Raw genomic sequence first — 142,123 nt, 5'->3', positions numbered from 1 at the left:
ATCATTTTTAATTCCCGAATAATCACTGTCAATTGTTTTATAACACCTGAATAAAAAGGTTATCTAATACCTTTTCTTTTTCCTTCATATTATTTATTATTAAATAATTAATTAATATTTGATACATTTTATACTTAATTAATACATAAAAGATTTACATTTTTATAATAATTTTAATTTTATTTAAATTATATTAATATTTTGTAATTATTATGTAAAATTAAAAAAATAATATTAATATCAATTAAAATTTAAAAAAATTAAATTTATAAAGTAAAAAATAATCTTAAAAATTAATGATATATTGATGTTATTTTATTCCAAATCCAAAAATAGTCACTATATAAATTTCTTTCTTATACGATGAATTGGATATTTTAAGAGATTCTTTAAATTCAAAAATATCCAACCCGAAAAATATTAAAAATAAGAAAGTATACAAATATTCATTATACTTTAATAACGGGTAATTTCGAGAATGTCATTTTTTACCCTGTTGATTTTTATACCTTATTAATATTTACCAATAATAACATTTTTTACACCCTTTATAATTCTTTAATAATTTGATATAGTGATTTAATTATATAGAAGTTTAAATTAAGGATATATACTTTAAAATGTTTTATTGCTATATTATTATAATAAGATGGTAAATAGATATATCTAAAACAAAGATGTCAACATGTACCAACAGGACCGGACGCCGTACGGAAAGACACACGAACCGACTGCCCATGTCATCCTCCTGATTGTCGAGAAAGTATGTCAGGGCGGACGCCCATTTATGCACCAGCAGGACCGGACGCCGTACGGAAAGACACACGAACCAGCCGCCCATGTCATCCTCCTGATTGTCGAGAAGGTATGTCAGGGCGAACGCCCATTTATGCACCAGCAGGACCGAGCGTCCAAATGTGACCGAACGCCCGCGTCATTGTATGTCCTCCTAAACCTGCAAACCGAACGAGCGTTTAACACTACCGCCGGCTAAGGCCGAGCGTCCACTCTGGCCGAGCACCCAGGCCGAGCGTACACCTAGACAGGACTGACCGTCCACCCGGCCGAGCGTACACCCAAACAGGACCGAGCGTCCACTCGGGCCAAGCACCCAGGCCGAGCGTCCAATGCGACCGGACAGCGAAGCCAGATGGCCGCCCACCCAGGTTAACATCCTTGGCCGGCCATCCTCCCTAACCTACATGGTTAAAGGGTGTGATTGGATCGTCATCAGGCCCACTAAAGGTAAAAGGCTCGTTATCCAGCCTACTAAAGGTATGATTGGGTCATTATCAGGCCCACTAAAGGTAAAAGCCCATTATAATCAGTATAAATAAAGATCTCAGGTATGATTTCTGGACCAACTTTCCTTACGATGCAATGCATACATGCATCACAAACCACTTGTCATATTACTGACTTGAGCGTCGGAGTGCCTTTGACAAGTACCCGACCACCCGGCTTGGAGTATGGGGCAGCGCTTGGAGTACGAGGACGACCATCCGGCTTGGAGTGTGGAGCAGTGTCCGTCCGTCACTGAACCGTCCGCCCGGTCTGCGTCAGCTGGAGAGAAAGCGTTTGCCGGATCCGTAGCAGCTGCATCGTTCGTCCGCCCGCCTCTATCGTTCGTGATCGTTCATCCGCCCAGTCAAGATTGTGTTTTAATAGGATCCTCACGGAAAATGTCGAAACATTTGGCGCCCACCGTGGGGCCGAGTGCGTATTTCCCATTGTAAACACAAGGGACCAGTGAGGGGCACCTCAAAAGAGCGTCAACATCCTCCGTTCAGCACTTGGCACTCGGCTTCATCAACCCAACAACTGTCTCCCAGCCGTCCGGCCTCGTCATGCTCTCGGCCAGTTGGCCTCAGCTGTCGGCTATCGGCCAGTTGGCCTCAACTGTCGGCTATCGGCCAGTTGGCCTCAGCTGTCGGCTATCGGCCCCAAGTCTCTGCCATCCGGCCCTAGCCGCCAGGTCGTTCGTCCAAAAGTTGCCCGGCCGTTCGACCTCGGCCGTTCGGCCAAATTTGTCACTCAACCATTCAACCTCAAACTCGGCTGTTTCGGCCTCAGCAAGATCTCGACCGTACGGCCTCACCTGTCCGCTATCCGGCCTCAAGTCTCAGCCGTCTAGCCTCGACCTCATGCCAAATTTGGCATGCAAGTCTCAACGTTCGGTCTTAGGTGCGCGGTCAAATTTGGCAAGCAAGTCTCGACCGTCCGGCCTCGAACTTTCGGTCGTTCGCCCAAAATTACAAGGACGTCCGTCCCCAACCGTCCGGTCATTCGGCCTCCAAGGTACGTATTCGACCTCTATCTCCCGGCCGTTCGGCCTTAGGTGCGCGGTCAAATTTGGCAAGCAGGTCTCGAACGTCCGGCCTCGAACTTTCGGTCGTTCGCCCAAAATTACCAGGACGTCCGTCCCCAACCATCCGGTCATTCGGCCTCCAAGGTACGTATTCGACCTCTATCTCCCGGTCGTTCGGCCTTAGGTGCGCGGTCAAATTTGGCAAGCAAGTCTCGACCGTCCGGCCTCGAACTTTCGGTCATTCGCCCAAAATTACCAGGACGTCCGTCCCCAACCGTCCAGTCATTCGGCCTCCAAGGTACGTATTCGACCTCTATCTCCCGGCCGTTCGGCCTTAGGTGCGCGGTCAAATTTGGCAAGCAAGTCTCGACCGTCTGGCCTCGAACTTTCGGTCGTTCGTCCAAAATTACCAGGACGTCCGTCCCCAACCGTCCGCTCATTCGGCCTACGGATTCCAGCTCTACTTCCCGGACGTTCGGCCTTAGGTACTCGGCCAAATTTGGCATGCGACATTCGACCGTTCGGCCACAAAGACACTGGGCTATCATGCCTCTATCGTCCGTCCTGTCAGCTTGGCCGGACGGTGCACGAAGCGTTCCATCGAGAACCACTGCCGTCCGCCCAACAAAAGTCCAAGTTGATGAACGGAGTTTCACTCCTGTCAGCTTGGCCGAACCATGCACGGAGCGTTCCACCGAGAACCACTACCGTCCGCCCAACAAAAGTCCAAGTTGATGAACGGAGTTTCACTCCTGTCAGCTTGGCCGGACGGTGCACGGAGTGTTCCACCGAGAACCACTGCCGTCCGCCCAGCAAAAGTCCAAGTTGATGAACGGAGTTTCACTCCTGTCAGCTTGGGCGGACGATGCACGGAGCGTTCCACCGAGAACCACTGCCGTCCGCCCAGCAAAAGTCCAAGTTGATGAACGGAGTTTCACTCTTGTCATCTTGGCCGGACGGTGCACGGAGCGTTCCACCGAGAACCACTGCCGTCCGCCCAACAAAAGTCCAAGTTGATGAATGGAATTACTCGTCAGCTTGGCCGAACGGGGAACGGAGCTCAGCCAGACGGCTCCCAAAGGTATGTATTCAATCTCTACCATTTGGCCGTTCGACCTTAGGTACTTAGCCAAATCTGGCATCAACATTTGGTCGTCCGGCGTCATCAGACTCTCCGCCATTCGGCCTCAACATGCTCTCGGCCATCTGGCGTCAACTATCGACCGTACGGCTTTAAAGAGCACTCGTCCAATCCGGACTCAAGCGCTCGTCCGTCCGGCCTCAAAGAACGCTTGTCCATCCGGCCTCAACTATCGACCGTACGGCTTCAAAGAGCGCTCGTCCATCCGGCCTCACTCTTAGCCATCCAGCCTCAACTCTCGGCCGTCCGACAACAACATGCTTTCGGCCATTCAGCCTCAACTATCGGTTATCAAGCCTCAACTAACGACCGTCCGGCCTCAACAAGCTCTCGACCATTTGGCTTTAGTTGTCGGCTATCCGGCCTCAACTCTCGGCTATGAAACCTCGAATACCGGTCCTCCCCGCATAGACCGAGCAAGGCATAACGCAAGAACGTCCGCCCTGGTCGAGCGCCAATGCCGAACGTCCATCCACTTAGTCGAACAGGACCGACCGTCCAAGCAAACGTCCGACTGCTCAGGGACCAAGCCATCCTCCCCGGACGACCACTAATAAACCGAATGTTCAACAGGGCGGCCACGCCCAAGGGCTTCAACATCTCGGTCTAAATTATGAGCTTCGAATAGCCTGAATAGGCATGACTGTTACTCTCCCGTCTACTTACAAACAAGCAGAAAGGACCTAAAAAGGAAAAGCACGACAGGGATCTCGTCCCCTTTAATGAGAACCGTCTACAAGAACCCCTTCCACATAATAGAATTATACTCGGGCTTGGGGGACTTATGTACTAGTAGGACCGGATGCCATACGGAAAGACACACAAACCGACCGCGCATGTCATCCTCCTGATTGTCGAGAAGGTATGTCAGGGCGGACGCCCATTTATGCACCAGCAGGACCGAGCGTCCAAATGTGACCGGACGCCCGCGTCATTTTATGTCCTCCTAAACGCGCAGACCGAACGAGCGTTTAACAGTGCCGCCGGCTAAGGCCGAGCGTCCACTCTGGCCGAGCACCCAGGCCGAGCGTACACCTAGACAGGACTGACCGTCCACCCGACCGAGCACCAGGGCCGAGCGTACACCCAAACAGGACCGAGCGTCCACTCGGGCCAAGCACCCAGGCCGAGCGTCCAATGCGACCGGACAGCGAAGCCAGATGGCCGCCCACCCAGGTTAACATCCCTGGCCGGCCATCCTCCCTAACCTACATGGTTAAAGGGTGTGATTGGACCGTCATCAGGCCCACTAAAGGTAAAAGGCTCGTTATCCAGCCCACTAAAGGTATGATTGGGCCATTATCAGGCCCACTAAAGGTAAAAGCCCATTATAATCAGTATAAATAAAGGTCTCAGGTATGAGTTCTGGACCAACTTTCCTTACAATGCAATGCATACATGCATCACAAACCGCTCTGTCATATTACTGACTTGAGCGTCGGAGTGTCTTTGACAGGTACCCGACCACCCGGCTTGGAGTGTGGAGCAGCGTCCGTCCGTCACTGAATCGTCCGCCCGGTCTGCGTCAGCTGGAGAGAAAGCGTCCGCCGGATCCGTAGCAGCTGCATCGTTCGTCCGCCCGCCTCTATCGTTCGTGATCGTTCATCCGTCCAGTCAAGATTGTGTTTTAATAGGATCCTCACGGAAAATGCCGAAACATAACATATTATTTTTTAAATATTTAGTTACATTTTTTTCTTTACTTTGAAAAGAATTTCGTAAATCTATATTTTCGAATTTAGAACATTCATTAAAAATAGAAAGAGGTAGAGATGGAAAAAATCAGATATTTTAACAATTTTTTAATAATAGAATATTTATTAATTTTTTTATTGATTTGCTTGAACTTATTTTTAAAAAGATATTTAAAATGGACCAATACTTTTTTTTATAATTTCTGACAAAGGGATAATTTATGATTTTTTCGTTTTAAATATTTCTTTAAAATAAGTTCACACAAACCAATAAAACAAATCATGACAAACAAACCAATAAAACATCGTCTTAAAAAATCATGATTTTCCCTTAAAATATATTGAGTAAGGTATAAAAATTGAAAACTTAGAAATTTGAAATGGGTTTTAAATTGGTGAGGAATGGAAGGGAGAAAAGATTGGAGACTCTGGACATCCAAATCCTACAATGGAGAGTGCTGCTGTAGTAGATTGCTGGAATCAAACATTATCCCACATTGTTTCCAACCGATGTCTTCTTCTTGGGGCTCACCACCCAAAGCTCACTCCCCAATTGTCATATTTGCATCGTTATACAAGAAATTTAGGTAAAAAAAAAACCTCGTGCTACACGGACTAGTTATAATAAAATAATATTTCGTGCACATGGATTCTTGAGTAAAATAAAACAGAATGCAATGAGAGAATGAACACCAGCTTCCTCTGTGAACAAGAAAGGGAGAAAAAGCATTGTGTGAAGCTTCTCAGAGCAATGAACAATGAACAATCACCACTCAACATTTACTTCATTCCTTTCCTGGCATCCGGCCATCTCATCCCTCTCTGCAACATAGCTACACTATTCGCCTCACGTGGTCACCGCGTCACCGTCATCACCACTCCCTCCTACGTCCAAATCCTTCAAAAATCAAACCCCTCCCTCCTCCTCCATGTCGTCGACTTCCCCGCCCAAGAAGCCGGCTTCCCCGGCGGCGTACAACTCATGTCCGCCGCCAATGACGATGAAAGCGCCCGAAAGTTCTACCACGCCAACATGCTCCTCCGCGTCCCCATCAGCCGTTTCCTAGAACAGCACCCACCCGATTGCGTCATCGCCGACTACATCCACTCCTGGGTTCACGAGGTGGCGAGCAATCTCCGCATCGCCAGACTCGCCTTCAACGGCTTCTCCCTCTTCACCGTGGCCGCCATGGAGTCCGTGAGATCGAACCCCGCACTTGTTCCCGAAGCCGGCCCCTTCCTTATCCCCGATTTTCCCCACCGCATCACCTTGTGCTCCACACCACCCAAGGGGGTTACTGGCTTCGTGCAGAGGCTTCTGGAAACAGAGATGAAGAGCGACGGTCTCATCGTGAACAGCTTCGTGGAGCTTGACGGAGAAGAGTATATCCCGTACTACGAGAAAGGCAAGGCCCACAAAGCCTGGCATCTTGGGCCAGCATTTCTGGCCGCGAAAGTCGGTGAAGAGAGGGGCGAGAAGAGCGTGGTGAGCGAGGAGGAGTGTGTGAGTTGGCTGAACTCGAAGCAGGCGAAGTCTGTTGTGTACGTATCCTTCGGTAGCGTGTGTCGATTTCCGGATAAACAGCTTTTCGAGATGGCGTGCGGGTTGGAAGAAGCGGCGCATAATTTCATATGGGTGGTTCCGGAGAAGAAGGGGAAGGAGGATGAGAGCGAGGAGGAGAAGGCAAAGTGGCTACCAAAGGGGTTCGAAGAGAGGAACGCAGAGAAGGGACTGATCATCAGGGGGTGGGCCCCGCAGCTTGTTATCCTGGCCCACAATGCTGTAGGTGCCTTTCTCACTCACTGCGGTTGGAACTCCACTTTAGAGGCCGTTACAGCTGGAGTTCCAATGCTGACGTGGCCGGTTTTAGGGGATCAGTTCTACAACGAGAGGCTGGTTACCGAGGTACGTGGGGTGGCAGTGGAGGTGGGCGCCACCGAGTGGAGAGAGACCGGCTATGGGGAGAGGGAGAAACTGGTCACCAGAGATTGCATCGAGAAGGCTGTGAGGAGGCTGATGGACGGCGGTGATGAAGCTGAGGAAATCAGACGGCGTGCAAAGGAGTTATCGGATAAGGCTAAAGAAGCTCTTGGGGATGGAGGGTCCTCTCACAATAATTTAACTGCGCTCATTGCTCATCTCACGCACCTCAGAGACACACGCTAATCCTTATGCCTTCACACTGCTCACCACAATAACTTATGCCTGTTGGTGCATCTATTATCAATCTTATTTGTCGTTTTCTTGATTAAATTTAGTAATGTTCTAGTTTTCATTCTTTCTTTAATCATTTTTCATTCAATCGACACTTGTCCAGTGATGAAGGCCATGCATGGAAATGGAGGTTCTTTTATTGCTGAACAACTGTTACCACTGCTTTTAACTTTGTCTCATTCTTGTCTTAAACACTTCAAAAAGGAGGAGCTATTTTTGTTTTTCTTTCACGATTCTAGACAATAATAAAATATTAAATTATTTAATTAAGGGATGTTATAATTTTACAACCCCTTAAAACTCATATGTACTCTTAACAGTTATTTATACTATTTTTTATTCAATAATTTAGTTTGTATTTTAATTCATTGTCTAAATTTAATATTTTATTATGGATTGCTGATGTTAAATTGTTGTATTTATAAACGCTGGTCTACAAATCACTTTTTTCTCAATTAAATTACTGAAGTAAAATTAATAAAATTTATTATACGATAATGGTATAAATGATTACTCCTTTATAATTTGTAATGACTTTTGTATTATAAAAAATGTAAGTTGAGTCTTTCTTCTTCAATATACATTTTATGCTCTGTTGCAAAAGCTTACGCGATTACTTTTGTTTTTGAAAAAAATTACCTACAAATACCATCTCGAAGTTGAAAAACTCTTAAAATGAAAAGATTCAAAATATGAAATTTAAATTTTTTACACATGTTTCGGGTAAGATGTTTGAAATTCTTATTCAAAGTACTTCAATTATTTTGAAGACTGAATGAGTTTCCTTATGATGTTTCATCGTTTAAATTGCATTGTTTGTTCATTTTTTTTGCGCTCAACTCATACTAGAATGAACTTATTTTTAGATCTCACTTATTACTAATAAATAATTAATATTTTATTAATGGATCAATTGTAATTATCTCAACGACTATTTTATCAAATCTGTTACGTACCTAACCACGTAACTTGCCTCACACCGTGAATGAACGTTACTAAAGGGATAAAACTCTTTGTTATTAAAACTCTGGTAATCACAGAAACACAACCAATGACTGGGAGCAGGGTCTCCTTCAGTCACACGAGAGCATAACCTCTCTTACAATATTCAAATAATCAAAAAGCATACCCTAATTCTACGTGCCTCCCTTATTAATACTAATCATGCCTTCCAGAAAAGGTAGGGAATGATAGTAGTAATTGCCCCTTTATTAACATAATCTGGACAGAATCATTCTATCCTTATTTATTGTATTTAATACTGTAATTACTCTGCTAACTTCCCATGAAAATCCGCCTGTCCCTCCGCTTGTCATTTAATCGTACGTTGTCGTCCCCCCTTTGTTCAGGACGCTCGTCCTTATTTATGGACGCTCGTCCTTATTGAGGACGTTCGTCCGCGCCCTGCTCGCCCTGAGCGCTCGTCCTCACTCCTTGTCGCCTCGCTCGTTCGTCCTCCTCTCGCTGAGGGCGTTCGTCCTCGCTCCTTGTCATCTCCTGCTCGTAACGCTCGTTCGCTACCGCATGGTTCCCCTCTTGCTCAAGACGTTCGTCCTCCCCCCTGTTCCTCCTATATCTTCTTCTCTCATACACTCGCCAGGCCCTAACATTACCCACCCCCTGAAGATCAACCTTGTCCTCAAGGTTGAAGTCGGGATATTGATCTTGGATGGTGAGGGCATCTTCCCATGTCGCCCCATCAGGACCTCCCTCTTGCCATTCGACCAAGACTTCCTGCCGTTCGTCCTCTCCCTGCTGCACCTGCCTTTTATCCAAAACTCGGACCGGTCGTGGTGACGGTTCGTCGACCTCTAAATCTATTGGTAGCTCCTGCTCGACCCGGTGGTCCCCTACTGCCTTCTTTAACTGTGATGCATGGAACACAGGATGAATTCGTGCTGAGTCTGGTAGTTGTAGCTTAAATGCGACTGCTCCCACCTGCTGAATAACCAGGAAAGGTCCAAAATAACGAGCGGCCAGTTTAGAGTGTACGATGGACGCCATCGACGTTTGGCGGTGAGGTCGAATTTTTAGATATACCCAATCTCCCACCTGTACTTGGGACGGCCTCCTTGCCTTGTCGGCCTGCCTTGCCATTAATTCTTGCGCCCTGACGAGATGGAACTTTAACTGGCGGAGTGCTTCATCTCGTGTTTGTAACTCCTGATTGACGGCTTCCACTAATGTTTCCCCTGGAACGAACCTGTGCAGTGAGGGGGGCGGCCTGCCATAGACGGTTTCGAATGGGGTGCACTTGTCTGATTCCTGATAACTAGTGTTGTACCAGTATTCGGCCCATGGTAATACGATGCTCCAACCCTTGGGCTGTTCAGAACAAAAACACCTCAGATACCCTTCCAAGATCCGGTTGATAACCTCAGTTTGCCCATCAGATTCAGGATGGTAGGCGGTGCTCATCCTTAGGTGAGTGCCTTGTAATTTGAACAACTCCTTCCAAAAATTACTCAAGAACAGTGGATCCCGATCACTTACGATAGATAGCGGCACCCCATGCAATCGGACAATCTCCCTCACGAAGATTTCGGCTATAGTACGTGCTGAATATGGGTGTTTTAAGGGTAGGAAGTGTCCGTATTTGCTGAGACGGTCCACCACTACTAACACAGCATCGTACCCTCTAGACTTGGGTAGTTTGACTATGAAATCCATGCTTATCTCCTCCCAAATGGCGTTGGGAATGGGTAACGGCTGTAGCAACCCTTGCGGTGATGAGGTCAAGTATTTGTGTTGTTGACAGACCAGGCAGCTGGCAACGAACTCGGTCACGGCTTTCTTCATTCCTACCCAATAAAGAGATTGCGCCACCTTGCGGTACGTCCGGTATACCCCTGAGTGGCCTCCAGTCTGTGTGGTATGGAATTCGGCTATCAACTTGGGCACCCAGGCCGACCGGGCTGACAGCACGAGCCTCCCTTTGTAGTGCAAGCGTTCGTTCTCTAGCGTGAACGAGGGATGGGAGTTGGGATCTTTCTTCAGATCGTCAATCACCTTCCTTAGCTCCTCATCCTCCTCTACTTCTTCCAATATTTCCCTGAAATCTTGCCAATACGACCGAGCAATCACCGTTAATTCCTTCTCTTCCTGCAACTCATCCTCGTCCTTGCGTGATAGGGCGTCCGCCACTTTGTTGGTTACCCCTGATTTGTACACAATCTCAAAGTCGTATCCCAGGAGCTTTGCAAGCCAATTCTGTTGATTCTGAGTGGTGATGCGTTGCTCCAAAAGGTACTTCAAACTCCTCTGATCAGTGTGAACCACAAACCGTTGCCCCAATAGGTATGGCCTCCAGTGTTGAATGGCTAAGACCAGCGCCATTAATTCCTTTTCATATATTGACTTCCCTAACGAACCCTCAGATAGTGCTTTGCTAAAGAAAGCTATGGGCTGCTTCCCTTGCATGAGTACCGCTCCAATTCCCCTTCCGGATGCGTCACACTCAATGTGAAACGGTTGGTTGAAATCAGGCAAAATCAATACAAGAGCAGTCGTGATTGCCTTCTTTAAATTTAACATGGCTTCTTCTGCTTGTTCCGTCCATGCGAATTGTCCCTTTTTAAGAAGGTCGGTCAGAGGTCGGGCAATCTTTCCATAATCCTTCACGAACCTCCTGTAATATCCTGTCAGCCCCAAAAATCCCCTCAAAGCCTTCACCGTCTTCGGTTTCTCCCACTCCAGCACAGCTCGTACCTTGTCCTCGTCCATCTCTACCCCCTCCTCGGATATCCTATGGCCTAAATAACCTATTTGAGTTCTGCCAAACTCACATTTCTTTCTGTTGGCCACCCATCCATTTGCCACGAGCTCCCTTAGCACCGTCCCCACATGCTCCAAGTGCTCCCCCCAGGTGCGGCTATACACCAGTATATCATCAAAGAATACCAGTACGAATCGCCTCAGGTAAGGTTGCAACAGTTTGTTCATGGCACTCTGAAAAGTGGCTGGTGCGTTGGTTAGGCCGAACGGCATTACCATGAATTCATAGTGACCCTGGTGTGTCCGGAAAGCCGTCTTCTCTATGTCGCCTGCTCTCATGCGTATCTGGTGATAGCCCGATTTTAGATCCACCTTTGAAAAATATTTGGCCCCCCTCAGTTCGTCTAACAACTCCTCTATCAGGGGAATAGGGAATTTATCAGGTACAGTGGCTCGGTTTAATGCCCTGTAGTCCACACAAAACCTCCAGCTGCCATCTTTTTTCTTTACCAAGATTACAGGGCTCGAATATGGACTGTTGCTTGGCCTAATAACGCCCGCTTTCAGCATTTCCGCCACCTGCTTCTCAATCTCCCCCTTCATCACATGGGGATATCTGTACGGCCTTACATTCACGGGATCCGTACCTTCTTTTAAGGGAATTTGGTGAGTCATTCCCCTATCTGGTGGTAGGCTGTTCGGCTCGTGAAAAACGTCCGCGTATCGTTCCAGGATTTGCATTATGTCGAGCGTCTGCTTTCTTGTCAATTCTGGACCGAACGTGTCTTTTTCTTGGACGTATGGTCGTTGCCCCTCCTCCGTTTCTGTCTTCCCAAGCTCCCACATTAGCAACCAGACCTCAACTTCCTTCATCTTTAACAACGCTGCGGGTTCCACCAGACTCCTAGTTAGAGTTGGGTCTCCCTTAATCGTCATCTGGCGTCCTGCTTGTACGTACGCCATAGTTAGTTGTCCCCAATTTATGACCACCTCGCCCAGCTTGGCCAACCATTCCACCCCCAGTATCACATCCACTCCGCCCAACTCGAATAGGTGAAATCGTTCCTGGATCACAACCGCTCCCATGTGGATCGTCACGGCCTCACAGCATCCCTTCGTCTCCTTTCTCTGCCCATCTCCCAAGCTCACCCTATAGGGTGGTGTATCTACTACAGGTAAGGCCAACTCTTCTACCAGGTCCCTGCTTATAAAATTGTGGCTGGCGCCACTGTCAATGAGAATCAAAACCTGCTTCGTCCCTATCTGCCCATGCAGCTTCATCGTTCTGGGCTGGGTGAGCCCTCCTGCCGAAAGAGCTGATAGCTCCATTTGTTCGAGTTCAACCTCCCCTTCTTCTTCCCCTCCGGGCTCCTCGTCTTCTGCCAGTATCAACATCCGAAGTCCCCTCTCAGGACAGCGATGCCCCGGACCGAACGGCCCTCCACACCTGAAACACTTCCCTTCCTCCCTACGTTTGACATACTCAGCGTATGGTAAATCCCGTACGTTCCTGCCTTGAGCGTTCGAGAATGTACGCTCACCTTCTCGTCTTGGACCTCCTTCCTTGTCCACAGTACCCGTTCGGTTCTGATTGTGGCGGCTAGTATCCACCCTTGCCACTGCACTGCTCGGTTTTCCCCACGTTGGTCCCTTGCTGACGATTCCTCCGCTCACCCTTGTCCCCGCCTGGAACGCCTCCACGTCTCTTGCGAGTCTCATGACGTCCATAAACTCTTTGGGATCCAGCAATCTGAGTTGATTACGTATCCCCTCCTGTAAACCTGCCATGAAATACCCCATTAATTGTGCCTCGGGTATTTTTTCTGCTTGGCCCACCAACACCTCGAATTCTTGGATATAATCTCCCACGGATCCTGTTTGTTTACAAGATGCCAGTCTTTCGAAGACCGTGCCTCGATTTTTGCCTCCAAACCGAATCACCAATGCCTCTTTTAATCCGGCCCATGACCTGTTCCTGGCTTTCTCCCTCCAAAACCGGAACCAGTGTCCCGCTATCCCTTCCATGCTGATGTATGCCAGGCGCAACTTCTCTTCCTCCGGTACCCCTTGCAGTTCGAAAAATTTATCCGCCCTATAAATCCAGTTCAGAGGCTCGCTTCCTTCGAACACGGGTAACTCGACCCGCCTCCTCCAAGATGGCTGCTCCTCTCGGTGTCCACCCTCTACGCCGCTTCCAACCCTTTCCTCTTCGTCAGTCCTCCTCCCATTGACTGATCCTTGGCTACCATCAAGGTGGCCGTCATCCCGTCGACCTCGCTCCCCTAACACCCTCACCAGTTCCTGGACTGCTGACTCCAGTCCGCCCATAGAGATTTCTAGGGTCTCCATTCTTCCTTCCACAGCATTCAGCCTTCCCTCCATGACGCTTTATTCCCTTCGATAGGATCCGGCAGGTCGGACCACTTGTTACGTACCTAACCACGTAACTTGCCTCACACCGTGAATGAACGTTACTAAAGGGATAAAACTCTTTGTTATTAAAACTCTGGTAATCACAGAAACACAACCAATGACTGGGAGCAGGGTCTCCTTCAGTCACACGAGAGCATAACCTCTCTTACAATATTCAAATAATCAAAAAGCATACCCTAATTCTACGTGCCTCCCTTATTAATACTAATCATGCCTTCCAGAAAAGGTAGGGAATGATAGTAGTAATTGCCCCTTTATTAACATAATCTGGACAGAATCATTCTATCCTTATTTATTGTATTTAATACTGTAATTACTCTGCTAACTTCCCATGAAAATCCGCCTGTCCCTCCGCTTGTCATTTAATCGTACGTTGTCGTCCCCCCTTTGTTCAGGACGCTCGTCCTTATTTATGGACGCTCGTCCTTATTGAGGACGTTCGTCCGCGCCCTGCTCGCCCTGAGCGCTCGTCCTCACTCCTTGTCGCCTCGCTCGTTCGTCCTCCTCTCGCTGAGGGCGTTCGTCCTCGCTCCTTGTCATCTCCTGCTCGTAACGCTCGTTCGCTACCGCACGGTTCCCCTCTTGCTCAAGACGTTCGTCCTCCCCCCTGTTCCTCCTATATCTTCTTCTCTCATACACTCGCCAGGCCCTAACAAAATCAATCAAGAATTGTTAATTGTTTGTGTAGTCATTGATCTGACGCCTATCCATACATCACTTTTTATTATTCAAAATTCAAATGTGAATTGTTTACCTAAGTTAATGGCAGAAATTCATGCTATTTGTTTGTATCTAATGCCATTTCATACAATGAGATCATATATTTCAACTTTCCACAATTAATCATGTTTGGAGACTGTATTTCTCTACCAGAATTTGATAAACAAAAGCTAATTAAAAATGAAAAACGGCACGTTAAAAGAATTCCACCCCCACGTACCTAAAAAGAAGTACCATCATAACATGTTAGTGAGATGGTGATAATATGATAGAAGAAATCAGAGATGAATCACGTATGTTTGTCCCCTCGCCGAGTCGGTTTGGCGTTGTCGCTATCAAGGTCTGCACATCAAGACAACATGATGATCTGTATATGATTTCTTGTATCCACGTGGTTCCTCGTAAACATCTTCCCATTCTTCAGGTAATAAACAAAATAATTAAAAAAGGATAAGCAACAGTTACTTAATTGCATAAGAGTTACATAATTCACAAGGTCTGAGGACAAGATGGTTGTGATAATTTCAAATGGCAACCGTTCCCATTGCTTCCAAAGCAAAATTGGCATTGGCCAACTCGCATGTTTTGTCCTGTCCTGTTTAGGGTTAGATTCACAACCGGCGAAGCTTCGTCAACAAAAACGGCTTTTTGCCTCGTTCAAACTATCTAGCGTATAAGTATTTTAAACTGTAAAGTGGGTGCCAAAGAGTGTTGTGTTGTGTTGAGTTGAGTTCAGGCAGAATGGACGTGAAAGACCACTCACTCAAGCTTTACTTCATTCCCTACCTCGCAGCCGGTCACATGATCCCTCTCTGCGACATAGCCCAATTCTTCGCCTCACGTGGCCACCACGTCACCATCATCACCACCCCTTCCAACGCCCAACACCTTAAACCATCCCATAACCTCCGTCTCCACACTTTCCAATTCCCTTCCCAAGAAGTAGGTCTGCCCGTCGGAGTCGAAAACTTGACCGCGGTCACCGACATCGACAAATCCTATAGAATCTACACGGCCACCATGCTGCTCCGCCAACCCATCGAGAGTTTCATCGAGCAGGACCCACCGGATTGCATCGTCGCCGATTTTCTATACCCCTGGGTCCATGACTTGGCAAACAAGCTTTGCATCCCCAGGCTCGTTTTCAATGGATTCTCCCTCTTTTCCATTTGCGCCATGGAGTCCGTCAAAACGCTGAGCATCCATGCCACCGGTCCCTTTGCTATTCCCGATTTTCCTCACCACGTCACCTTGAGCTCATCTCCGCCTAAGGACTCGCGGGAATTCTTGGAACCCCTGCTCGCGATGGCGCTCAAAAGCGACGGTTTCATTATCAACAACTTCGTCGAGCTTGACGGGGAAGAGTACCTCCGCCACTACGAGAGAACTACTGGGCACAAGGCCTGGCACCTCGGGCCAGCGTGTCTTGCTCGCAGAACTGCTCTAGAGAAATCAGAGCGAGGGGCAAAGAACGTGGTGAGTATGCAGGAGTGTGTGAGTTGGCTTGACTCGAAGCAAGTGAACTCGGTGGTGTACATAAGTTTTGGTTCCCTCTGCTATTTCCCGGATAAACAGCTTTACGAGATTGCATGCGCTATCGAAGCGTCGGGTTATGGATTCATATGGGTGGTTCCAGAGAAGAAAGAAAAGGAAGAGGACAATGAAGAAGAGAAAGAGAAGTGGCTACCGAAGGGGTTTGAGGAGAGGACCGGAGAGAAGGTGATGATTATCAGAGGCTGGGCCCCACAGATGACTATCCTGAACCACCCCGCTGTTGGCGCGTTCCTGACTCACTGCGGCTGGAACTCCACCGTAGAGAGCGTAGCTGCTGGGGTTCCCATGATTACGTGGCCCGTTCACAGTGACCAGTTTTACAACGAGAAGTTAATAACGCGGGTGCGGGGGATTGGGGTGGAGGTGGGCGCAGAGGAGTGGAACCTCTCTGCTTTCTTCGAGAGTGAAAAGCTTGTGGACAGAGCTTGCATTGAGAAGGCTATGAGGAGGATCATGGACGGCGCTGATGAATCCTTGCTAATCAGACGGCGAGCAAAAGAGTTTGGGGAAACTGCGAGGCAAGCTGTTCAAGAGGGTGGCTCATCTTACAACAATTTAACGGCCTTGATTGATTATCTCAAACGGCTGAGAAACTCTAAGCCAGAGTGACTCGTTCAATACGATGTTCCTCAAACTCTTCATCAAGAAGTATTATGCATTGTATTCCAAACAACTTACATACTCATACTCATTTCCCTAGTTCTTCCTAAACATGTTGCAAATTCCATTGAATACAATTCTTTGTTACTTAATTACTACTATTCACTTGCAATGACATTCAAACAAATTTATTGTTGCCTATTTTTGTTAGTACAACAGAAAAAACAAAAATAATGCAATAATATAAGTTATTAGAGTTCTTAACGTGTCAATTACAATTAGAATTATAACATGTTTGTATTTATGTATATGATTAAAATAATTAAGAATAAACCCCTCAATAAACAAAGGCTTCACACGACATTCTTAAGTAATTTAGAGTCAGACAAAAGGCTGACTTTCGTATATTTATTTGCACACAAATGGCAAGAGATCAAATTCACAACTCATTTCATTTAAAAAAAATTAGTAAAAGAAATAAAAAAGTACATGCAAAAAAATTAAACTTCGTTTGAAAAAAAAAATGCTTAAATTAAAATAAAACATAAACTTCAATCATGGATTCATATAATAAGTTTTCATCCTACATGATGTTGATGATATGTCTAGCCAAGAAGTTTGGTAAGGTGATGTTTTTATTCTTCAATGAAGTAAATAATCAATTTATCGTTTAAAATTATATTTTTTCTATCATATTATAAATATTTACAATAATAAGAGCAACTAAATCTTTAAACTATTTCGACTTCAAAAAGTAATTCTTCAGTCTTTAAACACATGTTATTGTTTTCAGTTAAGTTTTAGATTAGACATCTGGATAAATAAAAAATTGAGTCAATTTTAAGAATTCAAATGGAATTTAAATAAATATGAGAGGGTTGAGTTTTATTAATTTTCGCATAGTAGTAAACGACGATGTTCCTCGACGTGCTCTTTAATTTATGGAATAAATTTATAATGAAAAATAATTAATATTTGTATATTAAATTTTTTGTAACTTTTAACAGATTGTTTGTTCTAACTCATTTATTATTTTCATAAATGACACGTTATTATTTTCTCCCTTTTGCAAAAAGGTATAATCGAGAACAAAATTAAATAACATAAACCTAAATAATTTTTTTCTAATAATTAATGTGTTTAAAGCAACCAGTTAAAATTAGACCTATATGGTAGAGTTAAGATCATTGTTTATTCTGCTGATAGTTTTATTTTCAAAAGTCCCAATTAAGTTGAAGGATGACAAACTGTAGCTGTGTGTCGTTGACTAAATAGAAATAGTAAGTGGATCATTATGACTAAAATTAGATTGGCCTACCAATTAACTAATTATAAACTAAAAATAATTGGCTTTTAAAAAATGACAGGAAAACTTTCTTATTTGTAAAATTAATCAAACATGATATTATAAATTTAGAAATTTTATTATTTCATACCAAATAATCACATTTTGTGAATCAATAATGGTGCCGGCAGAGTGGTATTCGGTAAACCACGTGGCAACTTCTTAGTGTTGTATATTATCCACATTTTTCCACAGTCATGTGGTGGAAAATTATATGATGTGCCATGGAGACAAAACAAAATCACATTAGTTGTCAATCACAAACAAGAGTTCGATTTCAACAAGTCTGTCTAAAAAAATAATGTTTTTAAAAATTCGCTTCCTCGGTAGGACTTATCCTATTACCGACAATGACATTTTTTTGAATATGTATATGTGAAGGAGTTTGGGTGTGAAGAGGTTTAGAGAAGCTTGGTAAAAGTTAAAATATTGAAATATACATTAAACTATAAAACTTTCTAAATTTAGTGTCTCGTGATGAAAGTAAGCATATCGATGTTAGCTCCAATAACCTACGAAAATTACTACGGAAAGTTGGATCATTGGAATTCTCTAGGGGTGATTGTGAGAGTATAAAATGGTAGTGATATAGGAAGAAGACACGCAATTGAGACAGCGCAAGGCCATGGAGGAAACGAGGCCACTCAAACTCTACTTCATTCATTCCCTAGCAGCAGGTCACATGATCCCACTATGCGATATAGCCACCCTCTTCGTCTCTCGTGGCCACCATGTCACCATCATCAGCACCCCTTCCAACGCTTTAACTCTCCGCAAATCCATCCCCTCCCACCCCTTCCTCCTCTTCCACACCTTTCCATTTCCCTCCGAAGAAGTCGGTCTCCCCGACGGCATCGAAAACATCTCCTCCGTCACCGACGCTGACCAACTCGTTAAGGTCATGAACGCCACCACCATGCTCCAAACCCCCATCCAGAATTTCGTGGAGGAAAATCCACCTGATTGCATCGTCGCCGACTTTCTATTCCCCTGGGTTCATGACTTGGCCAACAACCTTAACATCCCCAGACTTGCCTTCAACGGCTTCTCCCTCTTCACCGTCTGCGCCCTACACTCCTCCTCTCACTCTTCCAATTCTCTTCTCAGTCCCACCCTCCCTCACTCCATAACCCTCAACGCATCACCACCGAAGGAGTTGGCCGAATTCCTTAATAAGTACCTGGAGATGGAGCTCGGAAGCTACGGCCTAATCGTGAACAACTTCGCGGAGCTCGACGGAGAAGAATACATCCGCTACTACGAGAAAACGACGGGGCACAAGGCTTGGCATCTTGGGCCGGCCTCTCTCATACCCAGAACCCCTGAAGAGAAAGCAGAGAGGGGCATGAAGAGCGTGGTGAGTATGCATGAGTGCGTGAGTTGGCTTGACTCTAAGGCGGAAAACTCGGTGGTGTACATATGCTTTGGGAGCCTTTGTCATTTCCCGGATAAACAGCTTTACGAGATTGCATGCGGGATTGAAGCGTCGGGTCATGGGTTCATATGGGTGGTGCCGGAGAAGAAGGGGAAGGAGGAGAGTAAGGAAGAGGAGAAGTGGATGCCCGAGGGGTTTGAAGAAAGGAATGCAGAGAAGGGGATGGTTATCAGGGGGTGGGCTCCACAGTTGGTTATCCTGAACCACCGTGCCGTTGGAGCATTTTTGAGTCATTGTGGGTGGAATTCCACCGTGGAGGCTGTGAGTGGTGGCGTCCCCATGATTACTTGGCCGGTGCACGGAGAACAGTTCTACAACGAGAAGCTGATAAGCGAGGTGCGGGGAATTGGGGTGGAGGTGGGCGTAGCTGAGTGGAACTCAATAGGGTTTGGTGAGAGACAGATGTTGGTGTGCAGAGACAGCATTGAGAGAGGTGTGAGGCGGATAATGGACGGTGGCGATGAAGCGCAAGAAGTGAGACGGCGTGCACAAGAGTTTGGGAAAAAGGCGCGAGAAGCTGTTGGAGAAGGAGGTTCATCTCACGAGAATTTAACAGCCCTCATTCATGATCTTACGCGGCTCAGGGATGCCAAGCTTCTCTCCTAGCTTAATTACCATTTTTGCCATGAACTTTTCTTTAGCTTTCTTGTTCTTCAATGGTCACATTGCCTCAGAGAAAGAAAAACAAAACAAGCAAAAAACATAATATATTTTACGCATTAATTCAACACGTATTTTCAGCCACAAATGGGGTATGTCCCATCTTTGTAAGAAAAAGCTTATTTGATAACATTTCGTTATTATTTTGACAGTTTTTATCGAGGTAAAATAGTCTTATCAAATTTTAACTTTTGTAATTTTAAATGAAAGAATAAATCAATAATAACGAGTAATAGTATTAAATGACAGTAAAAAAGATTATGGTGTTGAAATCTCAATGATCTATTTTTCAGTTAAAATAATAAAAATACTCATGTGGATCCACATCAAATGGATGCGTGTCGCCAACCGAAAATAGATAATTTAATAAATAAGTGAAATGTGAATATAATAATATTTATACTCACAATTATCAACAAGCTAAAATATTCAATCTGTCTTGCAGATTGACCCGCATGACCCATCTACATTACCATCAATAGGAAGTCATTTATGTAAAATTTCATCCAGAAGTCAATTCTAAATTCACAATTACATTCTAAAACATTCGTTTTGTAATTTTTTTATTCTAGATTTGATGTTCTGAAATATAAAAAAAATCAGAAATAAGTGTTTCAGAAAGTTATTCCGAATCTAAAATTACCTTCTAGAATACTCATTTTATAAATTTCTTTCTTGTGATTAAATATATTGAAAGGCACTTTTTAAATCCAAAAGTATCTTCCAAACAAAATATTCAAAATAAGGAAGAGTAGAGATATTTTTTATACTTTTTAACCAGGGATAGTTTCGGGAGTGTAACTTTTTATAGTGTTGCTTTTTATTATACCTTATAAATATTTACCAGTAATAATATTTTTACACCCATTATCATTCCTTAATAATTTGAAATAGTGATTTAATTATATAGATTTTATATCCTAGATTGAATGTTTTGGAATATAAAAAATAAATAAAAAAATAACTGTTTCAGAAAGTTATTAATTTAAAATTACCTTTTAGAATATTCATTTTATAAATTTCTTTCTTATACATCAGATCAGATTAGATATTTTGGAAGACATTTTTTTAATCCGAAAATATCTTCAAGAAAAAATATTAAAAATAAGGAAATGTAGAGATATTTATTATAGTTTTTAACTAGGGATAATTTCTGGAGTGTCACCTTTTACAGTTGCTTTATATACCTTATAAATATTTACGAGAATAATACTTTTATACCCTTTATAATTCCTTAATAATTTGATAGAGTGATTTAATTATATAGAAATTTAAATTAAGAATATAAATTTACAATGTTTTGTTACTATATTAATATAATTGTAAATGGATATATCTAAAGTAAAGATTTGAACATATTACTTTTTAAATATTTAGTCGCCTTCTTTTTTATTTTGAAAAGAATTGGATAAATATATATATTTTCGAATTTAGAACGTTCATTAAAAATAAAAACGAAGGTAGAGATAGGCAGTTGAGATGGAAGAAATTCCTTAAAATATATCGAGTCTAAGTATAAAAATTGAAAATTTAGAAATTTAAATATTATATTATTATATTATTGTAATATAATAATGCAGATGAAGCAGGAGGACATTATTGTGGGCCATGGAAGGGAGAAGAGGATGTGATCAACGTAGAGTCCACCAGCCCACTTCTCAGTCCTGTTGTATATGGTGTGACCCACATATTGAAGTTTGTAAAAGCGCCACGGATTTGTGTAAGATCGTCATCCGTTCGAAGAGGATGAGCTGGGATAGCTGGAATCAAACCACATCGTTTCCAACCGATGTCTTCTTGTTGGGGTTCACCACCGAAAGCTCACCCGGTGTGGACCCAATTGTGATCTTTGCATCGTTCTCGCTCTCAGCAGTTTCAGTCTCAGTCGTCCAATAGCTTTTCCTCTTCGAGCTTCCGTCTGTCACTCTCACCGTCTTCAAACTCGTCTTCTCAAAAGAGTTGTTCACGCCATCGATGTCAAGATCCAGATGGTATATGTAGAAGTGGTCGTGGTAGACACCGATGCTGTTTTCTAACACCAGGGTACCATGTTGATCACTCTTTATCTCCTTCTTGTGCTTGATATCTACTCCATTGATTTCCAATATACCTGATAGAGAAATCTGTACACATACGTATCCGCAATGGTTTATTAGATTACATTGGTGTACATACCTTCGCACAGTCCAAGAAATAATGAATCTTGTCTAATAAAATAACATTAAGAATAATCGAAACAATATAGTATATTGTTTTTTATGTTTAAATAACGAATCGTAAGACTTATTCCTCGTACCATGCCTTTAAAAAGATTAATTAAATCTGTTATCTCTTCAACATTGCAAGAGCTATACTAGGCATGCACGTAGCTATTGGAAATGATGATCCATACCTAGGGTTTGATTGAGCCACTTGTCTTAAACTCCCATTCAATGATGTTGTCGTAGTTGCCGACAGTAACGATTGTTCTCACCACCAAGTTCACTTCCGTTCTGGTCTCTTCGAACTGTCAGAGGCCAACACTAACGTAAATATTTAAACCTAAATTTAATCGAATGAGAAATCAGCGTGTATTGATAAAAAGGAGGTGTGGTATGCGTACATACCGATTCGTTGGGAATGCCGTTTTCGGTGTGACGCCACAAGATGCTGCCATATTGTTCGAACACACAGACTGCGTTGGCAATGAGAAATGGAGTTCCATCGGCAGCGTGAACATATACGTCAAGGAATTGAGCATTGGATGGGCAATCACGGTTGGGCACCAATGAAACAGTGGATAGACGGAACCCAAACTCTCCGGCATCAAAGAATGTTTTATAGTAAAAGTCATCTGTTGGGTCTTGATATGGCACGAACAGCTCAGAAATGTTTAATATTTAATACTAGTTTAATATTTAATTCATATAATTTAAAAAATAATTTAAATGAAAATATTATAAATTAATGATTTTTATAATATAAATGTATTAAAGTTAAGAGAATTATTTTAAAATTATTTAAATTAATTTTTTCTCTTCTCATTTTCAAAAGGATATTTTTATATTTTATTAAAGTTTATAAAATATTATAAGAATTAAATATGATTTTAATTCTTTAATTATCAAGTGATTTTAATTTTTTTTTTAAATTTTGGTATATTTTCATCTTTATTCTTAAAAAAATTATAATTTTTATGTATTAATTGTTTTTTTTAGATGACTAATGGTGTGTCACATTAATTTTTTTTTTCTAAATCATGTCAATCCTTTCATGCATCTTTACGCTGAACTTCTCTCCCTCCCTCTCCCTCCATCTCTGAATGGCAAATTGTCTCCTTCTATACTGACCATACCGCCACCAGCATCTCTCACTCTGTCTCCATCGCAGACCGCACTCACTGAGATCAGTGATCTCTATAAGGCAGACCCTTATCACTTGAAGAAAATGTTGACCTTGACCTTGAAACCAAGCTCTGAACAGAATCACCTCTGCTTCTGTTGAGTTGTTCACGATTCCGATCACAATAGGTTCATCTCATTATTCCGGGGCTTCTATTTCCCATACTGACCATCCCTCCTTCCAAAATCCCTCTTTCCAACATCGTGATCTCTAAAATGTGAAGGCAAATTCTGGTTACCATCCTTCGCCCCATCCAGACTTATGATAATTACAAAGGTTACCCTTAAAACTATCGTTACAAAGTTACACTTACTGATACTCTCACCACCGCTTAAAAATTGGAAAAGAACTGAATTCTTTCGCTGATTCACCAATTGGGATGCTGACACTAAACAAAGTGTACTACTGTGATGATTACAGCAATATACTTACCTGCTAGTTCAAAAATATTGCTGGTATAAAAGAAAATTTCATTGATTCCTCCAAACTGTGGCAGAACATTAAGCATATTCCTATCTGGTCATTGACGTATAAAAAATATTTATAAAAATTATTTTTACTTAATTTATTTTCACCCCTAGACCTCTTCTATAAAAAAAAACAAAGTGAAGGTAAGTTTTAGTGACTGAGCGCATAAAGTTTAGCTTTAATCAGAACTTTAAGCGTGAATGAATATGTTCTTGTACACGTAATGTTGGAGTAAAGTTAATATGTGCTTTGATCTCTGAGCGATATATGTAGCATATACTGGTTTGAGAAAAATAATTGACAGAACATATAGCTTCACATCTTGCGGATCAGGTATTTGAAATTCATATTTAACTCCCGTATTTTTTCCTTCTATTTTTAATTGTCCATACAGCTAAAATCCACGAGATTTGAACATGATATTTTTTTCCTTTCAAAAATGTAATATACACAATTCTGTTTCTTTTGTGTTTATAGCCACTGTAGAATAGTCAAATTCTACTGCTAAAACTCCACTGGTTTAAGTGTTATGCAAGAGAAATATTGGAAACTTTATATCCAATTATTACGTACATAAACAAATTGAATAAAACCCTTCAGCACACAGTGCTGAAATTTTCTATATATTTATCAATTCCTCATTTAACTGATCAGCGTTGAAAGATGGAGAGTTTGTTAATTTTGTAGGATGATATATACGAACGACCACATACGGTGTCCAAAAGGAAAAAGAAAGAAACTTTCAATCAAAATTTAGAATGTTGAAAGGTATAGTTACAGTGACTGAGCGCTAATATCTTCTAACAATTCCAGTAGCCTAGATTTTGGGATGTGCTCCAAAGTAGTTATGTAGTCTCGTGTTCCAATGACATAGAACCACTTAAACACGGTATCTTAAGAATGCTTTGTCTTCAACATTGAAGCAAAGGCACAGAGTTATATCTAAAAGTAGAAAAACCTGAACTTCCTTTACCTCCTCTGATATATCAGCATCTTTGCCACGAAGTATTTGCAGTGTTGTCTCTGATATATTAACATCTTTGCCTCCATTCTTTAATCCAATCACAAAAGAAAAATACAAGATAGTATTTTCGAAGCCACCGGTATCGTTCACTGTTTCTTCATTCCCATTCGTACGAAACATCCACATGGACCCTACGTTTTCGTCTCCTTTGTTTGGCCAATACCACCAACTTCGGTCTAGGTGTTGTCATAGTCATCACGGTCGAAACCGCCGTAGAACTTAAGCGGAGCTGCCATTTCCAGTAGCGGAAGCGGCATTGCAGCGACCATGGAAGAGGGGATCGTCGTCCTCTACCATAACTTCTCGTCCGGCAAGAGCAGTCGGTCGTGTCGCTGCTGTCGATGAAGACCGGCTTCACCGGGGAAGGTGGTTGAAGCACTGTTACGGCCCCATGGAGGAGAAATGGTACCTCTGCTGCTGTTGTCATCTGGGAAGAAAGGCACTTGCTCCCTTAATTTCTCTGGAAAGAAACCTTGAAAATGAGATTGGACTCAGCGTGAGAAAAAAGAAAAAGACGTGGCCTCTTGAGGAACAAAAATTATGAAGACTAAAAATATATTTAATTCATATTATAAATGAAAGACTAGGTTTTTGAAAAAAATGAGAAAATGTGATTTTGATAGAAAGAAAATTTTGTATATTTATATAATTATATATCATCAAAACGTCACTAAAGAAAAGCAAAAATTGAAAAAAACATTGATAATTTTTTTTGCAATAGATCCGAGATAGATTTTAAACTCTTCTGATAATATAGTTGTTAGAATTATATATTCTAAATAATGTTTATGAATTGAATAAACAGTTGAAATTAGATAATAGTTTACGTTGGTATCATAATCATGTTAGATGTTAGGATTTTATGTTTATGTATAAAAGGTGTTTTTTCCAAATTATAAAGATGCCATGAATTTCCGTTGTCCATTGAAGTTTTGTTGGAAGTCTCGCAAATTGAAAGTCATGTTAGGTGATTGAAATGTAAATATGTGAATTAAAGTGTTATGTAGTAAGGATATTTATGTAATAACATAAATATCTTAGATATTTTAGACAGTTAAAATATCAGTCAAAGCCACTAACCACACTTTTAGGTAAGGTGGTTATTTTTATTCTTTATAAATACAGTGACAGGACCCAAGTCTTCTCTTTATGCTCTAGAGATCCTGAATAATACTTCAGAGCAGTATCCAATTACTCTCTTCTGAGCTTTAGCTCCATAACTCATATCTGACTTGAACGTCGGAGTATCTTTGCAGGTACCTCCCCCTCCTTTGGTGAATACGAAGGACAACAGTTGAAGAAATGCAAGCATCCCAGACATCCAGGAGCAACAGAGACACACAGGAAAATGTACACCGAAACATTTTGGCGCCCACCGTGGGGCCGAGTGCCAACCCAAAGAAGCCACGAGAGGAGCCTCGGCCTTGACGAATCCCTTCTTCAGATAAAGCTACTGCCGCATCACTGCCAGGAATCTCCTCCGCGAGCCATCGACGCCACCACGAGCACCTCTACGAAAACGCTGATCCTACGACAGGGGTGGAGACCACCGAACTGATACATCTCAACAGAAACAACCCACACCAGCACCTCCATTGACGCCACTCCTCAGATCCCAAAGCGCGCAATCAAACCAAACCCAGATCACGAGTTTCACAAGCTCGTTCATCATCTTCTTCGGAGACCTTCATTCATATCTGCAAAGAGGAAACGGTGCAAATCAGAACTCATTCATTTCCGCCTTCACCACGGAAAGATCATCCTTGCTCCCTCACCCTTTAATCATCAGCTATTTTTCCATAACTACTTTGAAATCCCAAATCTGTGAACCCCTCACGCGGGTCTCGTAACAGAAGCCACCAAACTCATCTTCCATCAGCAATCATGCACCTATGCCGTCATCACCATCTCCATGCCTTCATCTTCTTCCTCACCAAACAACACCCACGTCTACTGGAACACCCTTCCGTCAATCTCCTTAGAATTTAAGGATACAGAGGTACACCAGAAATTCCTCATTTCCCAATTACATCAGAAATCGGAGAAGAACAGGAACCCTAAACCCAAAACTCCATGTCGCCGCCGTCCCTTCCAATCACAGCGTCGCTGTCCTCGCCATCAGAAATCGAAAACCCCAAGATCAGAATCGAGACTGAGAACAGAAAAACCCCAAACCGGGCTCTGTCCAGACCACGCATCACCGTCGTGATTCAAGAGTCACTGTCGCGCTCTTATCCTCTCCGGTATCGCAGCGGTGGCACCTCCGTCATGTCCAAACTCCATCAGGTGCGGCTCAAGCGACAACCACATCAGGGCCGTCGCCATCAGAATGCCACTGCAAAGCCGCCAGTTCATCCCAAGCCTGGGGACTCCATTGTCTTCGATCACCTCGGATCGCGGCAGCCTCCGGATCAGCCGCTCCGCAATAGGGCTGATTCTAGGGTTTTTTGGGCAGAAGGGATTCTAGGGAGACCCATTCTCCACGTCTTCCGCAAGACTCGCTCCACCCACGCGTCATTCAGTTTGGCCTCCACGTCATCCAACCCAACTTCTATCCCTCAAATACTCCAACATTCGGCCTCGACGTTCTTGCTCGCACGCTCGACGGTCGGCCTCGACGTTCCTGCTCGCACGCTCGACAATCAGTGTGTGCGAGCGCCCAACAGCCGACGTTCGGCCTCGACGTTCTTGCTCGCACGCTCGACGTTCGGCCTCGACGTTCCTGCTCGCACGCTCGACAATCAGTGTGTGCGAGCGCCCAACAGCCAACGTTCGGCCTCGACGTTCCTGCTCCTACCCTCGACGTTCGGCCTCGACGTTCTTGCTCGCACGCTCGACGTTCGGCCTCGACGTTCCTGCTCGCACGCTCGACAATCAGTGTGTGCGAGCGCCCAACAGCCAACGTTCGGACTCGACGTTCAGAACCGAACGCTGGAAAATCAGTATGTACGAGCGTCCAAACAGCCAACGTTCGGCCTTGACGTTCAAGGAGACGAACGCTCGACAATCCCTGTGGACGAGCGTTCCAGCTATCAGCCGTTCGTCCTCGCCCTTCGGATTCGAACGCTCGACACCGAACGTGGACGAGCGTTCAAAACAATGGATCACTCGGCCTCGCATATACTCGAACGCTCGACCATCAGTGTGACCGAGCGTCCAACAAGCCGAGCGTTCGTCCTCGCCCTTCCGATGGAGCGCTCGACAATGCCTGTGAACGTGCGTTCAGCCTCGCCCATGGGATTCGAACGCTCGACAATCAATATGTGGACGAGCGTTCGTCAATCCATTTCAACGAGCGCTCGTCAGTTCATTTCAACGAGCGCTCGTCCATCCGTTTGAACGAGCCCTCGCCCAACCACTTCAACAACGTTCGTCCCCTCAATTCTCAACGTTCGTTCACTCCGTCACCACCGCTCGGCCATCCATGGCCTCTCCAGCGGTCATCAACGTTCCTTCACTCCGTCACCAACGTTCGGCCATCCATGGCCTCAACCATTCGGCCATTCGTTTCAATAGCGTTCGGCCAACAATGCTCTCTCGTTGACGTTCGGCCTAGAGCGTTCGGAACTTCTCTCATCATTGACGTTCGGTTCCAAGCGTTCGGCATAAGCTTTGCATAGAGCGTTCGTCCCTTCGCGTGATCATCAAAGTGCGGCCTAGAGGGTTCATCACTTTGCTTATTATCAACGTTCGGCCACTACCACTCGACCATTCGTCAATACGAGCGCTCCCGCATTCGGCCTCAACGTTCAACAGTCCATTACAAACGAGCGTTCAAGAAGCGCCCGCCAAAGCCTGCGTACGAGCGTCCTTGTTGTTTGCCGTTCGCCCTCACCATTTGGATCCGAACGTTCGACAAGCCATGTGACGAGCGTTCGTCCTCGCACTCAGACTTTAACGCTCGACAACGTTCGGATCCCAAGCGTTCGTCCACTCGATTGCACAACGTTCGCTCAATAACGTTCGTCAGATAATGGAGTGTCGGCCACCCGCTCAATATCGTTCGTCCACTCGAATCCGCCAGCGTTCGCTCATTCTACTACAACTGATGTTCGCACATTGGTCCTCAATGACGTTCGGCCATCCATGGCCTCAACCATTCAGCCATTCGCTCATCATTGTGAACGAGCGTCCAAACACTTGGCCTCACACTCGGCCTCTCGACATCTACAGCTCGACCATCTACGGCACGTCCTATTAACGTTCGGCCACCAGGTTTGCAACTTGATCAAAATCCATATGCCTACATGCTTAATATTATTTCTTACAGTGCAGATAAACATATCTTGTACATAAAAGCGGACACTTGAAAGCCGATCATCCTGAAGCACTTCTAAACCCAGCAGATGTTCGCCCAAGAACACCCACGTGCATAAAGGGATACACTCCCGCTGGCCGATGTTCGCCCTAGAACACCCAGCTGCATCGAGCAACACGTGCATAAAGGGATACACTCCCGCTGGCCGATGTTCGCCCTAGAACACCCAGCTGCATCGAGCAACACGTGCATAAAGGGATACACTCCCGCTGGCCGATGTTCGCCCTAGAACACCCAGGTGCATCGAACAAAGGGACACACTCAACGCTCGACATTCAATGGTTAACGAGCGCCCACTCAGTCAGCGTTCGGCCTCAACGCTCAACAAACAATTATCAACGAGCGTCCACTCGGTCAGTCGTTCGGCCTCAACGCTCGACATTCGATTATCAACGAACGTCCACTCAGTCAGTCGTTCGGCTTCAACGCTCGACATTCAATTGTCAGCGAGCGTCCAATCAGTCAGTCGTCCGGCCTCAACGCTCAACATTCAATTGTCAAAGAGCGTCCTCATGATCGGCCTCGCATGCCACTCGGCCTCCACCGCTCGGTCCTACGTATCCTCACGTTCGGCCTCACTTGCTCCAGCTTTTTGCCGTTTGGCTTCGCCTCCTTTTGGTCCATCAAATTCAACCACTCGGTCACGATCAATCCACACATGAGCAATGACCAGGAACACGCTCTCTAATTACAGCAAAGACAGCCTCCCTCAAACTCATAAGTCCTATAGTTACCACGTCAACGGTTAACTCGGACTTGGGGGGCATGTTATGTAGTAAGGATATTTATGTAATAACATAAATATCTTAGATATTTTAGACAGTTAAAATATCAGTCAAAGCCACTAACCACACTTTTAGGTAAGGTGGTTATTTTTATTCTTTATAAATACAGTGACAGGACCCAAGTCCAGGTACGTTCTCTTTATGCTCTAGAGATCCTGAATAATACTTCAGAGCAGTATCCAATTACTCTCTTCTGAGCTTTAGCTCCATAACTCATATCTGACTTGAACGTCGGAGTATCTTTGCAGGTACCTCCCCCTCCTTTGGTGAATACGAAGGACAACAGTTGAAGAAATGCAAGCATCCCAGACATCCAGGAGCAACAGAGACACACAGGAAAATGTACACCGAAACATAAAGTTTTCACTGTTACGAATGCTTTTAATTTGAAAAATACATTCAGTGGTACGAATGGCATATATATATAATGCTTTGATTTATGAATTATATATGTAATTGCTAATTTCATTTGTTTGGAAGAAGAAAAATTAATTTAGTTGAATTTTGGGAGACAGAAGATTATTTTCCCTCTAGACAGAAGAAAAGAAAAAAGATTATAACCCCTGAAGCTCCCTTTCCCGTAAGCAATCCCAACGTTTTTAAATCCTAATTCTAAACCTTTACGAACATAAAAAAAAATTAATAAGTTTTTTATTTTAATATTGGAGAAATTTATTTAATATGATTTTTATTTCTTAATTTAGTGTTTATTTTATTTAAAAGATCCAAAAATAATATTTTTATTAAATTAATATATATATATATTGTCTTATATAAATTTAATTTTATTGATTATTTTATTATAGTATATTTACAATTATTTAATTTAATTTTTTATTTACAAAATTATATTAATAAGGATTTTTACTTTTAATTATTATATATATCATATATGCATGCGCATTCTACTATTGAACTTAAACAATATATGAAAACATTTTTGTGTGATATAGTATTTATGGGAGTTTAGGCATTTTTTTACACCCTTTGCAGTAAATTTTGATTTACATGTATCTCTGCTGTGTACCATATCTTCTCCAGCGCTTGTGTTTTGAGTGAGCTGTAAGAAACTACTGGGAGATTATGATATTATCCAAAAGGATGTAAAGAGACAAAGTTTTCCCCTTGTACATGCTGCCACATAATTCCTTTCCTCTTAACGAGGCAAAGCAATTCATGATGAAAGAATACAGCCATTTCTTTGCATTGAAGAAACTTATTTTCAATGGCGAGAGCAAAGAAGAACCGCATTACTGGACAACCTTTCCCCAGAAATATTCTAGTAATACAATGGGGAGATAATTAATTAATGTTCGTTTATACAAATATAAATATGCCAACTTTCTTCCAAGTTCAGAAAATAAGGAGAAGTTAAGGTTTCGCTTTGACTTGTTGGTGTTTGAAACTGAAGGGCCATGGCTTCAGGATCCAAATCAGTAGCCTCGATCCTCTTGGCACTGAATCTTGTGCTGTACTTCATTGTGCTTGTGATTGCTTCTTGGGCAGTGAATCATGGGATTCAAAGGTCTGGTGAAACAGGTAAGACAGTAGAATTGGTTAATTTGAAAGTTAGATGAACCTGGCTGAATCTGCGTTATTTGTATGGTATAGCATCTGTTTTGTCCATTCCGGCTCGAATATTTCCGATATATTTTCCGATGGGAAACATGACGACTGGTTTCTTCGTGATATTGTCTCTGATTGCTGGTGTTGTGGGCTTCACCACCTCTCTCACTGGACTCAATAACATTTTCCAGTGGGATGCTCCCAACTTACATGCTGCAGCCATGTCTTCACTCACTACATGGGCACTCACTCTATTAGCCATGGGGTCAGCCTTATCCCCTTTTCTGCTTTCTATTTACTCTATTTTCTACCGTTCCATCACACACTCAAATTACTTTGTTACAGATTTGCTTGCAAAGAGATTGAACTTGGATGGACTGACTCAAACCTGGTAAGCTTATAGCTTCAATACTGTCACAAGATCATTAGGTTAATTTTTTAAGAACTAGAGATTGGTTTCTGATAATAACCAGAATTTTGGAAATTCTTATGCAGCGCACCTTAGAAACAATCACGATAATTGTAAGCGCAACTCAACTGCTATGCACGGGAGTTATCCACGTTGGTATTTCAGAAGTTGTTCCTCCCAGAATTGGAAGAGTATGAGTTTCAGTTCTGGTGTCGTATATATCATGGCATGCATATCAATGCTCTCTGTTTTAGCAACTGAAATTACTTTTTTCTTATGTAAAAGATGTTCATATGATGACTATTTGCATCATGGTATGTTATTAATTTAGTTTTTTCAATTTGTATCATGCACAGTTCAAAATTCAAATGAAATGACGCAATTTAAATTATTAAATTCGTTGACTGCTGTATGCTAAGATGATAAAAATTATTAAAATTCAGAATTAGATAGGATTTGTTTGGAATTTAATTTATTCAATAAGAAAATAATGTACAATAGAAAAAAATATTAAAATTGGGTCCAAAACAGTCAATTTCACCTAAAAGCATTCTTAGAATAGCGGGATTTCTACATGAAATGTATTTGTCTGTGATTTGTAAATGCTAGCGTACTAGCGGGAACAACCGTTCAACAAACATTATATTCGCAAATTTTTATTACATTATATTATTTATATTAATATTTATATGTTTTGTTTGTTAATATATAAAATAAGATGATTAAATATATTATTTATTATACTCTGTTGTTGTATTTATAACACTTTACTGTATACACAATTATAATATAATATATATATATATATATATATATATATATATATATATATATATATATATATATGTATATGTCAAAACTATTATTTTCTAGTAACATGAGTTTGCAACAATATTTTTTAATTGAGGAGACCAGACAAAATATGTTTAAGTTCCCTGTAAAAGGTAATTTCCCCTTAAAAATTCAATAGATTATTATTTACAATATATGCATAAAATTAACAGTTTAAACATTTACAATTTGATTATAAATAAGATGTGAACTATTACTTTTTTTCTGTAATCTTTTCTGGATTCACTATTTTAGTTTTTTTTATTGTAAACTTTGTATTATTACTTTAAAATATTATTAAAAATAAAATAGGAAAACAATTTAATATGAGAAATTTAAATATTATATATACCATTCTTATAAATAGACCTATTTCTATTTTCATTGAAAACATATAAATAAAAATAAAAATATATTAGAAAATATAGTCCATTGAATTCTTAGTAAATCATATTCCTTTCTTTTTTTAGTTCTTTGATGTAAATAGTGAATTTTAAAATATTATTAGAAAACAATTTATACATGTTAAATGAAATTTTTCATTATATACTTATTTAGATAATTCATATAAATAGCTCTATCTCTATTTTTATCACTATAGTTAACTTCATGAAAAGTAAAAACAGTTGTTTCGACCGGATCCGGGGAGGACCCTGCTAAAACATACGAACGTTGTCTGGCGGACGGTCACGAGCGGTTAAAGGCGGGCGGACGCTGCTGAATCCCATGAACCGAAGAGAGTTGAACTGGCGGACGGTACAAAGTCGGACCGACACTGCTCCACGCTCCAAGCCGGGCGGTCGTCCTCCTATTCCTGGCGCTGCTCCATACTCCAAGTCGGGGAGTCGGGTACCTATCAAAGGCACTCCGACGCTCAAGTCAGTAACATGGCAGAGCGTTCTATAATGCATGCATGTGTTGCGTTCTAAGCAATCTGTCCAGAAATCATATCTGAGACCTTTATTTATATTGATCGTAATGGGCTTTTACCTTTTGGGGGCCTGGAAACGGCCCAACAATACCTTAATCTTTATTAAGGGCTTTAATGAGTCATTAGTATTTAATCGTGTAGTCAACAAAGTGCGGGTCAGTTGGGAATGATGGTTGGTCTGGGAGGTCAACCCGGGCGGGTGTTCGGTTCAGGAATGACTGGACGTTCGGTCCTGATTCTTGGGCAGACGTGCCATCTTGGGCGGGCGTCCGGTTCTTGAATGGCTGGACGCTCGGTCCAGGTCCTTGGGCGGACGTCCCATCTTGAATGGGTGGACGCTCGGTCCAGATTCTCGGGCGGACGTCCCATCATGGGCGGACGTCCGGCTCTTGAATGACTGGACGCTCGGTCCAGATTCCTGGACGAACGTGTCATCTTGGGCGGATTGAATAGGTGCACTGGTGTTGGATTAACCACGCTCGATCTATGCTGGGAGGACCTGTCAGTACAACAACTAAATAAAATATAGAAAACCGAATATGTTAGAAATCGTACTGCAACAATATGTGCATTACTACACCCAACCGATCCTGCATTTTCTCTTGCATGTTAAAAAGGAAGATGTTTGGTTAATATTATAAAACAATAATGACCATAAAAAGTTATGAGTACAAAATTTAAAAAAAAAAACAAAAAAGACTATTCATTAGAAGTGGATATAATAAAGAATAGAGCAAATAATTTAATTGGAGGCAAAAATTATTAAAATTGTGTGCTTTCAAAAACAAATGGGGCATTCCGAGAATCGAACTCGGGACCTCTCGCACCCAAAGCGAGAATCATACCACTAGACCAAATGCCCATTACATCACAAGTTATTCAATTTAATAAAACATTTTAGTAATAATTATTTATTGTAATGATTACAACAGGAAGATATAAAATATCTTTACATTAATAGTGCGCATTTTTAATTGTAGTCATAATGTTATTTAGTACTTTTATTAACATCATAAGTACGGTTTATTATTATTCAGTCTGAAATATATTTTGTTCTCTTACGACAAAATTATAATTAAACTGTGTTAATTTGTTACCTTTATTACACACATATGCCCCAGTTTTATTGTATAAGGGTGTTGGATTCTCAAGACCTACATGATAGCCCAAATACGTGTGGCCCAATAGTGCCTGTTATATATATAATCTTTGTCATACATTTGTTAATAATATATTCTGTGTTATCAGACTAAATTTATTGAAAAGTAAAAAACTGTATCCGTAACATTATTTGATGAAATTTACGTTGAGAACTCTTATCTCAAATAAATCTTAAAAGAGATAAACCGCGAGGACAGAAAATGATTCGGTTTTATTAACTGCAATGTCAACTTTAAATAATTAATCAATACATGTTTTACTGCAACAATAAAATAACATATTTAGCAAAACCTAAAGGCGTGTGATAACATAAAGTAAACTATTTGTAAAAAACTCTATAAGGACTTTTTATTAATATCAGTTTCTGCTTATACTCTTTTTAAGTCACTCTATTTTTATGATCAACTCAAACAAGACATATTCATGTGTAAGTGTCACCCACCATTCCACCAATGTTGTTCTTGCCACTAAAAGTGACAACCACTCCTGCACTACGACACGCTTCCATTGGTTTGGTTTTGGTTGTCACAAACAAAACCATTAAATTACCATTTATTAATGTTATAATCAAAGCTCATTTTATTAAGAATTTACATTTCATTACGATGATTTCTTTTGTCTTAAAACTCATCCTGTTAAGAATACTAGAAACTTAATACTTTCACGCAACAAAAGAAAAATCCTACAAACAACAACATTAGTGAAATTATTACGCGTGAATGGTGCTTCTAAGAATGGTTACGAAAACTAATTAATCATCTTCCAGCTAATCATGATATGAACAGAATAAAATACCTTTTCGACAGTGTTAAATATTAAAAAACTGTCATTTCTAATAGTTCTATCGAATTCAAAAAGGAAATAATTTATAGTAAAATATATATATATATCTAGCTTGTGAAAAGATCAAAAATTATTTTTCATCACATGCTAAGAATCCTTCGAGTTAATTGTTAATAGCGCTGGCACATGACATGACGCATTTCTATATGTCATCTAATAAAAATTAATCTTGATTTATATATTGGTCCACCTTTCAAGCTCTCACAAAATAAAAATAAGGAGAAGTTAAGGTTCCACTTTGATTTGTTGGTGTTTGAAGTTGAAAGATCTAAACCAATAGCCTCAATCCTCTTGGCACTGAATCTTGTGCTGCATAGTTTTTGTGATTGCTTCTTGGTCGTGAATGTGTTAATTAGTTGGTTAATTTGAAGTTAGTTGAAGTGTGTGTGGTTTGTTTGGATGGTGGCATCTGTTTTGTCCAATATTTTTCCATTGGAAAACATGACAAGTGGTTTGTTCCTCATGTTGTCTCTCATTGGTGGTCTCGTGGGCTTCATCAACTCACTCACTGGACTGCATAATACATTTTTCAGTGGGATGTTCTCATCATATGTTTTCACTGACTACAGGGCAGGCACTACTTGATTTTATAAATCCAAATCAAAAATAATATCAATTTAAATATATAAATATGCTTTATAGAATTAAGTCATATTTAAAATTCAATTTTCAATGTTATTAGTTTTCATTTAGTGAAATTTTTAATGTTCTATGGTACATTAATGCTATGCTCACATAAACGGATTTTACTGTTGATAAATTTTATAGAGCCAATGATTTAAGGTGAAGTCTGTGTTCATTTTAAAGGAAATGTCCGACTGATTTGTAAGGAATTATAGGATGAAGAAGTTTTCCATTACCTACAAATGTGATGAGATTTGGAGGAATAGAGAATATAAAGTCTCATTTGTCGTCTAGTTATTTTATAATTTCACTCGATTCTAATCAATAAATAACCAATTCCAAGTGAATTGGTAATACTAAAAAAACACATTGAGCTAACCACTAACAATTATTGTTTTTGATGTTGCAGGGATGCTCTTTGGAGTTAAGGAGGACCAAGAACGAACTTTGTGTATGGTAGATGAGGTTCATGGATGAAGAACAAAATAGTTGAGGATAAGGATGAGTGTTTGAAGATGAAGAAGACAAAGAACAATGGTTGAAGATGAATTTTTTTTTAGGCGCATTCGGTTCCATAGAACCCGTATTCGATTCTAGACATAGGAAGAAAAACACAGGAACCTTCGATTCCAAGAGTAGGAAAAAAAACATAAGAACCTATATTTATGGTGGATGTCTCATTATATGTGACAAAGGTGCTTGGCGTTTCAGTGTTTGATTCCAAAGTTGGTGGTGAAAGCAATAACAAAAGAGAACCTAATAAAAGAAAATAAAGAAATGAACACAGACTTAAAGAAAAAGAATAACAAATAAAAAAAACACGACAACTGCGATATGAAAAAAGAAATGATGACCAATAAAAACTTAATTACATTCATAGTTTTATGAATGTTTGTAAAATAAGATAAAAATTATTTAATCTAAAATAATATACAAAACTCATTTTACCGTAGGTTACTGCATCCACTAGCTTTACAGTAAAATTAATGTACAATCCACTAGCTTTGCAGTAAAATTAATGTACAATTTTACTCCGTCCACCCTAACGTACAACCTTTTTACATTTTTTAAGTTAATTTTAATAACTAATTTTTGACTTTTACTTCTTATAAATATATTTATTCATAAATAAAATATTAACTATTATTATTTTATATTACTTTAATAACTAATAATATTTTAATAATTTTTAATTTTAATTAATTAAATAATTTTTTATTTATTACATTGATCAATTTTTATATTAATTTTTATATTAATTTTTATTAATTTTATATTTAAATTTCTTTTGATCTCTAAATTCATTCAAAAAAACCATCAATTCATCCATCTTCTTCGTATTCTCAAAAATTTATTCACTAAATCTCTCTTAAATCAATCTTCTAAAGCTAACTAAACCTAAATGCTTTGTGGCTGCGGCTTATTTTGTTCCAGATTTCTGTTTTTCTTTTTTTTTGTTTCAAACGTTGATCTGCCTTTTTAATATTTACATAAAGATGAAAGTGAGAAGATGGAATGGAATGTTGATGTGAAGTAATACAAAGAAAGGGTTGATTCTCACGTGACATGCAGTGGAAATGAGTGCACACAATACAAATCAGATAGTGACCTGTGAGGACGGTCCACTCCGCCAACACCTCCGCGCCACCAACTTCCCTTATCTACTTCCAACTTTCATACATGTACCATTTATTGCGTCCAAAAGACTCAACTCAAGCATGTTTCCTTTAATTTTATTTTATTTTTTAATTTTGATGTGAGATTATATTTCACAATTTATATTTGATACTTGTAAAAAATTTAATATGATACTATATTAATTTACTTTTAAAAGTTGAAACAAAATTTTATTAAAAGTTTAAATTCTAGTTCCACCTCCATGCTCTATTTTATTTTACCCAAAATAAAATATATATTACTATTCCATGTAGTATGATTACTCCTATAATAAATAGATGAAAACCTAGAAGTTAGAAGTTTATAATTGCACGTGAGTAGTTTTTTCTTAATAAAACCTTTTTATTTTGTTATTAATATCCCAAAACATTTGTTAATTTGCATAACAATAACCAAAGAAGACAAATGTCTTTTTATTATATTCTTTAATTAAAATTATATTTTTTCTTCAATATTTTATACAGTAACTTTTTTCAAATATGACTTATACTCTTAGTTTAAACAGATCACAGTATATTTTAATTATGAGGCGAATGCTTATTCTTTTATATTGCGTTTTTTTTTTATAATTATGTTAACTATGGTACTTTTTTCATTGTGTATTATATAGTTATTATTTACAAATATTTAATTACGTAGAAAGAGTAATGGATGTTTTAATATTTGTTCCTAAAATATTATACTATTTCACCTACTGATATATTTATCTAAAAAAAATATTTTTTTTAAAATTAATTTATATTTTATTAAATTAAGTTTAATTAAAATTAAATTTTAATTTATATTATATTATATATACATAATTTTATTTTAAAATATATAAAATATATATTTTTTAAATTTTTTACGAATATCTACGTGTACTTGTAAATTTTAAAATATTCATAAATATTCTTTAAGTGAATATCACACAGATAATAGATAGATTGGGATAGATATTATCCATGTTAGAGCAAACTGGTTGCATTCCAGTGCTATAGATAGATGAAAAGTGTTCAATTTTTAGCTATAGAGTATTACAATATTTTCATTAAAATTAAATTTTAAATTACATGAATGGGATAAACTATATCTCTTTGAAAGGTGTTTGGATTTTGCAGATCTTACAGTTTCTGTTCATAACAACGTATAGACAAAACCAATCTAATTTATTATTTATTCAAAGTTGTTTTTCTGCCGTGCGTCCAGCGAAAATCATTATGATGAAAAAAAAAATATTTTAACATACATAATATTTTTATATTTATTTAATTTTTTTTCAAACTTTTTTTTATCATTATTTTATTTTTATATTTATACTGTATATCAATTGAATATAAAAATATTCCATATTATGATAACTTATTAAGATGAAGATAATAGCATGCATCAATTTGCAGTGGATAATTTGCAGCACAAGGTAAAAAATTTCTTCAAAAGCATGTGAACTATTGTTAAAACGGGTCACATAACTTGATCCGACCCGAATCACTAAAAAGTATTTTTAAGTGTTCTAAAATAATTTTTTTAAAAATTTTTTATAGTTTACACTATATAAACTAGTTTAAGGTAGTTTCTAATTTATTTAAATTTTTTTTAAAATATTAAACTATTTTTAATATTTTATTTATTATTTATTTCAGTTTTGTAAAATAATTAGTCAGTGCACTATTTTCAATATTTGTTTAATAATTTCTTATCATTTTTCATAACTTTAAGAAAATAAATAAAAGTACTAAAAGTTCTGACAATAATTAAAAAAAATTAAGGTGTAATTGTAAAGACTAAAAAAACGGATATTTTAATAATAAAATGTCAAAATTATAATTATAATTTCTAGATGGATTTTGATTTGTAAAAACTATAATCTTTATAGTTTCTTTCTAAATTTTTTCTCTAAAATTTTGACTTTCTTTTTCACCCTTTCGGGAGATTTGTTATTTTATGAGTGATTGATGGAATAAATTTAGGTTGAAATTTTATATCCACAAGACTCTTGAGTCTCAAAATTCCCAACATTAAATAGTATAAGTTTTAGAATATATATTCAACTATATGACCTAAAACAAACTGAAAAAACGAATAAATAAGTTTATAATATTAATATTTTTTGTGTCACTTATCAATTTATAAGATTAAAGTCTTGAATAGATAAATTTATAATATTTTGTTCTCTTAAAATATTTTTTTTCTTTATTTTTATTTATAATACAATAAAAATAATATTGAAACATAAAATAATTAATAGTTAAATTAAACTAGGTAGATTGGTGATTCAACCCGGCTCACCACGGGTTCAACCCCGAGCCGGGTTCTAAATAGGTCAGGTTAAAAATTGACCTGTATAAAAAAATTTCATTTTTTTCAAATTCAACCCGGCTTAAATCTGTGGTGGGTCGAGTTGGCATGCAGATTCTAACCCATTTTACAACACTGGGTAAATGCACAAAGTCAATTGTAGTATAACCAAATGAGAATTATCATATTTACATGGATTTGACAAGTATATTGGTAGTTTATTTTTGGGCTTTTGGATTTAGAAAATATGGATAATATTATATTATATGGATTTAGTGAAATAGAGGTTATAAGTGAATTTCATTTCATTTTTTCTCCTACACCACTATTGATCTTGTTTATGTGCTTACGCAAATCATTAACGGATATGAGAACATCAAACTTCAATATGATATCTCGATGATTACTTGAATAAATTACTTACTTTAAGATTAAGGCTCTATAACTAGTTAGAGCCTTAGATATATTATTTTGATTCCTCCAAAATTATTGGTCAAGATCTGTCATTTCGGTGTCAATTATCTGATGTTGGGTGCCACTAATTTGACACTAAGTGTTGGTTCTTGCACAAAACGCACGTGGTGATCAGTAAAGTGTTCTAATTTGGAAGGAAATGGTGTTTTATAATTTATGAAAGTTATCATCTTTGTTTATTGTATGAATGAGAGTAATTATAAAGAGGATTGTTTCATTATGAAAGTGTTAAGGCATGTATAAAATGAGAGTTATAATTGTGAAGTCGTCTTAATTCTACTAAACTCGTAGACTCATACAAAGAATGAAGTTTAAGTGGTGAGAGTTGTAGGAAATTCCTATAATGAGATTTGGTTTGAAAAAATAACATGTCTGAGTGACCATGCTATAGAGAATTAATCTTATTATAATGTATATGTGCCAAGTGGAGCCATATACGTTATTTCTTTTGCTCAAATCCACTATAAATAAATTTTATAATAAGTGTGGGTTTCATGTATATCCGACTTAATACATGTTATTTTAGAAATTGAATCTATATGATATCAATGTTTTAATAATTGATTGAATGATTGTGTGTAGTATAGAGTACTATTGAATTGTGATCGATTAATTTGGTTGAATAAATTGTGAAAGCTTGATTTAATTATATAAAACACATACATTAACTCTTTCTTAATTTTTTTTAACTTATTTATAAGTTAATCAATTTTATTCTTATGTATCATTAATTGTCTTTTATCCAATATTTATTTAATATTCTTAATTTGTATTTATAAAATTATTAGTTACAAATATATTTTTTTATACATTAAATACTTAATAATATCATTGTATATGGTAACTTATTTATAAAAAAAATCTACTTAATTAATGTTATTTAAAGGAATAAAAGACAAATGTATAAATATTCTTAGTCATCAGATATCAATGAGATGATAATGTAACAAAATTTCAATATTTATGGAATATGAATATGAAAATATATTATAAAATAAATATTGTCATCCATACTTAAAATTGAATTTAAAATTTACAAGTTAGAAACTCAAGATTTTGAGTTAACTTAAAAACTATAAACTATAAACTAACTTGTGAACTAATTCATCAACTAGTTTTACCAAAGAATTGGCTTTGATAAATAAACTCATTCTTGATAACTTCTCACATCTACGACTATTCATATCATACCGTGTAAAGCAAAAGATGTTATTTAGGACACACTTCTCAACACAATTAAAGTATTACAAATAAAAATAGCTTTTTAGTGTAATGGATTAAGAGAAACCATGAACCGATATAAATAGCTTTTTGAATGTAGCTTTTAAAATACCATCAACAAAGTTATTAATACAATATAAAAGTATTTATATACTTAAAAAATATATACTATTATTAATTTCCGTGTTCTATATAGTTTAGTTTAACTTACAACGATTCTTGGTAATCTTGGAAAATAATGCTAAGAGTGATGTAAATGAAAAAAGAAATGACAAGTGTACTTTTTCAGTTTTTTAAGAAAAGCACAAGTTGGAGACACAGAGACCCACCACAAGCCCACAACGCTTCTCTCCTTCTCCCTCTGTTTTCTCTTCTTTACTTCTTTCTCTGATAAAACTGTCACCAACCCCCTTCCATTTCTCTCTCCCTCTCTCTCACACTTTCTCTCTTTCCCTGCTTTTTTATTTTATTTTTCCTGTCATTCTTGTTCTTCTTGTTCTTCTTTCTCCCTTGCAAATATACGTATGATACAATAATTCTTAAGCGTTGAAGGCATAGTTGCTTGAAGAGCTGAAACGTATCATCGCCTTGATCGTTTGAATCTATGGAACAGCTTGTCAACTTCATCATCCGGCCACCAAGGTATCAATTTTCTTCCCTCCAAGTATCCCATCCTTTACATCCAAACACCTTTTCGAATCAAACTATTCTCTTTTTCTCTTTCCAAAATCCCCAGATGGGGTATCTTCTTCTTCTTGGTGCTGTTCACTTTGAAAGCGATGGTATTCAATTTAAAGTTTTGATTTTTAGTTCTTGGAAAACCCCAGCTCAGCTTGGCTTTCGCAATTGAATTTAAGTTTCTTTGTGAATCTCCACAACTCTTTTTTTCTTTTTCAAAAGGGAAAAAACTGAAGCAGATGCAAGTAGATTCAGAATTCCACTTCCTTTGCCTCTTTTTTTTCAAAAGCATGTTTTTTTGGGAGCTATCACATCATGTTAATTTGGTTAACTGTTTGTTTGGTTGGAAATTGAGATCTAATTTTAAGCTATCCTGGGGATGTTCCTTGTCACCTCATGTTCAATGTTAGATTTTCATTCTTCCAGCAAGAAAAAAGGTCTTTTATATTTTAGAGTTTTAGTTTCTTTTGTTATGGATTCGTTCTTTTTGTGTTCTGAAGAATGGACGCACCTGTCGTGTAACTTTACGTGGTATTGATATGATAGACGTATCATAGACATATAAACTTTAACTTATCCAAACACACATATGATAATTAGTTGTTGACTGGTTATTTATGCCCAATATTCAGTTGCTTATTGCTTTTTGAATTTTTATATTCTGAAAAGTGAGATCTATCAAATTTATTATTCTTGAAAGAAGAAATCAAAAAGGAAAGGATTCATTGCTTTGAATGTGTGTGTATGTATATATGTATGCCCAGGAGTTTTACGGAAAAGGTGCGTCTTTGGAATCTCGAGGTATTAATAGATGCCTAGTTGCAATATAGGCCTTGAGATAACATTATACATGCTATACACTTCTATTTAGTATGCTTGTCACAGAATAGCTACAAACTTTTACTTCAAGAAATATCTCAGCAATTATACCTAAAGATGAACAGGGACTTGTGTTATGTGTATCAGTACTCGCCTAGCTGATTTATTTACACTATCTTTGTTTCGTATTTAACTTCATCTTTTAAGTAAAGAGATCATATCTTTTATTTGGATGCAGAGCTGAATATGACCCCAAAAGTGATTTATTGGAGCAGGAGTTCATGCTGAAAGGGAAATGGTATCAACGGAAGGATGTAGAGGTAAGTTTAAAATAGCATAATTCAGTGCATTTGCAAATTTGTTTTCAGCATTTGCCATGTGGAAATGCATTGAAGATGGTTTTTATCTTATTTTATAGTTACCATTTAGAAGGTGAAACTATAATATGATGAGAAAAATATCAGAATTGAAATTCTATTTTAGGAGAATTATTTCTCAATTGAACTTGTATTTTAAATACAGTGTATGTAAGTGATGTTCTAAAACTTCTGTCCTAGTTGATTTAACTTTTTCCCCATCATGGCCAATTTATTCAGTCATACTTTATCATTTTTTGTTGACAACCTGCATGGTCAGCCTGTCATGTAGATTTGATATTCTGCAGATAAAAAACAGTCGGGGTGATGTTCTTCAATGCAGCCATTACATGCCGATAGTCAGTCCTGAAGGAAAGCCCCTGCCTTGTGTTATATATTGTCATGGAAACAGGTGATTGTCGGGTGTTACTTTTTTCTTAGCCAGCTCACTGTTGCTTTAAACAGTTCCTCTGAAACTATAGAAGTTCTTCTGAAAGTTTTAGAGTGCTTTCTAGATTGTGTATGAAATTTAGATAATGACAAATTATAATGTGTTCTGTGACTTTCTTTGCTGATGTGTATGATCTATAAAGCACCCATACTGGCGTTTCACGGATAGGTATTTGATACTGATACTTAGATATATCATTGACTCACATCTATGAATATCTGATAGAGTCAGGAATGATGCTCAGAAAGGGAATGAGATTGATATTATTGCTGTTTGTAGGACACAATAACCATTGAGTTATGATAATAATAATAACAATTGTTCATTTTTATTTTGCTTTTAGTAATATCCAAGAATTATGTTCTTAATCTGAATTGAAATTATTTTATATTTGCCATGATTTATGAGTTTTCATACATATCTATCTTGCACAAATTATATCCTATATTTTCTTAAGAATAGCCGTATCAGATACATATCTGATATGTAATATCATATCTGTGCACAATAGTGTATGTATGGCATTGGATAGTTTATAGATTTCAAATTTTATAGGGTTGTGCTGACTGAGTTATGTGTTTGTATGACAGTGGATGCAGGGCTGATGCTAGTGAAGCTGCTATAATTTTACTTCCCTCAAATATTACAGTTTTTACTCTGGATTTCTCGGGATCGGGAATTTCTGGAGGGGAGCATGTTACTCTTGGCTGGAATGAAGTAAGTGCTTTCTCAATAGCCTTTTAAAAAACATCAAATTTTGTTGTTTTATTATTAATATGCATAGTCTTATTATTGTGTCATTTATCCACTGTCATGGGGCATATGGATTTTTTCTCTTATCTCTCCTACGTAATTATTTCGAGTAAGTGTGAGAAGGACATTAAATGAAAGAGATATTTTGACAAGTTCAAAGTTCTATTATTTCCTTATGTGGACTAGCATGCATATTGGACGCAATACACATAAGTAAACCTCATCTAAAGATAGTTTCTAGAACTTGCAAGCTGTTGGTTTTGGTTTTTGTGAATTTGATCCAACATTATTAGTCCAAGTTAAATTTAGTAATTCTAATAGCAATATGTCTGTGTCATCAGTGGAAACTGTGAAACTTAGATATGATTGGACAGGACAATTATCTTCTGTCACACTAGAACAAGAAATGTTCAGTTTTTTCTTTGCTGGGAGTCTGTGTACACATGTTTCCACTACTTGCTTTGTTGTCTTTCTTTATGAAATGATTGTTTGTTATCCTTTGCTATTCTCAGAAGGATGATCTGAAGGCTGTTGTCAACTATCTGCGTGATGATGGAAATGTCTCTTTGATTGGCTTGTGGGGTCGGTCAATGGGAGCTGTAACAAGGTAGTTTTTCATCATCATCATCATCCACGTTTTGCTTTGAACTTGCTTTTGTAATGAGATTTAGGAAAGGTTTTCCAGTGAAAAAGGGACTGTCTAGGACCGTAGCAAGATATTGGAATTTGTTTGTAGTTACTCTTTTTTCTGTAAATTGCAACTAAAATTTTTCCAACAATTGGTATAATGCTTCCTCATTTAAGATTTTGTTATTATATGGCAATGGTTGTAGGATGCTACAGTCACTGAAGTATTGTGCATTGGATTTTCGCTACAGTATTGTAAAATTCGTGTTTGGGTTGTGTGACCTGGAAGGCACAAGACCCATTTTTTCTCATTTGTTCTCTACACATCTCAGACAGATTGCTTTGTTATATTTGTGTCCATGTCTGTTCTCTGGTCTGTGAGTTTCTTGTCTGTGATGGTGCAATGTAGCGTTTCTCTTCTTCTTGGTATGTGAAGTTTTAGGGCTAGCTGAACTGCTAAAGAAGTTCTTCCTCATATTTTTCTTTTTGTTACTGAAACCCACAAATTGGGCTTTTTTTCCTCTTCTGAAATGCAAGATACGTGGACTGATTTTTGTCCGTCCTCTTTTTACTCCCCACACTTTTCAATATAGAATCATTTCAAATATTGTGAAAGAATAACTATTAAATAAATATCTAAATTCTTCCCTGAAGTTTATTATATTATTACTTGTATTAGATATATTAATATATTTTTTAATTTCAGTAAGATCTTGCAGTCTATGTTAGAACCACACAATTTATGATCCTTCATCCCTCTCCTGGTCTTAGTTAAGATCTCAATTTGACAACCTTGAGTGGCTAAAATGGCCTGTGAGAGGAGGTTTCTATTGATGTTTTTAAAAAACACGTCATTTATTGAACTGATGTAGGTGTTATTCATGCTTAATTAGTTCAATCATGTTCAAATACGTGATCATTCAACATATAAAATCATAATAAATCAATTCAGATAAAATTTAAATTAATATAAATGGATAAGTGTATGTCTTGCTACTAGATGAAAAATAAATACTAAAAAATTAAACAATATGAATGCATACATGGACCTTTTACTTGTCTAACTAGTTTTCCAGCTTTCGGGTCACATCAGCCTGTTTAGTCCTTTTTTTACTAGATTGTGTATAATACTGCTTTTATCCTGAGGCTGAATTACATCACGTGTTTTACTATACTAGGAAAGTTGTTAGTTGTTCTGTATCTGTTTTACTATTCAAATAATACTGCTTTATTTGAATAGTTCTCCTTGATAAGTGCACTAAATATTAGTACGTGATTATAGCTATTCAAACATTACATTTTAGCTAATGCATATGGTTTTTCTCTGAACAGTTTATGATTTTATTACTTGCAGCCTTATGTATGGAGCTGAGGATCCTTCAATTGCAGGGATGGTTTTAGACAGTCCCTTTTCTGATTTGGTTGATTTGATGATGGAACTTGTAGATACATATAAAATTCGTCTTCCGAAGTTCACTGTGAGTATATCATAGATTACTTTTGGTTCTTTACTTTGAGGTTATTGAAACTATTTTCAGTCTAAGCTGGCATGCCTCACTGATATTTGACTTGAAATAAAGAAGTTTGATCGGAAGTGACATTAATAGCTTTTCATGACCTGTTAGCACGACCAAAAATTGTGTTGTGGAATTTGTAAATGGAAAATTTTACTGATCAGAAATGGAGTATAGCTCCTTACAATTGGGGAAATTCCTTAGTTACACTAAAGTAAATTTAGAAACAGATGCAGACCTTTGAAGGTCTGGCAACTTCCCTGCCCAAAGGGCCCCAAATCTTTGTGTAATTTCCTGGTTAACTTCTACTCTTCCTCTTCACATTTATGGTTAATCTCATTCCCATGAACCAAATTGGCCCTTCATTTGTAATTTCATATAGGCATTCTGTTATGAAGTTTAACTAATGTCTTGTTTTTGTGCATGTAAGTATTTAATTTTATAGATTTAAAATTTTTGAAATGTTACATATTTTATTTGTTGCTATTGCTATTTTAAAATTCAGTTTAGTTAGATTATTTTAGAACCCATTTATAACCGCTTAGTACATATCTGTAGCTATAGAGGGAGATGCACACATGCAAAAACAGAATCAGTTGCTCTAGGACACTCGATAAATATGAATTTTGAATTCCGTGCATATTGGATATGGATAAGTTAGATGAAGTACAATGTCCATGCATCACAGGTTACTGGATAGCAATTGGCTGTCTTGTGTACCATTTCAGTGGAAAAAAAATACATTTGAGCTAATTTCTGCCTTTAGCTAAAGCTCTAAGTACTTCTTTCTCTTTAATGATCCTCCCAAAAATTCCTCTTCTGCTACATAAAACTTCTCTTCAATGGACATGTGCTAAAGCGGTGCTGAAGTTTGATCGAAAAGCTATTCATTTCTTGTAATGTTGGGGTCCATTGGTAACTTGTAGAAACCCCCATAACATGTCTAGGGTCCTTAAAGTTTGTACAGAAGAGGTTGAATTACCTACTTTGCATTACCCTATATTTTGTGATATTGATCCCAAATATTTAAACTTAGAAACCAGTGATATAACTTCTTAGAGCCATAACTCACTTTTAGGCGGATTTTGTTTCATTTTTCTTGTTACAGGTGAAGTTTGCGATCCAGTACATGCGAAGAGCTATTCAAAAGAAGGCAAAATTTGATATAACGGACCTCAATACCATTAAGGTTGTTTATCCTTTGTTTATTTAACTTTTATTTTATGATAGAGGAGTCTTTTATTGAAAGAAATCAGTATCACTTTCCTGATTTTATAAAATGATTGATTAGTTAGTTTGACAAAAAAAGTTGTAAGTTATTACTGCTTTGTTTTTTCTTACCATTTTTCTATACAAGTTAAAATTACCAACTGTACCCGTGCTTTGTTAACAATTGGCAGTAGCATACACTTATCAATCAGTCAGTCAGTTATATTAATCTCCAAGCTTATACATAACTTAGTCAGTAATTCATAAATATATATTGCCTTAAAAATTTCAGGTTAAGTTTTTTGTAGATTAAATTGATCAATTGCTATGATCATAGGTGGAGAGAAACTTTTGTTAGTGAATTAAGGAAAGTTGTAGTTCGATGCAAATAGTACATAGTTCCAAATAGTTCAGAAAATTTTATTTGAAGGATTTATTTTGGTAATAAGTGGAGCAGTCGTGCATCTTCTTGTTCTTCTTACTTTTTAATTTGTATAATTCTAATCGTAACCAATTTAAAGTATGTCTCAATTTTTTGGGTGCTAATGACTGAACTTGCAGAGCGCACAGTATAGTTGATTGAATACCTATACTGGCTAAGTACTACTAATTTGTGTCCCTTACTTTGTGGGATCACTGGCAACATTAGAATGTGTATGGATTTCTGTTTGAAGCACCTGAAAGGGAATCCAAGCACGTACTAGGCTTTTTCAGGATCTAATTTTTGTCCATATAATGATGCAACACTAACAGAAATAACGTGGACAAGTGTTTTGTTTTCCTCTTGAGCATATCTGGCGTTCAAAAGCTCAGAAATCAATATTCTGAATTGTATGCAAAACTTATTGAAAATATCCGGGGGAGAAAACAATACAAATTTATTCCTATTGGTTTTACTCATTTTTATGTTCTCCATATTAATTAATTATTTGTTTATGTTGCAGGTGGCGAAATCTTGTTTTGTTCCAGCTTTACTTGGGCATGCCATTGAGGATGATTTTATACAGCCCCATCACTCTGATCGGATATTTGAGGCTTACATGGTATGTCTAGAGTTCTCTTATGCCAGCTTCCTTGGAGGACTTGAAAGATGTGATTATTTGTTCAATAATAATCTCAACCAAGCAGACACTGACCCATTCTTTTAATTATACTATATATTCTATGCTATTGGATTTTCTTTTTGTTTTATCCCTGTTATTTTAATCTTTAATATTGCTGTCCACACTTTGTAGGGAGACAAAAACATAATTAAATTTGAGGGAGATCACAATTCTCCACGTCCTCAGTTTTACTTTGATTCCATAAACATTTTTTTTCACAATGTTTTGCAACCTCCGGAAGATGAGGTTGGGGAATCATTTTTTGACCCTGTGAATGATTACTTTGGTAAGGTAAAATCAGCAATGCATCTCATTGGTTCCACTTTATTTGGATTTCAATAGTCCATCTTGTACATCTTCTAAAAATTGGCTTTTTTCCCTCAGGATGTTTGGAGATCTATGCATGAATTAGGCTACAACATTGAATCATCATCAAGAAACAAAGGCATGACTTAAGTACCTATATTCTCTTAATTTTTTCTGCTATATTGATTTGTATGAGGATCAGCTCTTAGTACCTTCCATTTTTGCAAACCTTTTACATGCTTCTTTGTTAGATGCAGAACCTTCAGCAAGCAGTACGATAAATGCCATTGAGCAGGTTCGTTCAAGACGACCAATGAGTAGAATGGAGGTTTGTCTTCATCAACTCTAATTTACTGTTATTATGGCATGTAAATATGTTTGGCTGAGGAAATGTACCCTGCATTTTGAAAAGGGTTAGGATATAATTTTGGTTCATATCCATGTATTCTTTTTTTATTTTCTTATATTAAAAAAGTTATGAGTGATCCATCTTTGGTATATCAATGATTTTTACGTTAGATGTTGAGAGCCTAACACAACCCTCCTCCTTTACCGATGCTTGGGACTGGCTATGAAACCATAGACCCTTCTTTACCCAGGCTAGGGACTAGCTATATAACAATAGAACAGAGTTTCTTAAATGAAACAGGTTTTTAATTTAGTTTTTGTGTTATGCATATTGTTGTTTTCAATTTTGATTTACTACTTGTTGGAGTAATAACAAGGTGAAGTCTACAGCTCAAATTGAAAATGAATATGTAAAGAGACCAGAAATTTACATTTTTATCTCTGGATGTTATCATCAATTTTCATTGGGCAAAAACTGTGTTATTTTCACATATGTCACTAAAAATGATTGTTCATATTGGAAATAAATTGATTTTTTGTGTCTAGGAACTGAATTAAAAATGAGTAAGGAACAAAAACAATTTTTTTAACCATTAAAAAATAGGATGGTGATCTCGTTATGAAGAAGAAAGACAAAAACAAGTATAGCATGGTAGGGTCCACCACCATTTATTTTATTATTGTATCTTCTCTCTCATAACATGGCATTCCCTTACTAGCATTAGATTATCCTGATCCTAAAATATATTTTTGCATAAGAATCCTCAAGTCGGATATTAAACTTAGATGATTGCATTTGGCTAACATCAGAGGAGAGCGTTTTGTGCGGTTTTGCTAAAATCCAATGTATTCATACATGTCAAATGGCTTTCGCATGGCCATCAAAGATGTGGCTCTTTGACCTATATGATGATCTTGTTTAAATTCTTTAATTTGCATGGCTTTTATTTTTTAAAGTAATATATTGTATGACTTTTCTTAGGTTCCATCTGATATTTCTTCAAAAGATGAACGTCATGAACACGAGGTATTTCCAACTCACTTTTTACTTTTCACATTATTGAAACGTTTTCCCTTATTCTTCAAAAATGCATTATAATTTTTTTCTGTAAACCATATATGCATGTATGGCTTTAGTTATCAAGCACCAAATGGGTTTGGTGGTAACTAAGTAAGCATCCAAACTACCAAAAAAAGGTGTGATTAGAATCACTTTTTGTTTCCTGTCTTGTCATGAAAATAGTAGTAATTGCTGTTTCTAAATAAGTAATGATGCCATGACAATCAACAGTTTCCTAAAAATGTTGTGTACCTGAGCTTCAAGATGTGATATATGCACATATCTACCTTTAGTGCTGGTGATGAAATAATAAATAAGCAAAAGAGTACAGCAATAAGCAAAAAAGTATAACTAGAGTCTCACATTTTTCATGATTTTTTTGTTTAGCAGGAAAAGGGCGGTGATCATTCTCCATCACCATCATCAATGATTAGCTTTGAATTGTCAAATGGTGATCCTTTTGGACCCCATGTTCCAGCCGCATTGGAAGATGATCAATACGTTGAATATCAACTGGATGACCTTGCAGGTTTTCCATCTACTTCTGAGGAGGAGGAAAGAGTGAGTTGACTTGATGACTTCTACATAATCTAACACCTGGTGAGCATTCTGTATCCTCCTTACATTTGATTTGTCCATGCTATTCAGATGTTCAAGGAAGCAGTGATGGAGTCACTGAAGGACCTGGAAGTACGAAATTCAAATGCCGAACAACCAACAAGTAGCGTTAGCACTGTGTCTGTAGCGGCTATAGAGCCGTCAGATAAAGATGCTTCCTCACAAGAGAATTCAAGATCTATGGAGACAGAATCTTCCTCACTCAAACACAGCACAGATTCAACAAAATCTAAAACCACTTCCTCTGCTTCAGAAGAATGTGAGACATTAGAAGGCGAGTCATATTCCATTTCAGCAAACCATTCTCAAAATGTGGTTTCCAAACCAAGTCCTGTGCCAAGTCTTTCATCAGAAAAGTTGCAGTCACAGTCACAGCCGCCAACACTGCCGCCAGCATCAACAGGCACATCATCAGTAATTGAGTCCAGCAACACAAGTGATTCTGCTCATAGCAGCAGTTCTGGTAGTTTGAAAAGTTCATCAGAGACTGACATATCACACAATACAAAAGCCACAGTAACTGTTGTCAGGAATCCCCCAGGCCATGCCATGGACGGCTTAATGCGTCGTTGGGATTTCAATTTTTTCAAAAACAAATAGCCACAGCCATTATGATCAGATGATTGATTCTCATTTATACGTTGTTTCTGTAACTAAAAAAATTCATAGTTTGTACCAAAGAAATAGGTGCTCGTGTGTAAATTTGTTATGTTTAGATTCTCAACTAACAAATCAAACAATATTCTTTGACTGTAAGTGAGATTTGTCATATTTTGCTGCCTATGACTTTAAATGGGAAACATTCTCTCCATTGTACTCAGTATTTGAACAATATTCTGGATGCTCTCGTCTTTCCTTCCCATCAAGTGTTGATTCGCTTCAGATGTGTTTATGTTTTGTTAGGGTTTTGTCAACTATATATGTTTGATTAAGATATTTCAAATAATTTAAAATCAATTGGCTAATCTAATTATTTTGTAAATTCTTGAATTATTTTAGGATACTTAATGGAATCTTAAAGAAATCCTAATCATAGATTTAATTAAAAAGTAACTAAGCTTAATTCAAACTCTTAGAATATCAAAACTTATTTAAATATTTACAAATAATTCAATACTTCCAAGTTATTTTTCACCTTTAATTTATGAGTGTGCGACAAAGATTTGCTTTCAGAGAGGTCGCAGAACAGTTTATGCAAAGGTATGCTATCCTGACGTAAATGTCCTGGACAACCGGGACTGCGAGCTGCATTATTGGAGTTATTTGGAGGCTTCTGTGATGTCATTGACATTTATTACATTGACTCCACTTTAATATTTTCTGTTTTTTATACGAGGAAACAGACTGCAAAATTTTCCATGATTGCTATGTCATTTTTTTCTCCCGAGATGTTTTCATGCGATAATTTTATTAGCATCCTTAACTACAGCGCCAAAACATTTGAAATCCATGTAACTGGAAGCCTTAGTTGAGCTAAGAAAAGCCCCATAATTTCGAGTTTGGTCAAAATGGATCCTTCATAATTGAAGTTATAACTTCGTATTGTTTCAGAGAAAGCATGCAGGCATAAGAAGTAAAATGTCAATAATTTATTTCAAGTTCAACATTGAATCTGGAAAATCAATGAATAAGTTCTTTTCAGCCGCAGCAAACATGCTTGTCCTTTGGAGAATCTACAGCAGTTTAGTTTATCCACACACAGGCAACATTAGTGTCACTAGGCTAACATGGATAACTGATTTTGTACTGTAGTAATATGGTCCATGATGGTTTACCTATCTTCCATCAATTTCAGTGCCATGTCAACGAGTGACTGAGTTGTTATATTGTGCCGGTTAAGTCCAACTGTGCCGGAGAAAACATTAAAGCTTTCAAGCTCCGATGTGGTCTCTAAGACATCCTCCAACACCGCTTCCATTCCCATTCCCTTGAAGGTGTCTATGTTTTCTGATTCGTCTTTCATCATCCAAATAGCCAACTCTATCACGAACCTCCTTATCCTTGGGACCTTGGTTGGGGGATACTTGTGTTTCTTCAGAATCTGGACCAATTTGTTTGCTAGTTCAACCTCGGTGATTCCAGCTTCTTCAAATACAATGCTTGATTCATGAGTAGTCATGTATCTGAAAACATTTGCAGCTAGTCCAATCATCATTTCTTGTATCTTGTTTTCTTCTGACAAGATCGCCTTAAGTATCTGCAGCAATGAAAAATGATAAGTAAACTCATGAACGTCAAAAAGTACCTCATCCTAGCTTCTCTAAATGTGTATAAGTTTATTTTATTTTATTTGTGTTTATGGAGAAATTTATCTCAGCAAAACCAAAACACTAATGATCGCTTCAAATAATAACAATGGTCAGAGATTAACACTTACTATTGGTGCTGCAGTTGTTACCCCATTTAGCTGGTTGAACAATTCTGGTCCACTGTAGGTGCATAAATTTCTTAGAATTCTAGCTGCATTGACCCGAAGCAATGGATCTTTCAATGCTTCTTCGAGCCTTTCTAGTACTCTCAACTTCAAAATTCGATGGCAGTTATTCTTGCTTTCCGAAACCAGCATTGCAAGGGCCTCACCCGCAACAATTTTTATATGTTTCTGATTTTCTGGTATGTTGTGCCTGAAAAAAATGTTGAAAAGTTCTTTAAGCACTCCACCAGTGCCCCCTATTCTTTCCGTTGCATCCTCTTCCAATGCCAGGCTGGTCAAAATTTCTATGCCCAGTTTCTGTAGAAGAGGATGCTTCTCTCCATGTCTCAAAATGTCTCTAATATTGCTGATGGTGAAAACTATCTCCGAAATCTCTCTTCGAAGATATTTCCCAGTAGTGCCAACAGTGCTAGCCAACATCTTCACCAGTTGCAAAGATCTCTTCACGGTTACGACTTGCGTTGAAGTAACATTTTCACTCTTCAGCAACCATTCTTCAGCATGTGTGAAGTCTATGATCTTTGGAAGAAGGCCCCTTGTGTTTCCAATCTTTCCACAGTTGTCAAGATCACGTGCAAGTTTTTTCAGTATGAGGAGTCCCAATTGGTTAAATGTACAGAACCCATAATATTGGTGATCAAATACAAGTTTCTTTTCCCCTATCTCATCAGCTGCAGGAATTACACTCCTATTAGTTTTCAAAAGGGATGATATTGATTCCATTGCTCCTGGTATTCCAGCTATGCGGAGAGAGTTCTGCTTTTTGCCAGCTAATTTTGACAAAATCTCTGCAGCCGAGAGCCTAATCTCTTCCTCCTTAGGGTCTGTCCAATTCAACATCTCAACTAGTCTCTCCGCCACTGATATATCAATTCCAATCTTTTGAAGGGTATCATCAGAAAATCTTTCACTGACTGAAAACTGTCTAAGAATTCTTGCTCCAATGAGCTGCTCATCAGGTGAGTTAGAAGCCAACAAGTCCATAGAGAAACTCACCATATCCATTTTCAAGCCATCAAATATGCTTCCATTGACACATCTTGAATAGGCATCATAGAAGAACCTTCTAGTGGACACCATTCCCCGTGGCCCCAACTCACACTCCTTGTTAACCTCTTCCAACAGCTTGCAATAGCTGACTTGCCACTCCCAATAGGCCTTTTCCATCAGAAACAACAGAGCTTCTGCAAGAGCCAACGCATAGAAGATGGAAAGAGCTGATTTGCGGTTCCTCTTGTCAGTGTCTCCCTTTGCCACCTCTCCGTAGTTATGCATCACGAGCTTTATTAACGAGAGAACCACACAAGCTGTTGCAGAAAGAAGCTGTAGCCAATAGAGAAGCCTACTAACATGCCTTGAAAGGAAAAACCATTTAGCATATGGTAGGAGTGGAACATCTGAGCTAACCCACATCCTAGTTGGTGTCCTTGTTGGGGTAGCATCAGCTGCAACATATTGGTGGTGATGGTTCTGAATCAAATGAGAAATATCAAAGCAAAACAATATTAGTAGTTATGGTATTCCAATTGAAAGCAAATGCTAAAAAAAGAACACAAGCTTTTAACATGGGTAAGCTTCAATCTTTTATATATCTCGATACAAATTGGATGCAAAAAGATGTGTACTAGCAAAGTCTTTGCAGTATGCTAGAGTTTATTGATATGATTTACTTACCAACAACCAAGCATATATTTTCAGTGATGTCTATTCATAAATACATACATATTTTAACGAAAGATAGAATACTTTATTAATTTTAAAAATCTCTAAAAGTATTGCTTTTTGTGAAGGGGATTACCACTACCTCAGTGATAGACCATGTGGCTTGGTGCTGCCATTCAAGTTCATGGCTCCTGCTGAAAATCCTGGTTCCTTCAACAACAAGTATGATGGTGATGAACCAGAAGTCGGTTTTTTCTAAGGTGATGGCGAAACCACCGAGAAGGACAACGGTTGCCCATATGAAACCGAGAGTTCCCAACCCGGTGGCTGCTTTTTCAAGCACTGCAAGCTGGAGGGCAAAAAGGGTGAGCTTCTTTTCCGGTGCTGAGGTTGTTGGAGAGACAGAATTGACAGTGCTGTTACTGTCAAACTTGTCTATGCTGCTGAGGCCACGAGGCTCAAACATGGTGGTGCCTATGCTGATGGTTTCGCTGAGCCTCACCATTTGGAGTTCATCCACTTGTACATGAATGCTTCCCTCTCCTTCCATTGTACATGAAAGCTAGCTGCAATATGCAACCACTGAATTTGTTGAAGGTTGACAAAAGATGATGTGATATATAATGAAAGTTTTATAGAAGTGTGATGACAGAAGGAGAGTTTTATACAAGAATGAGAATGGCAAGCTTTGGGGGCACGCTCATGGTGTGGTATGGCATGATAAGAGTAACTTCAAGCTTTTCTTTCTGCTCACTAACTTGTCCAAAGGGTTAACGTTGCTTTCTTTGCTAAATTTCCTCAAGGTTTCATATTAGAACTTTAGCAAACATCATTTGGATAAAGCATGAAATTATGGACATACTGTGTGACATTATTATGTGACATAGTACACATCCTCAAAATAATTGCCATTTGACTCTTTCCATGCCAATTTCTTCCTTAGAAGAAACCTAATCAAACATTTTGTTAATATACAGCACTGCCGAATTTCATGTTTGTGGATTGCAAGTTACATAATCAGGCCGTGTCATTGGGGCATAAACCTTGGAGTATACGGTTGGATATATTAATGCGATTCAAACTACAAATAAAATAAGACAAAATTTAAAGTTATCGTACTATAAATGTTTCTCTACACCATCATTTTATTGAACCTATCGCTTAATTTTAATAAGTGTAATATAAATATTGGTGTTAAATTGTGTAAATTATTAAAATAGATATTTAATTTTACTTAAATTAATGTAAGAAGATGTCAATATAATACATAAATTTTGTGATTAGGCTGTTCATGCGTGCTACCATTTTATGCACCAGATTTGGGAATACTGGCTGTGATCATTTCAAATTCATCCCAAACTGTTTATAGCCATTGATTAGACCAAACTTGATTTAATATATTTATTTATATTTACGAAATCACAATAATGTTTTGACATCTAAAATTTTCTTGCACCCATTTAATATTACAGTACGTTACATTTAACTTTCTCTCTTTCTTTACAAATATTTTTTTATAATTATTTTATTCCTACATGAGTCAAATGGTTATCATGAAACAACTTTTTTTTTTTCATTTCTAAATCATATTCAGAAATAGATGTTGATCATACCAAATGAAATTCATAAAACCTAATTATTAATTTCAAGGTAGAATATAAACAATATAAAATAATGTAACTTTGTTTTATTTTATTTTCATATTTATATTATTTTATCAATGATTGGGTTTTACTTTTGCAAATCTTAAATACTATTAGTTTTTCTTAACAAGGATTAGTTTTGAACTGAAAACATATTTAATGTTTATTATTTCGTTTACTCAAATCTTGAATAATAGTGATAATAAGTTGAATTATTTTGAAGGTCTCTAAATTATTCCACAATTTACAGTTAGATTTATAAGTTATTTTTTAATTTAGTTCCCGATCTTATATTAGTTTCTAATCAGCTTCTTTCATCAAACAATTGTCATAAAATATTAAAGAAATAAATATGTTTTATAGATATTGATCAATCAAACTTATCCTAATTTTAATGAAAATTTTCAATATTAGTATAATGTTCAGCATTTTAAATTGACATAAGGATGAAGATGACTATTTATATATTTATACTGTGTTTATGCCAATATCTCATACATATTTTACGTTTTAAATTATTAAAATAATTGTAGCTCGCTAACGAGCTTCAAAAACTCATTGATAGTTATCTATAGTCTTTAATTTTAAATTTTTTTTCTACACAATTTTCCTTTTTTATATCTTAGTTATAGGCTTAAAATTTTAAAAACTCAAACTTTTATCATATTTTCTCTTATTTCAATCTTAATCATAATTTAATTTTTTTAATTTTGTTTAAATAATGTATTGTGCATTTTAAAAAACAAAAATCTCAATTTTATTGAATCAAATAACTTTAAAGAGATATATTTGATTATTTTTACTTATTTTTTATATTTTATATTTATTTTTAACATGATAATGTTTGATACTAAGTGAAACTGTTTAAATTGTTAAATCCTTAGTTTAATAAATAACATAAAACATTTATTTTATCTATTTTCTTTTACTCTCTTAATTTCAATTTGTTTAAAGAAATCTTGATTTTTGAAAAAAAAAAAACTTTCATATCTTTTTAATAATTTAACATGTTCGATGTTCACATATTTTACTCATATTTTCAAGGTAAGTTTCTCATAATCAGAATTTTAATTACACATTTTTTTTTCTTTATATAATTTCGTTCATGCAATATAATACACTGTAGGATATACAATTCTCAACTTTACTGAATCAACATGTTTAATCATTTTTATAATTATTTAATCTTTATCAAATCTTTACTTGATTGTAATAATTTTATACATATATAATTAAATTTAAAACAGTTTACGATATTTCATTCAATTAACAATTAAGGATACAATTTATTAATTAAACTCTTCCATTGGAAGAGAGACAGCCTCAAACCTGACCTGAAGAAACAGAGAAAGATGGGATTGTTTGACCAAGACAATACAAAGCACTTATATTCTGCAAGTGAACACCACAAATTAGCAGCACCAGCAGCTGCATTGCCTTCATTCCATGTTTTTCAGATCATTCCTTCTCTGTTGGTAACGAACGAGACAGAAAGAATTGCACCATGTTGAACCTTCCAAACTTCAAATTGGTGAAGCAAAACGCAAGATCTAATAAAACATCAGCTGGAGACTTCTTTAGATTATAATCCCTTTAGCTCTCTCACTGATTGATGTTGTTGATGCTACGGCCACTCGTATCTTTGTTCAATTCAGATGATTGATTGATCTGGTTCTGTATGAACAACAAACTCTAATATGATGGCACAAGGCAATTGCAGGGCATAAATTCAACATTCCCAAAATCAATACCAACTACCACCAGGTCCCCCTTGAGCAGCAGCAACTTTGCGTGCTAGATATTGAGGCTTTGTCTGAAGTCCATTAGCACCTTCAATTCCTTCAACTGCCCTCTCAATTTTACAGTTTGGGTTTCTTCTTGGATATGAACAGCTTTGAGCAGCATACTTGGCTGAAACAGATGAGTTTTTACCCGTCTTCCGCTGCTCAGTCCCGGCCACCCCACTGTTGTTGTAATGCAGTACTGAACCTACAACTTTTCCTGGACGTGCAGCAACACCTGAGACATGTGAACCAAATTAGAAATAAGTAAGCTTGAAATACACTCATCAAAAGAATCTCAAAAAACCCACAAATCTATTTCAGTAATACAAGTCCTACTGTTTTCAGCCATTCACAGATAACTCCCCATCATGTGACAGAAGCAAGAACAAGTTCACACTACCAGAAACATACTTCTTATTGGGTATGTAAAAAGCCAATGAATAAAAAGAAAAAAGCCTCAACAACGAGCACACACTCTTTGAAGACAATGTATGCCTTGCACATATATGAGATCAGGAAAGAAAGGGAAATGGAAAAGCAAAATACATACTACAATTAGTCATCAGACCTTTAATATTTTGAGGAGCTGGTAAAGGAAGCCTGGTCATTGGGATACCACCGGTCTTGTCTATCGCTGGCTTCTCAACTTCTTTGATGCTACACTTGGAGAGATCATCCGCAACCACTGCCATATTTTGCCTTTCGTTATCTGAATACAACACACATGGCCTGCATTTACAGTCTCAAATCAGCACAGTTGGCGTGCAGTTCAAGAGAAAATAAATATAAAGAAGCAATCGTGAAAGAGAAAAGCCATGTTTTCAGAACCATTAATAAAAATTAGGATACCTGGGTAATGATGCATGTTGCCTCTCAGGTGGAGTAACAGTTCCATCTTTTCCATAATGCTCTTCAAGATATGCAAATTGTTTTTTGAAATGGTCCACGGCACTATTTGAAAGACGTGTTAGCATATAAAAAATGCTGAAGTGATGTACTATGTAAAGTAGGATTGAAAGTTTACATGACTATATAAGCATGAAACTGCAGTTAATATTATATTTCAACAAATATAAACTCCAGGTAAAGTTTTAAAAAGTATTCATTAACAACATTAAAAGTAGGTATCCAAAGGAAGTGTTTAGGATGGTTGAGGATCTAGAGCAGAACAACATAAGAATAATTTGGGTGAAGGAGGAAAAAAATTCTATCTTATGGTAAACACGGAAATCATTAGAAGAAGGAGCAAATGCAGAAGAAGTGGAGAAGAAGAACAAAAAGGCTGACCAAACGTTATTATTTGATTGCTATATAGTATATCACTCCATGTTGAATTTAAATATATTGTCAAGCATACTTGAGCAAAGGAGTGAGAAGTGAAATAGAAATTTCGGTGCAAGTTCGGACAACAGTACCTTGGATACATGAATCCTGTTGGCTCTTCTCCGTTTAGATGTTCTTTTAACATCTTTGGATGGTATTCCAGAATCTCTCGGTATATAAGCTCTCGCACGTCTTCCTTTGTTATTCTACGTCTCTCAAATTCAAACTCCATCTTGGTAACTGGCTGAGAACAAGGCTCTCTCTCAACTTTGGCCAAGCCTTTAAAATATGGATCTGCTAGAGCCTAAATAAATCATACACAGTATTCTGATTAAAACTAATCATGATGTGTGGAAAGTTAAAAGATGGATGGAAATTTAACCTCGTCAGCAGTAGGTCGATCATTAGGTTCAAATGCCAGCATTCTTTCTAAAACCCGAAGAGCAAGGGGATCTACATTGGGAAACTTTTGAGAGAAAGGAACTGGCTTCTTCTTGCGCATACTACTCAAGTATCTTCGAGCTTTCTCATTCCGTACCTGTTAATATACTTCCAAGGCTATATTAAGCAAAAAAATGAAGGACACAAATTTGCTAGAAGGATTGGCAAATGAACAACAGACCCTAGCAATGGCTTCAGGAGAGGGTGTTCCAAGAAAATCAGTCATGAGGTCTAATTGATGGACAACATTCTTTCCTGGGAAAAGAGGTTTCCCGGTTAAAAGTTCTGCGAAAATGCAGCCAATGCTCCATATGTCTATAGCAGGGGTATACTGAAAGAAAAGAAGATTGTAACATTAATTATCCATTGTCATTTCACAAACAATAACAATCATTCATTTTTTGTTTGTTTGACTAAAAGTAAACAATACATAACCAATAATTATTTAACTGTCAAGCTAAACCTTTTCAATTGGAAAACATTAGCGTACAAAACAAAACTTGATGAAATAGCTCAAGTCTCAACAAAGGTTCTTTTGTACATTAAGTTGACAGCAGTTTAAACAACATAAATTTCCAAAAGTTTCCTGGAATGCTAGCATATTGGCTTGAGGAAAGAGACAAAAAGGATGTGGGGGAGGTAAGCATGTTCCCAATTTTTAGATTCCAAGCAATAATAAATGAGATAAAGAAAGCAGTGATCCAGGATAAAAAAAAATTAACAGATACTGAACCTTGGAGAAAAAGGATCCACACAATTCAGGAGCCCTATACCACCGTGTAGCAACATAATCCTGTGAGGATACAATTGGTGAGCATAAACAACATGTGATGACCAGAGAAGGAAAACTTCGCTTAAGGTGAGTATTTCATAAGAAAAATATTCTTACTGTCCAAAATATAGCAGTTGGTGTATCATTGAAAGCCACTCTGGCAAGACCAAAGTCACAAATCTTCAGTTTGCAGTCAGCATTTGCTAAAATATTTTTCGGCTTCAGATCTCGGTGAAAAACATTTGCTACAAACCCATTAACAAGTTTAAATCAGCCACAATGGTTGTGATTTAGCAACTAGTTTTCGTATAAAACATTAACTATGAAAAAGGTACAGTGAGAAATTTAAAAACAAAAGTTAGCCAAGTATAAAGATCATAACCTGTGTGTATATACTTTAAGCCTCGAAGAAGCTGATAGAGAAAAAACTGGTAATGCTCTGCAGTCAAATCATCATTTGCTTTGATGACCTGATGTAAATCAGATTCCATAAGTTCAAATACAACATATATATCTTTGAACTCCCTTCTAGAAGGAGGTAATAAAATATGCTTGATCTCCACAATATCAGGATGGCGTAAGAGTCTAAGAAGCTTGATCTCACGAAGGATGCGGGTGGCATCAGAAACGTGTTCAAATATGTCATTGATTTTCTTTATTGCAACCTTCTCTCCTGTGTGTGTATCATAAGCAGAGCAAACAACACCATAGCTTCCTTTGCCAATCACTTCCTCTATTCTGTATCTACTCCCTTCGCCATATTCTGTAAAGAAGTCTACATCTACAGATGACTGCATAAACACAACAAATTAGACTCTGCTTCAATATACCAAGTAAAGCCAAAGTCATGATTTAAATGAGCAGCAACACACATGAAACCAGATTAAGGTTTCATATCTTATACAAGTAGCAAGCACAGCATCTACAAACAGAAAAGAATAAAGCTACACAAAAGCTTTTAGACAATGGATATAAATGTAGTTAATTTATACAGGAGATTTAAAAAATCACCCAGGTACATTAGACTCAATTCTGTAACAGTAAGGAAAATTCTCTTTTCTAGAGATCTTAAATATAAAAAAAATGAATTTATAAAAAAGGAAATGAAACAAATAGTATATGTTTCATGTAGCTTTTAAAAAAAAAAAATCATTAAAGCACAATTTGAAGTACCCAGTTAAAATGTAACAAGGAAAAGGGAAAAAGAATACTAAAACTAACTACATCACCGGCATACTTATTTTGGCTGTAGTAACAAGTATCTCAAATATTGCACGGGCTCAAAAGTTTAGGTAAATTTTAAAAAGATTAAAATAAAAAAAATGTTTAAAACTGTAGAATATATGCATGTCTGATTCAGATAAAATCCAAAAAACCTGCTATTAAAAGGGAAAATGTATAAAATTATAAATTAAATTAGCTTAATTTATTCAAATAAATTAGACCAAAAAAGGTAAAAAAGAAGAAGAGAGAAGTTAGGAATAACATATGCCATTTCTAAAGAGAGAGTAAACTGAAACATTGAGCTACTTTCAAATCTTGAAGCACAAGGTCCTGGTTCAAGCTTTGTTATTGCCTTAGTACATCAAGAGCATATATCTAGTTTAAAATATATAGACATTAATGATTGATTGAAAATGTCCAGCGAGATCTTGTAACAGCCGGTACCAAGCCCCAGTAAACGATAAAGGTTTTAAGCCATTGATAGCCAACCTAATATTGCTCAAACTCCCAACATAAAAGGGAAGTTAAAGCAGACTAAAGCGATCAGTGATTTCTAGTTAATAAGCCATGTATTTGATGGAAAAAGAGAGAATGTAAGGATGTTATCCCTATCTCAAAAGTAATACTTCATATTTGTTATATAATGGCGGATTATTCAGCCTTCTGTTTCATGAAAAAGATTTCCTATGTGCTATAAGATTTAAACTGACATGAACAAGTGAACAAGTTTATAAGATAATCCATTGCAATGATCTGCGCTCAGTAGATAAGCTATGAACCAAAATAGCTGACAAAAAAGCTTAAAAGATGAAAAACTTTTTGCAGTACATCTCACAAGCCAAAATAACTGGGAACCAGGCATAATGCCATATGAAAAATACATTCAGAATGAATAGAAAGAGATGTAAAAAAGTGTATGCAGTGACAGGGACCGCGAATTACTGGAAGGTTTGAAAGAACAAAATTCAATACAAAGGGTACAAATCCTATCCAAGCTATGTACAGATGCAGAAATAACAAAACATGGAGTAATAATTCTCTTCACAAAAATCTACCATGCTACGCTACATAAACATACATCTACCCAATGTGCTACCATGTTGATCGAGTTACTATACCTTTTTTCTCTGATCATGAGGCATATTGGAAACTAAGCATAAAACTCGATAATGATTGAACACCCCAACCGTAACCCAAATTCAAATCACTAAACTCCCACTTCCAGTTAATTTAGAATGGCACAAGAATCTCTGGATCACGAGGGATGATGAAAATGCAAAAGTCAAATAAAAGTGCAAAATAAAAAAATAGAAAAAGAGGATAAATTAAGAAGAAGAATAAAAAAAAAATAATAAAAAACTTTAGAGCTCAATAATGAGAAGGCAGACCCAGTAAAATTTGGTAGCTAAAATCAACAACGGTTGTGACAAAGGAACGTACTATACACTACACAGTACTGTACAGGGGCGGAGAACACGGAAGTGGAAACAAGAGCAACATAGACAATTTGGCGGCGGTACCAAAAGTGTTGTTGAAATGCCCAGTAAGAGATCACGTAGGAGAACGAGCTAGTCTAATGAATTAAGCATAGAACAAGCCGAAAAAACTAATCTTGTGGCGATAATCACTAAAAGGGCTAAAGGGGACGAATACTAAAATAATAAACAGAGCCAGAAGAAAGGGAAAGGGAGAAAGAGGGGAGTTGAAGAAGCGAATTCCAGAGGTTAGAATGGAGAAGTGGGAGTGAGAAAAGGAAAAGGTTTTGGATCTGAAAGAGAGAAGTGGTGAATCAGTGCAATGTAGTTGATGATGAAGAAGGGTGTGGTGGTGGGAGGATGTATCAAGCTCGGAAACAGAAACACTGATAAAGGAACAAGGACTCCCAATTAACTACAGGTATCATGATTCCAACATCACTCCAATTTAAAACGACGGCTATTATAATCATTTTTTTTTTCACTTCCAACATTTCATTCAATCATTTTCATATGTAATAATAGAATTATTTTTATTGCAACTATTTTAAAATTATATTTGAAAGCAATTTTAGTTAATAGCTTAAAAAATAAATTCTTTCAGGTTTAATTTTGATATATTGTTTCGTATGACTTTTATGAAATTTATTATAAAAGCTCATGATTTTAAGTATAAGGTAATTCATGATTATAAGTAAATATAATATAAATATTATTATTAATTAAATTCTGCAAGACACATAGTAATGATTTTAAATTCATCAACAAGAATATTTAAATCTTTAAATTTGTTCTCCAAAGCAAAACTTTTAAAAATTATTGACTGAGACTTTTTATTTTCTTAACACCAATATGGTTTTGGGTGTGAGATCGAGTCACTAACATGTTTACAGTTTCTCTTATGATGTCATTTGGTAACTATTCTTCTAGTCTTCTTTTTCGTCCCATTGTCCGGAGGTATACCTGTCAAAGGTTCTCGGATGCTTAAATTAGTTGACTATATGTACCGGAGTGCAATATAATAGTAATAAATTTCAATGAATGCGAATACCTGCCCCTTATCTTTGACTTGTATTTATAGTTTTCAGTATGGGTTTCAGATTAGTGAAATCTTAATCATGACTCAATCTCAGTTCAATACCTCTAATTACCATTTACCTTAATTTTTGTGAAAAAAAACTAATTATTGACGTAAACCGGATGTTCTAATCCTGGTCGTTCGTGTTTGAATTCGTTTTGCTCATCATAATCGTCCGATTGGTCTGATTACGGGGTGTTGTACGGTCATATGAGTCATACAAATATATTAGAAACCAATTCTATTACTTGTAACCTTACATTTAACAAAAATACATATGCTAATCAAGCAATAACGACTTAGCTTAAACAAAAATTCTAACATGCAATCAATATTTAAACATAAAATTCTAAAACACACACCAAAACAACAAATACAGAACAAAATTCCGGCATCTATAGAGATAACAAGACATGCCAAAGTTAAACGAAGAACAAAGAACCTTAAACTCAACAAAAATATAAAAAAAAGAACTTAGAGAGATAACTATTGTGAAACAAATTAGCAATCCTAAAAGAATTCAGCAAAAAAATAAAGATAATCTCAGACTAAAAAAAATACATTAATAGAAAAACATTAAAAAGAAGCGAAGGGGTTACTTAGGGGGTGACAAAGGGGTTGAGGTGGTGATGTTAATTATAACACAATGCAGGCAATGGTGATATTAATAAAAAATACAGTGGAGGAAGAAAAATAAAAAAAAGGAGAATGAGAAATGAATGTCTAAATATCATGAGCATATTAGTCTCAACTCATTTTTAAATTAGTTTCCATTTTACAATTTATTAAATTAAATGAGATTTAAGAAAATAAAATTCAATTAACTCTTAAATATAATATATTATTAATTTAAAGTTGACTTGAATTTATATATAAAATGTCAATCGATTCCAATAAAAAATTAAGATAAATTTATTAAAAGTCATCGTAAATCAAAATTAAATTTAAATAATTTTTACTAAATAATCAACTCATATCATTCAAGTCAACTCAAACTAAAATTAAGTTTAGATAATTCAGACTAAATAATCAATTCATACCCTTCAACACTATTCTACTTAAATTAATTTATCCTATTTGAAGTCGTATAAACCTAAACCAACTTTATATTTTTAAGATCAAGCCAACCGAAGTAGACTTGAGTTAAAATCAAATTTTCTTTTTACAGCTAAAGTCGAATCCGTTAACACAGCTTCATTTTTCTTTTAAAGTGAAATTGTCATACTTGATTACCTCAATTATAACATTTCTTTTATGTCATTAAGGAAAATGGTTTTCTTTTTAATTTTTATTCTATTATGTTTCAATGATATTTATTTTTTATAATTAATTCGTTGTTTAAAATTAATTTAATAATAAAATAAGAAAAAGAATTTATATTAGTAAAAATGTGAGAAAAATTAGAAGTAATTAAAATTAAATAACTAAAATAAAAATACATTATCGAAAGTCTTAATATTTCGTTTTAGTAATTTTATTTTAATTAATTTAAATTTTTCTGAAGTTCTTATTAATATAAATCACTTCAACTTTTTCTTACTTTATTATCTTTGTTATATATTCAATTAATTAAATTAATTTTAAACATTAAATTAATTAACTAATAAAAAATAATAAATATACTTGAAATATAGTAAAATAAAAATTTAAAAATCACTTTATTTAAAAAAAAGTTTTTAATTGAAGTCGTCACATATACAATAACATAAAAATAAGTGAAGATGTGTTATGTGTAACGACTTTCCTTAAAAAAATTAAATTTTTACTACCTTATACAATTTCAACTATAATAGAAAAAAAAATCACTTTTAACTAGTGCTATTTGTAATGATTTTATTTATAAAAAAACAAATCTATTCAGATCATACGACTTCAGACAAGATAAATCTAATTTATTTGAAATCATTTTAAATGATCTAGATCACACTACTTCAGACAAAACAGATCTAACTCAGTCGAAATCATTTTAAAAGATATTGTTTATTTTTTAATTTCATAGTCTCAATATTTACCTTAATATTTTAAAAATTTAACTTCATTCCAAAAATATAAAAGTGAATTAAGATGGTAAATTAGTTGGTTAGATGTATTGGTTGAAACATAGTAGAGGCCAAATGTTCCTTTCCAGCGTATTGGGTGCAGATATGAGCTGTGGGTTGAAATCCTTTGGATTTTCAAACAGACAGGCAGTGAAATTTTCATGTGACGTTTTCGAATATTTTCGATTTTAAGATAAGAAGACAGCAGTTTAATATCCCTACATCTTATGCACTTGTTCACAACATCACCAACACAACTTTAAAAGTGTATTAGATCCATTCATTCCGCCCAATAATTCAACACATCCAACTACAACATGCTACACTCTCTTATTGCCACAATACACTTTTATTTCACTTTCTTTCTGACATGTTTCTCGTCACAGGTTCGACCAACTCAGATTAACTTTGTGTTGGAATCCATAAGTTGTAACACCAGGACAACATGTTTAAATTAATTTTAAATATGAATTTTACATTAAAATATATTCTCGATCTAACAACCAAATATCTGATAGACGTTAGCAAATTAGAATATCCTATCACCGTAAGTTATCAATTTGGATGACTTGCGTCAGATGTAGTACAACTACACTTATATAAGCATCAATAAGTCGGTGCTACCTCTTGTGTTATGACCGTAATATCATTAAAAATATTAGATTAGATTAACTTTACTATAACATTTTTTGGCTGAATAATAATTTTATTCTCAATAATTCAATGTTTTTATTTTTATTTTTCATTCAATGTAACTATTTATGTTATATCAACGTTAACATCATTTAAAACATGATAAACTAGTATTTACATGTACAATCATCCAACACAAAGTTAAAATATTAAAAATGAAACATTGAATTATTATTAAAAATGCTATTAATCATATTTTAAAAATATATAAAGATGACAAAAAAAAGACAAGTCTGGCGAGTCAACATGCTAGTCCAGTAAAAAAAAGAGTTAAAACAACATTTTCAACCCGAAAGCCTTCACTTCATTTTAACAAAGCTCAACTTGATATTATGAGACCTCACAAATTAGATTTCATGTTCCATATTATATTATCTTCATATATGTTGTTAATTTTATTATTTTTACATTTAACAGAATTATTCATGTATATTGTCTACTATGTTGTTTCTTCAAAGTGTCCACAACATGTAACACATGATGAAAGGGCAGAAGGGTCCAATGTTAATACAGCTTATCAAAGAGTGAGAAAGAGTTCTAGAAACAAAATAACAAACTCCAGGCTGGAGGATTTCTATTGGTGAAAAGCATAGTCGTATATTGGGGGTCGAGAGGGAAAAAGAAGAGGGGTGGTTGGAAATTCTGTTTTGCCTTCTCTCTGCATAATTTCTTTTTTCTGATGTACCACATCTCTCTCTCTGGACATTGCCTATGGCAGCTATAGGATGATCCTAAACTTTTCCGTTTCTAGAATAAAATTTATTCCAATATTCATTCCTTTTACTGGTGCAAAAATTATTTGAGAACTTTACTGCTATATCAATACTGTGAATTTTTTGTACTGTTCCATTGGTGATTTTGGGTACTGTTACAATTGGTGCTTTCATTGTCCATGGCGGAGAATACTCGCCTCAAAGACCTCACGACTGATGTCAAACGCATCATCGACGTACTGGAGATCAGAGACCGTGAAAACGCCACAAGATTTGAAACCTTAGAGTCAGCTGTTGATGCCTTGCTGCAGCAGAAAACAGCAAACCCTGCTCCACCGTTTCAGGTGCGTAATGTCAAGTTGAATTTTCCACGCTTTGATGGCTCCGATGTCTTGCAATGGATATTCAAGGCAGAGCAATTCTTTTCATATTACAATACTCCTGATGATCATCGTTTAACAATTGCTGCCATACATCTGGACAAGGATGTAGTCCCATGGTTTCAAATGATGAACCGTCAAGATACCTTCCACTCCTGGGTTGCTTTTACTCGTGCGCTAGAATTGGAATTTGGTCCTTCTCCCTATGAGTGTTCTAGATCCAATTTATTTAAGTTGACCCAAACAGATTTTGTGCAGGAATATTATGTCAAATTCACTGCCCTGGCTAACCGTGTCCAAGGTGTCACCACTGAAGCCTTGTTAGATTGTTTTATTGGAGGGTTAAAACCGGATATTCGAAGGGATGTAATTGCTCAATCCCCTTCAACATTGATTCGCTCAGTTTCCTTAGCTAAATTATATGAAGAAAAATACATGACCAAACCCAAACCATATCAACCTTATACAGCAGCCAAAACACTAACCGCAAACACTAGCCAGCCTATACACCAAACCATTAAATCCACAAATCTACCACCCTTGCTTCCAACTCCGATTATAGCTTCCACCACCATCCGAAATACCCATATCAAGCGAATCACCCCAGTTGAGATGCAACTGAGAAGGGAAAAAGGGCTCTGTTATACATGTGAGGAGAAATTTTCTCCTACCCATCGCTGTCCCAACAAGCAATACCTGTTTCTACAATGCCAAGACGCGGATGCTGCAGACTTACCACCCGAACCACCGGATACGGAGCAACAAGGTGAATTAAACTTGTTACAAGAACACCACATATCTTATAATGCTTTAAAAGGAGCTTCTGGACTGGGTACAATGAAATTCCAAGGTTTAATTAATGGCATTACAGTTCAAGTTTTACTTGACAGTGGCTCGAGTGATAGTTTTCTGCAGCCCAGAATCGCTCATTGTTTAAAGTTGCCCATTGAGCCAATCTCAAATTTTAAAGTTCTAGTTGGCAATGGCAATACTTTAGTTGCTGAAAGATTGGTTAAAGACTTGGAAGTCCGAATTCAGGGTCACTTTTTGACATTGCCAGTATATTTACTACCTGTTACTGGGGCTGATTTAGTTTTGGGAGCTGCCTGGTTAGCCACTCTTGGACCTCATATTTCAGATTACAGCACTCTTACACTAAAATTTTATTTGGGCAATCATTTTGTCACATTGCATGGGGAGCAAAACACTTTACCGGTACAAGCTCAGTTTCATCATCTCAAACGTATGACTCATACACATGCCATAGCTGAGCTTTTTACATTACAATTCGAACAATTAGACGGTTTTTCAGAGCAACAGCTGCAATTACACCACGATGTCGACCCTGAATTGGTGTTGTTATTGAATAAATATAAGGTGGTTTTTTCTGTTCCTTCGGGGCTGCCTCGTAGTAGGTCAAAGAACCATTCTATTCCCTTGTTACAAGGATTGGAACCAGTGAAAGTGAGACCATACAGGTATCCCCATAGCCAGAAACACCAGATTGAAATAATGGTCCAAGAGATGTTGAAGGAAGGACTTATTGTACCTAGCACTAGTCATTTTTCATCGCCAATTATTCTGGTTAAGAAGAAAGATGGAACTTGGCGCTTTTGTACTGATTATAGGGCATTGAATGTTATCACTGTTAAGGATAGTTTTCCTATCCCAACCGTAGATGAACTCATCGATGAGTTACATGGAGCGCAATTTTTCTCTAAATTGGACTTGCGTTCGGGCTACCACCAGATTTTGGTAAAGGAAGAGGACAGATTCAAAACAGCTTTTAGAACCCACCAAGGTCATTATGAATGGGTTGTAATGCCATTTGGTCTCACCAATGCCCCTGCCACATTTCAGAGCTTGATGAATGATGTTTTCCAAGGCTTGTTGAGGAAATTTGTTCTTATGTTTTTTTATGATATTCTAGTATATAGCTCTTCTTCGTCTGCTCATTTACTGCATCTTGAAGTTGTTTTGCAGAAACTTGAGCAACATCAACTCTTTGCCAAACTATCTAAATGCTCCTTTGGTCTTCAACAAGTGGACTATTTAGGCCACACTGTTTCCGGCTTAGGAGTGGCAATGGATACAAGCAAGATGCAAGTTGTGATGGATTGACCATGTCCTAACACCTTGAAGCAGTTGCGCGGCTTTCTTGGCCTTACAGGCTATTATAGACGCTTCATAAAAAATTACGCAGTGGTGGCCGCCCCTCTCACCGATTTATTAAAAAAAGACAATTTTCAGTGGACACCGTCGGCTTATGCAGCTTTTGAGCAATTAAAATTGGCAATCACCCAAGCCCCTATTTTGGCTATGCCCGATTTTTCGAAACCTTTTGTCTTAGAAATAGATGCCTCAGGAGTGGGAATCGGTGCAGTTCTCAGCCAAGAGCATCATCCGATTGCATTTTTCTCTAAGAAGCTTTCGGCTGCCATGCAAAAACAATCCACATACACTAGAGAATTTTTTGCTATCACAGAAGCCATTGCCAAGTTCCATCATTACCTCCTGGGCCATAAATTTGTGATTCGAACAGATCAAAAAAGCTTAAAAAGCTTAACGGAGCAAGCTATTCAGACCCCAGAACAACAAAAATGGCTGCACAAATTGCTGGGATATGATTTTACCATTGAATATAAGCCGGGGAAAGATAATATTGCTGCAAATTCTCTTTCTCGATCCTGTTTCATGGCGTGGTCACAACCTAATTTCCAAATTCTGCATGCATTACGGGAAGCTGTTTCTCAGGATCCTCATCTTAAGGGTGTTCTAGACTTGTGTTTGCTAAATCAGCCTCATCACCCCATTATTCAGTGCATGATAATTTACTCTGCTGGAAGGGTCATTTAGTTATTCCTCAATCTCATGCTTTGATCCAACAGATTTTACATGAGTTTCATAGCTCATTGATGGGAGGGCATGCTGGTTTTACAAGAACTTTGGCTAGAATTGCAGCTCAATTTTATTGGAAGGGTATGAATAAAGATGTACAACAGTTTGTTCAAAATTGCTTGATTTGCCAACAAGCAAAAATGTCTCACACTCTCCCTGCTGGTCTGTTACAGCCACTCCCCATTCCAGAGCAAATTTGGGAAGACATTGCTATGGATTTCATCACGGGCCTCCCTTCTTCAAATGGCTTTACGGTCATCTTGGTAGTTGTTGACAGATTATCTAAATATGGCCATTTTTCCCCTTTAAAGGCTGATTACTCTAGTAAATCAGTTGCAGAAATTTTTGTTAAATCAGTGGTAAAACTACATGGCATTCCTAAGACTATAGTTTCGGATAGGGACAAAGTTTTTCTGAGTCATTTTTGGCAGCAGTTATTCAAATTAAGTGGTACTTCTTTGAACATGTTCACTGCATACCATCCACAGTCCGATGGCCAATCTGAATCCTTAAACAAATGTTTGGAAATGTATTTGAGGTGTTTCACTTATGAATCTCCTAAAGATTGGGCAAAGTTGTTGCCTTGGGCTGAGTATTGGTATAACACTTCCTATCACCATAGTTGTGGAATGACCCCCTTTAAGATCGTGTATGGAAGAGATCCTCCTGCCTTGGTGAAATACAACATTAATCCACATGATTCTCTTTCAGTTCAAGAACAATTACTGCAACGAGATGTAACAATCAACAAATTGAAAGTTAATCTCCACAAAGCTCAACAATATATGAAGAAACAGGCTGACAAGAAAAGGAGGTTCATGGAATTCCAAATTGGTGACTTGGTCTTGGTTAAACTCCAGCCCTATAGACAACACTCTGTAGCTCTTCGGAAAAATCAGAAGCTGAGTATGAGATTTTTTGGTCCTTTCCCTGTTACTCAAAGAATTGGCCAGGTTGCTTACAAATTGTTGCTACCCCCAACCACTAAAATCCATCCAGTATTCCATTGCTCCCAGTTGAAACCTTGTAGAGGGGATCATTCTCAGCCTTATGTGTCTTTACCTACTACTTCCAATGAATTGCCACCAGTTATTCACCCTGTTGCCATTTTAAAATCCAGGGTCCTATTACGAGGCCTGAACCAAGTTCCATAATATTTGGTGCAATGGGAGGGATTAGATGTTGATAACGCCACTTGGGAGGATCAAAGAACCCTGCAGCAAGCTTTCCCGAATCTCAACCTTGAGGACAAGATTGGTCTTAATGGGGGTGGAATTGTAACACATGATGAAAGGGCAGAAGGGTCCAATGTTAATACAGCTCATCAAGGAGTGAGAAAGAGTTCTAGAAACAAAATAACAAACTCCAGGCTGGAGGATTTCTATTTGTGAAAAGCATAGTCGTATATTGAGGGTCGAGAGGAAAAAGAAGAGGGGTGGTTGGAAATTCTGTTTTGCCTTCTCTTTGCATAATTTCTTTTCTCTGATGTACCGCGTCTCTCTCTCTGGACATTGCCTATGGCAGCTATAGGATGATTCCTAAACTTTTCCGTTTCTAGAATAAAATTTATTCCAATATTCATTCCTTTTACTGGTGCAAAAAATTATTTGAGAACTTTACTGCTATATCAGTATTGTGAATTTTTTGTACTGTTCCATTGGTGATTTTGGGTACTGTTACACAACACTATTCACAATATCATATTTCATAGTTTTGACCTTATTTAGACCGTCATCCAGATTAAAAAATTTAACTTGAATGTGTAAACATATATTAAGAGGAACAAAGAATAAAACATGTGTAAACCCCAAAACCATACTATTATGCATACGAAATGTTGCAGCTATTGAAGATGGATGCAGAAAGCAAGCATTACAAAGACAAACACAATCATCTACATTAAATAAGATGATAACATTCATCTACTTAGTTCATCTACATTAAATAAGATGATCACGTTCATCCACTTAGTTCACATATTACTTATATTTAGAAAGCTTGGACAAATTCCAATGTGTTAATGATAAAAAAGATAGATTTTGAATATGGAAAAAATTGGAATTCAGCAGAGAATATGCTCACCAACGTGATTTATGTTGAAAACAAATCACCTACAAGCTAGACAAACAGAAAAATAACATCATTACCTAGAACTATTGTACATGAGGTAGAAGGTTCATTACACAACAAGAACTACTTCAAACGAAAACGAAGACAAGAAACAATTACTCGTCATTACTATAGTCTAAAGAATAGTGAAGAGGTAAACATGCATGAAATCTAAAAGAAAACAAAAATCTTACATAACTAAAATTTACTTCATGTTTTATCTTTCCAATTCGATGATAAATGGTTTAATCATTAAATTTGATAATAAATAATTATTAGATTAAGTAAAGAAATTTAAATTTGACTTTCACACTTCCATGAATATAAAAACCTTCTTTATTATTCAATGATCACTGTAGACAATAATTAAATTAGTTTTGATATTGATATTATTCCTAATTATTTAATATAAGACTTTTTCTATGATTATAATTTTACTCTCTTATTGCTCGTCTAAGTTAGATTTACCTCAATTATTTGTCTCTTACCTTCAGCTTTATTCAAATTATTTGTCTCTTACCTCAATTTTACTACCCTTTTCGGCATCATTTACTAAAACAATTATGCATTATTATTTATTCTAGCAAAGCCTCCATCAGAGTTATTGTTAACCATTGATTTTAAGACGAATTTGCAAAATACTTATACTATGCACTGACTACAAACATATTTAAGAGAAACACATTAACATAACCACCTTTATTTGTCATCTACTATAATTCTCACCAAGCATCCTCTTCTTTTTCAAATCAAAATTTTCAATTTGAACGGCGGTCTAAGAATATGATCAAAACTACGACATATGATACTCTGGTAGCGTTGTAAGCACTTTGAAAAAACAACACAGTAAAAGAATTAACAAATATGTGTCATATTCATGAATACTTATGCTAAATGTAATAAATAATAAAACTACTAACATATATTATAAAACACGTTCTACGAAATCAAATTCTATAACATAAAGCTGAACTGTGTTAATATAAAATGTCACTACACAATTTTTTTTTAATAAAACCAGACTACCGGACCAAGTTGGTTTGGACTCCCAGAGTAAAACACTATCCCAACCTATCTTCTATGACCAGGCTGACAGGCTGACCCACCAAACATAACTTATTTCGCCATCCCTACTTCAAATTCAATTATAAATAATTCCATTTGTTAGAAATCTAAAACAAAAAATAAAGTTTGCGAACAATTACCGCTTTATTCACCCTTACTTCTTCCTGAAAATTACGAAAGAACGTTTCTAAGAAAAATCAATTCTTTGCTGTTGTCTTATCTTTATTTCATATCACTCTTCTTTTCACTGTTCATTATGTTTAATTGAACTTCCAATTTCACCCCAAGACAGACCCACCCTAACCACCACAACCATTTAACAAGTTAAAAGTATAACTCGTTACCACGGGCCGTCACAACTTATGAAGAACTTAAAATAATCAATGAAAGCAACTAAATTCAACGCAAATTAGACTACAACTAGCAGATTACGATGCTATGGAAATTATGACCACAATTGTCACCAAAAAGTTTATCCCAGGACGCTGTTAGTCCGCCCCTTTACAAGAGGTGTACACTTCTTCGATGAGGCCATAATATAACAATAAACTTAAAAGGGACAACATTTTTCTTCGAACTAAATTGATAGTCTACCACTGTGAATATGTCCCTCAAGGGTAAAATATTAATAGTTGAGAAGCTGGAAAGGCTGAAAATAGCTTGAGAAGCTCGTTTTAATATCAAATTAAAATCAGCATAATCTAATAGTGATTTGAGGACATGACATTTTTTTCTGGAAGCATAAATAAACTAGTTTCAAAATTCAATCCATTCAACGGCAATATGAAACTATTACTCATCCACATAATCTCAAACTTCGCTGGGCTTCAAGTTTCTAAACAAGGGTCTCACAAGTTAAAACAACTTGGCAAGTACATTTTGGTAGAAGAAAAATAATGATAAAGAAAGCATAAAAGTTTCAGTTACCAACTTTGCAAACAAAATAAAAAGCATCACAAACCACCTCCTGCTATGATGATATAATAACTAGTGACTAGCATATCCTCCATTGCAACCGGTGAATCTCAAAACTGAAATCACTTCGATCCTCAATTGAAAAATAACCTAGTAGAAGAAACCCAGTACCTTACCACCAACATTTTTCCTCCTGGCCTCTTCATGATCCATAATGCCAGCAGAGGTTGTCAATACAATATACCCAAACTGCATAATTAGTGTAAATCAAAAAAGGTCAGTGATAAGTAGAGGAACCATTAGTATCCAACATCACTCAGTAGTAAATCACACATAATTCAATTTTTGATATGATGTTAGAGAGTTAACGCCACAGCCCCGCTAGAAAAAACAAACCAACCTTAGCACATAGCCTATAAAATTATAACCCAATCAACACAAAAAAATTTCACAACACTTAAGAAAAATACTGAAATAAGTTTTAATTCCATGGCACTATACAAGCATCATGTTGTGTTTAAGGTTCACATAAACACGCATATGAACACAACACAAAATATATACAAATAAATAAATTTAACTGACCTGTCTTGAGGGGAGAAGCCTAGCAGTCCAAGGTTCTATGTCTTTGACACCCACATCAAAACGGGGACTAATAACCCCACACTTGTTCAATCTACCGTTCAACTCAACCACGATTTTACCAGCCCTGTGGTCATCAACATACTCAAACTCTCCGATGTATCCTACACCATCGAGCACCCGAATGCAACAATAATTCAACACACAAACTAAATCATTAATCAGAAAAAAAAAACATTAATAACAGATTGATACCGTGCTTTTGCATCACCAGAAGGAATTTAATAATAACTTTGGAGGATGGCCTAATCATGACTTGACGCTTCCCCCTTTTCTCGGCATTGTACATGCTCTTGAGAGCATCGTTCAAGACACTAACCCTCACCATACTCACTAACTGACACCCAAATTGCAATCAGAGTCAATCAATTATAATTAAGGCTAAAAACTATATCACACCCTCAAATGAAACCAACTATTTGGAAACGAGCGATTAATACTAATCTTACCAACAGAGAAGAGAAGCCTCTGGGATGCTGCGCCGGTGCTCTTCCTTTCAGAACTAAGCGACAATCACGAAAAGCGCAAATAAGAAGGCTTGGGACTCTGTATTTAGGGTTTAGGAGCTGGAGAGCCTCTTATTGGGCCCATTTTGGGCTTCAACCCTTGCTAATTTATTTTTGCACTTTTATAATTCCAACCTGCACCCGATAAATTTGTGTCATGACAATATTGCATTTAGATAGTAAATTTCAAAATATAAAATAAAAAATTATTTTATATTATGTTGACAGTATTAGTATCGAGATTTTGTATTTAATTTTGTTCATGTCTTTTAATTTTAAATTTAATTGAGTTTCAATTTTTTTAGTTCAACAATATTTTTCCTTTTTAAAATAAAACCAAATTAATAATTAAAAGTAATTACAATATATATATATATATATAATATGATTTTTTAGAATATATATATACTAAATCACTTAATTTAAATATTAAAATTAATTTTATTTTACATTTTTTACATTATAAAATTCCTATTTTAAACTTAATTCTTTTTAAATATTTAAATAATAATTGTAAAGTAACATTTGTAATTTTTTAATTTTAATATTCAAAAAACTTTTTTTAAACAAAAAAATATATAGTTTTTTAAATAGTTTTATAAATTATTTCAAATATTAAAATTTTAAATTACGAAGTGTTACTTTATATTTATATTTTTAATATTTTAAAAACATTGAAATTTTAAAATAGATACTTTTTAAAATTTAAATTAAAAAAATAAATATTTAAATGAATTGATTTGATGTATAAATCTTAAAATATTATTTTAACATGTATAAATAGCTTTTTATATTTAACATAAATAAGCTAATTGAATCATTTTAACAAAAATTAATACTTAATTAGTAGAAAAAAAACTATCGAAGAATTGAAACAAAAATTATAACCAAATAATAATTTTAGACTAAAAATTGTGACATCCTACGAATTATAATAATTATGAAAGTATACAAATATGTTAAAAGAATTGGTTAATAATGATTTAATTTAAAAAACATTAAATATGGTTAAATATTATAAGATATTCTTAAATATCAAACTGGTTATCTAAAAATAAAATAGTTTTAAGTTATTCACTAGATAGGTCATATTAAATTAATGTCCTTTACAATCGATTTAATATGTTGACATTACATTCCAATTTAAAATATTTTCTAATATTCACAAATTGTTTTATAAATTAAATCAGTTTAATTAAATTAAATAGATTTCATTACAAATAGTTTTATATTCAGTTCTAATATTACTATTTTTCAATAATGATAACATATGTGTCTGTATAAGAGTTATTTAAGTTTATAATTTTTATTGAAAAATATTTTTGAACATACGATAAAATTTGTGGTTATAATAGTTATTATTTATGTTAGTTCCCTTGTATATGTTTCTGTAATTATAAATGTCATAGATGTTTATATTTTCTAGGAACACAAATGATAATAATATAAGTATGGTAGGATATGCACACTAATAAAAAAAATGAGAATTGTGCCATGCTTGGGACACTATTAGAGAAATTATTATTATTTTTTATTTTGTCAAACTAATAAAGTACCGTGATTTAAGACATGATTTTTTTTTTGGAGATTTAAATAAAGTATGGTAATTTTATTTTTAAATGACTATTTGAAATAAGGTTATTCGTCTAACAATTTACTTTATGGAAGAAAAAAAAAATGGCGTCTTACAAAATTATTAACAATTATGTTAAAATTTGGCCCCTGTGTCAATCTAGAAAGAACAAAATTGTCCTTTAGAGTATCATTATAAATTATTGAATGTTAAAAGAACCTTTAAATTATTTCTTGTTGATATTTTTTGAAATGATTTAATAGTTAATTTTATTCTTAGTTTCATTTACAAATCTCAATTTAGTTCATTGTTTTAAAAGTGTTTGAAATAAATTCTCACGTTTAAAATTTTGAGTCAAATTAGTTAAATATAAACGAATGCATTAAAGATTTGATGATTTGAGAGAAAAAATTACTCACATATTATTTTATAAATATATTTCTCTCCTTCTTTCTCTTTAATACCAAATTTTTAGGTGCGTGGAATAGTGTGTCAGTTTGCAACAAGATATTATGCAACTATTTCTCTAAACAAAACTCCAAAAAGATCACAATAAGCCTTACACTCTTTTATAATTTAAGTCTAATATAATAAATTGTAATTTGATATTAAAAAATACAGTAAGAAAATGTATTATAAAATTAAATTAAAATTTAAAATTCACACTAATAACAATTTAATTTTATTATTTTTAATAATTTTATATAGAAATTAAAATAATTTTTTTACTGTTTGAAACCAAAATATATAAAAACAATTTCTATCACAATGCAATAGACATTACAAGAAATAAATATGTGCAAGTTAAGTAAACAAAGTCACATTAATTTTTGTGTACGAAAGGGACAAACAATATTTTGATACAAAATAATTGCCAATTGAAAGTAAAAAAGAGTATGCAAAAAAAATAGAAGAAAAGTAGAAGAGAGAGTATTTAAAGTAGAAGAAAAGTATAAGAGAAAAAAAAACTGACAAAAACCTGCATTGTGTAGAAAAATAGAAGAGAAAAAAAAATAGTTAACGTCGTTTGTACGGATTTAACGAAAGAGATTTCATTGATGCAAATTTGATTAAGTGAAGAGATACTCGATACACTTTTTAAAGATGAACTAATTTGACATTTTCGAACAAAAATTGGGATAAAATATGATATTAAACCTATTGAAATATATCATCTTAGATCATGCAATAGATATTAAATACTTCAAAAACTATTTAAATATTTTGTTTTTTTAAATTATTTAGAAAAAAATTATTACTTTAGAAATGAAATCATTGGTATCACAAATACTTGTGTACTTAGGAGTAATCTTCGTGGTAATTAAACTTCAAGTAATAAATTTTTTATTGCACAAATAAAAAAAGTGTATTAAAATAAAATTTAAAAGAAAGAAACATTTTAAATTGAAAAAAAAATACTTAATAACAATAAAAAACATCCTATATTATAAATAAATTAAATTTAAACTAAATTAATAGTTGACCATTCAATATGCATGATTTAATTGACCATTGAAGCATTTATTTTGGGGTATGCACTCAATGGATGGACTGGTCCTACAGGAAAAGTACTAAAGAAGGAAGAAGCTTGGGAAGAGTACCAGAGAAGGAACAGCTATGTCCGGTTTTTCTGAATGATTTTAAATATAATTTTTCAAACAAAGAAAAATACAGTTTTTTAAACAAAGGAAAATACAAATTTTTAAATTATTTCAAATATGAAAATTTAAGAATTACAAATGTCACTTTATATTTATATTTTTAATATTTTAAAAATATCATAATTTTAAAATTGGTCTTTTGAAAATTTAAATTAAAAGATAAAAAATAATTAAATATTTAAATAGAATGATTTATATATAAATTTTAAAAAATTAATTTAACATATATATAAGTTATAATTAGGCTTAATTACTATTTTGGAGAAAGACAATGTTACTTTATTTTTAAAATAAAAAATAGAATTAAACTAAATCTAAATTTAAAATTTAAAAGATGAATTAAATACAAAATATTATGTAACACTGACACTAACACACGTAAGACACATTATACTAATTTTAATACATGATACTAACATTGTTGATAAAGACTGAAACACGCAAAACAAAAGAACGCTTAAAAAATTTAAAAGAAAATGGAAATATTAACACATGTTAATATCAATTTAACCAAAATCGCGTAATTGAATATTTTTACAAATACTGAGACTTAGTTAAAAAAAAATCAATTTGAAGAATTGAAAGAAAAATTATGACTAAATAAGAATTTTAGACTAAAAATTATAAAATATTAGAAATTATAATAATTATGAAAATATAGTGGTTAAATATTTTAAATAAAAGATAAAATAGTTTGTTAATTACCTAATTAAAAAATATTAGGATCAAGATATTAAATACCTCAAAAATTATTTAAATATATTTTTTTAATTATTTAGAAAAGGTTAATACTTTAGAAATGGAATTTGGTTTATTCACACTGTATCACAAATACTTGTGTGTGTACCTAGGAGTAATCTTCATGGTAATTAAACTTCAAGTAATGAATTTTTTATTGCACAGCAAAATAAAAAAAAAGTGTATTAAAATAAAATTTAAAAGAAAGCAACATTTTAAATTGAAAAATAAATACTTAATAACAGTAATGAAAATTTCCTATATTATAAAAAAATTAAATTTAAACTAAATTAATATTTGACCATTCAATATGCATGATTTAGTTGACCATTGAAGCATTTATTTTGGGATATGCACTCAAAGGACAAACTGGTCATGCAGGAAAAGTACTAAAGAAGAAAGAAGCTTGGGAAGAGTACTAGATAAGGAAGAGCTATCCTAAGTCCAGTTCTTCCGTCTTCTCTCTATATATTGAGTCATATGCTGCATGCAGAACAATGGAAGAAAAGTAAAATGAAGAGATACGGTAGAAGAGGAGTAAGGAGAAGGAACATAACCACTGTTCTTCTGCCAAGGGATTTGATCATTAAAGTTTTGTTGAGGTTGCCGGTTAAGTCTCTTGTTCGTTTCAAAAGTGTCTGTAAATCATGGTTTTCTTTAATCTCTGATCCCCACTTTGCAATTTCACATTTTGAACTTGCTGCAGCATGCACGGAGAGACTTCTGTTGTTGGAACCTAGTGTTCCTGAAGTCCGATCCATAGACTTCAATGCACCTCTCCACGATGATTCTGCTTCGGCTACATTAAACCTCAACTTTCTGCCCCCAGAATCCTATGGTGAGCTAATCATAGGTTCTTGTAGGGGGTTTGTGCTTTTGTGTGGCCTAAGTCTCTGTTTGTGGAATCCCTCAACAGGTATCCACAAACAAGTGTGTCCTTCACCTATTGCATCGGATATGGATGTCATGTTTTGCACGTTTCTCTATGGTTTTGGGTATGACCCATCAACAGATGACTACTTGGTGGTTCAAGCCTCCTACGATGTAGACTTAGAACCTGCAACCCGTGTGGAGTTTTTCTCTGTCAGAGCTAATGCGTGGAAAGAAATCGAGGGCATTAATCTGTGTTACATGAATTGCTGTGATGAAGCCAGAACGGGGTCGCTCTTGAACGGTGCTATTCATTGGTTGGCTTGTCGTTATGATGTATCAACGAATGTTATCGTTGCTTTTGATTTAACAGAAAGGAGTTTTTCAGAGATACTTCTGCCTGAAGATTTAGCTTGCCAGTTTGATTTTTGCTATTTGGGAGTACTGGGAGGTTTTCTTTGTGTACACGTTGTGGGGTATGAAGGGTGTCCAGCAGAAATATGGGTGATGAAAGAGTACAGAATACAGTCATCTTGGAGTAAGAGTGTTGCTGTGGTTGTTGATGAGATTCCTAGCTACTTCTCACTGATTTGCTCTACAAAAAGTGGTGATATTGTAGGGACAGATCTTTCTCAAGGATTGGTAAAATATAACAGCGAAGGAGAGCTGCTAGAGCATCGATCCTATTGCGATGTTCGAGGAAGATTGCAAACGATTGTGTATAGCGAGTCTCTACTTTCACTCCCTTACGATAGTGATCAAGCTGAAGAAGACTAACAATGAAATAGGCTGTGATACTTTTACTTTTTTCTTGCTATTATCCGTGTATTACCACTTGTGAATTGTTCTTGTATAATAAAACGTGAAAAATAAATAGAACTTGTTGTGTTATTGTCTTATTGAAAAAGTAGAACAATATAAGGAATTGGTAACACAAACATACCAAAATAACAGATATGCAGCACTTAACAGAATACAAATTTTTATCATTGATGGTTTTTTTTTTGTCACAGATTCTAGCATCAACAAGTATATCATGTGGTCTATAATGAAGAAGGTTAAATGACGGATAAATTTATCAGTTATAGTGCTGTGAAGAAGGTTAAAATTCGATATAATGGACGGTTCAAATTGCTGATGAATAATCTGTTAGAGCAGAAATTATTAATCAAATTTAATTTTTTCTAGCATTTTGTAATGCTAAGTGGGATGAAATTCACGTCATGGAAAGAGGTTTTTGACATTGTTTTCAACTGTATGAAATTGGACATAACACTTGTTCATTCCAATCAACGGTAAATTTGGATCAATTATGGATTGAAAGATGGGAAGTTTTACATGATAAAACCTCAATTGATAACAAAAACATTAGTTAAATAAAAACAAATGTAAGAGGAACTTGAAAGCATATTCAATTATATTAAACTCTAATTGAGAGAAAAAGTAGTTACTCATGTAAGAGTTTTTTTCTCCCAAGAAGTTTGTGTCCAAAATCATAAAAATGGATTATTTTGAATACGATGAAAAGGTTTGGACCGTGTTCATATTATAAGAACAGATAAGATTCAAAACGACTATGTTTGGCAGCATGTCAAGGGAATTACCCTAGGTCATCATTTCGTGTAATTCTTAAAACTCATAAAAAGAATCATTATTAAAAAAATGAGCTGAATTAGAGTTCATTAATATAATAGACAAGTCTGCCAAGGCTTAATAAAATGTTTTTTATTAATAAGATAGTAGAAAGTTGAAAGTAAAATATATAATTAAAATTAGTAGATTGTAAATAAAAAATTAAAAAAATGCAAATGCTTGTTTTTTCTCCTTTTTCAATTACATTAATAAATAATTTTAACAAACACTTTTAATATTAATCGTTTACCATCACTGGTTACCAACTTTGAACTACATACTAATTTTTTCAGTTTTCAACTACCATACTAGCAAGTTTTGCTGCTAATTTTATTAAATATATTCGGAACATTCTTTTTGTATACCTTTCTCTTTGGTATTTACTATTGATTAACTTGTCTCGATAACTTTTTGTATGGTATTTTGCTTGTTATAAATTTAGGAAGTATAAAGAAAAAAAAGTATGCAAATTTTATCCACAATTGTGTTATTTACAATCTCTTCAGTTCATGCTGATAGATTTATTTCAAATTGAAATTCACATTTTTTTAGTTTATATTCAATCTATTTAATTAAATTTACATTGAATATTTTATATCTAAAAAAAATCCAAAATTAGTGTTAATTTTAAGAAATTTGGTCAAAACAAATTTTTTTATTGAATTCAGCTGGAATATTTTCTATGCAATCTACAAGACATGTATTTGATCATATAACCTCGATTGGAATATTCTCAAATTGGCCTTGATTGAGATATCATGCGCAAGAACTCGACTATGACATTGTTAGTGAGGGATCAACCAAAACTTTTTTATGACTTGATCTATAGAAAAACCTACAAACCAGTAAATAAACTTAACTAGGCCAATGAATCTAAAAAGGCCAATAGATTTTTTCTTATTATTATTCTTTGTTTCCTAAATTGACTTCTGAGAAAAATATTTTTTAAAATGAAAATTAGTATATTTAATATTATTTTTCAATCAAATTAAATTTCATATAATTTAAACATTCAAAATCAAATTCTATCATAGTTCATCCTCCTTTATTCACATGTTAGTTTCTCCTGTTCGGTCGGATACAGCCACTGTAATGAATGTATAAATAGCTGAAATTTAAGTGCTTATGATCGAGATTGAATTCAACAAAAACTCTGTAGTGTATTATTATCAGTATCAGCATATACACGTATTGAATGAGCGTTTAGAGAGAGAAAAAATCATGGCATAACAAACCAAAGGACGCAGAATCTATAAATACTTGCTTTTATGGATATGGATAAACCTATTACTAGAACAGCTGCATCTTTGAGCATTGTACAAAATAAACTTTACCTTGAGTTCAATGAATCGTCTTTTAGTGGTACAAAGAACCGAAAATTGGTTATAAGAAATATCTGAGCAGTGTATGAAGAGTCAGAAAGGAGAAACAAAATCACAGCTGTTTCACCATGAAGGAACTTTTACAACTGCAACCACCAACTGCACTGGGGTTTTCAGTCACCTGCACATGAAACCAGAATCAGTAAATTGTCATCGGTTATATGCCTTAATGGTTTTAATATGCAACCTTAAACAAAGAACAAAGTAATGATAAATGATTATCACACGTCCCTTTTCTCCGTAGCACTCCTCATATACATATTACAGCACTCAGTTATGTAAGTTTTCATATCAATACTTTTTTACAGACATACAACTCTATAGTATAGCTCTTGGTACAAATCATACAATTAGGTATTTATACGCATAACTGATTATTGTTAGTTACAATTAAAATAAGGTTTTTTCCGATAACTGTTAGAAGTTCCACATTAAGTAGAAAAAGTTACTTAAGACTGTTCTCATGAAGCAAAAAAAGACTATCATCATATCATATGTTACTTAAGCCTTGAGAGACTCTCCCACCTAACAGACTAGTTTTTTGAGTTTAACTTTCCTTTGTGCTTTATTCCTAACAATAAGTTTACTGAAAAGTGGATTGAACACAATTAATTTTGTTTGGATATAACAAAAAGTCAACTAAATGAGGAAAAAAATAGTATGTATGAAGCTGAAAGGGAAATACGTTGTTGGAAAATAATAAGTTATAAATTTTTAGATTCATGAAAAACACTTAATTTTTTAAAGAAACACTTGAATAAATTCCAGTTGATGTTCTAAACATTCAACTTATTTTATAAACAGATTGTTTTTCTCATGGAAACAGCTGAAATTGAAGAAAAATAAGTTAAACCAAACATGCTATTGAAGTGCCGCTGCAAAACTTTCTCTTTAATATACATGAAATCACGAAACGAACAAGAGAAAATAAGGTTGTGAAATCATTTAACAGTGAACCTAAACAGTGTTATCAAAGCTGGTAATTATTGCTGATTCTGCTTACATAGGATAAGTAATATCAGAGTATGGAGTCATGCTTTTAGTATCAAAAGACAGAACAAGAAAAATTAAAGGTATTACGTGGTTGATTACAAATCAATTCAAATCTGTTTAGATTTAGATTGCAACAGGTTCACCTGGGAAAATTTTCTGGATAATTTCAGATAAATTCCAATTTTCTTTTTTTGGATTTCAAAAATCCCAAGAATTCGTGGATGGATTAGCAGTGTCCTCAGAAATCAGAACTATAACATAGTAGTGAAATCAGCAACACGAAAAATCCTAAACTCACTATTAACACATGCAAATCAGCTAGACGACAACAATTATATGCATGCGTTATACTAAAGGAGCTAAATAGGTGTGCATCAATATTTTTTCTCAACTTTCCAAGAATACAGTATATGGCGTGCTTGGCTTAGCCTATTTTTGGTGAAAGTTTTCATCTTTTTTCTTTTTAAAACCTTTTTATGAGAGCTTCTTGAAAAGAAAAAGGAAACATGTATTTCTTAAAAGCAATCAATTTATAAACGTGCACATAAAAGATTCTTCCCTAGTTGTAACCATAAAAGTACAGTTCTGTCTCACAATAATGGTACAGTGCTAATATGAAGACAGCAGTTTATGCTCACTCACAAGTGCAATTCTCTTACCACGAAAGCTGAACGGATCAGCTCCTCAACATAATCAACAGTTGCCCCTTTTACAAATTCGTATGATATGTTGTCAACGATCAATTTAGTTCCTTCTTTCTCAAAAACTCTACAATGTAGCGATAAAAGTTGTCAGAACAAGGGCTTAGCGTATCATTATTGAAATTTCCATGGGAAAAGGTAATACCTATCATCTGAGTTGATTCTGTCATCAAGATTAAAAACATATTGGAATCCAGAACATCCACCAGTTTCCACACTCAATCGAAGCATTTTTCCACTAGTCGATGATTCACTTGCTTCCAGTTCCTTTATTTTCTGTTACGTCACACGTTGTAGAAATGAGTCCATAATAAGTATTGATCGCACGTTGTAATATATATAGCTTCAGTGACTTATAAACATAATGAAATCACAGGAGTGGGTGATGAGGGTCCATGAATCAAACAAAAATTTAAACAAAAACATAGGGTCATCATAATCGACCACCGAAGCAAGATAATAGATTTTGGATTGCATTTATTTGTTAATTCACAGAGACAAAACCATGCAGCCATCCCTCTAGTTGGAGAGACAGGAATGCCTTAGTTTATTTCATTTCAATGAAAACAGAATTTTTCTATGTGAGACGGCCATACTGAGAACACTAACGCCTTTCTCTATATGCACACAGACTGTTGGAATTAATGAGACAATATTGGCACTGAATGCGAAGCTAGAAGAATGGCATCAAGGATTTTAGCGTGAAAATCCTTTCCTACTGAAAGGAAGAACCAGGGATCTAGCCTTGGAAAAATATGTCTACAATCAGAAGTAGGATCACAGACTTTCTCTCTTTTAATACAAGAGACTCTCCCAATCATCTCACCCAGATAAGGACGGATACAGTACTATGTTTCTTCTTTGTTACAATACCTATCACCAGATATATCACTCGTTCTCTCTCCTTTTGAACTATACATATCATCTTAGGCAACTCTCTCAAGAATTACAAGTATATCTCTTTCCTGATAACGAGGTTTTCCATTTGCATGCCTCTCAATCTTTGGACTCTTCATGAATAAAAGGTGAGTGGTTCACAACACGTCTTTCTAGGAACAAACAATAACTAGCAAAACTTGATTCAATCCTTCTTACTTACACTTTGTCTGTATGGATAAAAAATTAGGTGTATTGGGTTAAGAGCTAACTGGAACCAGGATATACCCCACGGCTAAAAAATACCTACTGAGGCACTCACAGATCATCTACTCACAAAGTACTTATAGTGGCAGTAGGACTCAAACCCACATTCTTGTGAGGAATGAATCTTACGGACAATCCTTTGTTGGGTACCTGCTTACTTATAGTTATAGTCACTGTTGTTTTTGCCACTAATTATGAACAAATTCCAACTCAAACATCATATTCTCACTTTTCCCAGTAGTTTATAATAATGAAGTTAGTATAATCGAATTTAGCAAGGATGACCCAACGATGCTATAAGCAGCATAACTGCATCTTCTAAACAATAGTCACATCACATAAATTATGTATTCCAACGACGTGCGCCAATCATCGAAGAATCACTGAACAAAGCATATTTGTGTTTTTCCCTATACTATAACGGGACACATAAAAAACCAGCAATGGTTGTTGAACCCCCAATTTTCCGTTTGCCAAATAGAAATCGAGGTACAAATCACGTATGCAAACCAATAGCTATATCAAACGAAAAATAAAAACATATTTTGATTGTATTAAGCAGTGACCATCAATTTACAGAAATCCTTGCTGGGTTTCGGCGGGCATAGAAAGAAACATAGATCGATGAGAAAATGATAAAATAATGAAAAAATGAAAAGGGGACATACTCGAACACAGTTTGGGGTGATGTGAACGGGCTCAGCGGAAGAAGAAGAGGGAGTGGCATGATGAAGAGTAGCGGGAGAAGCATAAGAAGAAGAAAGACGCAGGAGGTTTTGGTTGTGTCGGAATCGTGCTGCCCAGTGTAGAGCAAGACTTCGAATCATTGGTCCGTCGCTTGTGTTTTCTCCCAAATGTAAGGGTTCAAAATCATATGCTCAAATATAAAGCTTCACACACAGTATTATGTAACGTGAACTCCTCAATAACATTAAGTTAAATTATGATATAACATTCTAGTTTGAGTCTGCGTTTTAGTTAAATGATGATATAACATCAAATTCCATAAGAACAATAATTATTTTAATCAATGTAGAGAAAATAATTTTTTTACAATAGAATGACATATGATAAAAAAAAAAAATCAGCTTTATTACTCTTAAAATCAAGATATATGAATTCTTTATATAATATATGTACACGTAAGTTTAAGTAAATTTGAACTAGTTTTACTTTAACTTATGTGTTTTCTTAAATATTTTATTTAGATGACATAACCTAAAGTTATTGACAATCTAATTTTTTTAATAAATGTTTTAATTATCATCAAATAAAAAATATTTAGAATCAAACAATAGTTAATAATTAAAAAATATTAATTGGTGATATTATTGTAGTCATTCTTTGACCAAGTTTGGCGAGCCAACCCAGTTCACCATGGGTTTCAAAAAAACTTAATTTTTTTTATGCGGGTTAGTTTTCAACCGGATTAAAATCGTGCTGAGTCGGGTTCTCACCTAATTTAATTTAATTATTTATTATTTGGTGTTTCAATTTTATTAGTTAGCATTATTCTGTAAATGAGATGTTTTAAGAGAGAAAAATATTACGGATTTATCTATTCAAGACTCTAATATTATAGATTGACAAGTGATACAAAAATTATCAATATTAAAAATTTATTTGTTCGCCTTTTGTGCTTGTTTTTTTATTACGCTTGAATTGTATGATATTTTTTATATATTTTTATTTGAAGTTTAACATCATTTTAAACTGAAATTTATTTAGATTTGAATTAAAAAAATTATAATTTTTTTATTTAAAAAAAACCTTATGATTAAGTGAGTAAGAGAGTCAACCCGTTTAATCTATCAACTCGTAGTGGGTCTAGCCAGGTTTGAATAGACAGATTGAATTAGCTCACTAAGTGAAAAACCTGTAGTGTACGGGTCGGATCGAGCCGGATTACCCTTTTTCACAACTCTATCAAAAACAATTACTTTATATTAACAAAGTTTTCTTTTCGGATTTTACATTAGTCAAGATTATTTTTCATTAATGTCGAACAAATGTTACTGGTTGAAATTTTTTTATGTTGATTTTTCAATCAATGTTGACAAAAAAAAATAATTATAGTTAATTTTGGCTGAAAATTTTCTCAAACAATATAGAAAATTGTTAATAAACTATTAGCAGAAAAAACAAAATAATAAAAGTATCTAGAATAAGAAAAATAATAGTAAAATAAATATAATAATTTAAATAAAAAACTTGCACCAAAATCAGTGAAAGAACCTTAATTCACACTAACTAAAAAATAGTTAATGAAATGCTTAAAATCTTAATTCAATTTTTTTCTTAATTTTTTTTTGTATAATGTGGCCTCAATATTTATTTATTAAAAATAGTTAAGGGAGTCTATTCCACTAAATTAGCACTAGAATTGTTAGAATGTGATAATATGTTAAGTGTTCTTCTTTTTCTCATCCTGCCTTATCCTTCTCTCTGTTTTTGTTTCCTCCTCTACTTCTTTCCGTTCCCACAAGAATTTCTTCATCAATGTTTTTCTATTTTTCCTTTATATGTCCAGTGAAGTTGAAGCCCAAAGGATAAACTCAAATGCATATCATGTTAAATTCAAGCATGTGAGTTTTTTTGTTTTTTTTTTTATGTAATTGGTCTTTTAGGTACATGTTTTAAATTGTCTTGTATGGTTCTTTAATTGTTCAATTTTCGGTCCTTTGGAAATTTATATTGGTTGAAAGAGAATAAAAGTGAGAATTTACTTACAATTTTTTAACCAACATGAAATAAAATGTAATTAAGCCTTGAAATTATTACTCTATTATTAATTTTAAATAAATAAATATGTATCTTCGTTAGTTATGCATAGCAGTCGTACTGTCTTGATATATATTATTTTTTAATACTTTTTATTTGGTATTTACCATTGTTTACTCCCTTGACGAATACTTTTAAAATGATCTCTCGTGGAAACATATAGAATTAACATCATACGTGTGAGTTGTGTGGTAAAATTAGGAATAACTTAAATTTGAGTTCGAGTTTCAAATTTCCTAAAAATAAAAAATTTAAGATTTAGAGGGGAAAATAACATCATAATTTATTTCACGATTCATTATCATCTTTACAAGAGTTTAGTGTAAATCATTTATGGAAACATCTAAGATAGATAAACTGAAATTACATCTTTGATAGAATCTCTTTGAACTCGTCAAACAAAGATTCTTAAAAGCTGCTACACCTATGACGTACTTAATACGATTGGTCACAACAGTTTATTTTTTCATAAATGAAACTACAGACATAACAAGATTTCTCAGTTCTTAACATGTTTATCAAACCAATTTATCATCATTCGATGAGCCTTGTCTGCAGCCTTCACAGCTTTTGGATCATTAGGATCGTACAACAGAGTCCAACCATGTTCCACGTTTGGAAATATTTTTACCTCATAAGTAACCTGCACAAAAACAAATAAATTTAAGAAAAAAAAATTGAATATGACCTTAAATATATATAGAAATCAAAATATTAATTAAATCTATAAAGAAATTAGACGTTGATAAACATAGCAAGAACCAGAATACAAAATAGGGTTAATCAGACCTTAGGTCTAGCATCTCGTAGGAATCGCTCAATTTCTATTATACGCGATGGAGGAGTCATTGTATCATTTTGACCACCATAAATAGCAATAGGAGCCTTTATACCTGAAAATAAGATCATTAATTTTTCCTTAGAAGGGGAAAAGGAACCTTAAATAAAATATGTAAATTAAGAAATAATCTGAACACTGATGAAAACTCATACCTCGAAAGTTGTTCACTTGGACAAATGATGGATGTGATAGCACAGATGCTTTCACAAGTTTGGTTTTCGCAATGTCGGCAGCGCCAATACCTGCCAGAAAGAAAAAGAAATTAATTTGTTTTAAAATTATGTATTTAAACCATATATTAAAAATTATGTAACATTTAATCCATGAGTAGTTCTAAAAAGGAGAAGAGATATAAAAGATAAATAACAGAAATAAGTGAAAACCACTCACCGCTCCAACAAAAACCAGCAATTCCGATCCTAGAAAAACCTCTCCTTTTTAAGTCTTGAATAACAGGTTTTACATCTGCAGAAACATTTTCCTACAAATTTAACAGGCATGCATCAGAATGAAATATATTATTTACACACTATTTTTATACGTCTGAACTGAATGAGATAATATATAATAATTGATTTGCAAATCAGAAAAAATGGTGGCAAAATTGAATTTTGAAATAAGGAAACACCATTTTTTTTTTCTTGCTAAATCAACCATATAAACAAACAAGTATCATTAAGTAAGAATTAACCGGTGGATGATCTTGCAACCAAACATCTAAGGGTCTGTCGACATCATTATCATCAAAAGGGTCGTCATCTAAGAGATCAGGAGCTGCAACGTAATACCCACTAGCAGCAACCTTGTCTGCAACATTCCTGCACAATATATATATATATATATATATATATATATATATATATATATATATATATATATATATATATATATATATACAAATATTATGATTTGTGAGGGAAACACATTACACTGAGCATAATAGAGAGAGAATAAGAATAGAAAGTAAAAAATCATACCTGAAATTTGGTGCTTTATATCCTATGACACAAATTGAGCATACAAGTCAACAGTTGAATGTTTGGAACTTGAATAAAATTACATAAGCAAATAAGAAAAATGTTGTTGATTTTAAGAAAGGAGTACCATAAATATCGGACATAAGAACGATTGCCCACGGGACGAGATGGGAACCACTGACGTAGGAATTGAGTCCACCAACAGTGGTAACGTAGCCAGTACCACTTGATGCATTCAGGACTGGATGGTATGAATGCACTCCACTTCCTGCCATTTTTTCTTTCTCTCTTTTTCTTATGTTGTGTTTTTCTATGTTACTCCTCCATTTTGGTCTTATATTTATAATTAAAGCTATGTCTTTCAACTGTCTTAACTTTTCCTTGTTGTCTTTTTCAGGAAGTAACAAAAATTATTGGGTGTAATAAAGATATTAAATAAAAATCTAATTAAATTTGAATTAGTATGATTTTTATCTGGCATGTAGCTTTTCCTTTGTCTTTTAAAAAAAATAAATTTATTATGTTATTCTTCATCATTTTACCTATTTAAAAAGTTTCAAATTTAAAAAATAAAATATCAAAATTAAAAACATATTATAAAATAAAAAACCTATAACAGTTGACTTTTCCTCTTATATTTATAAAAGAAATTACTATACAAAAAGATTTATGTGATAGAAAAAAAGTACACTATAAAATTAATATATCATTGTTAAGTAGGATAATAGAGAGCTATCATTTTTATAAATAACTCAAAAGTCAATAAAAAAACTTAATATTTTAATTTTTTATTATATTTAATTTTATGTTTTATTATTTACTAACATTAAATGATTTATTTTATAAAAGAAATAAAAATTTATCTAATTTAATTTTTATAAATTTTTACTACAATACGCAAAATTTGAGAAGTTTTCCGAGTCCCTACCCCATGATGATTCTCCACCTTATGTCAAACCATTAATAGATTTTAATATCAAGTGTTATTCTTCTAAGTGTTTCATTTATTTTGTCAACAAAACTTATCTTTAGTCTTATAATTAAAGACTAAATTACCCTTTCTCTCTCTATATATATTTTCTTTATTTTATTTAATCTTTAATAAAAAATCAATTAATTTTATTTTTTAATTAAATTTTTAAATTAGAAAAAAAAATCACTGTAATCTTTTTGGTTCAATTAATTATTTTAATTTTTAAAAATACAGTAATATGATTCCGCAATATATTAAAATATACATGGTGAAATTGATAACACATAGTTTAAACATAACTATGCACAAATGAAAAATAATGTATTGAAAATTGCCATAAAAAATATACTAGGAATATATATGAATTTTATAGATATAGAATACATCAAATTAGAATTGATAATATATATATATATCAAATTACTTTAATAAATTATGTATATACTCATAATTTTTTTTATCCAATTAAAAAATTTGAATATTGATCAAAACAAATATTTTTCTGTTAGTGTTTCTGTTGAAATGGGACGATGATCTTTTTCGAACGTCTTCCTTTTGCTTCCAAGCGTCTTGCTGTCAATACTGAGCGTCCTGTTGCTCTTAGCTCTAGTTATCCAAACACCAAATGGGAGCAACATGCAAAAACACTCCGACGCTCAAGTGAGAAATTTTGTCAGGAATCTGACCAATTAATTTACCTTTAATGGTCATTAATACAAACTTTAACCGTTTAACGGTATTTGATACCACATTTATTTATACATTAATTTTACTCAATAGTTATCTAAATCGAACGACTCTAAGGGCTTGTTCTTTTGAGTGGATTTGAGGGAATTTAAAGATAAATTTTTTTGTCGTTTATTTGAGTGAATTTGTAGGTAAATGAGAGTGAATTTGGAAATAAATTTTTTTAATTTATCACATCAATACAATTTTATACTAATTCTCACAAATTTTATTTCTAAATTTACTCTCATTTACCTCCAAATTCACTCAAATAAATGATAAAAATATTTATTTTTAAATCCTCTCAAATTTCCTGAAATTCATTCCCTCAAATCCACTCAATACAACAAGACCTAAAAGATTTTCTTAAACGTATACCCCTCGACTTTCAGGCACTTACCATTGGTCATACTCGAGGCCAGAGTAACAGTTAGGTTCACACAATTCATACAAATACAAATTCATTTATTATCTCTATTGATTGGTCCATATACTGTAAAATGAATAGATCATCACCTAAGGACTTTATAGTTTTTTTTTTTTCATTTTTTATATGGCAAACAACATTGCCATGTGTTGATAGTGTGTGTCTCCACGTGTGTCATCTTCTGTTTCTTATTTCCTAAAACAGCTCACTTTTATGTCAAATCATTGGATTATAAACATTAACACAAAACAAAGTCATAACATCCCTTTTTCATTTCTAACTTACTCTCTTCCCATTAAGTTTGTCTTTCAGTTCAACCTCTTTTCCTCTCTCTTTTTTAAATTTTCATAAAAAAAAATGTGAACTTTAATTACATACAAACTCAAAGTATCGTTATTCTTTTCAATTGTACGTTGCGATTTTGAGTACAACTTTTAATTTGTTTGGGTGTTTACTTAAATAATTTATAATGAAAATTTTAATTATCTTTTAATTTTTACTATAAAATTTATTTTATACTTTCACACGGCAACATTGCTTATGCATGTTCCTAAGTATTGCCGGTTTTATATAATTAGAAACATTTAAATAAACTATTTTGAATCTCTTTTTGTAAGTGATGATTTTTTCAATTTAATCATTTAACTTAATTCAATGTCCTTGTAATAATTAGGTTGAATTGAATTAATTACTAAATAAAAAAGTCAACTTAACCTAATTGAATTAAATTTAATTGAATAAAGTTGAAAATTAGATAAAACTGAATCTAAATTGGATCATTTATATATAAGATGATTTTTTTAGTCACGTGCTAATTGCGGAGTGGCAATTTCTTAATACTCATGTTTGGGTGCTCGTTACATTGCACAAATATTTTATACTAAGCTCATTAAAGTTATTTTTCATTTAAAATTTTATATTAACAATTAATAATATATTTTTAATAAATTTTTTTACTGGATTCTCAAGAATTAAAGGTGCTTAATGTCAGAAAAGTAAAGAAGATATATATCAATTCAAAGTTTTATAGTTTTGTTTTACTTAATGTAATTTACTTTTTTTTCACAATATTTTATTCAATTATGTTTATTAAAATTAAATAAATAAATATGATATTTAAATTTATGTTGTGTACTAATGTTTTTTTTATCTATGAAAATAAAACAAAATATATTTTAAAAATATTAATAGATATCGTGTGTGGGTATTTGTGGATTTTTGTAAACCTATAAGAATTGTCAAAACTAGTGTTTACGGATTATGCAAACACATAAGACAGTTTATAAATTGCCATAAACTGTCTTTTAAAAAGATAATTTATAAATTAATGAAATGGATAATAAGTTAATTAATGTTAATAAGTTAGTTGATAAAACTTTAATTTATAAGTTTCAAATTAATAAATTAATTTATTAGATTAAAAATATTTAATATAATTATTTGATATAACTAGTTAATAACTAAAAATAATTTTAAAAAATATCATTATATAAGTTATATAAGTTTTATTATATAAATAAAAGGGGCTTATAAACATAATGTATTTTTATGTTTAGTTTAAGTTTTTATTAATTTTATTATTTTTTTCATAAAATTTGTATATTTGGAAAGAAATTAGTTTTAAATGAAAACTAATTTATACTAAATGTTATCATTTTCCACTTTCCTTCATTAATATTATGTTAAAACAAAAACAAAAAGGTCGGTTATTAAAACAAGAAAGTTTTAACAGCATAGGCCGGGCCAACAACCCCACCTATGTTGCCTAACTTCACCTATGCTTATACTCTAGGTTTCAGTTTACTTTTAAATTCAATAAAATCTATATTTTAATTCGTTTTTAGTTCTTATAATTTTAAGAATGTCTATAAAATTTTAATTACATATTTCGTCTTTTTTTTTTCTTTTAAATGCATAATAAACATTTTCAGATATGAAAATCACACATTTATAAAACATGTTGTACCAATCCTAATTAATAAATATTATACTACTAATTTAATCATCATATAAGATCACACACACATTTTTTAAAATATAATTATAAAGTTCTAACTTTTGAACGATGTTACAATATAAATGTATACAGATAAACAGCAGTCACTTCCTACTAACATCAATAATCTCACTGCTATGCATAACTATTGTCTGCATTACCTTTTGTTTATGTGTATTATATGATTATAACGTGTGAATAACACTAACATGGAAAGAAAAACGTCGTCAGTTATTTATTTTGCAATGTTCTACACATATATATAACATTCACATCTACACGTAACCAACCACCATTTAAACATTTATCGAAATATATATATATATATATATATATATATATATATATATATATATATATATATATTCCAAATTCGATTTTCGAATAACTTGTGTAACTGAGTTTTATTTATATAAAATCTTACATAAAGTAAAATAATTACAATCTCATTGTATTTTTGGCGGTAACATCCTAGAATCTACTTAACCACGCGTTAAATACATTTTAGACACAATATCATCTTAGTAAGGTTATCAAACTTGAGAATTTACGTAAATTCATGAAAGTTGAGTAAACTGAACTCCTAAATTCGTAAAAATTTACTTCAAATGAAAAAAATATTATATAAATAATATCTTAATTCAAATAAGTTTACAAAATTATATAACTTTAAATAAATAAAATTTATAAATATATTGTTCATAAAAATAAATATTATAAAACATAAATACTTGAATTATTGTCATTAATTTTGATGCATTTTATTAAGGAGGTGAGGCGATGACATGACCATGGAGAGAGATAGAGGGATGCGAGAGATAGTGACAATCAGGTCATGAAACCCTAAACGACCACGTTTTTTTTCCCTTTCAAGCTCGCAGAATCGTTCCAAATTCAGGATTTTACACGATGCTACCGATTTCACCGTCGATTTTATCAAATTTACGCTGAAAAAAGTTTACTTCCGAATTAACTCGAAAGTTATGTCTAAGAACATAAACTCATTACGAGTTAACTCGAGAGTTTGATAACCATGCGACTTAGCTCTATTCAATCTTATACTTATTTTTTCAAAGAAAAGTTTACTTTTTGTTCTTAAATTTTTTTTCTCGCTCATTCATAAAAGAAAACTCGTCCACTTATTGAAGTCTTTAAAACTATTTTCTTCCTCCACGTTCATTCACTTAACAACTTAAATTACTGGAAATTGGTTTTACCAAACTCGTCCTGTTAGTCATATTTGTCTAGTGATTAACACCATCTAAGCTCACTACAATGACAATTTAATTTTCGTTCACAATGTCTAACGAATTTACATAAAATTAGAATATGGTCAAATTTAAAAAAAAAATAGTAAATAAAGGATTTAGAAAATATTTTATAGAGACAGTAATCTTTATGAAATAAAACTTAAAAATTCTATTTATAATTTAACTTTTTAAATAATAAAATAATCAAGTATTATATTTTAAAATCATTATTTTTTATCTTCATAAACATGTGGAAAACAAATAATCTAAGTCTAAAATATATTTAAATATAGTAACAGTGTATATTAAAATTATATTTAGTGTTAAACTTATACTACCAGTTTATATATATATACATAATTATCGTATTAAGCTCAGGTAAGATATTTTTGAAAGATAGAAAACGAAACAAATTTTTTTCCAGCATATAGAAAACAAAATTAGCTTTAACTTTCAATTGTGATTGAAGTTAATCTCTAGATTCATTATAATTAAATTTAATGATTTTGAGTTAATTAAATCTGAATTTTGTTAACTTTAAGCCATAGGGTTTTTAATGCACTTTTGTTATCGTTTTTAATCCTCTTATTATATTTTTATTAATTATCTTATTAAATAAATAAAATCATAATACTTTTAGATATTAAATTGATTTATTTTTATTGAATTTTTTAATAAACCATTATGAAAACTAATAAAAAGGATATTATTGTATAATTCTTTCCATTTTATTATCAAAATCTAATTCAAAATCTTATACGAGGTAATCACTTTATTAACTAGTACTTTAACATGATATAACATATCATAAATGTTTGTTTTATATAATTAAGATCATGTAAATAAATATTTCTAAATATATCAAATATATTTGAATTTGTAATGAATAAATATTTTAAATATATAAATTACATATACAATTTAATATTTATTATAACTAAGTTATATTATAATATAATGTTATTCTTAATTATTAATGATTCTAAAATATGATAGAAAATGATATTTTAAGACTGATAGTAATTTAAAAATAGTGAAACTCAATTATTTTAATATTACAATATTTTAGTATAAATAATTTTGTTATATATGAGTTTCATTGTTTTAAAACATACTATCTTTTTAAAAATAACTTTTTTTCAGAGTTTTTTAATTTCTTTTTTGGGAATTATCTTTCTCTCTTCATATGTTTAAAGATCTGAAAACCCATGAGAGATTATCTCGGTTAGCTCTTCAAGTTGGATCGATCAATTTCTTTTTTCACTTAAGTTAGTTTTTTTATTCCTTTTCTATCCGTTCAATTTCTTTTGTTGTTACATTTGGTTATTCTTTTGGTTAAATGTGTCATTTCAATCGTTAATATAAACATATGTTAATTACTGATAATAACAGTATGTCCTAATCATTCTTGTAATGTTTGTATGTATAAATCATTAACAATTACTCTATTGAGTAATAAAGGTCACCACAAGTGCAAGAATCTCAAAGATTCGAAATTAATGTGTGTATCCAAATAATAGAGTCTTGTTTAAGTCTTTATTTTTGATATGATTAATTGTATGAATGATTTGCATGAATTGTTAACTCTATTATCATTGTATAAAGATATCTTTTTACACATTAGTTTACCCTCTAGTGCTTGTTGTTTTCTTTGTTTTTGTTTTTTTTGTAATGATCATCCTACTGGTGTGAGGTTAGTGTTTTGGTATAAGATCTTTATAGATTTAGTATAGTTATATGAATATCCTATTTTTATATAATTCTATTTTTGAAAGATTATATCAATATACTTCATATATTAAATTATCCATTTTGAATATTATTATAAATGTTTTATTTTATTAGTTTAAGTTACTAAATAGGATTTTACAAATTCAAAATAAAAATAATAACATTGATAATATTTACAATGATAAATGATTTTCTATTGTTGTAAATATTTTATTTATCAAAATAAAATGAAAATGATCTTATATAAAAGACATTAAAAAAAATAAAATCATGTCTTGTCTTAGGAGTGCGTGATAAAAAAATGATGAAAAAGAGAGAAACTTAATAATATTCAAAATGAAAATAGAAATTGATAACTTTTTGGCAAGCATACCAAATTGTTCCACGTAATACACTGCTATGTAAAAATATGTTTTCCCAAGGACTTGTACAACACATGACAATTCTTCCTTCTATAACTCAATTAAACAGTTGGTGTGCAAGGAATTATATTTAAAAGAAACTTTGTTGGAATTGGGTTTGATGAATCATATGAATATAAAACTCTGTTCAATATTTCATTAGTTCATTCAAACATTCACATCAAGGCATACTAGTCCTAATCCGTTAGCAACTAGTTCTAAATTAATATATTAAAATGATAATCCCTTAGTCAATTTAACATACAATCTGCATTAAGTCCGATGTTAAGAATGATCAAGTTATTGAGTCTATCCCTAGATCCCAAATCACTTAAGTGCTCTATCTACGTTCATGTTCAAAGTTACTTTCCAGTAATCAAAGACATTCAAATAACATTATATTTTCATACAATGATAATAAATTCAAGAAAGAACATATGAACGAACAACGATATATTGAGCAGGAAAATTACATCACATTGAGTTTATTACATCCAATCCCAACGAAAGAGAAATTTAACTACTCCTAGTCATCTAAAACGTACACATTTGAAACAATGCCTTGCAAGAATGGTGTCTTGATGCCTTGAAGTAGTCTCCGGAAGTTCCTGAGATGTTTTCGTTTCTTTCTTTTGTCAGAAACTTCTGTCAGAAGAATGTTTCTGTCTTTCTGTCACGTCTTTTAAAGCCACTTAACTTCATTAATTCACTCAGTGCACATATACTGGTGCACTATGTGAATTTCCTTATTCTGACAGTGCGAATTTTGACTTTCGTTTTACGAAAATTGGCTGACCGAGTCTAAATAATACACAATTTCCTGTACAATATTTTACATAACAATCTACTACCTATTACAATTCAATGAGAAACAACATAAATAATTACAAGATTGAACTCATTTATAAGTATAAAAACAAATATTTTTCACACTTATCATAAATAAATATAAAAAGCTTAAAGCAAACGTTTTAAAGTTCGCTACTTTCCAGAAAATAGTGTTACACATTGTTGAAACTAAATTGGTTATCAAACACTACTTAACAAATTCACACAAACTTTTCAACTATTTCATCTAATTAAAAAAAAGAACTAGAAGCTCGTTGAAAAATCTCGTGCCCAACATGATCCTATTCTAACTTATACGTAGAAATATATACAAACTATAGGATAACAAAATTGATGATTGGAAATTTATTTCTTCAATATTAATTTAGATATTTATTTCTTTTTTTAAGAAATTGCATGTCTTTTATAAATTATCTCTCATTTCTCATAATTTTTTGTATTCATTTAAAGCAAAGCTGTTTTAATGAAGACAACATCTAACTTTTTTGACGGGAGTAATTTTTTATTAATACATCTAGTTAAAAGGGAAACACCCCATAACCCCATATGTATTGGAAGTTGAAGGTAAAAGTTTTAAAATTATTTTAATTTCTTAGTTAATGACGGGATGTAACATTTACAGATATTCCAGACAATACATGACACTTAAAAACTACCTACCAAAAAATATATTAAGAAGCTAATGTGAAAAACAAAATTGTCAATTTAGTTTTATTTTCTTCATTTTTACCCTCTTATAAACAAAATTAATGTGATTTAGTCGTGATATTGTTAAAATCAATTACTATACATTTGAAACTAAAACTTAATACAATTTTATTCTTAAAAAGATGTTTCAAAATATAAAAAGAAGAAAAAATATTTAAAACACTTTAAATCTCAACTTTTAAATAATGTAAAATTATTGGATGTGATAAAAATAATTGCGATATTACTTTGTAAAGCGTTAAGGTTACTCTCAAGGAAAAAAAGTCTCCCCTTTTAATTTTGCTACAATGTGTGATGCATGCCAAACTTTACAAGGTACGATAAGGTACATATCACATGACTCCATTCAACTTGGTTAAAAATAACATTTTCAAAGATCCTCTCAACAATTTCTCCCAATGCCATTGGTGTTTTTCCCTCTTCATAAAACTAAACCTTACAATATTTTATCCTATCAATACTTTCAATTGTTTTCTTTGCAGATGTGTAAATGACCTGAATTTCTATAATCTTTTCTCATGTTAATGTAACACTAATATCTCATCATATTCCATTCGCAACTTGTATAATCACACACGCATCCCCTAAATATTTTCTTTCAATCTCTTTGTTACTGGTCGTCTGATTGAAGAGCAACATTCATTAGCATAAAACATAAATAGAGGTAACAGCAGGACGGTAATACTTTCCTTTGAGCATGAAAGGTACATTGCAATCACCATGTGAAACATATTCCAACAAGCAAAGATTCATTACTTATTTTCTTGTAACTTTACACACTGCAGAACAAAGATGATAATCCGCAGTGTTTTATTTTGTTATCAAAACACGACATGTTCTTAGCATACCAATATTTCTCACTTAAGATGTTTAGCAAACCAGTTCAGCAAGTCCTGATGGGCCTCCTCTGCAGCCTTCACAGCTATTGGATCTTCGTTTTTGTACCTCACAGTCCAACCATGAGAGACTTTAGGAAATATTTTAACAAAAGAATCAACCTGCGACAGATAAACATTCACTCATTGGTGTTAACTAACCCATCCCACTTTCAATTTTGAGTGGAAGAGAATTAAACAAGCTCAATATAAAGCACACAACTTTCTCCTGAACTTGAAAACTATATCCATTAACCTAAACATGAATGAACGGTTATGGGTCAAGTGTACACCTCCAAGAAAGAAAACACAAACGAGTTATAAATAGAATGCTCAAATGAAATTTGAATAAAGCTAAGCTTCGGATAGATGAACCAATTCCAACTTCTCTGCACACATCAAAAGCCAAAAAAAGGAGGAAGGAAGAAGATTTCATCTTTTAATTGTAGAGGAAAAAACAATAAACATAGTGACATTAAAATATTACTATCAAAACATTAAGGTAATATAAAATTATGGTAGATAACCATAAAAAGAATGAAGAGACAACCCCGGGTTTAGCAGTTAGGACTTGTTCAAACTGTTTCACAAGCTCTGGAGGAGACATTTTGTCAATCTCAGCTCCTAGTATAGCCGTTGGAATATCAAAACCTGAAGTAAGACCAACAATTGCAGTTAGAATACGAAAGTCTCAGTCACAGCTTCAAGAAATCTCTAATCATTGCTCCCTCTTCACTCACTATTTTGAATGATCCAGAAATGACAACTGACTTAGTTGGTATGATAAAACATGTACATATATATACCATGGCTGTTTTAGGTTTTCATCACCTTTCAGACAAAAATAATCACCCATAAGCAAGGTGTGGCTATATTTTTTTTTTTCATTTTTTCCAGTTAATTATAAATATTAATAAATTTCAAGTGGGGTCCACGGCCCCTGAGGGTCCCCCTTTGTCTCCACCGTGGAGTTTAGAGACCGGGTTGCTAATTAATTATTCAGTAATGATTATGATAAATTCATAACAGTATATGCCAATATAATTTTACGAAAAAGAAAAAGAACAAGGTAACTACTCCTTGAACAGTTGATGAACAGTTTCACTAATCAAGAACATATTATTCATAACTTTGCAATGAAAATAACTTTGATCACATCAGCAATATATAAAATGCACTGCAAGTCAATGTGAAGACAAATGTGGCAATTCTGGAAGTGATGCAAGACCCCGTTCACACAAACATGCTTAGATTGATGGTATGATAAGATTCTGCCACATCATTTTGATTGTCATTCTTCCTTATAAATTGCAAGATGCAGAGTAATCTTCCATGAACAAGTATGAAAATTAAGAAATAATCTAAATATTGAAATCCATACCCTTGATGTCATCCACAGAGACAAACGATGGATGCAAAAGCACGTCAGCTTGGATTAGTCTGGATTTTGCAAGTTCCACCACGACTTTAGCTGTGGGATTAAAGAAAAGGGTACATTCTGAGTTTGATTACCAACTTGATCATGTTTAAAACTTGAAATCAAACCAATAATATATATGCTTAAGAGAAGCTGAAAGTGCTATATAGTATATTAGTATACAAACAAAAGGAAGGGGGTCAATAAGCACTCCAAATAAGTGAAAAAGAATTACAAACCTCCCCAACAAAATCCAGCAGCTCCAATAGCCGAAACACCTTTACTTTTCAAAGCTTCAACTGTGGATTTTGCAGCTTCAAATCCTTTGTCCTGTTAATATAATATGAAAGCATCAGAGGATAATGTATAGTTACAGATTTTCATACATTTGATCCACGATACTAATTCAAACAACAGATGCAGGTAGCAGATTAACATTGAAACATAGAACTGGCCAACTGCTACGGTATCAAAAAATAAAATAAAATGACATCTGAATGCAGCGGTAATCTTCTACAATCAGAGCTCTAGTGTTATCAAAGTTTCAACACAGCCAAAAATTCAGTTTCAATAAAACGAAACAACAAAGTATTTGTTTCAAGATACAGGAAAGGGAACAACTACATAAACCACTAATTATTGTAAATAAGAACCAACCGTGCCATGATCTTTTAACCAGACAGGAAGAGGCCGGTCAGCATTCTCAGGATTATAGGGATCACCAAAGAAGAAATCAGGAACAACCACATAATACCCAGCAGCTGCAACCTTGTCTGCAATTTTCCTTTACATCATAAAACAAACAGTATTACTTCCTAGGGGTATACTAAATCTTGCATCAGAGAAAGAGAGATTCGACAAAGAGAGCTGAATGAAACATCCAAATTCTATTGGTGGTATAACTTATTAAATAAATTTACAAAAAGGTAGGCATCACAATGAAACAAATGATCAGATAAATCACTCAAAGATTAAAAATCATGTAAGAACCTAACTTATATACAGTATTAGTGATTGGTTGATTCATTTGATTTACACATATACATTGAAATGGATATTCATTTAACTATTTCCCTAAGAAAATCAATATTCTATCAATACCACCCAAAGGTCGTGAGATAGCAGTTTAAAAATCACAAGTTCAATTAGAACAAAGTATGTGAGTAATTGGGTCTAAGGAAACAATTTGCTCCAAAAAATACACATCAGCAAGCACAATGCATAAATCATCGAAAAATAAATAGAAATAAGAATAATCAAATCAAATATCATGAGAGGCAAACTGCTGTATCATTACTTGGAAATTGGCCACAGACAAAGATAACTTGCCATAACTTGTAACTTGAAAAACTACTACTGGAATATAAATAAAAAATAGACAGGAGATTTAAGAATTAGCCCATACCTTAAATTCGGTGCTTCATACCCTGCAAAAACACATCGAGCACGTTAAGTTAACAAAAAATCAAAGGCTTCGTGATGCAGAAGCAGAAAAATAACGATGCAGAAAGGAAGAGAATAAACACAAAAGAGAAAAAATAGAACTTTGATCATAGATTACCATAAATGTCGGAGATAAGAATAACGGTAAGATTGGAATTGGATGAACCAGCTACATATGAATCGAGACCAGCGAGTTTTTCAACGTGACCAGCTCCTGCATTAGGGTTCAGAAGTGGTGGGTTTGAGCAGCATTGAGGTCCTGACATTGATAGTATTAAGCTATCACCGCTATAAAACTCAACGCTAACAACCCTACTATGTTACTATCCTATGTGTCTTCCAACACTTATGTTCTTTGTGAATCAATGAATGCTAAGGTCAACAGAGCAAGAAACAAACAGCTATACTTGTGACCAAAGGATAAGGATATCTACGCTTCATTTTTTAGCTGCATCAATCCCAACCATTGAAATATATTTTTATTCGGACAAAATATTAATAGAAAAATAAAATGTGAAAAGTTTAACGTCCAGGATTTAAACGCACACCTCTGTAGTTATTTTTGGACGGCAGAGGATCCACGTCACTCAACAGATATATCTGGCGTACGTGCACTGACATGCTCCACGCACTCCATATTGTTTTCTTTGCTTTCATTCCATTTTAATTTTATATTATTATTTTACATTTTTTTTTCTCTTTTAAAATTAAATCATTCGTTGATTTCTTTTTCTTTTTCTCTGAAAAATATTTAGCTAAATTATAGAATATATTTAAAATATACTAATAATAATATCCAAGCCTGCTATGAAATCGTTAATAATCAATAAGAAACAATTTTGAATTAGATTTTTAGGGTTAAGAAACAACTTTAAATTAGATTTTTAGGGTTTATGGCTGTAGAAACAAAAGAAAATAATTATACACAACAATGTTTGTAAATTATTTTAAAATTATTGGTATATTTTCATTAAATCGTTTTAAAATATTAAATATTAATAAGGAAGATTGATTTTTTTTTTCATAAGATTATTTTCAGTTTATCTAATAGAAAAGAAAATAAAGATCAAATAACAGAGAATTTAAAATTAAAGTTGATTATATAAAAATTATCCTCTCGGAATCAAATTGACCACACCAAATTAACTGTGCAATAATTCATTTAAGAGTGATAAAATTCTAAAGAAACATTAAAATAACTGAATAACATAATCAATTAATTGAAGGGAAACAAAAGAACTATAATTGTAAATTAGGATTCGTAAGGAAGTTGAAATGTAGCGTTCTCAATAAAAAAAAACTAAACAAAAAGCTATATTTTAGAATAAAAGTCTAACAATCAAGTGGCCTGCATTTGGGTATATAAACAAAATAAGATAAAGTACTAGCTTACAATGATTGTTTTAGTAATTTTTCTTTATGACGTTATAGCATGTATGTAAGGTATATATCACGTGTGGAACTTTCTAGGGATTAATAAAATAAATTTAACAGAATTACGTATATATTTTTGGGAGGCAACGTTCAAATTTGACATTAATAAAATAAATTATATAACAAACACGATAGAATTTAATTTACATTACTTATAAGTTTTTTATTTTTAATATTTTTTTCATTTAAATAATTTTTATAATTTTATTAGATATAATTTTTTTATATTATAAATAGTTATTTTAATTAAAAAATAGTTAAATTTTAAAAAAATCAAATAAAAATAATGGTTAAATTAAAAAAAAATACCATTAAAATTGGTAAAATAATTTAAAAAAAAACTTATAAAATTGGAAATGAAATGCGTGGAATTAAAAGAGGAAATAGTATATATATAATTGAGATAAAATACAAATTTTATATCAGTGGGAAATCAGGGGACCGAGATATACAAGATAAACAGGAATTCTCTGTAACTTGAACTCGTTATTTTCAAATAAGTTTACATAAATTTGATAACTACTTTTCAAATCTTCTTGAGTTTCTTTCTTTTTTTGTTTTACACAAGTTATTGAACTTTCAGTAATAGGAAAAAACAGAAAAAGTAAAAAACGAAAAAGACCGTGCTGACAGATTCTACATGACAGACATTATAGTATCTGAACAACATTTTCTCACTTAAGATGTTTAGCAAGCCAATCCAGCAAGTCCTTGTGGGCCTCTTCTGCGGCTTTCACAGCTTCTGCATCTTCTGTGTCGTATCTCACGGCCCAACCGTGTTCCACTCCTGGATATATTTTAACAAAACTCGAAACCTGTGAACACAAAAACAATTTTCATGACTCATATCCAAATACACAATTTCTTTTACAGATACTGCTACCATGGCTAAACTTTTTCCTCAAAACATATAGCAGCACAAAAATGTTGAAAAAGATGAAGCTGATTTGACTGAGCACACAATGTTGTAAAGGAACAAATCATCTGACCCCAGGTTTAGCAGCTAGGATTTCTTCAAATTCTTTCACAAGCTCTGGAGGACAATATTTGTCACTCTCGGCTCCAAGTATAGCAATTGGAGTATCAACAACTGCATGTTAGACCAATATATATAGTTAATCTTTTCTACATTAATACAAATGGATATACATAAAAATGATCAATCACCCGTTTGTGAAGAGTAAACATAAAGCAGGCTTTTAAAACAATCCATTGTCATTGCAGGTATTGCTCATCTTTCAGACAAAGTTTTTAGTTAGCCAGTTACAATTACAATTAAATAACACTCTGGTTTTACTGAGAAATAGCTTTCTGCAGAATATTCTTTCTGTCAAATGAAATAGCTTTCTGCTTAAAAATTCTTTCTGCAGGCTACAAAATGAAATAGCTTTCTGCTCAAGAAAAAAATCTAAACATTGAAAATCTATACCCTTGAAGTCATCCACAGAGAGAAATGCTGGATGCAACAGTACTGCTGTTTGGATCAGTCTGGATTTGGCAAGTTCAACCGCGACCTTTGCTGAGAGAGAGAGAGAGAATAAATTTAGTGGATTCTGTGAGCTCAATTACGAACTTAGTTTCTCTTAAAGAGGAAGGGGAGATGCATAGAAAACCGTTGATACTCACCACCCCAACAAAAACCAACACCAGCGATTGCTGAAAACCCTTTACTTTTTAAGGCTTCAATTACGGGTTTTGAACCTTCAGCACCTTTCTCCTATTAATATATATATATATATATATATATATATATATATATATATATAACAGGTAAGTATTATAGAATGTCACTATTTTATATTTCTGATTTCAGACAATCAACAAATTAAAACAGTCTCAAAATAATAAGAACTAACCACGGGTCCATGATCTTTTAACCAAACAGGTAAGTTATCGAGAGAACCATCAGGCTTAAAGGGGTCACCCTCCAAGAGGTCAGGAACAACCACATAATACCCAGCAGCTGCAACGTTGTCAGCAAGTTTCCTTCACAACAAAGACAAGTATTATTACTGGAGAAATTACATATTATTTACTATAAAATGTAGCAAACTGGACATAGAAAACAGACATGAAAATTGACCATACCTTAAAAGTGGCGCTTCATATCCTGCAAAAGAAAACCATGCCAAGTTAAAATAAAATTTTGGATAAATGCAATGTCTGAAAAACATGATGAATTCAGTATATAAACCACCATTATAGTTTTCAGTTGGGCAAGAAATGGTACGCATATTAACATATAACAGATCACCCAGCAAATTCATAGTCACACAAATCTTTTACAAGGTCATTCAATTAAATGAACATGATTGTCAGATAACGATAAATTTATTAACTCCAATAACTATGATATTTGTGTTTTTATTAGTTTGTCCTGTAAATTTTCTACGTATAAACTCTTTGAAGTAAAAGTAAAAGTTAGTAGTGGTGACAAAGAAAAGCTGAAAGAAAGAGTATATCAGAAGAATTGTGAGCAAACAATATCTGTCTGGAATAAGGAAAAGTGAATTGCACATAAGAAATGGTGAGAGATGAAATACCGAAAATATCGGAGAGCATAAGAACGGCGAGGTTAGAGTGAGGAGAGGCAGTGAGATAGCAGGGAAGACCACCCACTTTCTCCACATTTCCATTTCCTGCATTTGGGCTAAGGATTGGTGGGTTTGAACAGCACTGTGGCCCTGACATCCTTCTTTTCTTTCCCTCACACACTCACCTATCGATCTTATCTTTCCCCACTCTATCAGCTTTTCTTTCAAGTACATTTATATCTATCTTTTCAGTGACGTCAGAACTTTATCAAGATATTCACTTCTTCACGTTTGTTTCCAAAAACTAGAAATTATCACTTTCTACACAAGAAAAGAGATAAACACTCCCTCAGATAAAAGCAGAACGAGACCAAAATGACAAGACATTTGGAACAACTCAGAAAACAAACAAAAGATTCGGTCTGCCCTAAATAAGATAAGTAATGGCAATGAATCACCGCTATCTATATTTATTGCAAGCAGTGGATGACCACACAAGTGCCCCTTGTGTCCTCTTACAAGTCAATATACTGTTAATGTTCTGTCGGATACAGGAAAAAAAAAAACTACTAATTCTCCCTTTTTTAATGTAGATATTAATTACAGTATACTATTTTCGTAAATAAAAAAATCCATGTATGTAATAAATATATATATATATATATATATATATATATATATATATATATATATATATATATATATATATATATATATATATATATATATATATATATCACATGTGAAACTTTTAGGATGTGTTCACATATAAGAGAGGATTTACTGTGAGAATTACGAAGGAATAAATTGGAAGATAATTCGTGTTTCTTACGAGTCCTGAAATGTTCAAATTTGAAATTTGAGGTGATTTATTTAGAAATGTCGTTATTACCCTAAGCCAGTCTTTTGATCAAATGCCATTATTTTTTATTTGAAATAATTCATGTCAAATTGAAGTATTCGATTCCAAGTAACAAATAATCGATTCCAGCCGGTAGAAGATGTAGAATTGGAGGCTCTATTCGGTTCCATCATATTTTGTGTTCGAGCATATTCGATTCCAGCTGTTGGGATTGGGTTTCATGGTTCCATGGCCTTGAGAATTGCTTCAGCACCTCGTATTCGGTTACAGGCTGGGTGTAACCGAATACACTACTTCATACTTGATTCCAGTGCAAGAGATATTCGTTTTGATGGCTTGAGATCTTCGTTTTGATGGCTATCTCACTTGTTTCTTTGGTTTTGCAGGTGAAAGAAGGACCGGTGGGCGCTGTGGAGGGGGTTGGAGTTTTCGAATAAGAGGAGGTGGAGATAGAGTTCGCAGACAAGGTTAAGAGGAGTTTGAGGTTCAGGGGGAGGATGGGATTGGAGGAGGTGGAGGAAGGTGGAGGCGAGGTTTTTGGCGTGGGAGAGTTGGGAGAGGGTGGAGGAGAGAGAAGTGAAGTGGAGGAGGGAGGAGTGGAAGGGGGAGAAAAGAGGGTCGGAGAGGAGGAGGGAAAACCACGGCGGTGTAGGTGTAGCGGTGGCGATGCTGCAAGGCGTGCCACTTCGCCGACCATATGTTTGATGAAATAAATGCCTCTCACAGACACAAAGACAGTGTTACTTTATAGTCTTCGAATAGAAATGAAGGTGGCGACGCGTAGATGTTCGACGAAATTCCTCACACAGACAGCGAATGTGTGAGTGTTAGAGTTTTGAGTGTTTAGAGGGGAATGAGGTGCCGCTGTGATGTTCGATGAAATGCCTCACTCAAATGAAGAGTGAGCGCTGGGTTTTGGTGCATGGATAGGAAGGAGAGGAGGCGCCGCACTAGGGTACGGTTTTTTAATTAGGATTGGTTAAATTTTTTTGAAATCTTTTCTGCCGGTGGTCATCCATATTTCATGAATTGATAACTTAATATTTGAATGAAATGAACTAACGTGGCAAATTAGTAATTAGCAATCACATGATTTTAAGTATATTATAGTCGTTACCTGATATCGATCACATTATCCTAACTAATGTGTTCAATTAAGAACTTGTTCATTATTATATATTATTGATATCAAAACAATATAGTTTTTATTTTATTTTATATGATATTTTTATAATTTAGCAAATTTAAATTTTTTATTACTTATATTATTTGTACATTTTTTAAAATTAATTTTAATAATTAATGTTAATTTTTTATTCATTATAAACATTTTTATAATTAAATATATCATTAATAATTATTATTTTATATTACTTTACTTTAACAATTAGAGATATTTTGATAACATTCAATTTCTATCGATTAAACAATTTTAATCAAATCCTTACTAATATTTTATTCAAATAAATAATAATTAATTAATTTTTAAATCTATTTATTTATTCTACTCCAAATCCTTCCTCAAAGTAAACACACTTTTATGAATGCATCAAATTTAATTATGAATATATTTTTGGAAGGCAATGTTCAAATTTGACATTAATAAATAAATTATATAATAAACAAGATAGAATTTAATTTACCTTAAATTATAAGTTTTTTATTTCTAATATTTATTGCATTTAAATAATTTTTATAATTTTATTGCATATAATTTTTAGTTTTTTAGATAACTTTTTTTTATTATAAATAGTTATTTTAATTAAAAAATAGTTAAATTTAAAAAAAAATCAAGTACAAAGAATGGCCAAATTTTAGAAAAATATCATTAAAATTGGTAAAATAATTATTTCGATTTAAAAAATACTTATAAAATTGTAAATGAGATGTGTGGAATTAAAAGAGGAAATGGTATATATATAATTGAGATAAAATAAAAATTTTATATAAGTGGAAAATCAGGAATTCTTTGTAACTTGAACTCCTTATTTTCAAATAACTTTACATAAATTTGATAACTACCTTTCAAATCTTATTGTGTTTTTTTTTCTAGCTTAAATACTTACTTCGTTCTCATTAAGAGGTGAATTTCTGTTTACTATCCGGATTTAAAAATGAATCTATTGAGTCCCAAAGTTATAAAAATTGTATAAATAAAGTTCCCTCAATTAAATTAGCACAAACGAAGTTATGTCCGTGTTGACTTATGCACTTTTTTTCTCTTTCATCTAGTGTTGCTGTCATCTTTTTCTCTCCCCAAGTAGCAGGGTTTCTTTGATTCTCCTTAGTATCTTTATTACCCAAAGAGCCTTCCTGAAACATTCAACTCCAACCATTAATTCAACTAATTCATCACAATTTTTCAATTCCAATACCCATGCCCATATTGCAATCCCTGCTAAATCAAAATGCAAACCCTCCATAAACTACACATTACTTTTGACTCAACCACTTCCATCGTCAACACCCAAAGCCCCTCAACACTACCCTTTTTACTTCACGCCATGGTCAAGTCCAATCATCTCCTTTCTCACCATCTAATTACTGTTCTTACACTTTGCTACTTGAGTCTTTTATCTATGTCAGGGAATTAGAACCTGAAAGAACAACTCCATCGCCGTGGAGATCATAGCTTCGTCATACTCAATGAAATTTCTCAACATTAAAACCCATCACCAGATCTCACAACAATAAATAACAAAATAGCAAAAACAAACCCTTAATCCCTGGATCAAAGTTAAAAGGGAGAAAGGGTTTCTCCTGGGTTGTCATGAGGGCGCGACTTGCTTACCCTGCTATGGAGATGATTCGCGTTTTTGATGGTTGTGTGATTTTGGATCTGCATTGTTTGGTTTCTCTTCTTGTAGATGCGAGGTGCGCGACTTTGATGATGCATCTGGTTCGCGCAGAAGATTGGGGGTGGTGCGTTTGGCTTGAACAACAGCGCGATTTAGGTTGGTGAAGGTTTCGCAATGGAGGTTATTGCGCGAGAATGATGGAGAAGGGGGTGGGTCTGTGGTGTCCTGGTTACACGAAGCTATGGAGGTTTTTGGTGAAGAAGATGAGTGTGACAGCTTCGCAGTGGCTTCGCGATTGGGATTTTTCTGATTGCAGGTATGTGGTGATGGTGGTGAGGCGAAATAGAGTTTGATGGCGGTGAAGATGATCAGTGGTGGTGCTAGGTTGCGGTGGTGGCTTGTGGTGGTCCACTTCCCACAGCACACCTCTCTCCATTCCCATCCTCTTCCTATTCCTCCTCCTCCACTTCTCCCTCGTCATCACCAAACTGCAAAAAGAGAAAAAGAAAAAAAAATGTCCCTTTATGAAAATTATGAAAATCATTAATATAGAAAGAGAAAAAACTCAACGTTAGAGAAAGAAAATATGAGAGAGAAGAAAAAAATCAGATTTTATTGCCACATCAGCGCGGTTATAACTCTGTTTAAGTCAATATAATGGAGAGGACTTCATTTATACAATTTTTACAACTTTGACACTTAATAGATGCATTTTTACAACTGGGTACTAAACTAAAAATACTCACTTAATATATGGATCAAGTAAGCAATTAAGCTTTTTTGTTTTACAGCAGTTATTAAACTGTAATAATAAGAAAAAACAGAAAAAGTAAAAAACGAAAAAGACTGTGCTGACATATTCTACATGGCAAACATTGTAGTATCTGAACAACATTCTCACTTAAGATGTTTAGCAAGCCAATCCAGCAAGTCCTTGTGGGCCTCCTCTGCGGCTTTCACAGCTTCTGCATCTTCTGTGTTGTATCTCACAGCCCAACCGTGTTCTACTCCTGGATGTATTTTAACAAAACTCCAAACCTGTGAACACAAAAACAATCTTCATAACTCATCCAAATACAAAATTTCTTTTACAGATACTGCTAAATATATAGCAGCACAAAAATGTTGAAAAAGATGAAGCTGATTTGACTGAGCAAACAATGTTGTAAAGGAACAAATCATCTGACCCCAGGTTTAGCAGCTAGGATTTCTTCAAATTCTTTCACAAGCTCTGGAGGAGAATATTTGTCACTCTCGGCTCCAAGTATAGCAATTGGAGTATCAACAGCTGCATGTTAGACCAATTTATAATTAATATTTTCTACATAAAAATGATCAATCACCAGTTTGTGAAGAGTAAACATAAAGCAGGCTTTTAAAACAATTCATTGTCATTGCAGGTATTGCTCATCTTTCAGACAAAGTTTTTAGTTAGCCAGTTACAATTACAATTAAATAGCACACTCTGGTTTTACTGAGAAATAGCTTTCTGCAGAATATTCTTTCTGTCAAATGAAATAGCTTTCTGCTCAAAATATTCTTTCTGCAGGTTTACAAAATGTTTTTTCATGAAAACAATACCAAACATGCAGTAAATGTATATGACTATGTTATGATAATATAACAGTAGAGGTCAATGTAACTTTAGTATTTCCAAAAATTAAAAGAAAAGAAAGATAAAGGAAAGAGAGTATTATAAATAACAAAGGCAACTCTTAATAGTTAATTATACAATTGCAGTTACAGGGAAAGAATATATTAAGGAGAAAAAAAAATCTAAACATTGAAAATCCATACCCTTGAAGTCATCCACAGAGACAAATGATGGATGCAACAGCACTGCTGTTTGGATCAGTCTGGATTTGGCAAGTTCAACCACGACCTTAGCTGAGAGAGAGATAATAGATTTAGTGGATTCTATGAGCTCAATTACGAACTTAGTTTCTCTTAAAAGGAAGGAGGAGATGCACAGAAAACAATTAGTACTCACCACCCCAACAAAAACCAACACCAGCGATTGCTGAAAACCCTTTACTTTTTAAGGCTTCAATTACGGGTTTTGAACCATCAGCACCTTTCTCCTATTAATTTATATATATATAACAGGTAAGTAATATAGAATGTCAGCAACGCTCAATCAATAAATTAAAAGAGACTCAAATTAATAAGACCCACGGGTCCATGATCTTTTAACCAAACAGGTAAGGTATAGAGAGAATCATCAGGCTTAAAGGGGTCACCCTCCAAGAGGTCAGGAACAACCACATAATACCCAGCAGCTGCAACTTTGTCAGCAAGTTTCCTTCACAACAAAGACAAGTATTATTACTGGAGAAACTCATTACATATTATTTACTATAAAATGTAGCAAACTGGACACAGAAAACAGACATGAAAATTGACCATACCTTAAAAGTGGCGCTTCATATCCTGCAAAAGAAAACCGGAGCATGCCAAGTTAAAATAAGATTTTGGATAAAGGCAATGTCTTATAAAAGACTGTGTGTACATTCAACATGATGAATTTAGTATATAAAACCACCATCACAACTCATCCAGCAAATTCATAGTCAGACAAATCTTTTACAAAGTCATTCGATTAAATGAACATGATTGTCTAATAACGATAACTTTATTAACTTGTACAATAACTATGATATTTGCGTTTTTATTAGTTTGTCCTGTAAATTTTCTACGTACAAGTTCTTTGAAGTAAAAGTAAAAAATAGATAAAGCTGAAAGAAAGAGGATATCAGAAATAAGAATTGTGAGCAAAAAGTATTTCTGGAATAAGGAATTAATAGTTGAGAAAGTGAATTGCACATAAGAAAATGGTGAGAGATGAAATACCGAAAACATCGGAGAGCATAAGAACGGCGAGATTAGAGTGAGGAGAGGCAGTGAGATAGCAGTGAAGACCACCCACTTTCTCCACAGTTCCATTTCCTGCAGTTGGGCTAAGGATTGGTGGGTTTGAACAGCACTCAGGCCCTGACATCTTTCTTTTCTTTCCCTCACACACTCACCTAAAGATCTTGTCTTTCCCCACTCTTTCAACTTTTCTTCCAACTACATTTATATCTATCTTTTCAGTGACGTCTCAACTTTATCAAGATATTCACTTCTTCACGTTAGTTTCCAAAAACTAGAAATTATTACTTTCTACACAAGAAAAGAGATAAACACTCCCTCAGATAAAAGCAGAAGGAGACCAAAATGACAAGACATTTGGAACAACTCAGAAAATAAACAAAAGATTCTGTATGCTCTAAATAAGATAAGTAATGGCAATGAATCACCGCTATCTATATTTATTACAAGCAGTGGATGACCACACAAGTGCCCCTTGTGTCCTCTTACAAGTCAATATACTGTTGATGTTTTGCGGATACAGGAAAAAAAAACTACTAATTCTCTCCTTTTTTGTGTGAATGAGACGACCATTCCAACACAGATAACCAGATATGAATGAAGAGTTCATACTTAGTCAAATAGTCTCCACAAACATAAATATATAGATTTTAATTTGTTTAAGAAAGCTTGAGTTTAAAGAAATATAGTTGTCCAAGAAGTTTTCAGTAATATTAAATATAAATATAAAATTATGAATTGATAACAACTGTTATTACTTAAAAAAATTACCGCATTAACAAGTTTGTACATTCACGGAATACTATTTTTACTTTCTACGTATTTTATTACCGTTTTAAAGTGTTAATCGAAAGAATATGTTTAATTAAATTTGATTTTTTATGATATAATATTATATATTTTACATAAAATTTCTTTATGCAAAGCATCAAAATAGAGTTCTATTCTAAAGTTGAGATGTTATTAAAATGATAAATAAACTCGTTTATATAAATATTGTTTTTGAATTTGTCTATGTTTGAATGAATTTTGTTTTAATTTAGTATAAATTTTTATGTGTTCGAGTATGTAAAGTCTAGAATCACACTTTCACAATTTGATATTGTTTCTCACCCACAAGTTAGTTTTGTATAATTCATTGATTATTATAATTAAGTCTTAAATGTTTAATAAATGTTATCATCTATCTTTTAATATTGTCTCTATATCTATAAGTTTTGTATTGAGTCTCTGAATACGGTTAACCCAATTACGACGGTTACATCCATTAAGTTGTAATTTTTTCTTATATTTGTTTTTTTATATGATTGACTGATCAATAGACATATATCGATCGGTTCGTACAGTATAATATGAATAATATTTAATTTTTTTTAGATATAAAAAAGAGAATAAATATGTAAATATTTGTATGTCTTTATTTTCATCTATTTAATACTTATGATTGTGTTTAAATAACTAACATCAATTTATTAGATTTTATATATATATATATATATATATATATATATATATATATTTTCTTTTAGTAAAATTAAAATTAAGCCTTAAACAATGTTTAAAAAAATATTTTTTTATATATTTAAAATGTTAATATCAGAAAAAAAAGTAGGAAGACAAAGAAATATGTATTATGTCCTGTAATAAAAGAAAAAGGGAGACAACGTTTTAAATGTGTTAAAATAGATAAATACGATAGTGATATTAAGAATTTAATAAAAAAAATCACACAATAAAATATGTCAACTTTTATCTATCAAAATGGGTAAACTTTATAACAAAATTACTTAATATTGTTTTATCTTAAATATTTAAATTATCACTACAATATATTTATTTAACTATTTTGGTTTTTACAATTTTATCATTTTAGTTTATGTAATTTTAATATTTTGTTTTTTAAAGTCCTTTTTTAGTGATTTAACTCTGTTGTTACGTCATCTTTTAACAAAAAATAAATAAAACAAAAGGATCAAAATAATAAAATAAATATATTTTAAGGATCACTTTGATATTTAAGATATATTTTTTCATATATAAAATTAAGAAAAAGTATGGAATCAAATTTTATTATAGATGATAAATTTATTAATTATTTAGAAAATCGTAACAACGATTTTTCACTGTTTCTTTTCCACCGTATAAATTTTTTTAATTGCAAACGTGCATAAAAAACACATAATAATTTTTTGTTTATTTATAATTATAGTTAGAAATTTAGAATAAATTTGATTTTGGTCTTCTAAATTTAAAGAAGTTTAATTTATTCCTCAATTTGATAAAAATGGTTTTTTACTCTTTAAACATTATATTTAAAAGACTGCATTTTTTTTAGCAATTCATATTTAATGTTTAGGGATTATATTATTTTTTTAAAACCTTTAGAATATTAAAATAATATTTTTAATTTGAAGGACAAAACTGGAATCAGCCGAGATGTGAAGTGTAAAAGAATAATTAAAATTCTAGTTTTTATTTAAAGAAGAAAAAACGGTGGCCTCTAAAAGAAAGACGTTGTGCAAAAAGTATCCCTGACAGTTAAAACAAAGTGAAACATAGGCAGAAACAAACAAAACTGCAAATCCGAATTAGTATAGGGCTTTGTTATCGGTGTCAGCAACAAACAACTAAGGTCAGCGTCCTCTGCTTTCTGATAAGGGTTTTTGCAGGGTTTATTCTTCCTTCAATTCTATTATTTCATCGAAAAAAATGGGTTCTTTGGAAAATGGAACACACAAAGCAAGAGAGGAACAAGAACAAGAACAGGAACAGGAACAGGAAGTAGAACAAGAACCAATACTAGTGGAGCAAAGTCAGAGGTTTTGCATGTTCCCCATTCGCTACAAGCAAATTTGGGAGATGTACAAGAAGGCTGAAGCAAGCTTTTGGACTGGTACTTACATCTTTTCCTCCTTCTTTTCCAAATTATTTCGTAAACTTCATTCATTTCGAATTTCAACGTAATCTTGTTCCTAAAGGTTCTGCTTTTAATTTCCACTAATTCCTCTACTTTGCTTTAGTAAAGTTGACTTCCATGCGTGGGAATTCAACACAGTATTGATTTTATCGGTATTATTATGGGTAATCCCTTTGTATGGCTTTCTTCAATTTCCATCTTTTTAGTGTTCTTGGCTTTCTCTTACTGGATCCCGGGGAAGTGTGAGTGGGGATATTATAAATTACTGTTCCATTTAAAAAAAAAACTTTTTTTTGTCTGTTGCATGAGTACTTTTTGCACACTTGGTGTTTGGATTTTGAAAGAGACGAGGGATTCACAATGAACTACCACATACACGTATGACATTTGGAAATACTTTTCTCTTCTCTGTAGGCTCTGATGTTTTCTTTTCAGATTTTTGTGGCATGTTCCTTTTCTTTCTATCTTTCTTTTTCTTGATTAACGAGGAGGTGGAGAGGCTTTCTTAATTTTCGTGCGAGTAATTATTGCCGGCCAAGTATGTGCGGGTCGGTTTGACAGACGCAACACACCAGAAGTTTCATGAACAAGTTTTACTATAGCAACCTGCAGTGGGGGATTTTAATTTCTTGATTTGAATGAGGAATTTTAAACTATGCAGAATTTTCAACCATTTATTTGAATATTTTGATATCTATTTGCAATCAAATCACATTGAACCTGTTTCTCAGAAGGAACATTATAATATTGGAAGTGTAATTGAGCCATATTGTTTCCATGTGGTTGATTGGATTGAACCTTTTGATCGTTCACTTTTATTAACTTGGAAGTCGGTTACAGCTGAAGAGGTTGATCTCTCCCATGATATACAACATTGGGAGACTTTGTCTGTCTCTGAGAAGCACTTCATAACACATGTCCTGGCTTTTTTTGCTGCTTCTGATGGAATTATCTTGGAGAATTTGGCTGCAAGGTTTTTGAGCGATGTTCAAATCCCGGAGGTAAAGTTTTAAGTTTTTGTTTTGCTAATGCTGTTTTAACTCTGTTCAAGTTATCAAAGCAGTTTTTTGTTTGTGGTAGTTTTATTCTGTTCATGTACTTCTGACTTGCTTAAGATACCTGTAGATTGAATAATCAGTGGTGTAATCTGCTTCTGTACACTTAAACTATATATTCTTTTATAACATGAGCGGTATTAAATTTTTATAACAGATTTGATTTTCTCTGTGTCTCTGTCTCTGTCTCGCTCTCTCTATATATAGTTGGAACTTAATCCGTTTACTTATAGTTTAGCTTCCAACCATTACACCTATAATTATTGGCAGGCTCGGGCGTTTTATGGGTTTCAGATAGCAATGGAGAATATTCATTCTGGTATAACTTAGCAGTTGATTCCTTCTCTTTCTTTCCGTATGTCTGATTGTTGCCTGAGTTGAGGTTTACTTTTGTCAGAAATGTACAGCTTGCTGCTGGAGACATATATTAAAGATTCAAGAGAGAAATATAGATTGTTCAATGCAATTGAAAATTTGCCTTGTGTTGCAAGGAAGGCTGAATGGGCATTGAGTTGGATTCGTAGGTGACTATCAATTCTATTCATACTCTGAACAATCTCTCAAATAGGTCTGTTAAAATTGAACCACAGTTTAAGCCTTGCCATGTCTGACGGTATTGACTGGCCATTTCCTTTCGTGGTGCTGGCATGGCGCAGTTGCGTGGACCTATCTCAAGAAAAAGATGGGACATGCCAGTTTAAGCAACTATGTTATTCTTAAATTTGGTCAATTATTCTGCTAGTTGTTTTTTACAGCAAAAAACGCAAGTTTAAATAAAGGAAACCAAAATGACAAAGGTAAGAGAGATTACCTTTATATGCAGGGTTGTTTCCTGCAATGAAATTTGAATGTGTAAAGTGTAAATAAACAACAGAGTCCTCTAAACTTCTGGATGGAAGTTTTTACGTTGATTCATTTACTTTAATATTTAATGGGAATCTATTTATCTTCAGAATTGTGATCATAAACCGTTGTAGATAGTATGTTTTGCAGTATTGTGTTATTTTAACTTTTCTTTGCTTCATATCTTCCAGAGGGAAGATAGAAATGGCTTTCTAATGACTTCTTGCAATGCATGGGCTACAGTTCCACTTCATTTGCAGAGAGACTTGTTGCTTTTGCATGTGTTGAAGGGATATTTTTCTCAGGAAGGTAGTTCTCTCAAGAAAAAGAACAGCCCTTTTCTTGTTTCTTAATGTGAGTTATGATGTTGTACTTTGTGTCTAACTTAAATTGGGGTTTGCTTTCAGCTTCTGCTCCATATTCTGGCTTAAAAAGAGAGGACTGATGCCAGGTTTGACATTCTCAAATGAGCTAATCTCTAGGGATGAGGGTCTTCACTGTGATTTTGCTTGTCTTTTGTACAGGTAGAGTTGTCTCTGTTCGTTATTCTAAATAGCATGAAAATGTATAGATACGCTGGAGTATTCTCGTATTTGTTTTGGAGTTGACAACATTTTGAAAGACTGGTCAATTGATTGTTGTTTGCTGCAGTTTGTTACGAAAGCCTCTAAGTTCTGATCGGGTTCATAAGCTTGTACACGAAGCTGTAGAAATTGAAACTGAGTTTGTCTGTGAGGCCCTCCCTTGTGCGTTGATTGGCATGAACTCAACACTCATGAGCCAGTACATAAAATTTGTAGCTGACAGGCTAATGGTATGATACAAATTGACACTCTTTTTTCTCTTTTTCCTGAGGTTGGTTAACTGCTTATATTTTTACCTTTCAGGCTGCTTTGGGGTACCAAAGAAAGTATAATGTGGAAAATCCCTTTGATTGGATGGAGTTTATCTCTTTGCAGTGAGTATTTTAATTCACATGGTTCATTCTATTATTCATAAAGTTTAATGAGCTTCAGCTTCTGTGATCTGACCTGCATCTGCATTCCATGTTTATACCCTTTTAGGATATGCTCTTATGTTAACCCCCTGAGCATACAATTCAATAATTCTTTCTTAGTTTGCTGCATGTGATGTTTTTGCTGAGCAAAGTCATGTTAGTAAGAAAATGAGTACAAGCTTGGCAACTTTTCTTGGTGGTTTGTGTTAAATGCATGCATTATCTTAATATGTAACATAACTCATGATTGAGCAGAGGGAAGGCTAACTTTTTCGAGAGAAGGGTGGGTGATTATCAAAAAGCTTCTGTGATGTCAAACCTCCAAGATGCGGGGAAAAACTTTGTTTTCAAGCTTGATGAGGACTTCTAGCCATCATTGATTTGTATCAGTTTCTTCAATTATTCTGGGGATGTTGAATTGAGCATCGAGATTTTATTTACCAGTATTCTTTTTTTCAGTAACATGATTAGTTTACACCAACACAAATTTGATTCCTGGGAGATATCTTTACTCAGGTTATTTGTAATAATATGTTTGTTTCTATTTGTTATTGAGTGACATGTAATATTTGCAATGCTAGACAAAACAAAAATGTATGAGGAATGAATTAGACTTCAATGACAAAATACAGAATAAAGAAATAATACAAGAAAAAGCTTGCAAAAACGAATTATTGCACAACATAGAAGGATTTAGACTCACACATCAATTATGACAAAGGTGAAAACTCGAGGTGAAACAAAAGATGTATGAGGATGGAACGTGTAATTAGTTGAAATGAAAATAGAAACTAAATTCAAAATAGTAAGAACAATGAAATAATAGAATTGAAATTGAAATCTCATACGGAAGGGGAAAAAAAGTGAAATTAAAACTTCAATTTAGAATTGAAAGTAAAACGACAGTGAACAACATGTAGAATTGAGTAAGCAACGTAAATACTGAAATTGATCCAAACAAATGTTGAGTTGAAATTTAATCGGTGTAAAGAGTAAAGAAACCCAAAAAAAGAAACATGATTAAAATTGAAGCCTGAATCAATAACAACAAATTACAAAGTAAACCGTAGAAATTAAAACAATGTTGAAATGGGTATTGCTCCCTCCACCATCACCCTATATTTCCTCCACCTCCCCACATTATTTTAAATACAATTATATCTTTAAGTTAAAATTTTTTTTACTTTTACCCTATTTTAAATAATTTGAAACCCTAATTTTACTTTTCCAGCACCCACTCACGGAACTCTCTTTCCCTTTCCCCTCTTCTGTTTCACCTCCCCACCTCCCGCACTTCCATTCCTTTTTCTTCACAGTTTTTTTTTAGTTTGAAAGCTTCCATTGCGGCCGTGGTGTGAAGGAGCGTTGCCGCCGTGGTGTGGAGGAACATCGAGGAGCGTCCAGAGCATCAACCAACGTGAGGAAGTATACATCAACGGAGGTGACATCCTTCAACGGATGTCCCCTAATAAAACAAACCCTAAAATAAAAAAACATAACCTTTAAACGGGGGTGACATCTTCAACGGATGTCAACATCCGTTTAAGGTAAAATGGATGTCGACATCCGTTTTTCCTTAAACGGATGTTGACATCCGTTGAAGGATGTCACCTCTTACATTTTTTATTTTAGGCTTTTATTTCAAGGTTTATTCGAATACGCACCTGGAGGAAGCACGACACGCACTGCACCACGAGAGCGACACTGGACCACGAGAGGGAGACTGCTTGATAATTCTTTCCATCACCACCAACCTTTGCAACTTAGTATCTCACAACGACGAAAGAAAGAGAGGAAGAAATATAATGTTAATGAAAGAAAAGTATTTTACTCATGTACGGGACTAGAATAAGTTATTAGTGAAATAGGTTGTGAATGGATAAAATTAAAAAATAATAACCCTAAAAATAAAATTTTACTGAAAGGCAAAACAGCAAAGGAGAGGTGGAGGGAGAAAGGTGTGGTGGTGAAGAGAGCAACACCCTGTTGAAATACGCAAAATGCATTGAAGTATAAGTTACTAAAATGAGAACAAAAATGTAGTAGAAATTAGAAGAACAAAAAGATAAATCATAGAGATGGAAGTATAGTCCATTGCAAAGAAATTTTGAAAGTCAGTATCCATATAACTCCAATGGTTATAAAACGTAAAAATCTAAAAGCACAGAAAATGTAAAAAACTATGAAATCTCTAAAAGAAAAAAAAATGCTCTTTTGTTCTCCTTTCTGCATTTTTTTTTATGTTGTCTTCTCCCCTTTTTTACATTAAACTAACCTTTTTTTCTTGTCATTTCTTGCTCAGTCCACAAAACAAGATCAAGAGAAAGAAAAAAATATAGTAAATAATTACAAAATTACCTCTACATACAAGAAAAACTAAAATAGTTTTGACAACTAATCCTTACAAATTGCCTGATTTTCCAAATTAAATTGTATATATAATTTAAAGTTTGAAAAATTATATTCGTATACTCAAATTTGAGTTAATTGAGTTTAGAGTTCAACGTAAAAAGAATTAACTAAATTGAAAATTTAAGAAAAAACTTAAGAATAAAATAATCGACAAATGTCAAAATTGATATAATGCAATTTTTCAACATCAAAACTCAACTTTTACACTATTTTAAATTTAAGTCATAAATTTCCTAAAAACTATAAATATAAGTTAAAATAAAATATTATAAACAAAAACAATACTCCAAAGATGCATTTAGTCTATAAAAATGAAAACAAATAAAGAGCTACCAACTATAATATGTGTCAATACTTAATTTCTTTCAGATGTAGATAAAAGAATAATGAAATAAAAGTTTGTAAAAAAGGAACAAAGAAAAACAAATAAAAAATAAAAAGTAGTAAAAATATAATAAGAAAAGTAATAAAAAATTAAAAAATAGTAATTAAAAAGAGAAGATGGAAAAGGAAAAGATCTAAATAATTTCCTATTAGCATTTTTGGACAGTCTCTTTATGACCCATGGAGTCACACCCAAAATCCTACACCTCTTACTCTTATAAAAACATAATTTATAAGAGGGGGGAGACCCATCTCTTTTACTTAAATAATAAATATTTTTGTTTATTTTCAAATGATGTTTTCTTTTTGTTAGAAGAAAAATTAAATACTTTCAAAACTATATATATTCTTTTCATTTAATTAGAAGTACAGTCGTAAGACGTTATACGATGTTAATGCATTTCCATATGTAACTGAATTTTAGACTCAAAATTCAGATTTTATAAACTATTTTATCATTTTAATATTTCCGTGCTTTTTCATAATAAACTTTGATGACAATTTCAATATTATATTTTTAAAACATTATTTTTCGATTAATCATGAATTACAAATTCGATTGCGACAAATTCGATTTCGAATAATATTGAGAGTGTTAATAATTTAAAATAAGATAATGATATTTTAACAACATTTTAATATCATCTGAATGTCATTCTGTGATTGGTTTATGTTGATGTTTATGATTATTATTATTGATTGTGGAGTAATTTTGGACCAATCACAGAATGACATATAGAGAATGTTAAAATGTTTGTCAAAGTATCATTATCCTTTAAAATATTACTTAATTAAAAGTTGTTGTTGCAATCTATTATTTCCTATCATTAGTCTCTTTTCCTTCAAGAGAGTTTTAGGCATTAAACATAATCAATAAAAAATTAACTTTCATTTAAATTAAAAGAAAATATATACAAACATTTTGAAAACAATTTTTAGCACATAAAAGATCAAGGTCAAGCATCACATACTCACCCAAGCACAACAACCGAAATTTAAGAATTATAACTCAAGAGACGATATTAACTATAAGATCAAATATACTTATTATTAACATGTTTTCTGTTAATAAATTTAAAGGAAAACTAAAATCATTTACTCATGGATTTGTCATAGGAACGTTCCTATTGGTAATTATTAATTGAAGGATTATTTGTCATAAGTAATTATCAAAATATATTATTATGGATAATGATTGATAGATATATGATCGTTCGCAATTACTACTAACGAATGTCATAATGCCTTTCTTAAAATTAATTAATGAGCATTTTACCCACAAAAAAATTGACCTTCACTTTTTCATTGAAAATATGCATTTACTTACCGATTTTTTTAATTTTATCTTTTGATAATGACATATTTTTTGTGTAGTGTAATACTTGTTGATTAAATATTAAAGTACACATTAATAAGTAATTAGATGATCAAGCCATTATGAAAGCTAAAGGTTAATATATAAGAAAACTATCAAAATTTAAGCATGTAAAAATTTATTAAAATAATATAAATAGGCGGTGCTATTTATTATAACATTTATTACTTGACTTAAACATATCATAACATCTAATCTTTATAGGCACATCCCCTGGATCAAATTTTAATGAAAGGACACTCTCTTAAATAACTCAATTTTAGTAATGACATCTCATATATGATAAAAAAAAACAATTTATATTTTTCTTCTAAGTTAAAGCAACACAAAATGTGTATAGTTCACTACTAAATTAATTATTTACGTTATGCATATGGATTATCATCTTCTTGTTAAAATAATTCATTATTATTATAAATATGTTGAGCATATTCAATCAATTCAATGCATCTACCTAAATATATATATATATATATATATATATATATATATATATATATATTAATTTATTTAAGTTTTTATCATTTAAAAATGAAAGGACTATAAAAGTAGCAAGTATTTGTACCTAACTTTAGTGTTTAATAATATTAAGAATTTAAAGTGAGTTTAAATTTTAGATAGGAATTATATTATTATAAAATTTTGAATTAAAGAGATATCTTCATTTTTTATACGAATTTATTAACGGTAAACTCGTTAATATCGTTATCATAAGAACCAAAATCAAATTTGATTAAAAATACATAAATCCAATATATATTAAATCTAATAAATAAATATTTTGAATGAAAGAAACCTGCAAACTAGTCAAATACTAATAAATTTTAATTCTCTCTTCTCACGCTTTCAATATCTTTGTAACGTAAACTCTTACGAAATGTATATACTAGTCAACGAGTAAGATAATCAACAAAAAATTGACATTTGACCTGTACGAGAAACAACTAGGTTATGATAACAACGCAGTGTATCATGTTCATGAATGTGTTGGGTGATGTTATATTACGTCGCTGATGAGATGATGAATAGCTTCTCAAACACAAATTGGTCAGCCAAACATGGCAGACTATTATTCGTGTTTACCAAAGGAAAATTAAGCAAATAGTAAACTACAAAAGTCAGAATGTAATTCATAAATTAACCTTGAAATTTAAAGACTAAATTTCAAGAAAGAAGAAGATAAAGGAGACCTAAATTACAACACCTCGAATTTTCTTCGCAGTTTCAAATCGTTACTCCTTCGGGTCTCACGCAGTTTCGTGAAATAAATCCAAACAAAGACACGGAAATATGACAATATTTAGTGTCGTCTTCGTTTTAAGTTTCCAGGAGCAGCCAGCGTATACGATTCAATCTTTTATTTTAATGGCATGCACACGGAATCATTTTGTGAACAAGCTTCCATCATGGCTTACTTACATGTCTTACGTTAAGAAACAACTAATTACATGATTGTACGATATAAAAAAACATCACCACCACCATCACAAAATTTGTTCTTATAAGTAATACTTAAATAGGCGAAACACCGCGAGTAACGACAATTTTACCTGTCACGTTAACTCAGAAATATATAAGATTTTAGTATTTTGCCACACATGTTGGTCATAGTAGCGTAACACACAACAATTATTTAAATACTCATTTAGAGTAATATTAAATGAACGTAACACACTGATGATGAATGATCACTGAGAAAGAATAACAAGCTTTAAACAATATATAACAATATTTCTTAATACGTATTGGTCCTCCATTTTATAAATAGATTTTATTTCTTTCAATTTTAAGAATATTATTTATTTTATTTTAACAGAATAGTGGTGTAAGCATCGCTAGCAGTGACTTATGTATGGAAATTAAAATAAAGAAAGAAAGGTAAAGGTAAAGCTAATTTTGAAAGGTTTGGCTTATTGAAGAAGTGGAGAGAGAATGAGAAATCATGAAACCTGTGATTATTTAATGAGTTCTTTATCACATATGTTATTCGTTCGTTGAACAAAGTAAACAGAAGAACAGAGATTAGAAGGTGTACAATGTTGTTCCATAAAGGCAGCGCCATCTCATCTCTCAATTCTCAACTCTGAAGGATCATGTCACCCGTGTGGTCAGACTTGAAAAAACTGAAGTAATATTCAAAGATTATTCCAGAAGATCTGTAGGACATTTAAATAGAGCCACCCCAACTCCAAAACAACACCACTCACCTCTCCTTCTACCTCGTCACAACACCACCAACATAGTTTGTCTCCCTTTCCAAATTTTCTGTGTTCTCATAAAACATTTCTTGTCATAAATTAATCATGGGAACTCTGGTGGGACATGTAGCTCCAGGTTTTGGTTTCATGTTGATAGGTTTGTGGCACCTCTTCAACCACATCAAGCTCCACGCCCTTAACCCAAAGTCTTACAAAGGTCCATCATGGTTCCCATCTTCCAAGTTTAGATACCTAGAGTTGGTGCTCATCATGGTAGGCTGCACAGCCTCCGTTTCAATGGAACTCTTCATTGGCCCGGATCGCCACCAACCTCTTGATCCAGATGGAACCATTCCCTCCAACCATCTCCACAACTTCGAGCACTCTTCCATCTCCATCACCTTCTTCCTCTACGCAGCTTCTTCCATCATCCTCGACCGTGCCCAAGCCCCGGCTCAATTCGTACTCACCCAGTTTCTTGGGGCCGTAGCATTTGCCCAACAACTCCTTCTCTTCCACCTCCATTCCGCCGACCACATGGGCCCAGAAGGCCAATACCATCTTTTGTTACAGCTTTTGGTCTTTGTTTCACTCTCCACCACAATCATTGGAATCGGGTTCCCTGAAAGTTTCATCGTCAACTTCGTTCGCTCCGTCAGCATTTTCTTCCAGGGGCTGTGGTTAATTGTGATGGGCTTCATGCTTTGGACACCTTCACTCATACCCAAAGGCTGTTACATGAACGACGAGGAGGGTCACATGGTGGTTAGATGCTCTTCCCACGAGGCACTTCACCGCGCCAACTCGCTCGTAAACATCGAGTTCAGTTGGTTCATCATTGGTGTCACCGTTTTTGCGGTTTCCTTGTACTTGGTTTTGGTCAAGGTTTATGGGGAGAAGGTGCAGTATTTTTCCCTTGGGAACGAGGATGAAGAATCAAACTACGACGTTGAATCCCAAAAGAGCGGCGCCATTGACAACAACAGCAAAAGCTTTATTCACGTCAGCAAAATCTTTCCTCAAAATCATATGGAAAGGTAGATAGATAGATATAACGAGAGTGATGAAATGAAAGTTCGTTAATTTGTGATTAGTTGTTGAGTGTGTGGGTGTACTGTATAGCTCTCTTTTTATTAGAATTCAGATTAGAATGTTGTTTTTGTTTGTGAATGTGGGAATTATTTCATTGGCAGACAAGGTTGTTTAGTTTCTAGTTGAAACCATTTCTTTTTTCTTTCTTATTTCATGATGAAACCATACGTTACTCATGTATGATATATTTTTGAATTAAATATATTTTTCGTCCCAAAATTATTAATTGAAATTGTATTTTGTTTTTTATTTAAAATTATATACTAATTTTATTTCTTAATTTTGTAAAAAATATAAAATATTCTGGATAACAAACAGTGTTATAATCTCTTTCTTTATTGTAACTCTCTTTTTCTTTCTTGGGTAATTATTTTTTGTCGCTAGAATCTTTTTTACTTTATTCACTTAAATGAATTTACTTTATTCACTTAAATGAATTTGAGGAGAGTGATTGAATGAATTTGAAGGTAAATTCTTTTTTGTTTATTTGAGTGGATTTGGAGGTAAGTGAGAGTGGATTTAGAAGTAAATTTTTTTAATCTGTAACATCCCAGATTATATAGAAGCATATAACATAGTAAGTCCACATTTAAATAAAAGAGAACAGTTAGAGTAGATTGTAAACAAAGTAGTTAAGCTTACAATCATCCCAGAATGAGACATAATTTAAAACTTAAACGCAAGTAGAGTGTTTCAAAAGGATAGGAGTCACCGGGAAAATCCTTAACATCTAAATAGTAATTCAAAATACAAGAAATACTAAGAGAGTCCTAAGGAGACTAAGCCGCAAAATCGCCTTCCTCCAAAGCCTGCTCTAGAGGCACCTCATCCGTCTCTGCTCACATCCAAGTGGATGATCATTGCAAAAGAAAGCATGCCCAAGCAAACACAAACACACAAGCAAGGGTGAGCTAGATATAAAAATCATGTTATAACAGTCATAGGCAACTTGCAAGTAAAGACGAATATACTATACTATACAAACATGACTTGTTGCACTTAAACTTGACTTGTCCGGACTTAGAATGATTGCTGAGCTATGGCGGGTTATGCACTCGTGGTGGCTTCTACTGCTTTGCAAAGTCATTGCCAATGGGTTTCACCCTACCACACTCACGAGGTTAATCCGTTATCACTCACCTTGGGCCATACTAGAAGCACCCAAGACTAGGATCTCCTGCTACTCCTCACCACATGGTTCAATCCTCTCTACTTGAGAATCATGGAATTACGTCCAATACAAATACTTTCCACTTTAACACCAACATGTTAATGCACATATAAACCCTTAAAGCAACTGGAATTATTAAGTAAAATAGCATACTGGAATAAATAGGAATAAAAGCCAAACAGGAAACATCAACACTTAAAGGGCAAGACCGAACACCCTGTGAATGGGGGAGACCGAACGGTATCTCACTTCCCAAAGGACAGGACCGAACGGTCCATACATGGTAAGACTGAAGAAGTGGCCGAACACTATCCAGGACCGCTCCCTGAGAGAGACCGAACGTTACCTGGAGATCGAACACCACTTAAGAGACTGAACGCTACCAAGACCACCCACTAAGACCGTACGCTACTTAAGAGACCAAACTCTCTTTAAGAGACCGAACGCTACCTGAGACCATCCACTTAAGCCCGAACGCTAAGACCGAACGCTCAACAAGACAGATCACTAAGGCTGAACTCCACCTCAGACCGAACGCTAAGACAGACGCTAAGATCGAACGCTCAACAAGACAGAGTACTAAGGCGAACTCCACTTAAGACCGACGCTAAGACCGAACGCTCAACAAGACAGATCACTAAGGCCGAACTCCACCTCAGACTGAACGCTAAGACTGAACGCTAAGACCGAACGCTAAGACAGACGCTAAGACCGAACGCTCAACAAGACAGATCACTAAGGCCAAACTCCACCTCAGACCGAACGCTCAACAAGACAGATCACTAAGGCCGAACTCCACCTCAGACCGAACGCTATTACGACCGAACGCTAAGACCGAACGATTATCAGTTGCGAAACTGCATAATTCTGTAGAATTTCTGCAGAATTATGAACAGCACCTAACCCAACCATTCCTAACCATTTTTACTAACTTCTAACACCGTTAATTCTTGTTTTATACTTAACTAAACTCATCTAAATGATTCTGAACATTCATACTACCCTTCTAAAGTGATTAAGATCACGTTTTGTCTTTTGAAACATCAATTTCCACAACTTAAGGACCCAATTTCGATTTTATCACTTCTAACATGTTCTAGTCCAGTTTTATGATCCTAACAAGTCAAAAATGACTTGTTTAAGATGTCCCAACAGCCCAAATGTGCCCATAACCCCTACTTCCCAAAATCACTACCTCACTTCCTCTCAAGTGACCCCAAAACACTACCAGTGTACTAAAAAATATGCATACATCAAACATATCAATCTCAAATATCACCTCGGTCCAACCAAATCCACAGTCACAATTTCTAGCATATAGTTCATACAACAAATCTCAGAAACACAATTTCAACCCAAACAACATAATTACACAGAGATTAGCACATTTGCACATTTCATAATAATAAACTTTAAGAAAACCTAGCTCTCCTTACCTTGAAACTTCTTTGCTCAGTTCAAAGACCCGCAGCTCTAGTACCCCACACGCGAATAATCTAGACAGCTCCCTACAACCCGCAATGCGGTGACCAAGAACAGCTCTTAGAGCTAGAATGAACGGAGGAAAACATAAAGAAGGGTACACTAGGCACATGCAACTTGCCCTAGGTCACAAACAGTGGAGAACAGTGAAGAACTACTTACCCGCTGAAGAATGAAAAATCTATTAGGATGGTTGCGAAGGTCTCTACGCCGCGGTCACTTCAGCACCACCTAATCTAACATGTAACCACTAAACGTGTGGGAAAGGTAGAGAGAAGGCAGAGAGAAATGGAGGAACAAGCTTTTTAGAGAGAGAATGGGAAGCTGAGATAATGAGCTCAGCTCTGAGAAGTCCCTCCTAAGGTCATAGTGCCCTTAGTGTTATGGGCCTGGCTACTTCAACATAAGGCCCAACTGCCATATATTTTTAGGCCCTTACAAAATCAATCAAATCCTACACTAATTCTCACAAACTTTACTTCCAAATCTACTCTCACTTACCTCCAAATTTACTCAAATAAACAACAAAAAATTTACCTTCAAATTCATTCAATCACTATCCCCAAATTCATTCAAGTGAATAAAGCCTTAAATAAATCAAAGCTTCGTAGCACCAAAATCCAAAATTCAAGGCTCATTCAAGCATAAAAAACTTGATGGTCATCTTCCTCAAATCTTAAGCCACCATCAATTGCGTCAAACTGTTCGACGCTAACCCTGACATGCTTCGTGTCGTTGCTAGCACCAGAATCTCTGTAATTGTCATAGTGGCGAATACCACCATCCATTCTCTCTCTACACTCTTTGTCGCACAAGCTCTTCGAAAACATCATTCCCTTCTTTTTGGAACCATCATGACGCATACCGCCGTTGGAAAAAAGGAGCTTCTCATCTTCTCTGACAAAACCTTAAGATTTTGAGTTAAAAATAATATAATGATCTCATAAACGACTTATATCTCATTCTGGGTGAATCTCCACGATTTATCGATAAAAAAATACCAATAGTTTTTAATATAATAAAGAAAAATATAATTTTAGTATTAGTTTTGTTTGAACTTCATTAGTGATTAAGCTAATTGAACACCTTCTTTTCCTTTTCTTTAAATTCCTATAATATTAAGGTAATGAGCATGGTTTTTTTATATTAAAAACAAAATATGTCAATAAGAATTATAGCGATCAAAATAATCTTAATTCTAATTGTAATTATAGTTAATTAATCTAAACTAGCAGCATTCGTTGACAAAACCATATATTTCAATATTAATTATATATACTAATACCACTATATTAATTGGATCTATGCATTATCATGTGACATATGTATTAGTTACACTCCCTGAAAACTCTTTAGTGTGCTATTTTTGTTTTTCTTATATTGTCTATATGAGATTATAAAATTGTCTTTCAAATTAAATGTTGCACCATGATAAGTTGTGTAACTAATTCTTAGATTTGTTCGCATATGTGTGGTTATTTGAAGTGTGTATATTTGCATATGTGTGGTTATTTAAAGTGTGTATATTTGCATCTCTAATTCTTAGATTTGTTCGCACCAACTTATAAGATTATCCTGATTAGACTAGTCTCAATTTTTTGCCCTCTATTATGCATATTAAAACAAAGGAAGTTGCCTTCTTTTCTAGTTAATTAGTATTGAAAATTGAAAGTTAAATGTAATTTTATAAAACTAATTTATAAGATAAGATTTACATTTATTTATATAATGTAATTTTGTCTTATATTTAGTCGATGCGAAATTTTTAACACATCCTCTCTTATTGAGACATATAAATTTTAAGCATGAGATTAGAAATTAATAAAAATTTGATAACGGATGACATAATAGATATAACAAACAATAAACTTTTGGAAAATAAAAAATACAATAGATCTAATAAACTACAAATCTTAATTTGTAACAAATTTCTAACTTATAGAGTAATATTTGTATCCATTAAAACCTAGTTTCAAGTTTTATATATATATATATATATATATATATATATATATATATATATATATATATATATATATATATATATATATATATATATATATATATATATATATATATATATATATATGGGGTTGCTAACGCGCGTACGCTGTTTTTCATTCTCAACACTAAAAAAAAAAAAAAAAATCCCCCAAACCCTTACTCACCTCTCTCATTCCTCTCAACTCTTTCTCTTTCATCTCTTTCACTCCAACATTTTCTCTGTCATCCCTACTATAGTCCTCAAAAAATCAGAAACATTTGTCGTTAAACAATCTTACAAAAACTGATTTTATAATGAGTTTTCATTTTATAATTTTTGTCTTATCTAATTTTATCTAATTTTCACAAGTATAAAGGAATTGGTAATTGACCTGGAAAAAATCAGAAATACTCGCTGTTAAACAATTTCTTACAAAAAATGATTTTATAATGAGTTTTCATTTTATAATTTTTGTCTTATCTAATTTTATCTAATTTTCACAAGCATAATGACATCAAAAGAATTGGTAATTGGCCTGGAAAAAATTAGAAACACTCTGTTGTTAAACAATTTCTTACAAAAAATGATTTTATAATGAGTTTCCATTTTATAATTTTTGTCATATATAATTTTATCTAATTTTCACAAGCATAATGACATTCGAAGGAATTGAAGATTGGCCTGGAGGGTTTTTTTAGAGATGATGATTCAACATATGTAGATGATGAAATTATAGAGGTTAGTGAAGATGGTGAAATTGAAGAGATCTTGAATGAACCTTTGCCTGAAGGTGAATATGTCAATGACTCAACTCTTTACAAAGGCAAATTATTTAACGGCAATTTTTTTTCTTTAGTTTTGAGAATGAAAATTATTAAAATACCCTTAACCTTAAAACTTAGAATCCATGATATATAAGAGTATTTTTGTCTGTTAAAATCTGATACACATTGCTAAAATGTACTAACTGACAAACAGACGTACGTGCATTAGCAAACCCATATATATATATATATATATATATATATATATATTATAAAGTATAAATATTGAAAATTTCACATAGATAAAAACAAGTATAATATAAAAATGGATACAATGTCAACTTATAAATCAATTTTATAAGATTAAATTAACCTTTAAAATTCACTTATTAAAACTTAATTCTCCTAACTATAACTTTGCCATATTTAATCACTTAATTCTCAATTATAACCCTCTCAAAATTTGCACAAAAAGCAAAACTTTAATTATTTTATTATTTAAATACTTATTTAAAATATTAAATGAACATGAGACTAATGATGAATGCTTAGGAAGAAAGGTTAAGAAGTTTTAAACAATATATAACAATATCTCTTAATACACAATGATCCTTCATTTGTTAACAGGATAGACATTATTTCTTTTAATTTAAGAATATTATTTTTAATTTTAACAGAAGTGTCGTATAAGCATCGCAAGCAGTGACTTATGGTGCTGGTTTTTTCAACAAGTAAGCACAGGAACAGAGATCGATGATGGTGAATTATGTGTGCTGCGTTGTTCCAGAAAGGCAGCGCCACCTCATCCCCGAAGGGTCATATGGTCAGACTTCAAAAAAATTGAACAAAATTAAAAGCTTATTAAGACATCCAAACTTCTACATTCTTTCCATTAGGGTTCAAAACCTCATTTTTATGTGAGTCAAAGTTGCAGATTTTACACGTTTATTATCACTATTTTACCTCCACTATTCTAAAATTAATTTAAAAAATAATATATTAAAAAGCTAATAAATAATTTGATAACATGATAATGAATAAAATAATAAACCTAAAAAACATTAAATTTTACTAAAATAAATTTTAAATTTAATTCTAATAATATATTAAAAAATAAATTTTAAATTTAATTCAATCTTATAAAATCAATTTATAAAATAAAATTTATATTCATTTATATACTTTAAACTACTCGTTAATAAATTAGATTTTTCAACACCACTATAGTGCTGTCAAAATGGGTTATCCGGTTCAATCCGGTCCGATCCACTATGGGTTGATCATTTAGTGATCCAACTCAACCTGGCTTATTTATTAGCGAGCTGAAAAAATTTGAAGTCAATCCGACTCACCATAGGTTAATGGGTTAAACGGGTTGGCTTAGTAGCTCGCTTAATTACAAGTTTTTTTTAAATAAAAAAAAGTACAATTTTTTTGTAAATTCAAATTTAAATAATTTCACTCTAAAATGATGTTAAACTCCAAAAACAATTCAAAATAAAAAAAAATTAACATACAAAGTAATCCAAAAGCAAACAAAAAAGCTAATAAATAAGTTTATAATATTGATAATTTTTATGTTTGCTCTGAAGACATCTTTTTCTTTATTCTTATTTACAATATAATAAAAAAATATTAACTAATAATATTAAAACATAAAATAATAAAAATAATAAATAATTAAATTAAACTGGTGAATTAGTGAACCAACTCAGCTGACCACATATTCAACCCAAATGAACCAGATTCTAAGTGAACTGATTGAATATTAACCTATATAAAAGAAATTCATTTTTTTCAAACTCAACTCAAACACATAGTGAACCATATTGACTAGAGTTTTAATCTATTTTCACACCGTTACAAAAAAAGTCATCAGAAATTTAATGCATGGTCACGAGGATATTATATTCGTACCTCTTGCTTGATTGAAGCTTCCATCATTTTTCTTTTTCACTATCTCTGCACCAACACCATCATACATAGGTAGATTTGATTTTGTTTTTCTTACCAAATTTCCCTACCACTAGGTTATAGAAATAATTTAAGTTAAAACATTTAATAATAATATTTTGTATTTTATTGATTATTTTTTTGAAGATTATAATTTGGTTTCTAAAGTAAAAATTGATTATCCATATAAGTAATATTTTTCACACAACGTCTGTTAATATTATATATATATATATATATATATATATATATATATATATATATATATATATATTCTCAAAATAAAATTTTGTATATTTCCATATAATTGAATCCAATTAATCACAACTAAACTAAATCCATAAAAATGAATTGGTTCGGATTATACTTTCTCTTAATTTCAGTTCAAATTATACTTTACATCCTAATAAACAAAGGTGGAGAAGATAAATAGTAATTATAATTATGTTTGTATGTTGTATATATGATTTTAGGGATGTTGATGAGTTAGTTTAGGTACAAATTAGTTAATTTCATTATTCATTTTTTTACTTAAAAAATACAGGGTTGGTTTGCATTGAGTTTTTACACTCAATTTATCATTGAGCGGGTTGAATTGAGTTAGGAAGTTAGATAAATATTTTGATTTTTTTATTGAATTATAATTTTCAAGTGTCAACTTAATTAAAAAAAATCAATTCAAAACTTGAATTAAGTTAATAAATCAAGTAATTTATCAAAACTAATTCAAGATATAAAAAATAATAATAGAATTTATACATTACTTAATTATCATTCTTGCATTTAAATATTCAAATTTCATTCTTTCAAGATAATATATTTTTAAGCCCACTCACAATCTATTTCCCAATTGGGATTATTGGGATTTGGCTGTACATCCAATTTATGGTAAACCCTCTTCTATATTTGGAGTCCATGTTCCTTAGAAGTCAACCCAAGTTATATATTATTTAGTACAACATATTATGGGTTTCATGAATTGGGTTAGGTGAATTGAAATGAATTTATTATTATTTTTATTAGATTAGATTTAATTTAATCTACCTTCAATCATGTTGGGGTTGAGATTGATCAATTATGTTATATGTTCTTTTTATTTAAAAAGAAAAAACATAAACCCTATCAGGATAATAGTCTAATATCCTTTGTAGGCTTGAGTTATCAATTTTATGGTTTGTTAGGTGAATATTTAATGGTTGACTTTCAATTAAATTTTAGTAACGGGAAACATAGATGATAATTTTTTATACTGTCGATGAAAACTAACACCCAAAACAAATAATAATAAAATATAGAAAAAGAAAAAGAGAACATACAGAAATGTTTACATGATTTGTTAAGTATTGTGGTTCAATAATTTTTTACAAGTTATTAGTAATTTTAAAAAAATAATAAAAAAAAGTTCTTAAATAATAATCAATTTGAGAAAAAAAAAATCATTACAATGATTAATTTAAATATTAATATATAAATTAAAAATTATTTACCTAAAATAATTATTATTATAAACTTTATTCATAATAATAATTATCTTAGATATCAATAATTTTTAATTTATAAATTAGTATATAAATTAGTTGTTTTTTTATCTTTAAAATGGATTGTTTTTAAAAAAATGTAAGTACAATCTAGTATAATAAATATTGATATATACTTTTTAGTACAATAAGATACAAAATTATATTATTCATTTAAAATTTTAATTCTATTAATTTTATTTAAACTTTATTAATTATTAAAGTAATGGAACACATATTTAATTTGTAGTAAATGCCATATGTGTTTATTAACAAAAAATAACATCAACATGTAATTAATTTTAAAAAATTACTAAAATTAAAAAAAAAGTCGTTTATGTAAACTTAATGATTTAGTAAAATATAATAAACAAAAACACAAACATAGTAAACAATTCATGTTCTTGAAGATTCAGTCTAATGACTAATTGTTTACTATGCTTTTGTTTTTCTATCATCAGCAAAAGCAAATGCATGCTATGAAGAATACAAGGAATATACCAATCTTGAAGGCTTCAAATTTATGTTTTAGTAGAGCTATGATATATATATATATATATATATATATATATATATATATATATATATATATATATATATATATATATATATATATATATATATATATATATATAAAATCTGGTGCACTTTATATATCCTATATTGTTCACAACTTAAATATTTTTAATAAACCTTTTGTTTCCCTATAATACTTTTACTGTATTATCTATGTTTTTGTCATTGTAAATTTCATTGATTTCCCGTCTCAAGGGAACAGGTTAAACCCTACATATTATGTAAATATTAAAAATAAATCAGATATAAAATATTTACCCTAATTTTTTTTAGAGATGGAGTCTTGGTTAAAACACAATTTTTTCTTCTTTCATTTCCCATTTTTTCTAAAAGAAATATCCATTAATAGTTGTTGGTTATTGTCTTAAAAAATAATTTTATCAGTAATATAATTTGTTATTATCTAGTTAAGTTTTAGAGAATAATTAACAAGAAATTTTGAGAGAAAATATGGGTTACAAAACGCTATTTTTATAGTATGACATGTAAAATCAGTGATTATTAATTGTAATATTGAATCTCAAAAAAATAATATTCTTTATAAGAATATATCCTCTTTTGTTATTTTGAAAAATTCAAATATTTTGCATGAATAATGAAACTTACACGTTAGATTGAATTTTGCTGGTACCTACTACTAGATCCTGATTCTGTCCAGGAATAAAGGAGTTTAATTTTCCTAACCTTTTACTGTTTTCTCAAATAATAGAACTTTATCTTGAAATGTTTAGTATCAGCAAGACAAATAAGATAGTTTGATTTGCATCTTCATTATCTTTTAAATATATAGAAACATATTGTTTAAGTCTAAAAAGAAAAAAAAAAGGCCTTGGGATCCTGTACAAGATTTTTCAACAAAGCAAGAGATATGATAAAAAGAGAAAGGAACAAGTCATGATTAACCACATCCTACACTGCAGCTGCAGAGACTCAGAAGCTTCATTTCTCACAACCTCTTTCACTTCAATTATTATTCATCTGCATGTGGCTACATGGATGGAAAGTAATCAACCACTAAACTTTCTCACTTCTGTCCCCCAAAATTTCAAACCTTCAAAAAGTTGCGTTGAAAATTAAAAATGGTAATAAACGCTGCCTCTCACAAAACACACTGCTTGATTTTCATGTGCTGGCCTCACTTTCTAATTCATGCATTGCCCCTCCTTACATCCCACATGCTAAACTTCAGAGTTGTCAAATTTTGTGTTAAGAATTTAAGTATGAATCCCACGTTAGATAAAAACGAAAAAGTAGAGTATTATATAAAGGTAAAAAACCTATTATGTTATTGTTTTAAACAGAAAATTATGTTCATTTTTATATGGTTGGATTCAAATTAGTATTTTATCTTTTTCAGTTAACCTCTTTCTCGATGAACCTAACGTACTCAAAATTTGGTGTTTGTATCTCACCATAGCCTCTATTTAAAGTCTGTGGATGCACAACCAGCAATTTCTCCAAAATTTCCAGAATATAATTCCCAGTTGGTTAATCAGATGTCTTAAAGAAATAGACTTTTAGTTGAAGTGAGACTTATAACAAGATGAACTGAAACAATATTAATATGATATTCTTTAGCAATATTCCCTGAGATATAGGAATTGTTGAGGTTTATGGTGGAGTTCAAAAGCTACTTTGGCTTAGTTCAAACGCTAGCCAATACAACTCAACTTAGAGGTCTGCTATTCACTGATGCTGAATAATTCAGTTTGATCTGTCATGTTCTATTTGTTGAAACTTGAAATGGACCAGATATTTGGTAATGAGAATCAGATAAGCATTTCCTGCACGCATAATTTGAACACATACACACTGATTACTCTGTGTTTCCCTAAAGGGAATGTTGCCAGAACGGTCCTGTGTAGTCTCAGTTAGTCACATCCTGAACTACACAGATCACCTAACTTTGTCCATCACTGTTCTTTAAAAGACAGCAGATAGTAGTCACAGTAGGACTCCCCACCAGGCTGGAAGTTTCTTTCCTCACATTTCTGACCAAAAACAGAACAAAACCCCAACACTTGAAGTAACATGTCCCCAGTTTAATCTTCACTCTTCTGCAAATGCCTTCCATCTGTGTCACCCTCATTGGTCTCTGTGTGACTCAAATTTCATCTTGACAATTTTACTAGGCCCCATTTTAGCTGGATATCTTTAGACTAATCCCAAAGGTCCACAAAGATTAGTTATGCGTGCTAAGATCTTATCTTTGACACTTTTTATGCTTAAAGATAAGATGTGTGACTGTGGGAGCCTTTCAGTGCCAATCCTTTTTTAGAAACGCTAGACATTATTTGACAAGCTTGTAAGTCACATGCTGAACCCGATCTTAAGTAGAACAAATAAAGGTCTTGGAAGAAGGAGTGATGTTGAAGTTGTGGTTAGTTTTTGTTGGCTTCACCCCACAAGGGTCGAGTGAAAATCATGGCCTTTCACTTGTGTCTCTCGTTTGAACTGGTTGGTGATGAAGAAAGTTAAAGAGGGTTCTCTGTTTCAGAGGATAAGATGTTAGCTTTAGCTACACTATTTGAGATAAGGCTGGTGTTTTTGTACTTGCTAATCACTTTCAGAGAAGCGACAATCACTGATGGTCGGCATGATTTAACTATAAACTTAGCGTCTGAGTTGAATTTGGAAAGAGAAGCCACGTGACTTTGATGTGAAATTCAAGTACAAGTGGAGCCTTGAAATGAGCGCGTGCAATTCCAACACGTGGATCCAAATCCACATTTCACCCTCCTGCCACGTAGGATTTTTATCTTCAATAAATTGTGCCTGCATTGGAGGAGCTACATGCAGAACTGCAATTTCAGCTTCAAAATGGGAAACATGGGTAGGAGATTTTCCAAGTTCAGGAGAATGGCAAGGCAACAGAGAGGGAAGTTTTACATTATGAGGGTCTGTATCTCTATGCTTCTAAATTGGCATAAGTACTCTTAGCCCCCCACAGATACTTCTTTTCTGCTGCTTTCATCTTACACATTAGCATTCAATGAAATTGTGTAGTTAAAAGTTATCATCTATGGAGTGTAATTCTTTTTTTCTGTCTCTAAATAATCTCATTCCAGTGGTTAACAGTAAATGAATACAAGTCAATGTCCTTCTTAAAGCTTTTACATGTACGCTTGGAACCTACCAGGTTACTTATTTTGGTTGTGTTGTACGTAAATACAAAAAAATGATATCAAATTTTCACTCCTACACTGTTACACGATCAGTTAAAAAGCTGATAATCAATCACAACATTCTGTTGCGTGAAAGGCATCGTGTTATTTTCCACCAGTAATGTGTGCAACATATGAGGTGCTAATTAAAACAAGCTAAAGATCTGTTCTGTATCACAAGGTGAAATCCTAGCTGGACTATGTG

General features: G+C 33.7%; 16 protein-coding genes, 1 long non-coding RNA gene, 1 other non-coding gene and 1 pseudogene across 33 annotated transcripts; 9 read left to right on the top strand and 10 right to left on the bottom strand.

The window, feature by feature from the left end:
• Nucleotides 1-5,474: 5,474 nt before the first annotated feature.
• LOC108332736 (UDP-glucose flavonoid 3-O-glucosyltransferase 7) lies at nt 5,475-7,505 on the top strand. Its single transcript, XM_017568048.2, has one exon. The coding sequence runs from the start codon at nt 5,829-5,831 to the stop codon at nt 7,308-7,310; it is 1,482 nt and encodes a 493-aa protein (XP_017423537.1). The 5' UTR covers nt 5,475-5,828; the 3' UTR covers nt 7,311-7,505.
• A 7,228-nt stretch (nt 7,506-14,733) lies between these two features.
• Nucleotides 14,734-16,534, top strand: LOC108323816 (UDP-glucose flavonoid 3-O-glucosyltransferase 7). The gene has a single exon (XM_017556583.2). It carries the CDS (start codon nt 14,967-14,969, stop codon nt 16,386-16,388), a length of 1,422 nt encoding a protein of 473 aa, XP_017412072.1. The 5' UTR covers nt 14,734-14,966; the 3' UTR covers nt 16,389-16,534.
• Nucleotides 16,535-18,221: 1,687 nt separating this feature from the next.
• On the top strand, nt 18,222-19,968 carry LOC108331956 (UDP-glucose flavonoid 3-O-glucosyltransferase 7). Its single transcript, XM_017566997.2, has one exon. The coding sequence runs from the start codon at nt 18,350-18,352 to the stop codon at nt 19,763-19,765; it is 1,416 nt and encodes a 471-aa protein (XP_017422486.1). The 5' UTR covers nt 18,222-18,349; the 3' UTR covers nt 19,766-19,968.
• A 1,432-nt stretch (nt 19,969-21,400) lies between these two features.
• On the bottom strand, nt 21,401-25,119 carry LOC108330098 (primary amine oxidase-like; annotated as a pseudogene).
• Nucleotides 25,120-31,059: 5,940 nt separating this feature from the next.
• On the top strand, nt 31,060-32,119 carry LOC108340227 (membrane protein PM19L). Its single transcript, XM_017577449.2, has 4 exons — nt 31,060-31,334; nt 31,407-31,626; nt 31,707-31,752; nt 31,857-32,119. The coding sequence occupies exons 1-4, from the start codon at nt 31,211-31,213 to the stop codon at nt 31,965-31,967; spliced, it is 501 nt and encodes a 166-aa protein (XP_017432938.1). The 5' UTR covers nt 31,060-31,210; the 3' UTR covers nt 31,968-32,119.
• A 2,203-nt stretch (nt 32,120-34,322) lies between these two features.
• TRNAP-UGG (transfer RNA proline (anticodon UGG)) lies at nt 34,323-34,394 on the bottom strand. Its single transcript has one exon. It is a non-coding gene; the product is annotated as a tRNA-Pro (tRNA).
• Nucleotides 34,395-42,121: 7,727 nt separating this feature from the next.
• LOC108347171 (uncharacterized) lies at nt 42,122-52,471 on the top strand. 7 transcript variants are annotated; one of them, XM_052878986.1, is made up of 14 exons: nt 42,122-42,451; nt 43,545-43,626; nt 43,971-44,074; nt 44,704-44,830; nt 45,379-45,473; nt 46,848-46,971; nt 48,116-48,196; nt 49,161-49,259; nt 49,452-49,610; nt 49,704-49,764; nt 49,877-49,953; nt 50,956-51,000; nt 51,424-51,594; nt 51,682-52,471. In XM_052878986.1, exons 1-14 carry the CDS (start codon nt 42,414-42,416, stop codon nt 52,249-52,251), a joined length of 1,833 nt encoding a protein of 610 aa, XP_052734946.1. In that variant the 5' UTR covers nt 42,122-42,413; the 3' UTR covers nt 52,252-52,471. The 7 variants fall into 7 exon arrangements, with proteins under 7 accessions (XP_052734946.1, XP_052734943.1, XP_052734952.1 ...); XM_052878983.1 differs by having other exon boundaries at nt 51,421-51,594; XM_052878992.1 differs by having other exon boundaries at nt 42,123-42,451; nt 49,883-49,953.
• A 795-nt stretch (nt 52,472-53,266) lies between these two features.
• On the bottom strand, nt 53,267-56,539 carry LOC108335572 (uncharacterized). Its single transcript, XM_017571609.2, has 3 exons — nt 55,890-56,539; nt 54,029-55,555; nt 53,267-53,848 (listed from the first exon to the last, which is right to left on the bottom strand). The coding sequence occupies exons 1-3, from the start codon at nt 56,295-56,297 to the stop codon at nt 53,423-53,425; spliced, it is 2,361 nt and encodes a 786-aa protein (XP_017427098.2). The 5' UTR covers nt 56,298-56,539; the 3' UTR covers nt 53,267-53,422.
• Nucleotides 56,540-58,622: 2,083 nt separating this feature from the next.
• LOC108320235 (mitogen-activated protein kinase 15) lies at nt 58,623-64,849 on the bottom strand. Of its 3 annotated transcripts, none has more exons than XM_017551622.2 (11): nt 64,323-64,849; nt 64,053-64,184; nt 62,093-62,501; nt 61,828-61,955; nt 61,672-61,731; nt 61,120-61,269; nt 60,880-61,035; nt 60,590-60,801; nt 60,024-60,125; nt 59,743-59,903; nt 58,623-59,409 (listed from the first exon to the last, which is right to left on the bottom strand). In XM_017551622.2, exons 2-11 carry the CDS (start codon nt 64,074-64,076, stop codon nt 59,135-59,137), a joined length of 1,677 nt encoding a protein of 558 aa, XP_017407111.1. In that variant the 5' UTR covers nt 64,077-64,184; nt 64,323-64,849; the 3' UTR covers nt 58,623-59,134. The 3 variants fall into 3 exon arrangements, with proteins under 3 accessions (XP_017407111.1, XP_017407116.1, XP_017407100.1); XM_017551627.2 differs by having other exon boundaries at nt 64,375-64,849; XM_017551611.2 differs by having other exon boundaries at nt 64,053-64,849.
• Nucleotides 64,850-76,033: 11,184 nt separating this feature from the next.
• On the bottom strand, nt 76,034-77,525 carry LOC108332327 (40S ribosomal protein S15a). The gene is made up of 4 exons (XM_017567540.2): nt 77,391-77,525; nt 77,137-77,278; nt 76,885-77,045; nt 76,034-76,548 (listed from the first exon to the last, which is right to left on the bottom strand). Exons 2-4 carry the CDS (start codon nt 77,267-77,269, stop codon nt 76,450-76,452), a joined length of 393 nt encoding a protein of 130 aa, XP_017423029.1. The 5' UTR covers nt 77,270-77,278; nt 77,391-77,525; the 3' UTR covers nt 76,034-76,449.
• Nucleotides 77,526-81,815: 4,290 nt separating this feature from the next.
• Nucleotides 81,816-83,196, top strand: LOC108345658 (F-box/kelch-repeat protein At3g23880). Its single transcript, XM_017584354.2, has one exon. The coding sequence runs from the start codon at nt 81,900-81,902 to the stop codon at nt 83,064-83,066; it is 1,167 nt and encodes a 388-aa protein (XP_017439843.1). The 5' UTR covers nt 81,816-81,899; the 3' UTR covers nt 83,067-83,196.
• Nucleotides 83,197-85,061: 1,865 nt separating this feature from the next.
• LOC108345801 (iron-sulfur assembly protein IscA-like 2, mitochondrial) lies at nt 85,062-89,032 on the bottom strand. 2 transcript variants are annotated; one of them, XM_017584692.2, is made up of 4 exons: nt 88,809-89,032; nt 87,143-87,273; nt 86,939-87,064; nt 85,062-85,424 (listed from the first exon to the last, which is right to left on the bottom strand). In XM_017584692.2, the coding sequence occupies exons 1-4, from the start codon at nt 88,965-88,967 to the stop codon at nt 85,421-85,423; spliced, it is 420 nt and encodes a 139-aa protein (XP_017440181.1). In that variant the 5' UTR covers nt 88,968-89,032; the 3' UTR covers nt 85,062-85,420. The 2 variants fall into 2 exon arrangements, with proteins under 2 accessions (XP_017440181.1, XP_017440094.1); XM_017584605.2 differs by having other exon boundaries at nt 86,956-87,064; nt 88,809-89,028.
• Nucleotides 89,033-91,186: 2,154 nt separating this feature from the next.
• Nucleotides 91,187-93,036, bottom strand: LOC108345721 (endo-1,3;1,4-beta-D-glucanase). The gene is made up of 7 exons (XM_017584481.2): nt 92,867-93,036; nt 92,740-92,761; nt 92,454-92,580; nt 92,153-92,243; nt 91,915-92,004; nt 91,711-91,814; nt 91,187-91,564 (listed from the first exon to the last, which is right to left on the bottom strand). Exons 1-7 carry the CDS (start codon nt 93,012-93,014, stop codon nt 91,421-91,423), a joined length of 726 nt encoding a protein of 241 aa, XP_017439970.1. The 5' UTR covers nt 93,015-93,036; the 3' UTR covers nt 91,187-91,420.
• A 9,487-nt stretch (nt 93,037-102,523) lies between these two features.
• Nucleotides 102,524-105,925, bottom strand: LOC108322593 (endo-1,3;1,4-beta-D-glucanase-like). The gene is made up of 7 exons (XM_017554769.2): nt 105,654-105,925; nt 105,498-105,519; nt 104,750-104,876; nt 104,332-104,422; nt 104,057-104,146; nt 103,226-103,326; nt 102,524-102,798 (listed from the first exon to the last, which is right to left on the bottom strand). The coding sequence occupies exons 1-7, from the start codon at nt 105,799-105,801 to the stop codon at nt 102,658-102,660; spliced, it is 720 nt and encodes a 239-aa protein (XP_017410258.1). The 5' UTR covers nt 105,802-105,925; the 3' UTR covers nt 102,524-102,657.
• A 1,510-nt stretch (nt 105,926-107,435) lies between these two features.
• LOC108346200 (endo-1,3;1,4-beta-D-glucanase) lies at nt 107,436-109,734 on the bottom strand. Its single transcript, XM_017585207.2, has 7 exons — nt 109,513-109,734; nt 109,058-109,079; nt 108,826-108,955; nt 108,596-108,686; nt 108,399-108,488; nt 107,959-108,059; nt 107,436-107,784 (listed from the first exon to the last, which is right to left on the bottom strand). The coding sequence occupies exons 1-7, from the start codon at nt 109,658-109,660 to the stop codon at nt 107,644-107,646; spliced, it is 723 nt and encodes a 240-aa protein (XP_017440696.2). The 5' UTR covers nt 109,661-109,734; the 3' UTR covers nt 107,436-107,643.
• Nucleotides 109,735-110,264: 530 nt separating this feature from the next.
• Nucleotides 110,265-111,446, top strand: LOC108346207 (uncharacterized). Its single transcript, XR_001833783.2, has 2 exons — nt 110,265-110,367; nt 110,752-111,446. It is a non-coding gene; the product is annotated as an uncharacterized LOC108346207 (long non-coding RNA).
• Nucleotides 111,447-112,496: 1,050 nt separating this feature from the next.
• LOC108346164 (endo-1,3;1,4-beta-D-glucanase) lies at nt 112,497-116,383 on the bottom strand. Of its 7 annotated transcripts, none has more exons than XR_008248750.1 (9): nt 116,014-116,372; nt 115,572-115,593; nt 115,339-115,465; nt 115,154-115,244; nt 114,961-115,050; nt 114,351-114,451; nt 114,065-114,201; nt 113,157-113,651; nt 112,497-112,678 (listed from the first exon to the last, which is right to left on the bottom strand). XR_008248750.1 is itself a non-coding variant. In XM_017585198.2 (8 exons), the coding sequence occupies exons 1-8, from the start codon at nt 116,159-116,161 to the stop codon at nt 113,393-113,395; spliced, it is 975 nt and encodes a 324-aa protein (XP_017440687.1). In that variant the 5' UTR covers nt 116,162-116,372; the 3' UTR covers nt 112,680-113,392. The 7 variants fall into 7 exon arrangements, 5 of the variants coding, with proteins under 5 accessions (XP_017440687.1, XP_052733305.1, XP_052733290.1 ...); XR_008248749.1 differs by lacking the exon at nt 112,497-112,678 and adding an exon at nt 112,680-112,962; XM_017585198.2 differs by lacking the exon at nt 112,497-112,678 and having other exon boundaries at nt 112,680-113,651.
• A 2,179-nt stretch (nt 116,384-118,562) lies between these two features.
• LOC108334791 (ribonucleoside-diphosphate reductase small chain A) lies at nt 118,563-122,397 on the top strand. Its single transcript, XM_017570728.2, has 9 exons — nt 118,563-118,927; nt 119,792-119,952; nt 120,277-120,325; nt 120,404-120,530; nt 121,093-121,158; nt 121,257-121,373; nt 121,501-121,663; nt 121,737-121,807; nt 122,102-122,397. The coding sequence occupies exons 1-9, from the start codon at nt 118,744-118,746 to the stop codon at nt 122,214-122,216; spliced, it is 1,053 nt and encodes a 350-aa protein (XP_017426217.1). The 5' UTR covers nt 118,563-118,743; the 3' UTR covers nt 122,217-122,397.
• Nucleotides 122,398-128,015: 5,618 nt separating this feature from the next.
• Nucleotides 128,016-129,305, top strand: LOC108339251 (uncharacterized). The gene has a single exon (XM_017576394.2). It carries the CDS (start codon nt 128,321-128,323, stop codon nt 129,254-129,256), a length of 936 nt encoding a protein of 311 aa, XP_017431883.1. The 5' UTR covers nt 128,016-128,320; the 3' UTR covers nt 129,257-129,305.
• The last annotated feature ends 12,818 nt before the right edge of the window (nt 129,306-142,123 follow it).

The sequence above is a fragment of the Vigna angularis genome, chromosome 1 (genome assembly GCF_016808095.1).
Source record: "Vigna angularis cultivar LongXiaoDou No.4 chromosome 1, ASM1680809v1, whole genome shotgun sequence".
NCBI classification, from domain to species: Eukaryota; Viridiplantae; Streptophyta; class Magnoliopsida; order Fabales; family Fabaceae; genus Vigna; species Vigna angularis.
This window is presented reverse-complemented; position numbering and strand designations above follow the sequence as displayed.

Coding starts and splice junctions, on each gene's coding strand:
- LOC108345658 (XM_017584354.2), top strand. CDS start 81,900: ATGCTGCATGCAGAACAATGGAAGAAAAGTAAAATGAAGAGATACGGT.
- LOC108320235 (XM_017551611.2), bottom strand. CDS start 64,076: ATGCCTCATGATCAGAGAAAAAAG. Junction 62,502..64,052: donor CTCATGATCAGAGAAAAAAG/GTATAGTAACTC, acceptor GTGTTTATGCAG/TCATCTGTAGATGTAGACTT. Junction 60,126..60,589: donor ACAGGATTCATGTATCCAAG/GTACTGTTGTCC, acceptor TCTTTCAAATAG/TGCCGTGGACCATTTCAAAA.
- LOC108331956 (XM_017566997.2), top strand. CDS start 18,350: ATGGAGGAAACGAGGCCACTCAAACTCTACTTCATTCATTCCCTAGCA.
- LOC108334791 (XM_017570728.2), top strand. CDS start 118,744: ATGGGTTCTTTGGAAAATGGAACACACAAAGCAAGAGAGGAACAAGAA. Junction 119,953..120,276: donor GCGATGTTCAAATCCCGGAG/GTAAAGTTTTAA, acceptor AATTATTGGCAG/GCTCGGGCGTTTTATGGGTT. Junction 120,531..121,092: donor GCATTGAGTTGGATTCGTAG/GTGACTATCAAT, acceptor CATGGGCTACAG/TTCCACTTCATTTGCAGAGA.
- LOC108346200 (XM_017585207.2), bottom strand. CDS start 109,660: ATGTCAGGGCCACAGTGCTGTTCAAACCCACCAATCCTTAGCCCAAAT. Junction 109,080..109,512: donor TATGCTCTCCGATATTTTCG/GTATTTCATCTC, acceptor TTTCTTTTGCAG/GATATGAAGCGCCACTTTTA. Junction 108,687..108,825: donor TAAAAGATCATGGACCCGTG/GTTAGTTCTTAT, acceptor ATATATTAATAG/GAGAAAGGTGCTGAAGGTTC.
- LOC108339251 (XM_017576394.2), top strand. CDS start 128,321: ATGGGAACTCTGGTGGGACATGTAGCTCCAGGTTTTGGTTTCATGTTG.
- LOC108322593 (XM_017554769.2), bottom strand. CDS start 105,801: ATGTCAGGACCTCAATGCTGCTCAAACCCACCACTTCTGAACCCTAAT. Junction 103,327..104,056: donor CTCTGTGGATGACATCAAGG/GTATGGATTTCA, acceptor GTCTTACTTCAG/GTTTTGATATTCCAACGGCT. Junction 102,799..103,225: donor TCCTAACTGCTAAACCCGGG/GTTGTCTCTTCA, acceptor TATCTGTCGCAG/GTTGATTCTTTTGTTAAAAT.
- LOC108332736 (XM_017568048.2), top strand. CDS start 5,829: ATGAACACCAGCTTCCTCTGTGAACAAGAAAGGGAGAAAAAGCATTGT.
- LOC108346164 (XM_017585198.2), bottom strand. CDS start 116,161: ATGTCAGGGCCTGAGTGCTGTTCAAACCCACCAATCCTTAGCCCAACT. Junction 115,594..116,013: donor TATGCTCTCCGATGTTTTCG/GTATTTCATCTC, acceptor TTTCTTTTGCAG/GATATGAAGCGCCACTTTTA. Junction 115,466..115,571: donor TATGAAGCGCCACTTTTAAG/GTATGGTCAATT, acceptor TTTGTTGTGAAG/GAAACTTGCTGACAAAGTTG.
- LOC108323816 (XM_017556583.2), top strand. CDS start 14,967: ATGGACGTGAAAGACCACTCACTCAAGCTTTACTTCATTCCCTACCTC.
- LOC108332327 (XM_017567540.2), bottom strand. CDS start 77,269: ATGGTGAGGGTTAGTGTCTTGAACGATGCTCTCAAGAGCATGTACAAT. Junction 77,046..77,136: donor TCTGGTGATGCAAAAGCACG/GTATCAATCTGT, acceptor TCGATGGTGTAG/GATACATCGGAGAGTTTGAG. Junction 76,549..76,884: donor GGCTTCTCCCCTCAAGACAG/GTCAGTTAAATT, acceptor CTAATTATGCAG/TTTGGGTATATTGTATTGAC.
- LOC108340227 (XM_017577449.2), top strand. CDS start 31,211: ATGGCTTCAGGATCCAAATCAGTAGCCTCGATCCTCTTGGCACTGAAT. Junction 31,335..31,406: donor TCAAAGGTCTGGTGAAACAG/GTAAGACAGTAG, acceptor TGTATGGTATAG/CATCTGTTTTGTCCATTCCG. Junction 31,627..31,706: donor CTCACTCTATTAGCCATGGG/GTCAGCCTTATC, acceptor ACTTTGTTACAG/ATTTGCTTGCAAAGAGATTG.
- LOC108335572 (XM_017571609.2), bottom strand. CDS start 56,297: ATGGAAGGAGAGGGAAGCATTCATGTACAAGTGGATGAACTCCAAATG. Junction 55,556..55,889: donor CCACATGGTCTATCACTGAG/GTAGTGGTAATC, acceptor CATTTGATTCAG/AACCATCACCACCAATATGT. Junction 53,849..54,028: donor TAACAACTGCAGCACCAATA/GTAAGTGTTAAT, acceptor TCATTGCTGCAG/ATACTTAAGGCGATCTTGTC.
- LOC108345801 (XM_017584605.2), bottom strand. CDS start 88,967: ATGATTCGAAGTCTTGCTCTACACTGGGCAGCACGATTCCGACACAAC. Junction 87,065..87,142: donor AGAATCAACTCAGATGATAG/GTATTACCTTTT, acceptor GCTACATTGTAG/AGTTTTTGAGAAAGAAGGAA. Junction 85,425..86,955: donor TGATCCGTTCAGCTTTCGTG/GTAAGAGAATTG, acceptor TTTCATGTGCAG/GTGACTGAAAACCCCAGTGC.
- LOC108345721 (XM_017584481.2), bottom strand. CDS start 93,014: ATGGCAGGAAGTGGAGTGCATTCATACCATCCAGTCCTGAATGCATCA. Junction 91,815..91,914: donor CCAAGTGAACAACTTTCGAG/GTATGAGTTTTC, acceptor TCTTATTTTCAG/GTATAAAGGCTCCTATTGCT. Junction 91,565..91,710: donor TACGAGATGCTAGACCTAAG/GTCTGATTAACC, acceptor GTTTTTGTGCAG/GTTACTTATGAGGTAAAAAT.
- LOC108347171 (XM_052878983.1), top strand. CDS start 42,414: ATGGAACAGCTTGTCAACTTCATCATCCGGCCACCAAG. Junction 46,972..48,115: donor TTCGTCTTCCGAAGTTCACT/GTGAGTATATCA, acceptor TTCTTGTTACAG/GTGAAGTTTGCGATCCAGTA. Junction 49,260..49,451: donor GGATATTTGAGGCTTACATG/GTATGTCTAGAG, acceptor CACACTTTGTAG/GGAGACAAAAACATAATTAA.